Here is a 144,179-nt window from a genome sequence, read left to right as displayed (position 1 = left end):
AAAATGGTAACCGACGGCAGTACCTATCGACACATTTGGGTTTCGGTTTTGGTCAACCGGGTAAGGCGAAGATGACCGAGACCAATTGGGTTTATAGATCATAGCATAATAAGGAGTAGATGAAGCAATGTAGAAGAGTCTGAGAGTTATGGGTGTAATGGTACGTTGATACTAAGTTTATGGGTGAAGAAATCGTGTCTTCGTTCTGGTTCTTCCGGTGAAGTTACGAAGAAGACGAAGAGATAAAGTAATATGCGGTATCAACGTAAAAGTTAGAATGTGTAGAAATAACATATGTGGTGGATATTTGATTACTTGTTTGCAAGAGAAATGAAAATAATAGAAAATGAAAGTCTATGAAATGTAGGCATCTATTGCTGTCAACTAGCCAAGTGAAAAGTCACTATCTTGTTTGTATAAAATTAAAGTTTCACCTTTTCGGTCATACGGGTCAAAACCCGAGACCGACCAGAATAACGAAGACGCCTAATTCAATAACCGAGATCTGATTGATATGCAGGTACATGGTCGAGTTTAGATCTTTTTCCGGGTTGGTTTTCGGTTAATTTCGGTCCGACCCAAAATTCGCACACCCCTAACTATGGGTGACATCTGGCCCAATCCTTATGGAATCGTATTTCTCGTTTCATTTGCTTTTGCAGATTTTTTTCTTCTATTCATCCATAAACAATATTTTCTTATATTTCTGATCTGTAAACTAGCTTTTACGGAGCATCTGTGCCAAGAGTGTCTAAAACGGATCCTAGGTGACAAGCCTTTCTCTCTCTCTATTGTCCGACTAACATAGTTCAAAAATGCCCCGAAGCACTTCACTATCTTTTTTCTCTTTACCTACACAACTCATTTAAGGATATTCTTTAACAAAAACATCTATCTTCTCCGACTCAAAGCCTCCCTCTACTTTTAATTAACCATTTTTTTACTTCAAAAAGATTTTATTGGGATGCTTATATGTATGAAACTCTCTCTAGTAATTGGCAAGCTAGGATTAATGGAGTTTGAATACATGAAACATTTAATTTTATGATGTAGGTTTAAATAAGATATTGTTTATTTAATATTAATTATAATATATTTAAAACTTTAAAACAAGTTACAACAAAAAAATAACCAAAAAATTCGGGCTGGTAGGGGTTGAACCCGCGACGCCCGTTCAGTAACTCTTAACACGTACACCCCTAGCCACTGGGAAAAGGAGTCTTGTTAGCAAATTCCTTGAACCAGTAACTTATAAACAACAGTCCAGTTTACAATCAAGAACCCTAGATCAACAATTGATCAAACCGTTAGTCGTTTGATAAATTAACGTTAGGGCTATTGTAAAGCGCAACAAGAACAAAACTATGTAATTGATTACCTAAATTGTTGATTAAACACGGGTAAACTCGAATTAACAGAGCCGACGACAAGGACGACGAACAGGGTATCACCAGGCTTCGATAATCCAATTAACCATAGGGTTCTTGTTGGAGCTGGTATTAAAGGTGTGCAGACGCGAGTAATTGCATTCTGATCAAGCTTAAGATATATAATTGATTTTTAGGTCAAGTCTGTTCATAGAATAAATCAATTCGTGTTATATATGATCTCGTTTCCTAATTAAAAGAGTTTGTAGGGCCGAAAATAGTAGGGGAAATCACAAACACGATTAAATTCCTAGTTTAGCACGACAATTGTGGCTCAAGAACTATAAACGGGTCACGGTTACGGGTTAACGGGTTCAGTTCTTGGGTTATAAAGATTTGGTATAGATCCTTATAGGTTGAAGGTGGAAACAATAAAGAATAAAAGTTAGTTCTTGGGCTAAAAATCAACATTTTCTAAACTTAAAACATATATTAAATAAATATAATAAACAATTATAAATTTTATAATAATTTCTCGATAAACATGCTTACTTTCTGTTGTTAAAATTTACCAAACATAAAACGGTTATGAATTAGCACGTGGAAAACCAAGTTGTTACAACTTTACCTCCATTGATTAGTATAGTTAGATGTAAAGCAAGGAATCTCCCATGCTAAAACACTCACAACACTTTCTATTTCTCACATGCTAATAAAAAATACACATCAATATTAACAAATCAGATTCTTAAGTATGCCTCATATGACAAACTCGCTACTCACCTAATACATATTCTATAAACTATATGTTTGCATGAGTCGTATACTTGGTCTATACATATTCTATAAACTCATTACTCACCCTAACTTACGTTTCTCTGTTTGTGCTTAAGATATTATTTGCTAATTAGTTCAGAATATCAGGCGTTGTTAAGCATATGCTTGTGTTACTTTGATCTCAGTGTCCTTTTAAGATATTATTATGCATGCATGTGTTACGTTGAACACCATTAAAAAGACAATTAAAAGTTATGATACCGTAATCTAGATTAATTAAGTCTTTTGAAATTGTTATATGTTCCTGCAAACAATGTATTATCAAAACAGGTAAGCTGTTGCATCTAATTACAGGGATCCGGTTGATTCATTCTGAACTCTGTTGATTGGTATAGCATGCATGTCATAATTGTCAATTACTCTTTTATTGATTTATATAATATGGTTAATTGTTAAAACTTAAGGAAGAAAATGTATATTTTAACCCTCTGCTGTCAATTAAGATATTATTTATTTGGTGGTTTGTTTTAGTTATTAATTAGGCGGTAACACAATTAAGAGGTCTAAAAATCTGGATTAATTAAGCCTTATGAAGTTGTTATATGTTTCTGTAGGAAATGCATTATCAAACATTGTGTGAAAGAAGGATTAAGGATCTGGTGAAGAAGCATTCGGAATTCATCAGCTATCCTATCTATCTGTGGACCGAGAAGACAACCGAAAAAGAAATCAGTGATGATGAAGATGAGGAGGTTAAGAAAGAAGAGGAGGGTGACATTGAGGAAGTTGATGAAGAGAAAGAGAAGGACAAGGGCAAGAAGAAGAAAATCAAGGAGGTTTCTCATGAGTGGGAGCATATCAATAAGCAAAAACCGATCTGGCTCCGTAAACCAGAAGAAATCACCAAGGAAGAATATGCTGCTTTCTACAAAAGCTTGACCAACGACTGGGAAGAACATCTAGCTGTGAAACACTTCTCGGTTGAAGGACAGCTTGAGTTCAAGGCGATCCTGTTCGTGCCTAAACGAGCTCCATTTGACCTGTTTGACACGCGCAAGAAGATGAACAACATCAAGTTGTATGTGAGAAGGGTGTTTATTATGGACAACTGTGAGGAGCGGATCCCTGAGTACCTCGGGTGGGTTCGTGAAGGGTGTCGTTGACTCGGATGACTTACCACTTAACATCTCGCGTGAGATGCTTCAACAGAACAAGATTCTGAAGGTTATCAGGAAGAATCTTGTCAATGAGATAGCTGAAAACAAGGATGATTACAACAAGTTTTATGAAGCATTCTCCAAGAATCTGAAGTTGGGTATCCATGAAGACAGCCAGAACAGGAGCAAGCTGGCTGATTTGCTAAGGTACCATTCCACCAAAAGTGGTGATGAGTTGACCAGCTTGAAGGACTATGTGACCCGAATGAAAGAGGGGCAGAAAGATATCTATTACATCACGGGTGAGAGCAAAAAGGCAGTTGAGAACTCACCTTTCTTGGAGAGACTGAAGAAGAAAGGCTATGAGGTTTTGTTCATGGTGGACGCGATTGATGAATACGTGGTCGGCCAGTTGAAGGAATATGATGGAAAGAAGCTTGTGTCTGCAACGACAACATTTGTTTAGCAGCCTGTATATTACACGACACGTGTGTGTATGAGTTTGCTTAAGTCCGATACTAAACCGAAACAAAAAATCGAATAAACTGAAACCGAACCGAAACTAAAAATATGACTCCAAAAACTAAAAAATTTGAAACCGAACTGAAACAAAACCAACAACCCCGGAAAAACTTTAACCGAAACAAACCATAGGGTTGTTACCGGTTCGTAACATTATACTTTGGCACTGGTCATGGTCAAAGCCGAACCGAACTGGTTATATTGAATCTTGCTAACTGTCCGAATAATACATTTTTATGTTTGCATACACAGGTCTTCCTTACTCTAATATCGTCTTCGGTTATTAAAGCACCACTTGAATGACCTGGCTGATATTGTGGAGCTAAGTTAGGAGGTAAAGTACTATTAAGGATGGTGTTGAGAGGGGTAAAATGGTCAATCAGTATGTTTTGAATTTGGGTGGCCTTTTAAAGATTGGAAGTAATTTGGGCATTTTTGAATCTGATTAACTAGGAATTATTCTCAAATCTTGTCCTACAAAATAAGAGATGGAGCAACTCCAAGTAAAATGATAACTTATTACATACATTTACTTTTCTTGATTCTTACATTTAAGTATTGATTAAATGTTTTGTGATTGTTCTGAATTAGACATGTGACACTAAGAAATTGGGCAAATGAGAACTATTGGTCATCGGGTTGTTCGGTTCGGCCTCATTGAGTTGGGGCATAATGGAATCAAACCCAAAGACTCAGCTGTTTAACTATGTGTTATTTAGGTGGAACGGCCGTGTTATCAGCTAGAACAGGTGAATATGAGCTAGATGATCCTCAAATCAGGTAATATAGAGATTCTTTAAACCTAAGGGTATTTAGGTAATTTGATATCTACCTTATGTTACCATGCAGGTATCACTTTGAACAGGACCACAAGAAAGAGAAGATTAAGCTCGAAATACCTGATATGCAGATAAATCAAACATCATAGTGATTTGAACATCATAGTAATTCAATCATATGATCAGCTTAAAATTTCTTCCATACACGGTATGCTTGTTTTAAACCAAGTATGACGCGTGTATTCTGTTTATTTTTCTTCAGTGTAAATTACTTTTTGCTGACATAATATAACTTTGGTGCAGTCGAGGACGTTTTTAATTCACGACGGCTTGCCAGTTCTTTTTAAAGATGGTCTAGCTGCCTACAAAGTTAGGTAAAACTAGGACTGGCAAAAAGGGCCGATTTAAAAAGGACCAATTTGGTTCAGGTTAAAACGGGTTTGACCAAAATAGGTTCGGGTTAAAACGGGTTCTGACCAAAAATAGACTCGTGTCAAAATGGGCTCTGACCAAGAATAGATTCGGTTAAACACGGGTCCTGGCCAAAATTAGCTCGGGTCAAAATGGGTCAGTTTTAAAAAACTAAATGACCAAAATCATCAAAAATTTAAACGAAAACTGCTAAAAGATCTATCTGTTTGCCAACTTCATGTCCATTCGTCTGTACTCACATGTCATACAATGACATATGATAAGTGTAAGAATCATACCTGACAAAACGACCGAAGTGGGGTTCCGGGTCAGAATGGGTTTCGGTCAAAATGGTTGTTTATAAAAATCATCTTTTTATATTCGTGTTAGAATGGGTTTCATTGTTTCAACAAAAGTTTGTATGGGTCAAAACGCCCCGGTTTAAAAGAATAAAGAGTATAAATGGAATTACGATTTTCATGACAAAAACTAAATTACTTTTTAATTTGCCCATGACAAAAAACATTCTTTTTAATTAAAAAATTTAAAAACAAGAAAACGAAAACTCTGCAGTATGTTTATGATGACCTATTATAAATCACTGGTTCCGAAAAACGTAACGGGCAAAACAAGAGCAGAGGCTAACAGTGAATTCGCTTGATCCTTGATAACCAGCTGACAATTCTTTTTCGTATATCAGCAAACCTGAAACTGTCCTTTGATGCTAATACGTAACACAACCTGTGGCCACAATCTTTGACCTGAAGCTGAATTAATTCTTTAATTGATTTGCATTTCGACTAATGATTCCAAAACTGTCCCATATATCAAAACGCATGTGCAGCTCTTTCACTTGTTTAAAGGTTGTGTCGTATAGCCAACAACCGATACCCTCCAGCTCTAACCCGCAATCTACAACAATTAGTGACACCCGCAATCTGGCCCATGATAAAAAAAATTATATTCCTAAAAAACACCTATGATTGAAATTTGATGTTGAACCCAACAAAAGTTTCATGACCCATTACCACATATTAACCTGCTCGAAATGCTAAAATGCCTCCTTGACCCTTATTCCGCTGTAAACTGATCTGAATAAATCTTATAAATACCGTATCGTAACGAACCGAACCAATGCCACTGGAATCTCGTTGCATCACAAGAACAGAGTTTACCCGCCGCAACGCGCGGGCTCTTTTACTAGTCTCCTTTTAACCCAATATGCCAACTTCTCTTATTCATGTACTTGAGTCCCATGTTATTAAACTGCAAGAGTAAATCATTTGCTAATTTTGACCAGGTGAAACCGCTGGACCACCCGGATGTCCTACCACCACCAGGGGAAAAAAGGACAGACTTATATTTGCAACTGTCTGTATGATATATATGCATTCAACAGCAGATGCAAAGTTACTTATCAAAAAGTGGATTGAAGAGCTACAAATTCAACCATGGTCAAAAGCAAAGAAAGCTAATGATCAGCCTGTGAATCATTCATTCAAGGTGCCTTGTTTTTTACAAAATTGTTAAATAGTATGTTACAAAGATTAGGAAAAAATCTTTGATTGGTTGATGATCATACATCCACGTTACAATGAATTGAAGAAATGAACAATCTGTTGTTTATAGGTACTGAATGTCATAGATACTAAATGATCAAAACTAACAAAATATTAATATTCACATAATTCCTTCTTTCAGTAGACCAGACCAGACCAGACCGGACGAATTTTGCCCCGGCCAGCCATGGAGATTATGATTTACTTATGCAGATTTCCATTGATCAAGATTTCCAACGGGCATTTTTTTGGTCAAAGTTGGTTTGATGCAACAATTGATTTCTATGTTCAAAAAGAACCAAAGAGACATAACTTGGTTGTTCGAGGTTCAATCAACAAGCGGGCATGGCAGTGGAGCAAAGCCATAGTGACAAGCTTTTCAAGATCAGCTGGCATATATTGTTTTGGAATTAATATTTTTTTTTTTGAAATCTTGTGTGTACAGCCATAAACTTGAACCCATTATACTTCATTTCATTTATTATTTTGATATTAGTTCCCGTTCGAAGCGCGGGCTTCCATGCTGGTGTTCCTAAATGTATTAAAAAACATAATAAAGTTACTATATTTGTATTTTTATCCACCTAACTACCACTGAATTAACAAACATTTGATGGCAAAGCACAAGTATGACTTACTTTAACCTGAGTATATTTCAATTCTTATCTACCTAACTACCACCGAATTAACAAACATTTGATGGCAAAGCACAAGTGTGTCGTATGCTTTTAAATTGGTGTCAACAAGGAAAGGGTTTGACAAATGACTAAACATACCATCAAGATTTTCACTTATACATATTATTATATTAATATTGTTGAAAAATAAAAGTTTTACAAGAGATTATGCATAGTGTACAAGTCTTAATGCATAAAGTCTTAAAACATATATTTATTTATCCAGCCCGAGTGTTCCGATGACCAGATCTCACAGCGGCTCTGGTGAGGGTACATGTGGATTCTCAGGCGTAGACAAACCAACACGATGTACGCTTTGGAAATCAAAGCTCAAATACATATATTTTACACTAATAAAGAAAAAACGTGTATTTTAGTTTGGGATTTGAGATGATTTTAGTACTTTATATTGAGGATTATGGTATTGGAATATTTTGGCGTTTGAAAAAAGTGATGCTTTCGATTATATAATATATTTTAATTTTCTTTTATTTAAAATACTTTTTTGTTTATCTTGACTTTTGGTTTGTCGAAATTAAAGCCCACATATTTATTAGTCTATATAAATTAATAAAATTTGTAGTTTTATAATTATGCATTATACTCATGTTAAAAATAGTTTTCTTTTTAAATTTTTTACATATACCTATATTTTTGTGGAAGTAAAAAATAATTTTTTGAAGAAAATAAACATGTCAACATTCCAGCTTGAGTCAATGTAAGCTCCACTCACTGGCTCATTTAAAGTAAAGCCCAAACTTTAATATTTCAAACCGAATAATGAACACCCCTAATTCCAGCTTGAGTCAATGTAAGCTCATACACTGCATACTTCTTGTAGGTGTGTACTTTTTGACAGTTGTACAGAAACATACTCTTTGTAATTGTAGGTGTGTATATCATTTTGTATTTTTGAAAGTTTAACAACTTTATAATTGTTGAGATAGAATGGTTACTTGCAGAAATGGTTAGTTAAAAATTTTCAGATTTGATGTTATATGGTGTATTATGTTTGTTTTGGCTGGTGCTACCTTTGCATGAGGCCTGATTACCGTGATCGGACCATCTTCTCAGTCTTGGTCAAGGTAGTTTTTAAATACTTCTCATTTAGTTTTGCAAATGTCTTTCGTTTGTCACTGTAAGTTTTTTATAATTTACTATAAAACGATTACAATAAAGTGGCAGGCAAACGGGCAACAAGCTGCGCCGCAACCCCCTTTTGAACAGCAAAGCCAATCCTGCTAAAAACGAAGCTTTGGGACCTAGAAGCTGAAGAGGTTCCGTGTACGACGCGCTGAACCCTACTCAAAAATTTCACAGCCTCTGGAGCCAGAAAACCAAATGTATCAAAGGCAAATGGTAGAAAGACATGTTGATTATCTAAACAAGCTTTCTCGTGTTTAACAACTTTGCCCGATTCAGCCTTCAACACAGCCTGACCCACAACAAACCCACGATCCCTGAGCCCAACAAGAGGAGACACTCCTGTAAGATCCACACAGGCGTGTTTCCCCCCTGCCCACCCGAACACAAGAATATCAGCTGGTCGTAAAGTAGACCTCCCTTCAATAGGATCCGTGAGAAAGTTAACAGGGGCCTTCTTTTTAGCAGAAATCCCTGCCCGTTTAAGAACATCACACAGAACATCCCTAACCAGATCATGTATGTATTTAAAGCCAGACAATTCTTTGCAATGCACCGCATGGTCACCAAAAGAATCCGAACAGACCTTGCGAAAAATTGGGCAAGGTTCATCCGTCGGGAACATAGGGATCATTAACCGGTACTTAAGGATAGCCCGATACTCCAAACCCGACATACGTTGGCCTAATCCTTCAATGGGGATGGCCGTTAGAAAATCCTGAGCCCGAGGAGCCCGAAGGCATTCAAACACCGTCTTTTGGCGAGGGGATAGATCAAACTTCACTTCTAAACTCTTGACGATTCCACTAAATAAGGCACTCGCCACAACATGTTGGGCTTTAGTGGGGGGGGGGGGGGCGGTGTCCTTATTAGAGAACCCGCTAAGATCAAAATCTGGAAGTGAAGTACGTAAACGATCCATCGCACACCCATAATCAGAGTCCAACCCATAAATATCACAACCCCGAAGAATATGGTCTTGCAAACACCACGACTGTGCTCTCGAAGCCACAAAAGCATATGTAGATACATCCTCGGCCGAACAGAGACCCAACCCCCCATAACGGATCGGAAGTGATGCCAACCTCCATTGGAGATCCCCAAAGAACGGACCTCCACAAACCACGATGTCCTCAATCGCCCTTCGAAGACCATTGTCAAATATAGGAACAGCTTCCCCCACATACATAGGTTGGCATGTTCTCAAACCGAACAAAAGCTTGGCGACTCCCATACATGAGCGAAGCAAAAGAAGCTCGCATTGAGGATCCCGAAGTCTTGGGAGACAGCTCATTAGTTCCACAGCGCTAGATGCCCTTTTCATAGCCAAACTGCTGATAAACCCCGCATCCTGGCTTACAGCACCACCAAGGAGTTTCACGCCAAGCACCGGCCTTCCAATCCCGCAAGGGAACAACCCCTCCTGTGCCTTCACCCCGTTGCATGTTGGCCAAAATAACTCTGTTTTCTTAACGTTTAATTCAAGACCCAAACGAGGCCCCTCAGACCTGATAATATCTAATGCTTTGGCTACCTCTCTAGTATCCTCGATAATCGTGCCATCATCCAAGTACCAAGCATGAAAGAGAAGCTTGCACCGATATCTGATTTGGTGAACAAGTGGGTGCAAAGCTAAGGCAAAAAGGAGAGGCCCAAGAGGGTCCCCCTGTTGAACCCCAGTGGTGGATTTAATGAAAGTATCACCCACATATAACCTAGCCGACTGCCCATATAAAAAATCCACCCAAAGAGAAATGGAAGGACATCGACTCCGAACCTCATGTAGAAGGGTCGTCCTATCTACTAATTTGAAGGCATTGGAGAAATCAACAGTAAGCATAGCCAATGACCCATCCGAATGAAACTGATTTAGAAACCTGTTCGCGCTATGAAGCACGGCCTCTGCCCCACTGGGAACTCCCACCCCAAATTGAAAGTCACCGAGGTATTTAACCATCTCCTTCCCGACACCCCTCATAACCTCTTTAGAGACCAACCGCCTCCAAATGGCCCCAACGGCAATAGGTCTAATCTCATTGTCCGGTTTAAGCAACGGCGTAAGTGGGGCAGACGCAACAAACTCTGCAAACACCTTAGGACACCTTCCCCCCAAAAATAAATTAACCACCGCAGAGATAGCCTTGAGCAAACCATCCGCAATCGGAGACCCCTCTCCGCACAACGCATCTAAAATGTGTTGGGCTCGCAAACCGTCCCGCCCACATGAAGTCCCTTTAGGGAAAGACTTAATGCACCCAAGCACACTATCAACGTCCACGACAAGGGGAGACTCAGAAAGCAAGGAAGCAGGCATAATCGGAGGTGCCATGATGGGATGGTTAGACAACAAAGCGTTCAAAGTATCCTTACCGAAAGGTGCAACCCCTGAAGAGCATAATACCTTGACCGCAGCAGTGAAATGCCCGTCCGCAACTTTTCGCAAACATTGTTTAACATTGGCGCCCAACCCGGCGTTGTCAGACTCGGGTACAAACGCATCACCACCTGGGGCATCTCCTAGGGGTTGGTTAAAAAGCGATATAAGGAGCTCAAAGAAACCATCACGGTCACCCCAAGCGGATAGCGACCGTTGAATAATTCGGCATTGCTCAGACTTTCTATTGCCAGACCTGTGTTGCTGACGATTAGAAGGTCTGAAAACTCGTAAGGTGCAACGTGGTAACAACAACAGTTTCACCCACGCCTCAACAGACTCTGGCATAGCCGCCACCTTACCCAGAGCACCCACTAAGGCTTGGGAAAAAGCCATACGACAACTATGAGGAATGTTTTTAACAGTCGTAATAGGAAGAGTGAAGACACGCTCAAGGAGAGCTACATCCACCTCCACCCTTCCCACCGCGACAACTTCCCTCCCAACATGTGGCTTCGCAATCCCCACTATATATTCCTCCACATCTCCCGTGACACACTTGTACCAGACCGACCCGTCATCATGATGGCACCCCCGACGGAGAGCATGTGACTCCATACACGCTCCACACATCCACCTACGCGAGACCTTTAAAGCCTCACCAACCGAAATAAACAAATCCAAATTTGTCGAGATCGCCTCCCGTAAGGTCTCTTTCTTGTCATCCGATGACAAATGAAGCCGCTTAATATGTGCGGCCAATCGAACCCCCTTGGACTCCGGTAATCCATCCGGGCAACAGTGGAAGCCTCTAAACGGACACGGCCAAACAACCTCCTCAATAGCCCCGGTCATACCACCCCCGACCCACAAAACACCCCGGTAGCCAAGTATCACACCAAGAAAAATAATAATAAAACAAAACTCGAGTTGAGTTTGAGGAATGAACACCCGAACCAAAGAGGAAGGAGGAGAGCAACCACCCGTTGCCCTCCCCTCCTCAAAACACCAAAAACAAAGATTATTTCATTGAGGCATTTTGTCAAACACCTGGCGGGCAAACTATTCTAAAATCAAATATTAAAGTCGTTATTAAGTTCAAATGGGTCAAAGACGCGTGACTTATGGCTGGACGAGGGTCGCCGGAGCCGCTGCAGCTTCACTGTAATAAGCTCTTTTATTTCGTATATGAAGAAAATTAAATATGAGATTTAAAAGAAAAGTCAATGAATTTTGTTCGGTTTTGTTTTTCAGTTTCTATTACATGTAAAATTGAAACGGAACTTAAAATCTTTCTTTTTATCGAAATATAAAACCAAATTATCCGTTTTTGTTTAGGTTTGGTTATTTTGCTTTAGGTTTTTTTTAGTTTTTTCGGTTTCATGCGGGCCACTATGGTATGTCTCATAAAAGTTGTACTTAAAATTTATATAAAGTAAGTGATGAATGTTACTAATTGATTAATACACAATAAATGAGCGGAGCTCAAGCTTCACTTTTGGAGTTCAAGTTGGCTCACAAGCCTAAACGAGCCTTATTAAATATATATTCGGGGTAAAACAGATCTTGGGTTTTACAGTAACTTTAAACAGAGCAGTTAGATCAGGTGTAAAACTGGAAAGTTTTTATTAATAGACTGCATATCGATTTAGTTTTTATTTTCTTTATTAACATAATGCAGGAGGTGTAATTTTACGTAATATATATTATTTAGTTATATTTGTTGTAAGTTTACATATACTAATTGTTATATAAATATATTTGATATTAAATTAATAATAAGCCCGTTTTGGCTCGTGAGCCAGCTCCAGCTCCCGATAAATGAAGCTCAGGCTCAGGCTTGTACAAGCTTATTTTTTAGGCTCAAGCTCTGCTCGAGCTACTTTCAAAAAATTGGCTTGATTCGAGCTTTAAGCGAGCTGATCTTGATTAGCTCTTAGCGTTTGAAAATGGAAAAAATACAGAATGAAGCACTCATCTAGGTCAGATTTTGCCAACGCTGTTCTTGAATTTTGAGAGAAAGAGAGGGTATAGTAGTTCACGAGCGACTTGGCTTGTTTACACCCTCAACTTATATGCGATTTCCAGGCATTCTGGGACTATGTGGAGAGGACCACTGAAGCTGAATGGTCCCTTGATGGTGGTTATTTCTTGACCATCACAGCAGCCCTGACTGCAAGTGGTCAACAGGTTGTATGTTACTATTAATGTATGTTCTTTGTTACTCTATAAATAACTTGTGTGATAAATATGATTACAAAACATATATTAGTACCAAAATGATTAAACAGTTTTTACAATCTCAAAAACCGGGTTTTTGGATATTGGGTCGGTTTGGGCCCAAAACCGACCCCTACCTCCATAAATATTACTAAAAATATTACTTAGTTTAAAACGAAAGAAACAATATTATAACTCGAGTTGTTTCTATAGTAGAAAAACTTTGCGTGTGTTAAAACAATATTGAAACTTTTATTAAAACATAGATGTAACTGTTATTATTTTAATGTAATGATAAAGTAAACAGTTTTAACATTTGGATTTTATGCATTTTCTAGCAGTAATATTTGGTTTTACAACTGTTTATCCACAACGCTGTCTTCATAAGAATGTAAGGATATTGGTGCTCATTAGGAGGGCAACAAACGCCACTGTGATCACATGTTTCAGCAGTGTAGCCCACAAGGGTAGAATCGTCAACGAACAATAGGAGTATGCTAATGCACAACACTCAATATGATGATTTGCTCACAATAGAGGTGCACAAATCGGTTTTTTTTTAAAAAACCGGTTCGGTTATTAACCGAACCGGTTTTTTTTGGTCCGGAAAAAAACCGGTTCGGTTAATAACCGGACCGGTTAATAACCGGTTTTTGTATGTCAAAACCCTAACCGGTCTAACCGGTTAGGACCGGTTTAGAAACCGGTTAGAACCGGTTAATAAACCGGTTTTTTTATTAACCGGTTTTTTAATAACCGGTTTTTTTTTTTTTTTTTTTTTTTTTTTTGGGTTTAGGGTTTAGGGTTTAGTTTGGAAGACCGAAGCCATTCTTTGCTTTCGTTGTTAGGGTTCTTTAATTGGAAGATTAAAAACACATAACTTTCATTTATAGTTTTTATATTAAAAATACAAACATTAAATCGTTATCGCATATTCGTAACTCAAAAATACAAACATTAAAGAATGCTTAGACACGATTACACGATTACATGAACACTCATTATTTGCCTCCATGTTTGCTGTTTCTTTAACTAATTTTCTTCGCTACCCGATCCCGAGCTATTCCTTAGGTAATCGTCGTACGCGGCTTCTTCATCGGTCATTGGTTGAGTGTGTCCTTGATTGACCTCGTCTTCATACAAGCCCGCCTCATACTCCATTTCCCCCTCGAGTGAGCGTTGATGTTGTGCCCTATCTAAAGAGTCCAAGTAATCCTTGTAGCAAATCGACATCTCTACAGCTGGTGGAGTGAGTCGAGTCCTCCTAATCGATATAACCCTGCCAGAAACAGAAAAGGCAGACTCCGAAGCTACCGTGGAAGCTTGGACCGTTAGTAAATCTTTGGCCATGGCGGCGAGGATCGGAAACTCATCCTCCTTACCTCTCCACCAAGCCAGCAAATCAAGACTTCTAAATTCATCCGGAGTCATGTGTTTCACAAAGTTGGTACCACCATACCTTCCAAGTTCACTGCTTGGGGTGTTTACCTTTTGACGTTTACCGGCGTCTTCCCAAATCATGTAGTACATCCCCATTTCAAGGTCGGTTTGGGATTGGGATTGGGCAACAGCTCTTAACGAGTCATGAATTTGGGAAGACGACCCGTATTTTGTAAGGTAAACATCATACATGTTTGACAAGGTGGTGTTGAAAGCATTCTTTAAAGTTTGGCTATAATAGGGGGTTTGATCGTCGTTTAACTCTAGCTCATCACAAATTTTTTCTATTAAAGCTTCAACACCACCAACATTGATGCAAGGGTTTAACGCAGCAGCACATGTCAAAACAGCGGGTAGTTCTTGAAAATATTTTCTAAATTTTTCTTTCATTTTTACACCCATATCAAAATAAGGTGCACCCCTACAATGAAGTTCACTCAACTTTGTGCACATGACAGCAATTTTTGGTAAAGCAATGGGGCTTGTTGGATAGTAAACCCCGGATAAACTAGTTGTGCAAGATTTAAAAATTTGAAGGACCTCCGTAACGATCTCAATCAATAACCAGTTTCTAGGATCGTACGGTGCACATTTACCCCTACTTGACAAAATTTGATGAAACACAATTAATGATTCTTTTTGTTGGATGGCTTTCTCAAACATATCACAAGTCGAGTTCCATCTTGTTGGACAATCCCAATTTGGCCCCAACCATTGACAATTAGCTTCTACACAAAATTTTTTGTATCTTGAAAATGTTTTATTGTTGCTGAAAACATCTCGTAACATTCTTTTAAAATTGTTTCTTTGCGTTTCGATCACGTTTAACCCATCTTGCACGCCCAAGTTGATAATATGTGCAATGCATCGGCTATGAAAAAACGCTCCATCACAAATAGGTTTATACTTTAATTTTAAATGGCCAACCGCGGCCGTATTGTTGGACGCGTTATCAAACGAAATTGAAAAGATTTTATGTTCAATCTTGTATTGTCGAATGACTTTATCCAAGAGTTTAAAAATATTTCTACCCGTGTGCGGGTAATCAAACAATTGAAACGCAACGGTTCGTTTCATCATTTGCCACGACTCGGGGTCAACCCAATGAGCCGTCACACAAATGTATGAGTCGGGCGAACCATTAGGTACCGACCACACATCCGTTGTTAAGTTTACACCAGTTTGTAAGTTTGAAAAGTATGAAATTAGTTCGGATTTAGCGTTTTTCCATGCTTTAAGACAATCTCTTCTAAGGGTCGAACGACTTACGTGTTGGTAGCGTGGTTGAACATACTTTTGCATCATCTCCGTGAATTGAGGGTTGTCGAAGTGGTTGAAATGAAGTGTTTGTTGAATCACAAAGTTTGAAAACTTTTGACGTACCGCTTCAAGGTCGTACGTAAACACCGTTCCTTGATTCGTCATCTCCGGCTGCGAACTACTTCCCGATTCGTCCTTCAAGGCCTTGCAAAAGGGCCTTTGTACATGCGCTTTTAAAGTGGAGTTTGCATCTTTGCCATAAAACTTCAAACAATGTTTGCATCGAGCTTTTTGGCTACCGTTAGACATTTCGCATAGGTCGAAATGTTGCCAAACATCTTGGTTTCGTTTCGTGGGGATGACCCGAACGACCGTTTCTCCAGTGTTCGAGGCACCCATGTTGACGGATGAAGCAGCACTTTGGGAGGCCATGATAATCGACTACGAAATAAGAGCGTATGGAGTGGTAATGTGGTATAATTGAGCGTGAGATAACAAAATAATCGCGTATGAAATAAACGTTTAGAGCGTTTGGAGTTATATAATCGAGTGTGATCTAACCAATACCCAACCTAAACTATATATAGATGTTTGTGGGGGTAAAATGGTAAAAAAAAAAAAAAACGGTCAAAAAAAAAAACGGCTATATAGCCGTTATACAACGGAAAAAAACCGGTTTTTAACCGGTTAACCGGTTTTAAAGAAACCGGTTAACCGGTTTTTTTCCAACGGTAATAAACCGGTTTTTTTATAAACCGGTTAACCGGTTTATAAAAACCGGTTATTTAAAAAAAACCGGTTTTTTCATTAACCGGTTTGAAAACCTGTTTTGGATCTGAAAGTTGTAACCGAAGTACAAACCGCCGGTTTGTAAACCGGTCAAACCGGTTTTTGTAAAAACCGGCTTCCGGTTTAAACCGGCAAACCGGTTCCCGAACCGGTTTTTTTGACCACCTCTAGCTCACAATAGATGAAAAGGACATGGCTGCAGAGTGTTTTGAAGATTAGATGACGGTCGAAGGCAAGGTAAACAACAAAATTCAGCTCGGTTTGTAAACAAGCTGAGCCGGTTGGTTTGTAAACAACAAAATCCAGCTCAGTGTGTAGACAAGCGGAGTGGGTTTGTTTTTAAATGAAAAAACCCAGTTCAGTTTGCAAACAAGCCAAGGTAAGGTCGTGTCATTGGCTCGCTGTTATAGCTGACTTGCTCCTTAGCTCGTTTAAACTAAATCACAAGTTTTAATATATATAAATTATAACCCAAATATGAATATACGTATAAACTATAAAATTTGTAGTTTCTTATCACGATGGTTAGACTTTTTTATTAAAGTTGTATATCCATCGCACTCAAGATTTAAGCAGGGTATGTAGGGTATGTGCAAAGTGGGTATTTTGTTTGGGTGAAAATGGGTTGGTACCTGAGTTTTTTTAACAGATATGCAAAATACTCGAAAAAAACATGGCGTGATTATAATTTTGTTTATATGAGTTAAGCTCGGCTTGTTTAACTGGATCGAAAGCCCACATTTCAAGATATATAAATTTCAATGTCTAAAATATAAAATTAAATATTTTTTTAAAAATAAATGAGCTAGCTCAAGTTTTTTACAAGCCGAGCTCGAGAGCTTAGCCGATCAGTTCAGTTTGTAAATGAGCCAAGCCGGTTCAACTCGGTTTATAAACAAGTTGAGCTGAGTACGACACTAACCTAACTTGGCTTAGCCCATCTTGCTTACAGCCCTATAGAAACAAATTTAAAAGATCTCTGACTCCGTTTAGATATATAATATTTTGAGAAGCTAAAAAAGGTCAAATCTTTTGTTGACCTCACCAGGGTCAATGGGGTGAACCTACTATGATAACAAGACCCGAATGTGTTTCGCCTTGGGTGTCTATTGGCCACTACCAAAGTTGAATAATAGAACTGAGTTAACTTAGACAGAAGTTTGACTTTGTTTAGTTTTGTTTGACTTAACATTACAACAAGTCATTTGGCAAACAAGGTGGTTGGTGGTGTTGGACTGGAGGGGGCGCTCTATCTTCGGGATGGATTCAAGTCCAATATGCGTTGACCTCAACAAATGCAATATATATGCAATAAGTCCTTGATTTCGTGGATGTCATAAAAACAGGTTTTGTTCATGATCCATATATTCTATCCAATTCATTTTTTATTTGCAAGCATATGATAGTATGTTCTTTGCTATGGCGCTAATAAACAATAAGTAGTGATGTCATTTGTAAGTAACATAGACCGAGTGGTTTTTCGTTTTCAGGTGGGCTTTTGAAAGCATCAAGTGTTCGTGTTAGCATATTTTGGCAATGTTCAGCGTTCGGGTTACACGGCTTGAAAAGCTGAGTGGAAGTGAATAAATTGACTTTTTGAATTAGTTTATTGTGATGCTAAATTAGTTTATTGTTATGGTAATTGGTATGATCTTCTTTGACATATGGATTATGCACAATATTAATATATTTGGACTTGCACTAGGGTAAAACTTTTGAAGTGGAGCCTAAAGTGTTTTAATTCTTAAGGTCAGTTTGATGATTTTTATGTTAAGGGTATTATGGTCATTAGATATTATGGAATTATTATTAGAAATAATGAGATATAGCTAAATGATATGGTCAATCAAATTTTGTAGGCTATTGTTTGTTTCTTTGTTGTTCAATTAGCTCTAGGTGCAATTTTAGATCTCATATGATTTTTTCTATTTTTAATTGCAATTTTTTGTGTAATTAACTCTAATGGTTGTATTAAATACGAGTACATAACTAAAATTTTAAAATAATAATAACTCTTTTATAACCAGCTTACAAAAATGGCCACATAAACAAGAAAACATGGAAAAAAATCTAAAATTATAAACTAATTATTCTTCCTTACGACCCTAATAGAAAACCCTTTGTTATATCAAGAAAACGATTATACGAGCATAGAAAAAAGCGCGTTGTAAATTGTTTCCCCCGCTGCATCGCGTGGGTTCCCTACTAGTATATGCGTGTGTGTGTGTGTTTTGATACTATTACAATTAAGAAAAAGATATTATAAAAATTTACAATATTGATACTAATAAAAATAAATTAATAATAATGTAATTGTTTAAATTTATTATATGTAGTGGAGACTAGTAAGTGAAAAAAAAATGTTATAGGAAAATGTAGGGGCTAACATGTACGTAAGTAATGCTAAGAGCTAATATGATTGATTTAATAAGTTAGGGGGGTTGTATGTTTAGTAAAAATGGTATAGAGGTTGGTACGTTTAGCAACACCTGCTTAAAAAACTTCAAATTCATTCTTTTTAACATCGTTTAGAACGACCCCAATTTCCAAGTGAGTTTTCTTGAAATGGCATGTCAACCATCAATGCTAGGGGTGACAAATGGGTTGGGTTGGGTTGGGTCGAATGAGTCATGGGTTGAAACGGGTCATGAGTTGAAACGAATAGGGTCAGAATAGGTTATGATCAGAACGAGTCAATTAAAAAGAGGGTTGTTTTGGTTTTGGGTTGGAACGGGCTTTGGTTTTTTTTTCGGACGTGATAAATAAAAAAAAAAATAATAAACTAAGATGTTTTATCCGTTGTCCTCGTTCCCAAAAAAAAAACAAAAAAAAACTCGAGAAATGAGCCGAAACCGAAAAAATCGATGAAAACAAATTCGAACCAAACCGAACCCTTCCCGTGTTAAACTTGTGTCGGCTCAAAACCTGTTTCGAGCCAAAACATGAACCGAAATCGTTCCAATCCAAAACCTGTTTTGTGCCGAAATCTATTCGACCTGAACCTGTCACATTTCCTTAGGATATTAACCTACATTGACCCATTTTAACAACCCATTTAGACCCGAAAATAACAAGGTTCAATTTCAAGTAACCAATTTTGACCTTTTTAGTTAAAATAGCTTACCCAAACCAACCCATATAATTTTCAAATCAACCCAAATTGACCCATTTAATATACCTTGGGTCAAGATTGCCACCCTTAATCAATATTGATTTTTACGCTACATGCCTATCTCACCTAAAAACATTATCAGAAAATAAGGTTTCAAACTAGTAATACCATAAAAATTCCAAATCATTAGACCAGAAGCTCCAGTTACATAAAGATCCCAAATTCATTACTAACAACTCTTATCTTACAATTATATTACATATAAATTGTAAGATCGAATCAAAACATCACTCACCTTATTTTGAGTTATGATATTCTAGATAAGAAAGTAAAGCTAATGCATACTACATAGCTCATTCTTTTTGGGTGGAGGTGGGACCCTTCCTCACATCTAGTGATAGTGACCATGGGTTACGTGTATATTTAGTAGTTCGACTATGGGTGACATCTAGCCCAATCCTTATGGAATCCTATTCCTCGTTTCATTTGCTTTTGTAGGTTTTTTTCATCTTCTATTCATCCATAAACAATACTTGCATTGATGCTGACAACCTAACTACTTTATTATTATTGTGTAAACCAACTTTCCACAAACGATTTTCTAATGGTCGTAACACATTAATATATATATATATATATATGAGATGGATCAAATACAAATAAAAATACCGTACTAATCGTGCGAATCAAAGAATTAAACGGTGGCAATTTTGTAATTGAAGGATTCTTTCATCCTTCATCTGTAGATAGTTGTTCCCATGTCTCCTTTGTAAAATCTATACTGATTGACATTTCCTTCTCTAATTTCTCCATCGCTTCCACATGGCTTCTATGTATCATCCACTAGAAACCCATTGTTTGATGAAATCAATTGAATTATATGATTCAATTAAAATAGAAATTTGATATTAAAAAACAAAGCATCAACTTTTTTAAAGGGTTTATGTGAAATCAACTAATCAATCAATTGAAATAACATATGCTGATCAATTTAAATAACAAAGTTCGATTTCAACTGAACTAACCCGTTTGTTTTTGTTTTATATTCATTAGTTCTTCCATTGTAGCGTATCATTGATTTGCCTGAATAGATAAAATGTTACAAGTAGAGCAATTATGTAACTGGATATTATGATTAAACATATAACTAGAGTAATTATTTTCATAACTAGAGTAATTATTTCTATAAGTAGAGTAATTATTACTAAATATTGAGACTAAATATATAACTAGAGTAATTGTGTGACATTTGTCAATTTCGGGTTATTTTATACTTGTATTCTTAATGTAAACCCGACCCGCTTTGTATCCCGAACCTTTCGATATTATCAAAATGATGAATTGTATGTTAAATATTTGTTTTATAGTTGTTGGATAAAAAAAACACCCTTTTCGGTTCTTAAAATTCCCCGAAAACGCTCAAAACGAACTCCAGGGACTAAAACTACCAAAATGGAAACTTGAAGGACCCATTTGTAGTTTGTGCTTTCTTGGGTCTATAACCAATCCATTTTCATGAAACACCCTTTATGAAAGACCCATTCAACTTACCCTATATATACACACTCATCTTCTTTATTTGTGCTTGCTCATTTCTTCATTTCTCTCTCAAATTCTTGAATTCTAAGGTTGTTCTTCATAAGCTAATCTTTCATTTTAACTAACTTCTCAATACTTAAAGCTTGATGTTACAACATATATATAATATACACTCCTTGTTTACCTTCGGTCTTTCATTTCTCCGGTCTCGGCCGGTTGAAATGTCGGGCTAGTAAGGCAAGGTTACATGGAGGACTTTGTAGTCCTTGTTTATATATTTAACAAATCTAACCATATAACTTGTTATACTTGCTTAACTTCTACATATTTTAGTTTATTGTTCATATTTGTCAAGTTCCATGGTATTGGGTATGTGGTGACTAGCCTCGGTTTCATCTCGAGTTGAGAACCGAACCAAAAACCGAACTTTTGTTTAAAAGCATTATTGTTAACTTTTTGAATGTAAAACTTGAGTATTATTATTTATAAGTTATTTTACAAGTTCCATGGTAATTGGGTATGTGGTAACCATCCTCGGTTTTATTCCGAGTCAAGGACCGAACCAAAAACCGAACTTTTGTTTAAAAGCTTTATTGTTAACTTTTTGAATGTAAAACTTGAGTATTATTATTTATAAGTTATTTTACAAGTTCCATGGTAATTGGGTATGTGGTAACCATCCTCGGTCTTATTCCGAGTCAAGGACCGAACCAAAAACCGAACTTTTGTTTAAAAGCTTTATTGTTAACTTTTTGAATGTAAAACTTGAGTATTATTATTTATAAGTTATTTTACAAGTTCCATGGTAATTGGGTATGTGGTAACCATCCTCGGTCTTATTCCGAGTCAAGGACCGAACCAAAAAAAAACCAAACTAAACCGAGTTCACTCGCTTAAGACACACAAGTGTGTTTTTAGCCACCAAAACTCATATTTTTCTTCAAGATTATATTTTAAATCAATTTTAGTTAATTTCTAAACATACTTGGCATGTCGGTAACCAACTTGATCTTATAACAAGTTCGAACCGATAAGGTCGTATACTCGCTTAACGAACATTAAGGTTCTTCACAATAGAACTACATACTTGGTTAAGTCTATTTTGATTTTATTGAGTTATCTCATAACATTTATTATTTTGGGAAGTTAACTGTGAGCTTGGTCAATTATCAAGTCTCGAACCGACAAACCCGAACACTCGTTTAAACCTCGTCTTGGTATTCTTATAACCAAGGGTTTTGCAATATCGCATTTTAACCCACATTATTACTTAACATAGGTTGAGTAAAAAAAACAAAAGAAAAAAAACTAATGAATAGAATACCGAAACCCGGTTTCGAGTAAACTTATTTTACAAAACTCGTTTCTTTAATTTCTCAAATATTTACATTTTAAATCATAAACTTTATTTATTTACTTTATTTGTCATGTATTTTATTTTAAACCCTTCCAAGACTACCTACTAACACGAGACCCGTTTAATATAGGTCTTGCTCGTTAAACCGATCTCTCCGATTATTCACGACACTATCTTTCAAGTTACTTGTTAATGTGAGTACTTTTTCATCCCCCGTTTTCCATCTTTCGTTTTGGGGGTGGCATTGCATACTTATTCAAATTCAAATGATTTATACTTGAGTCTTAAACCACAACACGTATTGTATATGTTTACTTAAATAAATGCTCGATTTGGTGTTATATGTTTTACATGATTATATGCAAATTCTTGAATGCTAAGGCGGGTAGCCTCATCAAAGTATGATCATACGTTAATTCCGAGTATATATGGTATCCCCATATAGAAAGGTGTCGTCAATGTATTCTTATTGACGATTTCATTATTGTCGTCAACGTATTCTTATTGACGGCTTTATTATCTAAATTGTTGCTATTATTTACTGTTTTCATATACTAGTTGTGGATTTTATACTATATACTTATTGTCCAAAACTATGAAAATTGCTCACCAACCTTCGTGTTGACAAACTCTATTTTATGCAATGTTACAGGTTTGATGTTAGCTTGATTGGATTACTTGAAGAAACTTATTATATTGGCTTTAGGATATTAGAAAATAAAAGAACAAATTATTTGTTTATCTATCTATTTGGCATTTTGTATGAACAATTGTTGTGTTATTTATGATGATATGGATTTAAATGAGTTGTTTAAATATTGTAATTTTATAGTGTCATTGTGCAATGAGCAATCATGTCGCGCCTCGACGTTTCCGCCTTCATTGGTCGGGGTGTGACAAATTGTTTTTATAAATAGAGTGATTATGTAAACACCTTCTCAAAACTTCATCAGATTCAAAATATGTGATTTCATAATTACGCTAGTTAAATAAATAATTACTCTAGTTATGGTTAAACAATTACTCTAGAGTAGTTACATAACTGCTATAGAGTAATTATGCTATCTTCTAATTCTACCTGATTATTTTAGTAGCACAATTGATTGATTAGTGTGATTCGAAGGTTCAATTAAGCAATCAATGATTCAAAAAACTTTGATTTCAATAGCAAGTTATCTTTGATTGATCACAACATGACGCAACACCTAGATGAACGATCACCAAGTCTATTTTGTGTTTATTTAGATTTGATTTAAATTACAAAATTGCCACCGTCACTTTTTTCATATTTTCTTCAGTTCGCATGATTAGTACAGTAATTTTATTTGTATGATAACTTTCCCCTCTATATATATATATATATATATATACTAGTAGGAAAGCCCACGCGTTGCAGCGGGAAAGCAATAGAGAACTCAGTTGGTAGCATTTCAAGTTGTTATGGGCCAAGATTACTTGCGAATTACAACGGGATTTTTGTCTGCATTCAATGAATGACTAAAGTATTGTTCTTAGTCACGTTTGGGTCATTATATGCATTTGAAAAAATAGAAGAAGCTTTATATGCACACAAACAAAAAGGTCATGATGAGTCTTTTACATTGGGTTATCACAAGATGTTCTTTTGTCCTTTTTGGGACTTAGTGATTTGCGATGGACATTTGTACTGTTTGGGTCGTAAAGTGGACTTGTTTTGAAAGTTGTCTAATTTCAGCCAAGCAAGGAAAAAGCGCCATCTTTTAGTGACCCGAATGTATAAAAAAAGTATAATGAGTGAAGCATAAATAAGATTTAAAAGAAAAAAGGTATAATAACTGGTTACTCATGACAAAAAAAAAAGAGCATCTTTTTGCTTTTTACTTAAATTTGTGAATACAAGGAGCATCTAGGTGTTTGAGATGCCTTATTTTTGCGTCCTTACTCATAAGTTATAAGTCACATCCTTTTGACTTATGAAATTTTTTCACTCACATATTAAACAATCCCAAACACATTTTTAACTTATTGATAAGTTATAAGTTATAAGGAGGAAAAAATAAGGAATACCAAAACACCCATATGAACTCGTTTTCATGATGTAGATGATAAATGCTCAAGATTTCAAATACCAAAAATCATATTCTAACGGGTAAGCCCGTACTTCGCGACCGATATGTTTTTCCAAAACAATTCTTAGCAATACCCAAATTAATAAAAATTGATTAGCTTTGGTTTTTAAATAACCAACATGTTTAGTTGTAGTACGCTTTAAAAGAACAACCGAACAAAAGCCAACTTATGTATACCCAAGTATAAATGGCACTTCGTACCTTTTTTAGCATTTAAAGAATGTAATGTCAATACCCTAAGCTTAAGTGTTTACTATAACAGATCACATTAGAAAACCTAAATAACAAGAAAATAAAACATCACAAGTAGCCCAAGAATTAATAACTTTTTCTGTTTCATTTAATTATTATTGTATATACATGAGTATATTAACAAATGTAAACGAAGGAACATAAAATAAGTTAAACAAACGTTCAATAACATAAATAAACTTCACAACGCCACTTCCACCACCATGCTCCCCGGAGAATTGGTAAGTACTTCAACTTCAATTTCTGGTAGAATAACAACACCAGTAATATTATTGTCCACCACATGTACACTTTCAACCACTTCAGATAAAAAGACGGGGCATAAATTAGCGTACTTTGAAATTTCGAATGAAAGGTAAGTATAAAAAACAAGTGTATTGTAAGCTCTTAACTCACCTTGCTCGGAATTTATGGAATCCTCAACATGCTAGTTTACATTATTATGAATGGTATCTTCGATGTACCTTCACCAAATCATGCCTGTCTTCCATTATTATGAATGGTATCTTCAACTTCTGAGATAAAAGCATAATCCAGCTTGCTAAATTAGCATAATGAGCCTTTACCAAATCATACCTATCTTCAAAATAATACTAAAAGAAAAGGAAAAAAAACATCAATATCTTTTACATAACTGGTTCGATTGAGTTTGTATGAACATATCCTATATTCGAACTATGGCGGTTGAACCGATTAAAGAAATATATTTTTTCTATACAAAATCTCAGATGTTTTATATATTTTCAGATGTCAACTGTCAATCTGTCATACATTGCAACATATGCAGATTCTAGTCCTCCCAATATCAAGTCACGTGCAGTACAAGGTTAATCAAGTAACATGACTAAAATCACCATACGTAACATACATGTAATCTCAAACAATCTGTCGTGCATACCTTTAGCTTGATGGATGAATCTACTCCCCAAATAGTTGACACATTCTTGAATCATAAAGTCAAAATAAAAATAATCAGTTAAAACACATCAAAATATGCTTAATGCCCAACCATATGCAAACTTATTACCAAAATGCCCTCTATAGCAAAATATTAATCTGCACATGCAGTTAATTAAAATTACTCATGGTTAGCTTTAGACTAACAATACCAACTTACTACATAACCAATTTGTATTTTCAAACGACTATACACAATTTCTTGACACCTTGAATAATATCGGTAATCTGTAATACGATCCGCGATATGATCTATTTCCAATTTTTTTGCAGGTGACCAAACAATTTCTTAATGATGTCTAAGAATGAACGATTGAACGCTAACAAAAATTCGACATATCACAAGAGAAATCAACCGTCAAACAACCACACAACCGACCTAAAGCAATGCTGGATCTGTTTTATTAGATGGTGACCCGTTAGGAACACTTGAGATAATGCTATATTTATTTTTTGATAGTTAAATCAAAACCTAAAAAAGCGAAAAATTTTTTCAGGATGATTTAATGATAGCATATTCTTGTCACACCTCGAGACACTACACCAACCAACTCGAACCCAAGTAATTCATTCGTAATACGTAACGGTTATCTTATGTAATCTCATAACTAAAACCCAATTAAATCATCCAAACTGACCAACTCGGAGCAACTAATACATCCGTAACACGCTTCAGTTGCCATATGTATTCTTATAACTAAAACTCGATTTACTCAACCAAATTACCAGACTTAACCTACCATTCTTTTATAAAATAAAGCATGTTATAAAAGGAAATTAATTAGAAAAAAAACAATAACTACTAACCTCCAAACAAACTTGTCTTGATAAATTTGGCAACAAACCAAGAGGCGATCACCTATAACCCAAAGATGTGCAAAGGAAAATCATTCGTAATGTCTACGAATGAAAAAAAAAATTAAGAATATCAGAAAATCAAGCAAACATCAAATAATCACATAGCTGACTATTTTCATGTTAAACCTGTTTATAACAAAATAAATAACATATATTTATTCTAGTTATTAAAGTACGATACCTAGAAAACAACTGTGTTATTTGAAAACCGAACCGGTTCAAATTTATGAATATTTAATTGATTATATATATATTATGAAGCCTTAATAATAACAACTATAACCCTTTTCATATCATTTATTAAAAAAAAAGCCACTTTCATACATCATCATGAATAATAACCATAAACCAAAATTCAGTAAGAACAACCGATTATTAACACACACATACACACACACTGTTAATATAATCAAATTAACCACAAACAACCACAAAAAGGTTAATCAAGTAACATGACTAAAATCATCATACGTAACATACATGTAATCTCAAACGATCTTTCTTGCATACCTTTAGCTTGATGGATGAATATACTACCCAAATAGTTGACACAATCTTCAATCCTAAAATCAAAATAAAAATAATCAGTTAAAACACATCAAAATATGCTTTATGCCCAACCATATGCAAACTTACTATCAATATGTATTATATGCATATGAAAACTTACTATCAACATATTTACTTTATGCCCAGCCATTTACAAACTTACTATCAATATGTATTATATGCATTTTCACTATAATTGAAAGCTAGATTAATATGGGAATAGAATAATGAATAAGTAACAAGCATTTCTTTATGAAAAAACAAGAAATGATTTTCTTCGACTTTACCATAAATTTTTGGGTGGTATCTCAGCTATGAACATGGTTACCTCGCAATTCAAAACATATACCTATCACACTTCTCATAAATGTATCGTGCCATATTAATTATTAAAAATCAACCAAGAAACACTTATTTCTCACCAAAAATCAATAAAATGGTTGTATACTAACCTTGAGTGTGTTCAGTACAACCACGAACCAGTCCATCTGTGACATACAGAAATTGCGTTGCCCTATTCGGATTTCAGGATTAGAACATTTGGAGTATGATAACAGATGGGATTGAAATCGATTTATTACCTTGAATCAGATGAGAGAATGAGAACCGATGTGGCTTTAATCGATGCCGGCTTCAATTAGCATCTCCAATTATACGTTTTAGTTTATAATAATAATAAGAGATGAGAGGGCTTCAACTATTGATGTGCTTCAATCAACAGAGGGAGAGCAAACGATTAGCATTCTCATATAGGATATGAAATATGTATTATAAAGTAATATATATATATATATATATATATATATATATATATATACAGGGGGAAGTTAACATACAAATAGAATTTTGGTACTAATCATGCGAATCAAAGAAATCCCAAAGAATTGGCGATGGCACTATTGTAAATAACAAGAAACACTATCTCTCGTATAAATCACTTTTTCATTCATTTCAATCACATCCAGCTTCTCCATAATCAATCTAAACCTCCAACTTCATTCAAGAAGCTCACTTTTAGACAATTAAATCCACCAGTTTTCTAGACATACGCTATTAACAAATCGGCAAGTTGTTGTTTAATAAAGTAATTACTGAAAACACATATTATTATCTGAAACATTTGAAACACTAAGTTCAAAATTAAAGATTCTGAAGTTTTTTGGATTTTTAAATGATGTTCGGGTGTAGAATAAGATAAGATAATTACTCTGCTAGAGTAATTATATATATATAACTAGAGTAATTATGAAATCAAAAAATTACCATTAACTAATCTAGAATTGATGAACGAACCACCAATAGAAACTTCTGTGTCACAAATTACTCTACTTATAAATTGTTTATTACTCTACGTGTAATATAAAATTACATTGCTTGAGATTGAAAATTACACTACTTAAAGTTGAAAATTACTCTACTTTTATTATAAAATTACTCTACTTAGAATTGAAAATGTTCTGTTTGTAAAAAAAATTACGCTATTTGACATTAAAAATTACTCTATAACATAATTACTCTAGTTATATGTTTAGGTTATAATATCCAATTGTATAATTACTCTACTTAGGAAAATAATTACTCTAGTTAGCATTTGAAAACATTTGAAGCGTAATAACCAGCAACATATCATACTCTGTTTTTTAAATTTTTGATGGTTTTAAAAAATCTTAGTTGCAAGTTTCAAATCATTAATCAATTCCATTTGCAACAAGCTTTAGTTGCTCAATCTCCTTCAAAATTCCCTTTGTAACTACCGATTGATAGTTTAATCTAATTCGCAGGGCTGGACTAAATAATCAAATATGATTTGCAAGCTTTAATTCATCAACCAAAATCTCCAATTCATCATATTTGATTGATTAGGTTAGCTATGCGAATATGATTTGATCGATTTAATTCGATGACCGATTGGGTTAGATAAACAAATATGAATTGGTCGATTATGATTTGATTGATATTATCCGACGAAGAACGATTAGTTACAAATTAGGTTTTTCCATTGCTTAATTTGTGTGTTTCCTTCACTTCTCTGGTCTTGGATATTAATTACGAATCTGCCACCATGATTTCAGTTGGTTCGCACGATTAGCATGGTTTTTTTGTTTGTATTTGATCCTTCTCCTATATATATATATATAGATGTTGGATCAATTACAAATAAAAATATTGTACAAAACGTGCGAACTGAAGGATTTACAATTTTTTACGGTGGCATTTTTGTAATTAAAAGGTTTCCTCTTTTTCGTCTTCCTGCTTCAAACATATCGATCAATTAAAGCTTTCAAAGCAATAGATTAAATATAAATTACCTAATCGACCAGTTGTAGATACCATATCAATCATTCAACTGTAAATACATAATCAATCGATCAATTAAAAAAATCAATTTCATGAACAAAAGTTCCTACAGAGACAAATTGATGCTTACAATTTATACTAATCCATCAATTAAAACATATGAATTGAACTAATTGAGCAGCTACTTCTTTTTGCAAATGAAATTGATTGATGATTTGAAGCTTGCAACAGAGATTTTTTAAAACAACAAAAGGTTCAAAAACAGAGTATAATAGTTGCTAGTTATTACGCTTCAAAGGTTTTCAAATGATACTTAGAGTAATTATTTTCTTAAGTAGAGTAATTATATATTTGAATATTATGACCTAAACGTATAACTAGATTAATTTTTATCATAAGTAGAGTAATTAGTTACTGGTGTTGTGAGTAAACATAAACTAGAGTAATTTTCAATTTTAAGTAGCGTAATTTTATATTATAAGTATATTAGTTTTCAATTTCAAGTAGTGTAATTTTGTTACAAATAGAGTAATTTTCAATTTCAAGTAATGTAATTTTATATTATAAGTAGAGTAATTTTCAATTTCAAATAGTGTAATTTTATATTGCAACTAGAGTAATAAACATTTACAAAGTAAAGTAATTTGTGAAACAGGGGGGATTAGTGCCTTGGTGTTCGTTCGTCAATTCTAGATTAGTTTGTGGTAATTTGTTTGATTTCATTATTACACTAGTTATATAAAAAAAATTACTCTAGTAGAGTAATTATCCTATCTTCTTCTTCACCTGAACATCCTTTAAAAACCCTAATACTTTTGACTATATAATCGCCTGGTTAGCGTATTACGTGGGTTCAATTGAACGATCGCAGAACTTAAATTGAAGTGTGCGACTCATGATTTTGGTTCTGAAATCAAATTATCTGATGGTTCTAAAATCAAACTAATTTGATGACGACGCGGGGCGATTTTGATGGAATTTGAGAAACAATTTGATGGAAGTGATTAAAATTGATGAAGACGCCGAGCGATTTGTATTTCTGAAGGGTGAAGAATCAATTTTTTATTATTTACGATTATGCCATCGCCCAAAATTCAAGTTTTGTTCAGTTCTCACGTTTAGTACGATTTTTCACTTTGTATGATGACCTTCCCCTATATATATATATATATATATATATATATATATATTAATTGTATCATAAAAATGAGCATTTTATTGTCTTTAATTTTGGTATGATATTGCTATTGTTTTTTCAATTAAAAAAAATAGCATGAAACATATGAGTGTTCACAATTCGGTTTTAACAGTTTCTAAGTTAAATCGTGAGCCAAACCGTTGGTTCGATTTTTTGTCATTAACAACTGTAATTGAACCGTTGAAAAATTAAATTGAATCGTTATTAATGGTTTGGTTTCATGCATTGAGCTTCAATTATAAGTTTACCATTCGATCTGGTTTTAATGTTTTATATGGCCAATTTTCAATATAAACCGTAAACCAACCTTTTTACTATGGTTTGAACATTTAGAAACCGGCTGACCAAAAATGATGATTTGTTTAAACGTTTTCAAGGTTTCAAACGAACCTTGAACATCCATAATTGTTACACGATTACTAAGATTTTTGTTCCCCGCCACATCGCATGAACACTTGTCTAGTGTTATTACATATATGTAATTAACAATTACATATATGACATATGTATCATGAACAGAATGTGATTGTATAATTGACCATAATATTTTAAAATTTATCATATTATGAACAATTGTATACGTAACATGTACGATCGTTCATATTATACATTTATAATTGTTCATTTTACATAAGGTAACTTTATGAGCATCTTATTAACAATATAATCTATATTTTGAATCGATTTGCATTAAATTAGTAATAAAAACCGGCTGTTAACACAAAGCATTTGGAAGTATAGAAGAAAACAATGTTTTTAGTTATAATCACAATAAATTTGTTTATTATGAACCACTTTACAAAATAATGTTCCTAAATGTATTAGAAAACATAATAAAGTTATTATATTAGTATCTTTATTGATTTATTGAGAGAGAAAAGAGCGTGGCAAAATTACTTTGACCCAAATTAAATTATGTAAACATAAATGTCATGATAAATGAGTTTTTTTTTTTACTTTGCATGAGGAAGTCGTTTTTACAAATTAAATTATACGTATGGAGGGCATTATTTTAATAATCAATAAGATATTGAGAACTATAACAACCACGTAATACAGTTGTATTGATTGAATTATGTGTGATACATAAGGGAGTTTGTAACCATCTACCTCACTCTTGCTTCCTCCTACTAATTCAATAAAGCATTGTGTCCAATATATTATATGTGGTTCTCACAGTTATAAACATAAATTTATTCTAAAAATGTGCGTGTGATATATAAAGAAAGCTGATTCTACACGACTTACTTTAACTTGAGCATATTTCTATTTTTATCCACCTAACTACCATTGAATTAACAAACATTTAATGACAAAACACAAGTGTACCGTATGCTTTTAAATCGGTATAACAAGGAAAGAGTTTGGCAAATGACTAACCATACCATGAAGATTTCACACATGTGATCACGGACATGGGTGAAATTTTTTTCTAACACGTAGCTATAGTCTATAGACAAGAGTTGTTCACGTCTCCTTTAAACCGGTTAATTAAATCTTTTAAAGTGGTCAATAACCAGATATTTTTTAAAATATTTTAAAAATTATTTAGCATTTATGCTTATATATTCTTAACTGCATATGTGCATACATGTAACACATGCATTCCTTTTATGAACTCTTATTATAAAAGCTTAAGAAATCCAAAACGTAAAACCAAGTTGTTTATACAGTTTGGTTGAATCCAGTTAACAGTCAATTTGGTTTAGTTTAACAAGGGGATAGGTTAAACGTACTCCACTCATCTACTTACACTTCTCCCCTAAGCATTCATTTCCTTTAAGGGTTTCATTTAACATATTACTCCCATGTAACATTTTATTGCATTTTATGATATCTCTTTATTATAATAAAAACTATAAAGCTTTTTTTTTTAATTTTTATTATTTTCCATGAACTTTTATTTTATTTAATAATTTTATTTGACATATTAACCACCTGTAACATATGTAACTTTCATTTCCCATGATCTTTCTCCCTTTTATTTTTTATCTCCCTTTAAAATATTAAATTAAAGTTTCTTTAATATCTTTTTTTGTGTTTATTGTCGTTTATCATAATAATAATATTTTTTATTTGTGTTTAATGTTGATGAATTATTATATTTATAAAATTATATATATATATATATTTTTTGATACTATTACAACTAAGAAAAAGATATTATAAATACTTACAATATTAATATTAATAAAAATATATTAATAATAATAGTGTAATTGTTTTTAATTTATTATATGTAGTGGAGACTAGTATGTAGGGGCTAACATGTACGTAGATAATGTTAAGAGCTAATAGTAATTGATTTAAAAAGTTGAGGGGAATGTGCGTTTAGTAAAATTGGTATAGAGGGGGTACGTTTAGTAACACCCGCTTAAAAAACTTTAAATTCGTTCTTTTTAACATCATTTGGAACTACCCCAATATCCAAGTGAGTTTTATTGAAATGGCATGTCAGCCGTCAAAACTAGGGGTGACAATTGGGTTGGGTCGAACGAGTCATGAGTTGAAACAGGTCATGGGTTGAAACGAGTTAGGGTCAGAATGGGTTAGAGTCAGAACGTGTCAATTAAAACAATGGTTGTTTTGGTTTTGGGTCGGAACGGGTTTTGGTTTATTTTTTCAGACGAGGATAACGGCAGAAACATTGCAGTTTTTTTTTAAAAAATTGTGTGTTTTTTATTTATATTTTAAGTTATGTGTCACACCACAATCCAGAGCTTAGGAGTGTGACCATCAGTTGGTACCTATTTTGTAAATATATCAGAGTAGCGGGATTATTTTAGCGGAAGTCTTTAAATATTAAAATATTAATTTACATTATCAAAATCACTCGGGAATTAAACAACCGAGTTTCAGTTTTACAAAACCGTGATATTAATTATACAAGGATTTGTAATATTCAAAAACGAGCCATCTCGAGCGATCTTCTATGACTCCAATCCTTGTATATCATCTAGTTACCTGCAAGGGTGGAAAAACACGTCAGCTATATGCTGGTGAAACGTTGACTCGATAAAACATTTATAACAGTCGTTAAATACAAACATAGTTTTCTGTTTCACAAACTCAGCAGGAATGCCTGTCCATTCCCGGGATTTGTACCACTGCCCTACACACACAATTCAAAGGTTCCCCGAGTATATAGCCCCTGTTCGGAGACAACCTTCCCCTAGGCTATATAACCCTGTTGGAGAACCGATTATGACTGACTTGGTTTTGTATGCCAATTATCAGTTATGTTTGGATCCAGACACATGTGTATTCGGTCTGAGTTGCTTTTTATTATCTATTTTGTATTATAACGATTTTAGAGATTATATCTCATGCAAATATTTGTCAGACTCTTTGTAATAAACAACCTGTCTATTACAAGAGTAAAATCAGTTCAGACAGTGAAGGTTAACGTGTTCACCTCGTATATCAGTGGATAATATCAAACTCCTATTCTCAGTATGCTTAACAACCTATATTCATAATAGGCATGCATAAGTATCTAGTTGATACTATTCAGCAGACTTTAAGTCTGTTTCAGTTTAGCAGACTCAAGGTCTGATCAGCAGATTTAATGTCTGATTCAGTTCAGCAGACTCCAGGTCTGATCAGCAGACTTAATGTCTGATTCAGTTAAGCAGACTTTTAAGTCTGACCTAACCTTAGTATAGTTATAGTCGTTTTATGAAAATACTTTGAATTTACATATGACATTTGGAATAGCACGCTTTGGACTAATAAAGGATATCACGTTGGCAAACTTCTCCAGGTAAGCAAACGGGTCCCGCGGTTGATTGGGATTTGTACGAATTGCTTTCCTTAGGCAAGAAGAGTCTACTAATGATACCCCCTTCCAGTTACTACATGCCCGTCAAAATAATAGTTTTGATAACATTACTTCACGTGGAAGCAACGTCTTTGCTTTATAAAACATCACTTGGAAAATAATTACAGTTTAACGACTATACCCTTAACTAAGCTATATCTTATGTATTTAGAGTAACTAGTAAAGTAACTTAACCTTAATCCTACCTTAATTGGCTTGATGGAACTTAAGAGCTAAGAAATCAGCAGCAATTCAACTTGTACTTCGTTTATACGATCAGTAGCTCGTTAAACAGCGTAATGACACCCTGGTTCTTCACGAAAACGGCTCTCGACACCCTAGAATGCTCTTGGCACGAGTACCTAGGTTAAGTGTGTGAAATGAAGGTGAAATGGGATGAAATGGCTTGAACCCGTAGCTGCCCTTTTATAGGTGAGTTTTGCAGACCATCGCGTAGCATGATGGCCTTTTCCCCAAGGCCGTCGCGTAGCGCGACGCCGCAATTAATCAGAAGCTGCCACGTGTTGACACGTGGTTGGCCACGTGTCCCGGGTTACTTAACCTGGTCATCGCATAGCGCGATGAGACCAGTGAGTTTCTTCGTCGCGTAGCGCGACGCCTACCTTTTTCTTGAATTGTGTGATTCTCTGTCGCGTAGCGCGATGAAGTTAGTCAGAGGACCATCGCGTAGCGCGATGGGTCTAAAAACCCAAAATTTTCATTAGAATTGGCATTTTTAGCCCCTTAACTTCTAATATTGACATTATTGGCTCAAAACTAGATGGGGTATTTTCACGGTTGTAACATCCTAAAATTTATAATGTTGAATAAAGAAAGTTACGTTTAGTGATTAATTAATTAATATCGAGTAAAGAACGGATCATGGACTTAGATTAATTGAGATGGGTTAAATGAGAATGGGCCTTAGGTCCATGGGCTTTAAGGGATATAAATATCCCCTAAACCAAGCTAAAACCCTAAACCCTCATTTCATTTCCATCTTATTCTCTAACACACTCCAAACACACACACACACACACCATAAACGAGCAAGACCCGAGAGAGAGTAAACGTTAGTTGGTATTAGATCTTATTACACGAGATCTAGAGTGCATAAACAAGCTAACCAAGATCGAACGAGCGCTAAAGGTATGTTCTTGACCTTTAAAGTTTACGTAGTATTGAACGTTTTTACTTAAAGATCCAAGCTTTATAGTATATACGGGATGTATATACGACCGAAAATGGTTAGGGAACGTTAGTAGGTGATGTCGAACCATAACAAGGGTATTAAAATCGCCAATATGCTTGATAAAAACCAAACCCGTAGCTGAACCGGGCAACTTCGCCTGCGAACTGGGCAACTTCGCCTTCAAAGCTTAACTTCGCCTTTAAAGCTTAACTTCGCCTACGGCCAAGTTCGCCTAACTGGTAACTTCGCCTAAGGCCAAGTTCGCCTAACTGGTAACTTCGCCTAAGGCCAAGTTCGCCTAACTGGTAACTTCGCCTAAGGCCAAGTTCGCCTAAGGTTTAACTTCGCCTAAAGCTAAGTTCGCTTAAGGTTTAACTTCGCCTAAAGTTAAGTTCGCTTAGAAAATAAATTAAAAACCTAATGGAAAATGTGTTAAGACAGTTAATGGAAATAAAATTTTTCCAAGCTGACCTGGCAGCTCGACCCCAGCCAGGGGCTCTGCCCCTTGGACCCTGCTAGGGGCTGCCGCCCCTAGACCCCGCTGCCAGGGTCGCTGCCCTCGGACCCCCGTTCGTTGTGGGTCATATAAAGATAGAAATACAACATGAGTAGTAGTAGTTAATTGATACGTGTAAATATTATACAGTTAGCCGTGCACAGCTCAAGAAGGGAATAACTATTAACGGAGAGCGTAACCGGATTCAGGTGAGTTTCTAGCCCCATTTATGTGTTATGTTTTCGGGGCTGTGTGCATACTCAATATGTTTGTTAATACGCTTATCCTAAGAGATAAGTGTATGCCTTATGTGGATAATGTGAAATGTATGAATGATTGCTTGATGGTACGTGAACGATCTTCGGATATTGCACGTACTGTCAGGTTGTAACGCTATGTATAAGGTAAGTATGATATGTATGCTTATGTGTATGAACGTGATAAAGTTAATAAAAGAAGGAAATGATGGTTGTATGGTTGTATGGTTACGAAAAGGGTACCGAGCCCTAATAATACTCGAGGTATGATGTATGGTTGTATGGTAACGAAGAGGGAATCGAACCCTACTAATATTCGAGAACTAGGGAACCGAACCCTACTAATATTCGAGGAAAGAGGGTACCGAGCCCTAATAATACTCGAGGAAAGAGGGTACCGAGCCCTAATAATACTCGAGGAAGGAGGGTACCGAGCCCTAATAATACTCGAGGAAGGAGGGTACCGAGCCCTAATAATACTCGAGGAAGGAGGGTACCGAGCCCTAATAATACTCGAGGAATGTAGGGCGTAATGCTCTTTATAACGTAAGATATGAAAGTAAGTTAATACAAAAGAAAGTATGAAAGTATGAAAGTATGAATGAAAAAAAATAAGTTTATGTGTATTGTATAGTGTATGATTAACTAGAACTCACTCAGCGTAGCTGACTTTTAGTATGCACGCAGGTGAGTAGGATGAGGCAGCTCGCTTGAGGAGACACGTGGCACTGAATAAGAGGCTGGCATCGGAAGACTCAAGACGTTTAAGTTTAATGTTTCGTTCATTTTGAAAGACAAAATGATGTTTTAAGACAATACGTGTTTTGTTATGAAATGTTTTATGAAAGCTTTTATATTCCGCGAATGTTTTAATTAACTCTGATATTTAGAACTGTGTTTATGAGTAAATCCAACACGAAAGTAGGGCTACCGGTAACGGGGCCTTACAACGGTGTTACATTATGATTTTTTTATTACTTTTTTTTTGAATTCTTTAGGGTTTTCTATTAAGAGAAAAACCCCTAAAAAGTCAAAAATAAATAAATAAAAATAAAAATAATAATAATAAATCATAACTCAAAATATAAATAAAAAAACTAAAATGTTTTATTCGTTGTCCTCGTTCCAAAAACAATAAATAAATAAAAATTCGGGAAATGTGCCGAAACCGAAAAAATTGATGAAAACGAAACCGAACCGAACCCACCCCTTGTTAAAAACTTGTGCCGGCTCGAAACCAATTTCTGCCAAAAACCTGAACCCGAACTCGCTCCAATCCAAAACCCGTTTTGTGTCGAACCTATCCAACCTGAACCTGTCACATTTCCTTATAATACTAACCCACAGTGACGCATATTCTTCAATCTGTTGACCCATTTTTGACCGGAAAATAACAAGGTTGAATTTCAAGTGACACATTTTAACCATTTTAGTTTAAATAGCTTACCCAAATCAACACATATGATTTTCAAATCAACCCAAATTGACCAATTTGATATGTTTTGTGTCAAGATTGTCACCCTTAGTTAATACTGATTTTGATGCTACATTCCCGACTCACCTAGAAACGCCATCAACAAATCAGGTTTCAAAGTTGAGACCATAAAAACCCCAACTCTTAACCATTAACTTTCATGTCATTTGACCAGAAGATGATGTTTTGGGTCGAAACGAGTTTCGTTTTTTTTTTCAAACGAGGATAACGGCGGAAACATTTTAGTTTTTTAAAATTTTTCGTTTTTCAAATTTTCATTTTTGACCAGAAGATGATGTTTTGGGTCGAAACGAGTTTCGATTTTTTTCAAACGAGAATAACAGCGGAAACATTTTAATTTTTTAAAATTTTTCGTTTTTGATTTATATTTTAAGTTATGATTTTTTATTAATTTTTTTAAAAGTTTTTTTGGGTTTTTTATTAAGATCAAAAACCCCTAAAAATGTAAAAAAAAAAAATTATAACTCAAACTATAAATAAAAAACTAAAATAGTAAAAAAAAAACTAAAATGTTTTATATGCTGTCCTCGTTCCAACAAAAAAAAACAACAAAAAAACTCGAGAAATGAGCCGAAGCCAAACCGAACCCATCCCTTGTTAAAACTTATATCGGCTCGAAACCAGTTTCGAGCCAAAACCTGAACCAAACTCGTTCTAATTCAAAACTTGTTTTGTGCCGAAACTTATCCGACCTGAACCTGCCACATTTCCTTAGGATACTAATACACATCAACCAATTTCTTTAAATTTGTTGATCCATTTTGACCCAAATTACATAAAGATCCCGAATTCATTATTAACAACTCTTATCTTGCAATTACATATAAATCGTATGATCGGATCAAAACACCACTTGCCTTCTTTTGAGTTATGATATTCTTGATAAGAAAGTAAAGTTAATGCATACTACATAGCTCAATTTTTTTGGGTGGTGGTGGGACCCTTCCTCACATCTAGTGATAGTGACCATGGGTTACGTGTATATTTAGTGGTTCGACTATGGGTGACATCTGGCTCAATTATTATGGAATTATATTCCTCGTTTCATTTGCTTTTGCAGATTAATCCATAAACAATACTTGCATTGATAATGACAACCCAACTACTTTTTTTTCATTATTATTATTTATTATTATTATTATTAATGTTTTGAATTATCCTTGATTTCCAAGTAAGAATTTTTTAGACTGGATACTAATCGTTCATACTGATTTTGATGTTTCACTCAGAAACACTTTCAATAAAAAAACCTACCACTTTATGAAAACCCAATTAAATCAGATTTTAACCTAAGATCTTAAAGATCTCAAGCCTCAAACTATCACACTCATAAAAGTGGATTAGAAGACCAATTGCATACTCATCCCATGTATAACACACACACACACAGAATTAATTTTAATTGATAAATCTATCCAGTTTAAATAATAAAATCAGTCGAAAAACAGCTGCTATTTTCGATTTGTAAACTAGTTTATTTAGAGCATCCATGACAAGACCCTTCTCTCTTTATCTTGCCCGGCTCACATAGTCCGAAAACGCCCTAAGACACTTTATCATCTCTATTTCTGATCTGTAAACTAATTTCTACAGAGCATCCGTGTCAAGAGTGCCTAAAAACGGATCCTAAGTGACATGCCTTTCTCTCTCTCTATTGTCAGACTCACATAGTTAAAAAATGGCCCGAAACACTTCATTATCTCTTTTCTCTTTACATACATAACTCATTTAAGGATGTTCTTAACAAGAACATCTATCTTCTACAACTCAAAGCCTCACTCTACTATTAACTAACCATTTTTTTACTTCAACAAATCTTTATTGGGATGCTTATATGCATGAAACTCTCTCTAGTAATTTGGCAGGCTAGGATTAATGGATTTTGTATACATGACTTTATCTCCATTACCAAACAAGATGTGACATTGAATCATAGATACGGATTAGTAATAACCTATTGATTAGTAGTTAGGTAAAGCAAGGAACCTCCCATGCTTCACTTTCTATTTCTCACATGCTAATAAAAAATACACATTAATATTAACAAATCAGATTTTAAGGATGCCTCATATGACAAACTCATTACTCACCTAATGCATATTCTATATAAACTATATGTTTGCATGATGTATACTTGGTCTATATAAAGACTTTAGTTGAATGTATATTTGGTAAAACTAATGACACCTAGCAATTATCAAAAAGTTGTACTATACTTTTAATTTCCCCAAAATTCTAAAATTCCACTTTTATATATATATATATATATACTTGCCTGAATTTACTCACACTTTGTGTGTCACGTGCTTTGTGAAGTTTGAAAGTTGAGACACATGAAGTTAAACAAAGAGACTGATAATCTCCTAAGTTGAGAAAAACCGGTTTAAAATCGGCTAAAACCGGTTAAACCGGTTTATAAACCGAACCGAACCGACGTGACCAGGTCGGTCAATCTTGTGTCTAAACCGGTTTATAAACCGAACCGGTTTGAGTCAAACCGGTTTTGACCAGCCGTTAACCAAACCGGTTCGATTTGGGTTTAAAACCGGTTTTGTACACCTCTACTCACCGCTGCAGCCAGATCTACTTCATGCAGATCTGATGGCCGCGGCGGTTTACAAATAAATAAATTATTATCATTATTATTCATAACGCCTTTTGTATCGAAACTGATCCTATTCGTTACTTTCTGTAACGACTGTAACGGATCTGGATAATCGGGATCCGTTACAGTCAGAGCAACCGTCCGATCCAAATCGAACCAATTAATAACATCATTCATCATCATCTTCTTATTTTTCTTCGTCTTCTTCACTCTCACGTACTTTCTTTTCACTCTCTTCCTTATAACCGGTACCGCGTTATCGGATCGCTCGCGGTCACTGGCCGCTGAGCGATGGGGCGGAATCTCAGCATAATTTGATCTATAATCATATTATTATTATTGTTGTTGTTTCTGTCGGCGACCGAGAGTTGACGTTTCCGCCGTCCATGAAGTTTTGTATAGATGCAAAGCGTTAACGAAACCAAACCGGAAATATGATAATATTGACCGGAGGATGTAAGTCATGATGGATAAAAATGATAATCGGTCGCCGGTGCATGGTAACACGTGTCTTGGGCAACATATTGCATTTGAGGGCTGTGATTGTTTGGATGGTTTTGTGTGGGGTCCACAATTGAGAAGCGTGGGAGGGAGCTGATTGGTTTTCATTTTTTTGAAAAGCAATTTTTTGTATTATGGTCACCGCACTCTTTAATTTAAAGCATCATGTTGTCTTATTTCAGCCAGATTATATTGTTTTAACCGGGCACACGCTGGCTTCAGAGTTTGGATTGGGTGTTTTTCTAGAGAAATCATACCGTCAGCTGTCACTTGACAGTCCTTATGCCGTCACACAGGGACGGCTCTGAAAAAGCAAAAAAAATTTTGGGCCAAGACAAAAATTTTTTCGGGCCATAAGTAAAAAGAGTATTTTGCTAGGTTTAAACAATTTAATTTTGATATGAGCTTATTTGATTATAATTAGGTTGTATAAGAAACTTTTGTATATAAATAGGATTAAACATGTCTCAAACGAGACTAGAACCCATAACCTTTTGTAGGGCTGTAAACGAACCGAACGAACACGAACAAGGCCTTGTTCATGTTCGTTCATTGAGAAAATAATGTGTTCACGAACACTTACCGAACGAGATTTTATGTTTGTGTTTGTTTATTAAGGAAATTAATGTGTTCACGAACGGTTCACGAACACAAATAAAATCGGCAGAGCCTAGAGATTAAGACCGATGTATTCATCAATGTGAATAATGAAAGCCTTAAACGATTCGAATGAACACGAACAAGGGCATGTTCATGTTCGTTCATTTAACTTTAAAAGAACACGAACACTTGATCGAACAAATATTTATGTTTATGTTCGTTTATTTAAAAAGGGACATTTGTGTTCGTTTTTTTAAAATCTAAAAGAACATAACTAAACAAAGATAAATGAACATACATGAACAAATGTAAATGAACACAAACAAACTTAAAAGAACTTAAATGAACACAAATTAACAAATATAAAACTTTTAAACAGATGACATATCTAGATATTATTTAATTGTTTTTTATTAATACATAAACGAACATAAATAAACAGACATAAACGAATATAAACGAACGTTCATGAACATAAATGAACGAACGAAACACGTGTTCAAGTTCGTTCGTTTAATTAAACGAACACAAATTTTTTGTTCATGTTCGTTCGTTTATTAGATAAACGAACATAAACGAACTTCCCGCCGAACGGTTCACAAATAGTTCACCGAACGTTCGGTTCGTTTACAGGCCTAACCTTTTGGTTAAGAGTAATACTCCTTTGCCACTAGACCAAGCTAGTGGTTATTCGATCGAGTTTAAACACTAAATATATATATTGTTTTAATAAAAATACATATAATTTTAAAAAAAACTCGGGCCCAGCGGGGTGTCGGGTCTGTGACCGTCGACCACCCAGCCCCCTCTGGGCCAGCCCTGCCGTCACAAGAGCATAACTCTCTGACATAACACACGATGGGACGAAAAATCGGGTGATCTCGGGATCCGATATGACAAGCTCGCAAGACATAGCTCAATATTCACCCAAAATGATACAAGAGGGATCGAACTTGAGTCGGTACTCGAGAACTCAACCCTTTCTACCGCTAGTGGAGGATAGGGAGGTGATTGGTTGATGGAAAGTGGTTGGTTGATGGAGGATAGGGAGGTGATTGGTTGATGGAGGATACGTGCCGTAAAGCATTTGGTTACTTAAAGGACACGTAAGTGTTTTTTTGTTTCTGTAATAGGTAAGTGCTTATTTGTCAGACATGAGACGCGTGTCCATTGTTTTTAACTTTATAAATCTTTTATTGGTCCACGCGCCCAGTCAGGTGCGTTAATCGAGTGGATTCTGTAAACAAAGTTTTATTCTTATAATATTAGTGGAAGCATTCAATATACATCCAATTTCCTTTTCTTTTTCTTTCTTACTTGTGACAAAAAATAAATAAACCCAATTGAATTAGATTTTAACCTAAGGTAGCGTCTGGTATGCATGAATGATAGAGGGATGAAATGATTCATTACGTAGGAATGAAAAAAATGATGTTTGGTTGCTCAATAGAATGGAATCATCCATTACACATGGAATCTCATTCCATCAAAACCATTCCTTCCTATCCCCTTTCTTTTTTTTCATTCAATTCCTCCTTCACCCTACTTTCTCAACAACACCATCACCACTACCATCGCCATCATCAACACCTTACCGCCACCATCGCCACCACCACCGCCTCTGCCACCACCACCTTACCACCAGCGCAACCACTGCCACCGCCGTCGCCACCATCGTCGCCGTAACCACCAAAAACATTGTCACTGCCGTCGCCTGACAATCACCGCCACCCTACCATCGCCATCACTACCAATGCTAGCACTGTAACACCCCGACCAAAGGCGGATTATACATCGGGGCGCCACATATTGCTTCATTACTCGCGACACTATTGGTGTCAATATTTATTAATACACATTTTATCACGCACGCGCAGCGGGAAAAATAAAGAACATAAATCAAACATAAATCAATATATTATAAATTATAACATTCAAACAACATTAACTTGTCTTGATACATTTTAATTCTAGGTCCAAAAGTAAAAACGTCCTACGTGTCCACAAGCTCCAAAACAGCTACTGCAAACCTGAACATGTGTTAAAATAAACGTCAAACACTTGCGTGTTGGTGAGAAATCAAGTTTAATAGATAATCATAGATAATCACAGTAAATCTGCGCGCAACACGTGTATGTCTAGAGTTTAACAAGGGTGTAATCAGATTGTGATCAAGCCTAAGATAGTTCATAGATCATAGTTCAATCCATGCTCCCAATTGAGCATAAAAACGAGAAAACATCTGTGCAAGTGTAAACCAAGAAAACCGTAAACGATAGGTCTCCCGTGTTCAACTAATGGTACCAACGGAACTGCGGAATAGGCCGAACAAAGCGGTTAATGATACACACATACAAATAAACAGCCAAGTAAACGTCCTCAACACATGGGATACTGCACGACTAAAGTTCGTAAACAAGTTTAAGACTCAAGTTTTGTATGAACACATGAACATCCCAAAGCGTTTAAAATAAAAAGGGATTAGATACGAGATAACTCACATGATAAACGATGCGGTGATAGATAAAGCAAGAACCAACTTTAAACAAGCACAAGTTAACCTATAAATAAGATTATTGTTTTAACGATTGGTTTTAAGTCTTGATTATAAGTTAGCATAATTAATAAGTAAATTATTATATATACATATATACATTACCGGAAAAGCAGGGCAGAACGGAGGAAGACGGAGGCGGAGAGGGAGGCGGCAGGAGGACAACGGCAGAGAGCAAAAAGGGAGGAAGAGATAATAAGTGTAGTGTGTGAAGTGTTAAGAAAATAGTACTATATATAGGCAAACCCTAGGGGACACAAACCCTAGAAAAGATCTCCAAAAGTAAAAGATTCCAAAAGCAAAAGATATGGAAAGATATGGCAGCTGCAGGGGGCAAAGGAAAAGCTGACAGGGAACAGTAAAAAGCATGGGCGGGTCAGATAAAGGTACTGGTCAAGCATGGAAAAAGCAGATCTCAAAAGATTATGTCAGTCACTTTATCTGCCAACCAATGGGGTTGGCGCGCATGTTGCGCCGAAAGTAACTTTTCAGACATAAAGCAGATTAGGTCAACAGCTCAAAAGATAAGACAACACAAAAGCAAACGGCTAGATTAAACAGAAGAAAACTCAAAGGGTTTAGCGCGAGAAGGCTAAGGCGCGAAGGCAGACACAGAAGGTCATGAGAGCGCGAGCGCGAAGGCAGACAGAACCAACCTTAACGCGTCGCGGAAAGAACTACCATTTCTAAGCGCGCCGCGGGAAGAATCACATTTCTTAGCGCGCCGCGGGAGGAACTAAAATTCCTAGCGCGCCGCGGGAAGAACTATAATTCTTCGCGCGTCGAGGGATGAACTACGATTCTTAGCGCGCTGCGAGAAGAACTACAATCCTTAGCGCGTCGCGGGAAGAACTACCGTTCTTAGCGCGCTGCGAGAAGACTTACAATTCTTAGCGCGCTGCGAGAAGAGTTCGTCTCGCGTATCGCTGAAACAGGTGGTCTTCACGCAGGATTCCTTGTAAGGGGTCTGGCGCGTGGAGCTGCGCAGACAACCTTAGGCGGGAAGGAACAAAGGACAAGCAAAGAGTTAGAAGAAAAGAGGGAAACAAGGCTTAAGGGCGGGACAGCGACAAGAAGGCGGAAAGAGAGAAGAGGGATGGGACGGCGGAAAGAAAGAGAGAGAGAGGCGGGAAGGAAAATATATATATTATTATTAAAAGTAAAATATAAGTATAAATAAATATTAAATCATAAAAGAGAGATCGGGTCAGAGAAACGGGTACCTGGGTCGGGTCGGATCGGGGCAGATGTCACAGTCTCCCCTACTTTAAGAAATTTCGTCCCGAAATTTATCTCGAAGTAGGTTGCGCAGAGAACAGGTGCGGGTACTTGATCTTCATTTGACCTTCCCTTTCCCATGTAAACTCGGCTCCGCGCTTGGACTCCCAGCGAACTTTCACGATAGGGATACGACTGCGCTTGGTTTGCTTAACCTCGCGATCCATAATCTCAACAGGCTTCTCAACGAAATGCATAGTTTCATCAACTTGAACTTCATCAAGCGGAATGTGAAGGTTCTCGTCAGCTAAACACTTCTTGAGATTGGATACATGGAACGTTGGATGCACATTACTGAGCGCGGGCGGCAGGTCAAGTCTGTAGGCAACTTTTCCCACACGCGCGAGAATCTTGAATGGACCAACATAACGAGGAGCAAGCTTACCTTTCTTCCCAAAGCGGACAACACCCTTCCAAGGCGACACTTTGAGGAGAACAAGATCACCAACTTGAAATTCGAGAGGCTTTCGCCTACGATCTGCGTAACTCTTCTGTCGGCTTCTGGCAGTCAGCAAATGATCACGGATCTTGGCGATTTTATCGGTTGTCTCTTGAACAAGTTCGGGTCCTGTGATTTGAGTTTCACCCACTTCGCTCCAACAAATCGGGGAGCGGCACTTACGACCGTAAAGTGCTTCAAATGGGGCCATACCGATACTGGAATGATAGCTGTTATTATAAGAGAACTCGATCAAAGGCAGGTGTGAATCCCAATTACCTCCAAAATCAAGAACACAAGATCGGAGCATATCCTCAAGAGTTTGAATAGTTCGCTCAGACTGACCGTCAGTCTGAGGATGATATGCTGTACTCATGTCCAAGCGAGTTCCTAGAGCAGATTGGAGAGATTTCCAAAAGCGAGATATAAAACGGCCATCGCGATCGGATATGATGCTCAAAGGAGTACCATGGCGGCAGACAATTTCCTTGACATAAAGCTGCGCGAGATGCTCAACACGGTAGTTTTCACGAATGGGCAGAAAGTGAGCAGATTTAGTCAATCGATCCACTATTACCCAGATGCTATCATGTTTGCTTGCTGTCAAAGGTAACTTGGTAATAAAGTCCATCGCTATACCTTCCCATTTCCACGTAGGAATTTCTGGTTGTTCGAGCAAACCAGATGGGCGTTGGTGTTCAGCTTTAACTTTAGAACAAGTCAGGCACTTAGCTACGAACACAGCAATATCCTTTTTCATACCGGGCCACCAATAAGTTATGCGCAAATCCTTGTACATCTTATCAGCGCCGGGATGAATAGAATACCGAGATTTGTGCGCTTCACTCAGGATATCAGCGCGAAGATTCACATCACAAGGGATCCAGATGCGATTGAGATAGCAGAGAATTCCACTCAGATTAGGGACAAAGAGTGCTTCCGCGCCACACGCTAACTCGGCGCGAAGGTTACCATTACTGATAGATGCGCGCTGCGCGTCACGAATACGCGATTCAAGGTTGCCTTGAATCGGCGCGAAGTGAAGCTGGGTGCGCGGCAAGATACAGTTAAGTTGGCAGGGTTTTCGGCTGAGCGCATCGGCTACCACATTAGCCTTACCAGGATGATACCGGATCTCACAATCGTAATCGCTGATGAGTTCGTTCCATCGGCGTTGCCTCATGTTAAGTTCCTTTTGATCAAAGATATGCTGAAGGCTTTTATGGTCAGTGTAGAGGATACACTTAGTACCATAAAGGTAGTGTCTCCAGATCTTCAAGGCAAAAACAACTGCACCAAGTTCGAGGTCGTGAGTTGTATAATTCTTTTCATGAACCTTAAGTTGCCTTGATGCGTAAGCGATAACCTTGCCTCGTTGCATAAGAACACAACCGAGACCTTGGTTGGATGCATCGCAATACACGACAAAATCATCATTACCCTCAGGTAGCGCAAGAACAGGAGCTTCACACAACAAACGCTTGAGCGTCAGAAAGGCTTCATCTTGCTTCGAGCCCCAAATATACGGTTTACCTTTGTGCGTCAGAGCTGTTAAAGGCAAAGCGATCTTCGAGAAGTTTGAAATGAAGCGCCGGTAATAACCAGCTAAGCCCAGAAAGGAACGGATCTCAGAAGGAGAGGATGGCGTAATCCAGTTCTTGATTGCTTCAATCTTGGATGGGTCGACATGAATACCCATCTTGTTTACAACATGACCAAGAAACTGTACTTCATCAGACCAAAATTCACACTTGGAAAGCTTAGCATAGAGTTGCTCGGCTCTAAGCTTTTGCAATACCAATCGGAGATGTTGCTCATGCTCGGTCTTGGTCTTAGAATACACCAGAACATCATCGATAAACACGATCACGAATTTATCCAAGAAAGGCCTACACACCCGATTCATTAGATCCATGAAAACGGCGGGTGCGTTGGTTAGACCGAAGGACATGACCAAGAATTCAAAATGGCCATAACGAGTACGAAAAGCAGTCTTCGGAACATCTTCATCGCGGATACGCAACTGATGATAACCAGAACGGAGATCGATCTTCGAGAAACAGGAGGCACCTTGGAGTTGATCAAAGAGGTCGTCAATACGCGGTAAGGGATACCGGTTTTTAATGGTGAGTTTGTTCAACTCGCGGTAATCAATACACATGCGAAACGATCCATCTTTCTTTTTAACGAACAACACCGGAGCACCCCAGGGCGAAGAGCTAGGGCGAATGAATCCTTTAGCAGTCAACTCTTGAAGTTGGCTGGCCAATTCTTGCATCTCAGCGGGTGCAAGACGATAAGGAGATTTGGCTACGGGGGAAGCACCAGGGACAAGATCAATACGGAACTCGACTTCACGAGCGGGAGGGATACCAGGAAGATCATCAGGAAAAACTTCAGGAAAATCACGCACAACAGGGATATCGCGAAGCTTCTTCTCTTCAGCAGGTTTAACCACATGGGCTAAGAATGCAACACACTTCTTCCGCATGAGTCTTTGGGCTTCGGCGCAAGACATAAGTTTAAGACCACGGGAGGGTTTCTCGCCGTAGATATGAAGATCACCATTTTCTCGAGGTATGCGAATAACTTTCTTGGCGCAAATAACTTCGGCGCGATTCTTCGAGAGCCAGTCCATACCAATAATAACATCAAAGCTCCCAAGAGGCATGGGGATGAGGTCGATCAGAAAATCGTTTTCGTTAAGGTTAAGCGTGCAATCTTTAATCACAGAGTTAATTAAAACAGTTTCACCGTTAGCCAATTCAACTGAAAAATTATCTTTTAAATCGTTGCGCGGTCGCGCAAGCTTCTGCTCGAAGGCGCGAGAAATAAAACTTCGATCGGCGCCAGTATCAAAAAGTACAGAAGCATAAAATCCGTTAAGCAAAAATGTACCATTAACTACGTCGTTATTCGCTTGCGCTTGGTGCGCGGTTATGTTAAAAGCTCGGCCACGCGTCACTTGGTTCGAAATTTGGTTCACCGGATTCGCTTGAGTAATCTGAACTTGTAGCCTTGGGCACGCGTTCCGGAAATGACTTGGATCACCGCAGTTAAAGCACGATCTGGGTCGTGGGTTTTGGTAAGTTGGCTGTGGGTTCTGCGGGTAGGCTGGTGGTGTTGGCGCAATCGGATTGGAGGGAGGGGTTCTACAGTACTCAACGGAGTGACCTACGCGGCCACATCGGTTACATTGTCGACACGGGACTTGAGGTGGGTGATGAAGTCTACAGGTTGGGCAAAAGGGTTGGTTTCCTGTGTAAGGTTTCTTAGTTGGCGGGGCAGGGAGTGCTGGATTGGTTAAGGCATAGTTGTGGACTACAGGAGGTGCTGGGTAGGTTGACAGTGGGTTAGGCGCGTAAACTGGGGGTTGATAAATGGGTTGTTGGACAATGGGCGGGTTGGTAAGCGCATAGGCTTGTCTGCGCCTACGTTTCTGGTTATGGTTTGAGGGTTCTGGTTTGGTTTCTGTTGGTTCAGGGGCAGTCTTGGTGGGTTTGGTTTTCTCAGCTCCTCGCAGGAACAGGGTTCCTGCTCTGACATGGTTGTCGCTGAGCACAGCGGCCAACTCAATGGCGTCAGAGAGGGTTACTGGGTTTCTGGCCCATACAGAATCTTGAATTTCCATGGGGAGACCCCCAAGGAATTTCTCTATGGCTCGGCGGGAAGGGGTAACAAGGTGAGGGACCAGTAAGCTTAGCTCGTGGAAGCGCGTCGCGTACTCGCGCGCTTCACCGCTGTATTGCTTCAAGTTCCAGAATTCTTCCTCCAGGCGCTTAACTTCGTTGGGAGGGCAGAATTCTCGCGTAAGAATTTCCTTGAATTCCTCCCATGTCATGCTAGAAGCAGCCTCTGCGCCACGCGCATGAGCTACTCCATTCCACCATGTAAGCGCTCTGGATTCCAGGACACTGGAAGCATATAGGGTTCGTCTGTCTGAGGGGCATTGGGTGTGGAGGAAAGCGTTTTCAATCTTCTCAAGCCATTGGAGCATCACGGTGGCTCCTTCAAGACCTGTGAACTTCGGAGGGTTACCCGCATTAAAGGACTTAATGTTATAACTGGTGGTGTTGGTATTGTTTTGGCTCAAAGCTTGGGCTATTGCGGCGGCCATTTCCTGGGAACGTTGCTGTCTACGCATGCGCGAGGCTTCTCTTCTCTGAAATCGGCGAGATAGCGGAGGCATTCTATAAAAATTTTAATTTTAGTTAATATCTTGGTTTTATCGCAAAGTATAACTTTATAAAGCTTGGTTTCACGGAGTTAGATACTATCAAGAGTTAAAGTAAAATAAATGATCCTAAATGCAGACTTAATAAAGGTAACAAATTCGAATCAGAAATCGACAATTCATGTATCACCATGACTTTCCGAATTCCCAATTTAAAATATACGAGTAAACGAGTATTGGAGATTGACGATTCATGTATCACCATGACTTTTCAATCTTCAATATAAAATATACAAGAAAATGAGTATTGGAGGTTGACAATTCATGTATCACCATGACTTTTCAAGTCTCCAACCTCATAACATAATCGTAAATGGAAATTGAAAATCAACTATTCATGTATCACCATGACTTTTCGGATTTTCAAATCCAACAAACGAATATGTAAGTAAAATCAATAAAAATCGAAATTCACAAAAATCGAAATATCGCGGAATAAAATCATATACTGCGCAAGCGCGAGCATATTCATAAATAACGAGTAATTAACAATAAGCGCGCAAACATGAGATTTCTCTCATGCGCGAGAAGGGACTCTTAGGTATTCTAGGCCGTTACGTCTAACCACCTATCCTAAAGTCAACAGCTCTGATACCAATCTGTAACACCCCGACCAAAGGCGGATTATACATCGGGGCGCCACATATTGCTTCATTACTCGCGACACTATTGGTGTCAATATTTATTAATACACATTTTATCACGCACGCGCAGCGGGAAAAATAAAGAACATAAATCAAACATAAATCAATATATTATAAATTATAACATTCAAACAACATTAACTTGTCTTGATACATTTTAATTCTAGGTCCAAAAGTAAAAACGTCCTACGTGTCCACAAGCTCCAAAACAGCTACTGCAAACCTGAACATGTGTTAAAATAAACGTCAAACACTTGCGTGTTGGTGAGAAATCAAGTTTAATAGATAATCATAGATAATCACAGTAAATCTGCGCGCAACACGTGTATGTCTAGAGTTTAACAAGGGTGTAATCAGATTGTGATCAAGCCTAAGATAGTTCATAGATCATAGTTCAATCCATGCTCCCAATTGAGCATAAAAACGAGAAAACATCTGTGCAAGTGTAAACCAAGAAAACCGTAAACGATAGGTCTCCCGTGTTCAACTAATGGTACCAACGGAACTGCGGAATAGGCCGAACAAAGCGGTTAATGATACACACATACAAATAAACAGCCAAGTAAACGTCCTCAACACATGGGATACTGCACGACTAAAGTTCGTAAACAAGTTTAAGACTCAAGTTTTGTATGAACACATGAACATCCCAAAGCGTTTAAAATAAAAAGGGATTAGATACGAGATAACTCACATGATAAACGATGCGGTGATAGATAAAGCAAGAACCAACTTTAAACAAGCACAAGTTAACCTATAAATAAGATTATTGTTTTAACGATTGGTTTTAAGTCTTGATTATAAGTTAGCATAATTAATAAGTAAATTATTATATATACATATATACATTACCGGAAAAGCAGGGCAGAACGGAGGAAGACGGAGGCGGAGAGGGAGGCGGCAGGAGGACAACGGCAGAGAGCAAAAAGGGAGGAAGAGATAATAAGTGTAGTGTGTGAAGTGTTAAGAAAATAGTACTATATATAGGCAAACCCTAGGGGACACAAACCCTAGAAAAGATCTCCAAAAGTAAAAGATTCCAAAAGCAAAAGATATGGAAAGATATGGCAGCTGCAGGGGGCAAAGGAAAAGCTGACAGGGAACAGTAAAAAGCATGGGCGGGTCAGATAAAGGTACTGGTCAAGCATGGAAAAAGCAGATCTCAAAAGATTATGTCAGTCACTTTATCTGCCAACCAATGGGGTTGGCGCGCATGTTGCGCCGAAAGTAACTTTTCAGACATAAAGCAGATTAGGTCAACAGCTCAAAAGATAAGACAACACAAAAGCAAACGGCTAGATTAAACAGAAGAAAACTCAAAGGGTTTAGCGCGAGAAGGCTAAGGCGCGAAGGCAGACACAGAAGGTCATGAGAGCGCGAGCGCGAAGGCAGACAGAACCAACCTTAACGCGTCGCGGAAAGAACTACCATTTCTAAGCGCGCCGCGGGAAGAATCACATTTCTTAGCGCGCCGCGGGAGGAACTAAAATTCCTAGCGCGCCGCGGGAAGAACTATAATTCTTCGCGCGTCGAGGGATGAACTACGATTCTTAGCGCGCTGCGAGAAGAACTACAATCCTTAGCGCGTCGCGGGAAGAACTACCGTTCTTAGCGCGCTGCGAGAAGACTTACAATTCTTAGCGCGCTGCGAGAAGAGTTCGTCTCGCGTATCGCTGAAACAGGTGGTCTTCACGCAGGATTCCTTGTAAGGGGTCTGGCGCGTGGAGCTGCGCAGACAACCTTAGGCGGGAAGGAACAAAGGACAAGCAAAGAGTTAGAAGAAAAGAGGGAAACAAGGCTTAAGGGCGGGACAGCGACAAGAAGGCGGAAAGAGAGAAGAGGGATGGGACGGCGGAAAGAAAGAGAGAGAGAGGCGGGAAGGAAAATATATATATTATTATTAAAAGTAAAATATAAGTATAAATAAATATTAAATCATAAAAGAGAGATCGGGTCAGAGAAACGGGTACCTGGGTCGGGTCGGATCGGGGCAGATGTCACAAGCACCACTTGACCACCGCCACCCCCATTTCCACCGTCGCCACTGCCACCACCATTTTCGACACCGGAGCTAAAACCACCGCCATCGCCATTGCGATTTTTATTTTTTTTTGTAAAAAAAAAATATTTTTGAGATAGGAGCGTTTTTATTATTTCTATTTCAATCATACAATATTTTAGGATACCAAACAACATAAAAAAATAATTTATTTCATTTTTATAGGTTAATCAAACAAGACAAAGGAATGGAATGATCAATTTCATTCCCTTGTAGGATGAGTATGCAATTGGTTATTGTCCATTCCATTCCATTTCCCCTTCATTCCATTACCTGCAACTAAAAATACCCTAAGACTTTAAAGATCTCAAGCCTTAAACTATCACATTCATAAAATTGGATTAGAAAACCAATTGCATACTCATCCTACTTTATAATCAACACACATACATATAAAATTAATTTTAATTGATAAACCTATCTTGTTTAAATAATAATTAAATCAGTCGCAAAACAACTGTTATTTTCGATTTGTAAACTAGTTTATTCTGAGCATCCATGACAAGACCCTTCTCTCTTTATCTTGCCCGACTCAAATAGTCTAAAAACGTCCTAAGACACTTTATTATCTCTATTTCCAATTTGTAAACTAGTTTATACGGAGCATCCGTGTCAAGAGTGTCTAAAAACGGATCCTGACAAGCCTTTCTCTCTCTATTGTCTTAGTCACATAGTTCAAAAATGCCCCGAAACACTTCATTATCTTTTTTCTCTTTACATACACAACTCATTTAAGCATATTCTTTAACAAAAACATCTATCTTCTCCGACTCAAAGCCTCACTTTACTATTAACTAACCATTTTTTAACTTCAAAAAAACTTTATTGGGATGCTTATATGCATGAAACTCTCTCTAGTAATTGGCAGGCTAGGATTAATGGATTTTGAATACATGACTTTATCTCCATTACCAAACAAGATGTGACATTGAATCATAGATATGGATTAGTAATAACCTATTGATTAGTAGTTATGTAAAGCAAGGAACCTCCCATGCTTAATTAACACTCAGCCCTTTCTATTTCTCACATGCTAATAAAAAATACACATTAATATTAACAAATCAGATTCTTAAGTATGCCTCATATGACAAACTCATTACTCACCTAATGCATATTCTATATAAACTATATGTTTGCATGATGTATACTGTCTACATAAAGACTTTAGTTGAATGTATATTTGGTAAAACTAATGACACCTAGCAATTATCAAAAAGTTGTACTATACTTTTAATTTCCCCAAAATTCTAAAATTCACACACATATATATGTATATATACACTTGCCTGAATTTACTCACACTTTGTGTGTCACATGCTTTGTGAAGTTGAAAGTTGAGACACATGAAGTTAACCAAAGAGACTGATCATCTCCTAAATGATACCTATACATGTGAAGTCAAGCATTACGTTTATTTGGTCCAAACTTCCTATATTTGGTCCACATAGTTACTATCTACTTATTTGGTCCAAACTTCCTATATATATATACCAAAATATTTCATATATCCACATAGTTACTATCTACTCTACATAGATAGTAACTATGTGGATATATGAAATATTTTGGCACACATATATAGAAGGTTTGAACCAAATAAAAGTAGCGTTTGGCTACACATGCATAAGTATCATTTAGGAGATTGAGTCTCTTTGTTTAACTTCGTGTGTCTCAATATACCAATAACATAGCGAAAAATATCGGACCAACACTATCATACCCGTCTCTTCTCTTCTATTTTCTCAGGTACGTTTATACTTTATTTTCGCTACCGGATTTTACTGTTTTAACTACTTAACTATAACTTTCACTACTACAAAAACGGTCATTAATTTGTGTCTTTATGTTTATCTTGTAAATAAGTGTAATTAAACATTACACAAATTAATTTACTGTCACACATCAAAACAAAATCATATCATTACTGTATATCAAACCTTCAATCTAGTTTCTAGATTGAATAAAACTATATATTAAAAATTTAAACTCATCTTCATATTTATAAATATATGAATTAACCTTCACTTTTGCAATCACAAATAACATATTAATTCATTGAAGCTTGATCCAAAGCAGCCATATCAATTTGTTCTTATCTTTCTTACAGATTTTATTATAGCTGACAATAATCAATGGTTCAGTTATTATCATATGCACATATAAAGAACATATTGAATACAACTGGTTGTAAACTACAAACAACCGTATTCAATACATTCTGTTATATATGCATCTATATACGGTCTATAATATACCTGATTATACAAGTATCGATCGTACTAACTTCTTAATTCAATTCATCAAATTACCTGTTTCGGAAACTTGTTAATCGAATTAATTAGTTAATTCAAAGGCCCCAAGCTCAAAGCGAATTTGACATCAAGCCGCCAAGCAAACTCGCCCGAATTCATCTTACAAACATCACATGGCACCGTCAAAGGCGACTTCTTGTCCGATGACTGGTACTCGATTCTCACTCTACACGAGAAAGCTGGCAAATATTTTTCCACTGACAATTTGTCCACCTTCACCACAAGCCACACAACCACCTCAGACGAGTCTGAGACAGCTAAGTTAGAGTCAACATTAACCATACTCTGGTACGCTGGGTTCACCCAGCGCACCTCATCATATCCAAAACCATTGGATATGAAACCCGGACACGTGTCAGCTTTTAGATTCCTCATTATCTCTTCGTCCGTGTAACCGAACATCCTCCGGTCCTCACACGTGCCGGTTACCATCTTTAGCGTAATCCATGACTCAGCGACCTCCCGGTTACTCACCGCCACAGCCAGATCTACTCCATGCAGATCCGAAGGCCGCGGCGGTTTACAAATAAATAAATCATTATCATTATTATTTATAACGCCTTTTGTATCGAAGCTGATCCAATTCGTTACTTTCTGTAATGACTGTAACGGATCTGGATAATCTGGATCCATTACAGTCACAGCAACCGTCCGATCCAAATCGAACCAATTAATAACATCATTCATCATCTTCTTCTTATTCTTCTTCGTCTTCTTCACTCTCACGTACTTTCTTTTCACTCTCTTCCTCATAACCGGTAACGCGTTACCGGATCGCTCCGCGGTCACCGGCCGCGGAGCGATAGGACGGAATCTCAGCATAATTTGATCTATAATCATATTATTATTATTGTTGTTGTTTCTGTCGGTCGCGGTGGACACGCACCGCGACCGAGAGTTGACGTTTCCGCCGTCCATGAAGTTTTGTATAGATGCAAAGCGTTAACGAAACCAAACCGGAAATATGATAATATTGACCGGAGGATGTAAGTCATGATGGATAAAAATGATAATCGGTCGCCGGTGCATGGTAACACGTGTCTTGGGCAACATATTGCATTTGAGGGCTGTGATTGTTTGGATGGTTTTGTGTGGGGTCCATAATTTGAGAAGCGTGTGAAGGAGCTGATTGGTTTTCATTTTTAAAAAAGCAATTTTTCTTATTTTGGCCACCACACTCTAATGTAGTGTTTTAAAAACATGTACGTACCGGCCGATTGAACTAGTTAAATCAGGTTTTATAGAGTTAGTCGGTATTTTAAGTCCGATATTTTTGGTTTGCAATAACATTGAACCGATGGTTTTTTCCTAAAATAGCGGTTTTTACCGACACCAGTTTTAAGTTTAAGAACTTTTTGATATTTGCGGCTCGTATTTTTTTCAAAATTACTTTTAACCTAGCAATAAACATTGAAGCGTGTAAACTGTAGGATTATTTTTTGAAAATTAAGGGATTTTTTATTATTATTATTTTATCATGGATTAACTTTTAATTATTTTTAACATGGAATCATGTACTTTTAGGTTATTTCTTGAGTTAAAGTTGCATTTATATGAAATTACAAGATAAACTATTCAACTGGTTGTACCACTTTTTTGCCTAATTTGTACAGATTAAAAACCGGTTTTTAGAACATTGCTCTCCAATTTAGAGCGCCAGATCTTACCTTGTCCAGACTATTTTGTCTTACCCGAACCCACGCTGGCTTCAAATTTTGCTTGGGCGTTCCCCCATTGAATCATATCGTCGGCTGCCACTTGACAGTTCTTATGTCGTCACAAAAGCGTAACTCTTTAACGTAATACACAGTGAGACGAAAAATCGGGTGAGCTCGAAATTCAAACTAACAACATCATAAAGCTTAACTCAATATTCACCCAAAGTGAGATAAGTGGGATCGAATACTCATAAAACTCAGGCCTTTCTGCCATGGGCGGTGATTGGCTGATGGAAAGTGGAGTGGCACGTGCCGGAAAGCATTTGGTGATAATTAAAGGACACGTAAGTGCTTTTTTTTCTGTAATAGGTAAGTGCTTATTTGTCAGACATGAGACGCGTGTCAATTGTTTAAATTTTATAAATCTTTTATTGGTCCACGCGCCCAGTCAGGTGCGTTGATCGAGTGGATTCTGTACCTGACAAAGTTTTATTTTTATAATATTAGTAGAAGCATTCAATATACATTCAATTTCCTTTTCTTTTCTTTTTTTACTTGTGAAAAAAAAATAATAAAATAAATAGTTCTAAGTTGGGTTATAAAGTTTTCGTAATTGTCAATGAGTTTGTGGTATAGTGGTAAAAAAGAGACTTAGTGTCAATGTTTTCAGACTTGACCCGGACGCCTTACTTACCGGGTCAAAGCTCGGACTGACCTGTGAGGGCGGACCGGTGTCTAACCCGGATGACGTCATAAATAATTTAAATATATTTATATATATACACTCTATTATATATACATATATAATTTATATATATATAGAAAAAAATAATATTAAGCAACTTTCATATCCATTTATAATGTTTATTTCACTATATAAGATTTACTAGCTTTTGAATCCGTGTATTACACATTTACACGGGTTTTGTCAAATGATAAAAATAAATAAGGTCAGTTATTTCAATTGTGATTCTCAAAATATGTTATTATTCTATTAAAACAACATAAGATATCCACATGCCCTTCAACTAGTATGTCCACATAGGCTTCCAAATCATCCGGTTTCCATCTATAGAATTACCATATAATTCTCTAATTAATGTTTTCTAAAATCATAACCTCACTAATTAATGTTTTTTAGAATCATAATCAACTATTTCTTTTCAAATGATTTAAAACCCGATTTTGACTACAATTAATTATTTATAACTGATTTTGTGCTCCCTTTTTAGTATGACTATTATTTTAGCAATTCAATGATTTGTATATTTAGACAACTTTTCATTCACACCATTTATACATATTTTTCCTACATCTTGTGGTTTTCTAGAGAACAATGCTAAGAATTCTTATGATATCTACACATACATGACGTTTAAAATATTTTCCACCCCGTGTTTAATGTAGATTTAATGGAAAAAACAAATAGGGTTAACGAAAAGTACTAAAATAGCATCATTTTGGAAACACCGGGTGTTGATTTGCAAGAAATTTAAAAAAATGTACTAAAATTGTGTAGTTGGTCAAAACTTAGGTATAAAAATGACACTTGATTCAATAATAAATATAATCCACACTATATTATAGCTCATTTGACAAAATGGTTTTGACCCATGAATAACTAGAATGAATGAGATGAGAGACAATGAATTAGGTGAAATGTAAGCTTGACACCTAAGCTTCAACATTTTCTTTTATTAGTATTGTAAGATATTTCAGGTAAGGAATCATAAATTAAGGTTGGTTTGGTTGGCTAATGGGTGTTTATAAGCACTTGATATCGGCAGGGTCCTGGGTTCGACTCCCAGCGAGAACAAAATATTTTTATTTAATAAAAACAAGCTTTTTCCAGTTCAACCGGTGGTTCACCGGTTCAGGTCGGACCGGAAACCGCCAAACCCGTCCGGGTTATTAGAAAACGGGTTTTATAAGCGAACCGGACCGACATGCCTACCGGGTCCCGGTCGAACCGGCCGGTCCGGCCAGGGTTTCAAATCATTGCTTGGTGTTTAATGTTACCCGGGTTTGATTTTCGCCCCGAGCATTTAGTTTCAGCAGTATCGAGTGATGCTGAGAGACTAGACGAGTATGTGGCGTTCGCTAGTTAGATCATTGAACTGAACGGGTTTAATCTCACCGCAGTGCCGTGCATTCGGGCGAGTGCTCACGAACGTTGTGCTTAGGTGAGGGTTTGACGAGTGTATCTCAATGTGTTAAATTTAGATATTTGCCCATTTGGAAAATTCGTTGGCCGTAATAAAAAATAAGGAGAGTCTTTTTTACTTATGATGGGTTTCCTCTTAAATCTGGTGTTTAGGTTATTCGGGGAGTTGAGGTAGTTGGGTAGGTCAGTGGTCCGTCAATAATCTAAATAGTAGTTCAGAAAATATAAATCCATTTTTTTAATGAATCACAGCTATACAATTTATTTATTTATTTTGTAATACAAGTGATCAAAATGTGTCACTTCTCAATTTTGTTAATGACTTTGATGCATAAGAAAACAACATCACCCCAGTAACATCTATCTACATGATACAAAATAATTGAGTGTGTATCATGCACTCATAACCTCACCAAAACTTGGTTTCTTAACAAACTTTACCATAACCTCAAAAGCATGCATGCGGGAATAAGGACTAAGGGTTTAGCTCGACCATGTCCATGTGCTTCAACAGAAACTAGCTTGACTCGAGAATAAATTCATTTTAAGATCTTCCTTGAGTGGTTACCTTGTTAAACATGAGTTAGCTTTGTTTCTGCTCTTGCTCACTTGCTCCTCAAGTGGTTGATATTTGATAATTCTATTCCGATGATGTATATTGATGTAAATTTAAAGTAGATTTAAAGAATTTATCGGTTAAGTTTTTAAAAAATTTAAGATAAAATTTATGTGTATGGTGTAATAATATTATTATTGACAAGTATAATGAAAATAAAAAAATAGAATGAGACAAAAGTTGCGTAATCATCTTATTATCATAATTAAAACAAAGTATATCTGTTATATACAGTTCGTTTGTTACAATTTTTTTTACTTAATTGTTGTTATAACAATGAAAATGACCCTAATGTTGCTTCTTTTACGTTAATAAATATTGACAAGACCATTACTTTTTTTATGTGATAAAATACTGGAAGTGAATTTTGTATGTTTGTTGCCAACAATGTTTTCAAAACGTGATTGGTCAATGAACCGGACAAGCAACCGGTTCACTGGTATAACCGGTCGAACAACTTGGTAAAACCGGTTGAATGGTTCGGTTCTCTAAGAGCCGAGCGAACTACACAGGACCGGACTGGTTAGGGGGCCGACGGTCCAGCCCGGACTCAACAACATTGGTTGCCAACATATTTTAAAAAGTTGTATATCAGTGTATTCATTTCTCATATTATTAAAAGACATATTAGTACTGCATACAAATTGTTGCCAAGTTATATTTAAAATATATTTTGCTTTTATAAATTATTTAGCATTTCTTAATATGTTTTTCTATTATTCTTGAATTTCTTTACTATTTTTTTAATTTAATAAAATAACCTTTTTTTTAAAAAAAAATAGGAGTTTTTTTTCCTATGAGTTTCTTAATATTTTTCCGTTTACTCTCGAATTAAAAACTATCATCATTACTATATTATTTTAAATTTTGAGAGATCCATTGGTAATCCGTTAGTATTTACCAACGTGTTTTTCATCGATAATACTTATTTTTTGTAGTGTTCATTTTTACAGAATTTAACTATTTTCATGCACAAATTACCCCTTAATTACACTCAAATTCACTAGTTAACATAGTACACACGACAGAATACTATGTACAACCATAACAAACTTTTGTTCTATTTTGTCTTTTTATGACGTATCTCGCATGCTCTCCACCTACACCAGCTTGCTTAGACGCAGTGGGCTATGCCGTCAGCAATATCAACTCAAGGTAGCTTGGCAACCATGGTTATGGCCTTCTTTAATAATGAAAATATTTTAGACAACTAAGTTAAAACTCCCTAGAAGGCCAAGTGTAACACAAATAAATAATCAGTAATGCACGTATTCAAGAATAAAAAATAAAAAATAAAAAGAATGTGGGAATAAATTCTATTCTTCCCAACATTTTAAAGTTTCCCATTATGCTGGTTTCATTGATGAGCTACATATTCTTCTCTCATGGGGCTGTAAAAAAAGCCCAAGCCCGACGGATATACCCGAAACTCAAGGGGTATAATGGGCAGCTATGGGATTGAAATTTAAAAACTTTCGCGGGTATGGGCTGGGTATGGGATTCGATGATACCCGCCCCAATTACTAAAAAGCGCATACCCGTTTACCCGAACCATATACCCGAATTGTATACCAGAAAAATTCTTAATATTTTGTAGGCTGTGAAGTATATATTTAAAAAACTATATAAAAATTATAATGATATTATTTATTTATTGTAACACTTAAATATATGGAGTGTATTCAGTAGTACCAAGTTCTTCATAAACAGTCTCTTTGAATAGTGTTTTATCGAGTTCTTCACTTGTTTGAAGAACTCGATAAAACACTATTCAATATACGCACATATTATAAAGTGGAAACTAAGTGTTTGATAGAAAAAAATTTTAGGAGAGAAACATTTTCAGTTGCTTCTTCAAAGAGATTAACGTTTTCCCCGTGAACAACAAGAAGTGAGTGTGGATATAACTTAGCAAACATTGAATTGTTATTCATACAAAGTTAGGGATTATAAAAGGTGATTAAGAATTTTGAAAACGAACCTAATCTATTTAAACTATATTTAATATTTTTTACACTAACGGGTCTGTTTTGAGTTAGAGTCTTCTCACTTCTCCCTATGAAAGACCTTTGTCCATCCACGGTGCGATTAAAGTTGTTTTCCAACTTTTGGGTTATGTCATTCTTCGACTAACTTTATGTTATGAGTAAAAGATGTTGTGCCGGTACCAAAGTCTAAACCCTCAACTTTGAATGCACCATATAACTTTCACATAGTATTCTAGGTATTATTAATTAGGGGTTGTTTGGAACCCACCATCATGGTCATTAAGAAGGTTGATTGATTCAGAGACTTCATTCAGTATGTTTATAAATCTAATTGCTTCATAGCTCCATAACTGATTCGAAGGTTTACAAATAATATTTCTTTATAAATCTAACAACATGGCACTATGCTCCTACTCCCTATAGACTATGCTCCTACTCCCTACAAATAATAGAATATCATTGCTGGATTCGTTGTAGGGAGCTAGTAGGAGCATAGTGTCATGTTGTTAGGACAATTGTTATTCGGTGTTAATTATGTTATCTACTTTTCATATATTAGCTGAACTAGGGTACTCATATACTATAATACTACACCGCTTAAATAATTTAAACTATATAAATAATAAAAAAAATCAAAGTATAGATAATGTTAAATAAACATGCATATTCTCAAATTGCTTTTGAACCATAAATAATTTTAAACTTTTGTAAATTGACAACTTTGTTATAATTGTTTCCTTGTAGTCTATATCACACTGCAATGTCATAAAACTTTACAATTCAAATAGATTATACATACAACGAGATATTATAGTCGACAAACATATATATACATAAAAGACTAACATATGCCGAAAATATTACCGCTTTTAGGAATTTGACCCATATCAAATCCAAATTATCCAACAAATGAGAGAAAAATATTAACTTTGAATTTAATCCCTAAATTAAATGTTCAAACTCAATCTTTTGATTCGTCACCAAAGTCATGACTATAAAGATTCGTCACCAAAGTCATGACCCGAAAGCTGAAACATGCTTTGCCCCTTTAGAAATTTGACCCCCCATTAAATCCAAAATATCCATAAATGACAGAAAAATATTGATTTCGAAAATTTTAAATGTCATCGAAGTTAAAAGGACATGTAGCTTAATAATACCAAGGTATTTAAATGATGTCTCTTTCGAATGATAGGGGTTCAAGTTTCATTATAAACATACGATGCTAGTTTAGATGTAGATTTATAGGCGTGTAAGTCTGTCGACAGAAAGAATCAATCCACGCATCATGAGGATAATATTATAATACTAAAAGTGGTGATCATATTATATATAATATATTAAATATATCATGACATAATACGACTTCATCTAGCTTTAATTGGTAATTCCATGCTATATTATATCATGATTGATCTGGCTAGCAAACACTACAAGATATTTTGTAACAAGTTAAATGGTGTTTAAAAATGCATAAAATCAACTCAAGTGTATAAAGTATAAATAGTTATACAAATATTTTCATTTACAAAATTTCTTTATAGTACTTTCAGTGAAATATTCAAGATGAATATTATATTATGCTACCAAAGTATTCATAATATCCAACTAAAATATATAAGGTATCCTCATTTTAAATACTCAAATCTTATACTTATAATTAAGTTAATTACAATTAGGGTGGCAGTCTTGAACCAAAGCATTTCAAATGAGTTAAATTTGTGTTGATTTGAAAATTAAATGAGCTGGTTTGGGTAAGCTATTTACCTAAAAGGTTAAAATGGATCACTTGAAATCCAAGCTTGTTATTTTCGGGTCAAAATGGTTCAACAAATTTAAAGAAATGGGCCGATGTGGGTTAGTGTCATAAGGAAATGTGGCAGGTTCAGGTCGGATATGTTTCGGTACAAAATGAGTTTTGAATTGGAACGAGTTCGGTTTAGGTTTTGGCTTGGAATAGGTTTCGAGCCGACATAAGTTTTAACACGGGACGGGTTCGGTTCGGTTTTGGTTTCGTTTTTGTCAATTTTTTCGGTTTTGGCTCATTTCTCGAGGTTTTTTTCCCCGGAACGAAGAGAACGGATAAACATTTTATTTTATTTTTTTTACTTTTTTGTTTTTGATTTATATTTTGAGTTATGATTTTTTTTATTCTTTTTTTTTTGAAAATATTTTCTAGGGATTTTTTATCTTAATAGAAAACCCCTAAAAAAATTTAAAAAAATAATAAAAAAATCATAACTCAAAATATAAATCGAAAAAAAAAAAACCTAAAAAAACTAAAATGTTTCCGCGTTATCCTCGTTCGAAAGAAAAAAAATTGAAACCCGTTCTGACTCTAACTTGTTCCGACCCAAACCAAAGCAACCCTTTTTTTAATTGACTCGTTCTAACCCATGACCCGTTTCAACCCATGACTCGTTCGACCCCAACCCAACCCATTTACCACCCCTAACTACAATTTATGATATACAAGTATAGGTTTGGATCAAATACAAATTAAATTAACGTGCTAACTGTGAGAATCCCATCTACAATGTAATTACACAACTACACTACTTGTAAATATAATTACACTGTTTGATTCTCATAGGTAGCACGTTTGTCGCCACATATAAATTAATCCTACTAGTTTAATATTATTATTGTTTAAACTTTTCAAATGAATAAAATTCCAGATGCTGCTGGTTTTTTCATGATATAACAAAATATCTAATGTAATCACATTTTAATCTAATTAAAACAGCTTATTTCATGTTCAAAAGCATATGCTTGTACAAGTTTTAGTACAAAAAACCATATCCCAATTCTAATACAGAAATAATTATTTTTCAATTTTGAGTCCTATATCAGGAATATTTTTTCAACAAACAGCGCGTGTGCTAGTTGACGACATCATGAACAAGCTTACGCGACTTCAAAACCGAAAACCTCAAGCGCCTGTAGTAAGCAGCTTGAAGCGAGGCCAGTGACAGTACAAATATCCACTTGAATCCCATCTGCGTCCCCAAAATCAAATAATTTGTAATTCCAACTCCTTTATTTGAAAAGTTATATTCGGGTTGTGCTTAATAGGGCCGGCCCAAAAAGGGGTCAAGGAGGTTGGGGGATCTAGGTTCATTCTCCCAAGTTTCAAGAGATCCATAATCGTTAAAAAAAATTATATATATTTTATATATGATTTTGTTTTAAAACGTAAGTACACAAAATAACTCATTTTAGTGTAATGAAAAGAGTGGTAGTCTATCAGATGTCATAAGTTGTTTTTTTTTATTTCTAAAGAAAAAACTTTACTTTTGTGTTTCCTACAGGCTATTTTAGTAACTTTTTATTATTATTAATTTTTTGCTTTGGTCCATATTGGGCTTTGAAAATGCAACCCGATAGGTAAAATTGTCAAATTCTTTATACATAATTAAAAACGTGATTTCAGATGCTCTTTTTTATGCTCGTCCCAAGCCCAAACTTTTAAAGGATTGTCAGAGACGACCCTGGACTGCTTAACATCAAACGGGTCATAATGTATTCGCCGAAAAGCTACAAGTCAAAATAGGTTGTAAACCAACTTTGTATTGACATCATAAGTGTTTCTCATGTGTTATGACTTGTGAGCATGTGTCTTTTCAACAGCTATGCTACACTGCAAAAACATGGCATGGATGTTTCTTGAGAATGATGATATTTGGTGCGAGTCAGTGAAGTAAGCAGAAACGTCGAGTACATGGCCTAGCTGAAGTCTGAAGGCGATGTGGAGTAATGCCAGAATATGAAGTGAAGGTGGCTGCAGATGAGCGGCTAAGGATGGAACGGATCGCCTTGCTAATTTGTTAAAGGCAGCTCAGCCACCACCTAAGACACCCAAAATCAATGATGATGATGACAGTGATGATAAAAAAGGAGAAAGACATGAAGAAACACAAGGATCCCACAACGTTATTTGAAGTGACACCAGAAGAGGTCGAACGTCGGGCTCTTCAGACCGTTGTGTTACGGGAATGGTATGCTTTGTGTAAAGATAGAAATACCAAGGTTAAATTGGTATTTTTTTTTTCTTTTTGGAGCGAAATTTTGAGTAAACTTTTACTACTTTTTTGTCGTCGTATGATATTCTTGTCTTTGTAATCATATTATTTGTTGTTTCTTTACAATTTGTTGTAAAAAAAAACATCTCAATTAATTGAAAAGCTAGTTTTGACCCTATTTACTAAAGAGATGATCCTTGCATCAAACCTAAGAGCTTGTAGTCTAATGGTATGAAGATGTGTAGTAAAGATGTTTCTCCTCAAATGTTTTGGATTTCTACTCCTATGATAGGCATTGTTATAGATTTAGCACTAGGTTTAGAGGGTGTGCGAGTTGCCCTTCATAAAAAAGTTTGTATCTTCGTAAACCAGACATGCACACTTTTGAATCAATGGGACACAACAATATGAAATTCGTATCATAAGCATGATGACTCTTCCTCTGCCATGTTAATTATGATCTCTCGTCTGACAAAGGATCTTGTAGGTAAAAGAGTCGTTGACTTGTCAGCATGAGACATGACATGAGGTACAACATAGCAGCCGTGTCTAACATATGACCTGACATAGAAGACCCTCACTTCCATACCACACATGTTTGCTCACATTGATTAACTATAAGCATTATATGCGCTCCTATTTCTCTCTCAACCAAGTACTTACTCTCACACCGGAGTCTGGCCACATAGACAAGCCTCATTCGTCTTATGACAAGAACAGTTGATTGATTGTGCAACGCATATCGAAGACACCACCAGCCATTACGCCAGTTAACCACCATTATTACATGCGCCTCCATACCTGAGCCGGAGATTATTTGTAGCAACATTTACCCAAAATAAGGACAATTTTAGGTGTAAGTTTACCGCTCAAGACAGTTGGTAGATATGACAAACTTGACAGCAAATAAACAGTCAAAAGGTTTGAAACATATTAAAAAAAGTATCAACTGTTTAAAACCTTCTAAATCAACGAAACAAAACGTGCTACCGGATTGGAATCAAGCCAATGATATATATCCTCTTATAAAACTGCGTTCAGGCATCTCTCTCATAAGTTTAACTTCTGAGGAACATTATCAAAATCATCGAAGTCAAATCGTTGTCGTTCTCTCCCAATCTGAAAATTTTACAATCATTATGGTACACGACGTTCACAATCAAACAGAACCTCAAAAATAACCATTTCGTTCAGCATGTTTTTTTCCTAGTCGGAATCAAAATATCATACCTTGGACAGATATAGCGGATCACACGACATGGATTCATCCATTGTTTTCAGCTTCTTTGACATTTTCATGATTCTGATTTACCACAGAAAAAAGCAAAGACTAGTTATATTTTAAAACAGCAATAATAATACAAGATGATTAAATATCGAAGTCTGAATATTATACCTTTGGATTGATGAATCAATATGTTCAATCATCTCGCACGTTTTATATTGCTCGGGATCCTCAAGAAACCTAACCATTCCGGCCTTCTGGTTAATAGTTGCATAGATCTCACCATCCTCAATCTTTCAATAACATGAAAACGGGGGATTTTAAAACCTTCAAATAGAAAAAGTACATGATATTTAGAAAAACACGTGTTCATATTCTGGTTACCATTTGAAGTACATGCATTTCAGCTTCCTTAGAGGTGTCAATTTGTGCAGTGTTGGCAATGTCTTTAAGGGATAAAGTCAAATATGTCTGGGTCAACCTCTGGATGTTTCTTTTGTACATGGATGACACAACCTGATTTACCAATCCAAGATCGTTTCCCTGCAAAATAATATTATGTAGTTCATCCTTTTATCCGTTTTCTTCTATTTTGACACATGCTAGATGAAAGAGAAACCCAAATCGACCCATTCATAAATGGATCAAAAATGCAACATCTACACGCGACAATTTTAAAGTAAATTTTAGAACTCACATTCTCAAACTTCTCCCGGTTCGCTTGGACAAATGCCTTGAGTTCTGAAATAGTTCCAGTGTTGTAACTAGTTGCCAACTCAATGTAGGGCTACTTGGAACAAAAATAAAAATATAGATAAATAAAAACACTGTTTTAAGGTGATCAGAACAATACGTAGAGTTATTAAAGCATACATGAGCTACAAATTACACTAATAACATAAGGTTTGATGAACTAGAAGGTACATTCATATTGTATTGGCATTAAACAATTGAAATGGCTACAGTTCAAATAGTTACGTGAGGCCAAATAAGGGAAAAAAATGATATTGTCTTAATAGAAAGACTAGAAATTACCAGACAGAGATTCTTTAGATTCCTTTGAGCAACTGAAGACGTATACTTGGGAAAACTGGCAGAAAACTGCAAAGTAACAAAACTCCAATTAATCACAGAGGTATCTTTAGGTTGATTAATATATATTGTGTGCCAGTTAAAAAATAAATCCCAGCAGATGCAAGTATATTCATTAGGATTACAAAGTTAATTTATATGCAGAGTTTAAATAATATAAAACACGTAATATTCCTATGCTGCTCCCGAAAGACAATTCATGTTTTGAATACCAACTAAGAAATGAAGTTGCATATTCGTATGCATATGTGGCCTATGCCACGAACCAATATCTATATACTTGAAGTTCATATTCATAAGTATGAAAAACATGCACCTGGCGAAGATGAATGAGTGAGACCAATATGTATTTCTTGTACGCTTCAACAGCAATAGCATTCATAGTAGACATGGGAGCAGTTACCACCTGAAAATAGAATTGAGACCAAGAATCATGAAAAAGTCACATAAGTTTACACTTATATTATGCATATATAATATAGGAAAAAGATGTGAAAAAATAAGCTAATTAAAAGGAAAGTGACACACATTGTGGAAGAGCTCCAATGCTTTGGCAAAACGTTTATGTCCTATGCAAATCATCCCACTAGCAGAAAATCAAATGAACAAAAAGTTAACAATATTGTATATTGGTAACGTATTACCTCAGTTAATACATGAAGATGTAAAGGGTACACCACTAGTATTCCTAGATAAAAACAATATAACTCACCCGTAATAGCAGTAAAGAAAAAAGTCCCTTGGTTGATCAACTTCATATATATCATCCTCCAAAATGCCATAACCAATTTTATAACACTTAGCTAACAAACAGACTTGAAGAAAATCTGGGTGTAAAGGAGTTAAATGCTCAGATGAGGCCTGAATCTTGCGTATAGCCGTCAGCAGGGGTCCCACAGCTCTCATAGGGGCATTAAGATTTATAAGTTGCTCGTGTAGTCTTTTACAAACAGATATGACTGTGCCAATATGGTAAAAATATTAATATGATACAAAAGTTAAAAAAAACCATATTTGAACATCTATAACCGTACATTTGTCAGGCACCAAGCGGATCTGCTCAAAACTGCATACATCAATAAATCCGACAACGGATATAATAAACTCGTTTGCTTGTGCTTCTGGAACTGGACCTGCTGTACATGCTTCCCTGTTATAACATATAGACATCGAGTCATATAACTATTTCCCATGATAAAATTTATTTAATATCTGATAAATTGCACCCACGAACAACTCTTTAATTCATTTTTCTTCTTTCCAAATACAAACTCATTATTCATTTGAGAGAAGAAACATCTTTCAAACAAGTGTATCAAGAGTACTTACAGTCAAAAGTATCATTTAACTATCAGAAGTTGATCACGCGTGTAAATCATGTGATTACAACTTACAAAACTTGCTCATTGCACACTGTTATGTACAGTTCAACACGGTTATACTCTATGAATATCAACTTAATAATTAATAAGAAAGCTTATATGGAACACATATCAAGAGAAGCATAAAAGCAAGCACGATAAACAGCATAAAACGATCAAGAAAATAGTAAATTGCAGAATTTTAAAAATTAGCATAATAACGCAAATCAAAATAAGTAAAGAAATCAGTTTAGACAACAATGATTAACTTTATACAAAATCAAGAATACAAAGAACTCAAATCAGCACTCAGTAGACACATATAATGCTGCGAACGAACCAAACTTCCAGCAAACTGTTCAGCGGGAAGTTTGTTTATGTTCGTTAGTTTAATAAGTGAACGGGCATGAACAAGTAATTCCGTTCGATTAACTAAATGAATGAACAAGAACATTGGCCATGTTCGTTCCATTGTGTCCGTGAAGCCGTGCGCGTTCGCTTTTCTGTTCGTTTGCGTCTTATGTTCGTTAATGCTTGTTTATGTTTGTTCATTAAAGGTTTTAATACTTGACATCTCTAATCTTAGCATATAGATTTAAGCAAAATTATGAACTATAAAACAAAACTATCAGTATTTTAAACATAGTTATTAAAAGCCCTAGCTTCTTGCGCCTGTGCTCATTTTTCAGGCGAGGCTCAATAAATGCGCTTCTAGTTCCTAGGCGAGCGCTTCAACATTGTCTATGCCAAGAACATGAGAAGATAAAAGCCGAGCAAAAGAAACACAAGGAGTGCTAATGTGCTATTGCAACTTAGATATAGGAGAGGTCAAAGACATTATATTGATACATTTTGTTATTCAAGTTCTGGAATTACATTTGAATCTTGACTATTTTAGAACTTTTGGTACTAATTAGATGATCTTAGATGTTATATAATAGCTTTCGTTTATTTTATTTGAAGAATAGTATTATTTTTCATATACATAATATATTTTAAATTTTTATTTAAGTGCGGTTATTTTGCGCCTTGCGCCTAGGCCCTAAGTGAGTGCACTTAACACATTTGATAACTATGATTTTATAATAACTTATACATAAAATGAACATATGAAACCGAAAGTTAAATTAAACACCAACACAAACTCGGTAGCCGGACCGAACCGTAGCCAAATCAAATAAAACAGTGTTAGCGTGTCAGTGAACCGTGCACGAACATGTTTACTTTTCAGTTAACAGTTGGCTGATAAAAGCTTAACGGACGAACATAAACTCAGCATGTGATGTCCGTACAATACAAATTCAAAACCCTAAGTCTGGTAGTAACTGATTACAATAATAATAATAATAATAATAATTTAATAATAAATAGCAAAATTAGGGCTTACAGAATGTAGAGATAACCGAGGGAGTGAATCGAAGGATCGATTCGAGTAAGACAAGAGGCAAACGATGCGGCTTGTGATCGGATGACGTCATCGTAGTCCTTCAAACGCTTGTGCAGTTCAAGTAAATCGTGAGAAGTGGCCGATAACGCTTGGATTTCTGTCACCAGTGAGTCCACTGAGTTCGCATTTAAGATCATCCTCCTCCTCCTGCTGTTATCGAATTCAATTCAATTGATTGTGATTTTGGATTCGGGTTTGTGTGTGTGTGTGTGTGTTGCTTCGATAAAGCAAAACCAATTCGTGTCCTGTGGAGGATAGATGGATTCGGGTCGGGTTTGAGCTAAAATCGAAACATAAACGAAACTTAGAAATTTTGGGTTACGTATTTTTTAATCTGTTTGGGGGTGGCTTTTTCAGTTTTTGCTATATGATCTTGAAAATTTTAAGGTGAAAACCAAGTTGTCGAAAATGATGAATTAAGGTATAAATAATTTTGTTAAATATTTGAGTTACATATTTAGTAAAATTCTTACAAATTACTAGCTATTTAAATTAAAAGATGAACCAGGGTAACTCACCTACCAAATAGAATTAAAAAGCAAGACCAATGATGATGATGAGTCATGGTGCTAAAACAAAAGTGGAATGAAAGTAGACAAATTTAGCAAAGCCGGGAAAGTAAAGTCGATGGAATTGAGTGGTCAAGAAAACACATATATATACCAATGATTTAAGAAAATAATAAAATATTCAACAGTAAATGGAATAGTGTCTTAGTGAGTAGAGAAAAATCCTCTAATTAATACATTAAAAATAAACTAGAGGTTCGGTTTGGTTAGGTTTTTATTACAAGCAAAACCAAAACCAAACTGTAACTTCGGTTTTTACAAAACATAAAACCAAACCGTAAGTTTTTGTTCTGGTTCAATTTTTTTGGTTTGGATTTTCTGTTTTTTCGGTTTCATATCGGTTTTTTTGGTTTCTTGCACTGCTAGAGGTGCTTACTCGGTTTTTTTTTTTTCAAACCGTGAACCAAACCTATAGTAATAGATACTCTTAAACCAAACCAAACCAAACCAAATCACGGTTTAGCATGTTGGGTTCTTATACAAAATGTCCAAAACAAGGTATGACATATTTATATAGTCTAGTTGCCAGTAATTTGCTAAATTTAACATGTTTAAACAAAATATATCTACTATCTACTTCATTAGTCATTACAATCATTATAAGGTTGTCACGAACTGTTATAATCATTTGTATATCACATTAAACTCTTATTTCTTGAATAAAAATCGTACACAATACACCATACAGATCATTACAAAATGAATGTGAAAACATGTAAAACAGGAGAAATTATACTCCAAAAAGAATTGTTCAAAAAGTAGTTATCAACTTATCATAGTCCAGACTTGTATGGAACACCTGCATCTTTAATCCACTTGTCCCCATGAATAAAAGATTTAACAGTAAACTTACTAGCTTGTTTGCTTGTTATAAACTTCAATCCTTTCCAGTTAACCCGATTCTTCGTCACTGCACCCGCACCAGTGTTACCAAATTCTGCGTAGAATATCGTGCTGGGAGCCGATGTTCCAACCCATGGCATCCACCCCTTTGGATCAATGAAGCCATTCATGTTATTATTAATGTAAACTGTCGTCGAATGGTTCTTCCATGGACGTCCGAGAAACGTGTGAATATCACTCAAGTTTCCGAATGGTGAAATGTTGCAGTTCTGGATTGAAATGCCAGTGTTTTGGTTAGGATCGAATTTGCCTTGTGCGGTGATCGTGTTTTGTTGCCCGGTCATTGGCCTCCTTGGAAGAATGTTACAGCTTTGAAGGACGACGGCCGAGTTCCCAAATATGAAGTCTACCGTGCCATAAATGTTGCATTCTTTGTAAAACTGACGGTTGGAGTGAGCGTAAAGAGAGTCTTGGAATGCGTCAATGCGGCAACGGTAGAAGGTTGACTGGTCCGCGGTTGACATTAGGGCAACAGCTTGATGGTTTGCAGCGCCGGCTGTGTTGCGGAAGCCCATGTCTCGGCTATAAACCCTTTGCCGAACACAGCTGCGCCAAGAATAGGTAATTAGAAAGGATTTGTGAATGTGAAAAGTAGGTCCGTAAGCGAACCGAACACTTGGTGAACCGTTCGACGGGAAGCTCGTTTATGTTCGTTTATTTAATAAATGAACAAACATTAACAAAAATGTGTTTAAGTAAACGAACGAACATGAACACGTATTTCGTTCATTCATTTATGTTTGTGAACATCTGTTTATGTTTGTTTATTTATGTTCATTTATGTTCGTTTATGTTTGTTACTATTGATAGAAAATATTTAAATATTATTTAAAGAGTCATCTAGTCATGGTATTATATTTGGTCATTTGTGTTCATTTAAGTGTATTCATTTATGTCCGTTTATGTTTGTTTGTGTTCATTTATTTATATATGTTCATTTTTGTTTGTTTATCTTTGTTCAGTTATGTTCGTGAACTGCTTGTTTAGAAGTTAAACAAACGAACACAAACATGTTCCCTTTAAAAATAAACGAGCACGGACACAAAATATGTGTTCGATCAAGTGTTCATGTTCGTTTAAAGTTAAATGCCTAGTGAAAAGGTCGTATGACCATATATGGCCAGTATGATAAGAAAATGTTCATATGAGCCTGTATAAGGTGTTACACGCGCCTAGATATTACGTACTCACCAAAAGTTGCGGATTGAAACGTTGGCGTGCCCTCAACAACATTTTTACTTCCTGATACAATCGTCGAATCCATACCATCGCCGATCATCATCACATTCCATTTAGGCTTTTCGACCCGAACATTCTCAAAGTAAACCCCCTTCTTCACATATATCACAAATCTTTTCTTGCTTTTATCAAGTCCCAGCAGAGCCCAGTTGGACCCGCAAGACTCACCTTGCAGAGGGACGTCTGCGCAAGGACCAACTGGTTCCGCAGGACCCACCATGCTCAGAGATGAAGACCTTACGCGCAGTACGCCAGCTGTTCACGCAGGGAAAGCCTCCCAATGGTGAGGTACCCCGCCTGTCCCCGCAGCTGCGGATACAAGCCATCAGGGAAGGCTACCCGCACTAATAGCAAGGCTACACGCACAAGGCACTAACTCAATAATTCAGTGTCACCTGAAGGAATGAGCAAGGCGGAAATACTCCCGCCCAAATGAGCCAGTCCGTATGCTTCTGGAAGATCTTTTGTACTATACCTGCCAAGGTATGGACAAAATAGACAAGATCTGACCAAAGCAGCCCATGAACCAATCACAGGGTGACAGCTCACCGACAAACAGTACGAGGAGCATGCTCTAGTACTGTTTGTCACTATTAGCCGCTGCCTACTCACCAATCCTTGTCGTGGCACGCACATAGCCTGCAGTTGGTGGAAAAGGAATAGTACACAGCCGGCCTGGTCACTATCAGCCGCTGCCTACCCACTAACCAGCATGGCACGTGCGTAGCCCGTAGTTGGTAGAACATGAATATTATACAGCTGGCTGTACCTGCTTGGAAACCTACCTTCGGCTATAAATACTCCAACACCTTGGAACGGTATGATCATCTGGTATTTTATCTTCACTAGCTATTTCTCTCAATATACTCTTATATTCAGAGCAATCTAGTCTGATTCTCACGCCGGAGGGTGGTCACAAGGAGGAACCCCCCCCCTTCTCAGTGACGAGCTCACGGTGTCTGTTTTGCAGGTCATCTGAAGAACATCCTTCTTTGCCGGACCTAACCCTCGTGGGAAACATTACTTAACCCCCAGATTATCCATAATCTACTCGGGGTCGATTAGTGTTTCTTCAGCCACCACCACATCCGCCTTGATTTGCTTCGTCTTCTGCAGCAGTTTCCGGTCTTTCCCAGACAACCATTCGGGCATGTCACCGCTCCCTCCTACACTCATCAACCGTCGTCGTCTTTGGTTGTACGCATTCGCAACGTTTGAAAGCCCCTTTATAATAGCTAGACTGTTGCTTGTTAACTCAGTTGATGTTTTAAGGATGTCCAAACCATTTTCTTGTAAACTATCAATGCATGTTTGTTGGTATGTCCCAGCAGCACTAAGCCATGTCATAAGATCATCCAAAACCGAACCTATCGATACCAAATTAGCCCCGGACGCTGATGTCAGCGTATCGTTTAAATGATCAAGTGCAAGATCGAGCAGTTCATTGCAGTTCTTGAGCTCTGGAAGCGTCGACACTTTTGAAAGCTCGCTCATAGCGACTAAAACCGATAGTTTGAGTAACTCGTCGGGTTGGACATGTGTCGAGTTTGCTAAAGAAGATAAAGAAGTGTAACATGTATCCGGGTACAATGTGGTGTCACAAACCGCTTTGATGGAAGCCAAAGCGGATTGCGTTTGCGACTCGTTACCATTATGTTTTTGGTCTTTTTTATGCGTAGTTCCCACGACTGCGGCAACTACAACAATGACAAGAATGAGAGATGATATTGCGATAAGTGCGATTCTTTTTCTTGTTTTTCTTCGTGCGTCTAGCCGCGCTTGTTCGGCTTCGTCTAATTTTCCATAGGGGTTAAGGGAACTCATGGCTGTTGGTTTTGAATTAGTTCTTGTTGTGATGATTTGGTTGTGTTTGCTTTGAAGTGTTGGTGATTTATAAGGCAATGAAGGGAAATAAATATGATATTATTATACGTGCAAAGCATCATGTTAAATGGGGAGATTAATTTCAACTTGTGAGTGGCTCTCATGAACATTGATTCAAGATTTAAGATTATTAAATGGGACAATAGTTGACTTTAGCAAAATACATGCTCATATGTAATGGTTTAAGGATAGTTTTTTTTAAGGCAATTATTATAGTTCTGGTATCGTAACAAACGTAATGGAAGCCAACTGAATTCATGTATATTCATCGTGTTTTGTTTTAGTACTGGTATCGTGACGAATGTAACGAACCCGACCGAATGCTAATTGTACTTGTTTGTTTTTTTTGTTTTAGTTCGGTACAATAACAACGTGACGGAAACCGAACGAATTTGCGTAAATTTACCGCCTCAACTTCCAGGTTCGACAACGCTCGGGTCTAATCAGCGCCTGAGTTTTACCAACAACGGCAACCCATTGGTCCACCTCCATTTTCATATACTTTTTGGTTTTATTTTTTGTTTTAGTTCTAGTATCATAACGCATGTAACAGAACCCAATCGAATTCGCGTCAAATTAACGCCTCAACGCTCTGGACCGACAACGCTGTATCTTATCACCGCGCGGGTTTTACCAACCGGCCCGGTGCTGTAACACCCCGACCGAAGGCGGATTATACATCGGGGCGCCACGTATTGTTTCATTACTTGTGACACTATTTGGGCGTCAATATTTAATAAATACATTTTCATTGCGCACGCGCAGAACAAGAATCGTAAAGTAACATAAATCATATCAAAACTTAAAATATTCAAATAACATAATTTGTCTTGTTACATTTTAATCTAGGTCCAAAGAAAAAGAAAACATCCTACGTGTCCTTGAGATTCCCAAAAGCAGCTACAGCAAACCTGAACATGTGTTAAAATAAAACGTCAACACTTGCGTGTCGGTGAGAAATCAAGTTTAATAGATAATAATAAACACTGCGCGCAACATGTGCTTAACTGGGGTTTAACATAGGGTGTAATCAGATTGTGATCAAGCCTAAATAGATCATAGCTCATAGTTCAATCCGTGCTCCCAATTGAGCACAAAAACAAGAAATCATACGTGCATGTGTAAACAAAACAAGAAAACCGTAAACGATAGGTCTCCCGTGTTCATCTAATGGATCCATGAAAACTTCGGAATAGGCCGAACAAAGCGGTTAATGATTCACACATACAAATAAACAGCCAAGTAAACGTCCATAACACATGGGGTTTTGCGCACATAAATTTCATAAACAAGTTTAAGACTCAAGTTGTACGAACACATGAACATCCCAAAACGTTAAAAATAAAAGGGGATTAAGTACGAGATTACTCACCTGTAAAAGGTGTGTTGAAAGATAATGCAAGAACCAACTTTCAAACAAGCACAAGTTAACCTATAAATAAGAGGTTATTGGTTTAACGATTGGTTTTTATGTCTTGAATATATGCAGTAAGTATCGATTTTTGTTAGTTAAACCAATTAAAACAAAATATATATATTTATATTTACCGAGATTCTGGGCAGAACAGAAGAGAAGGCGGAGGCAGAGAGAGGAGTGAGGATCTTCGGCAGAGAGCAAAAAGGGAGAGAGATTTGGGGAGTGTTTAAGTGTAGTGTGTGTAGTGTTAATAAACAAGAAATTAGCTTAATTTATAGGAAAACCCAAGGGAACACAATCCCTTAAAAGGAGGAAAAGATCTTATCAAATCAAGCAAAAGATATTAAAAAGTACAAGAAACCAAAAGCAAAAGATATCAAAAGATATGCCGGCAGCTGCAGGGGATGGGGAAAAGCTGACAGGTTACAGGTCAAAGCATGGGAGGTGTCAGATAAAGCACTGTTCAAGACATGCAAAAGAAGATTTCAAAAGATTATGTCAGTCACTTTTTCTGTCAACCAATAGGATTGGTGCGCATGCTGCGCCGAAAGTGGCTTTTCGGACAGATGTCGGAACTGACCTAAAGTGCTCAAACAAAAGATAAGATATTTCAAAAGCATACAGGCTGACCTAAACTGAAGAAAAGACTTAAGGTCTAGCGCGAGAAGACTCGAGCGCGCGCGCGAGGGCGAAGGCAGACAGAGAACAATCCTTAGCGCGCCGCGGGAAGAACTATAATCCTTAGCGCGTCGCGGGAACAGTTCGCCTCGCGTATCGCAGGAACAGCTGGTCTTCACGCAGGCTTCCTTGTAAGGAGTCTGGCGCGTGGAGCTGTGCAGACATCCTTAGACGGGAAGAACCAAAGGACAGCAAAGAGTTAAGAGAAAAAGGGGGTTTCAGGCTTAAGGGTTAAGCAGAGGGGCGGGACGGCGACAAGAGAGAAAAAGAGGCGGGACGGCGACAAGAGAGAGAAAGAGGCGGGACGGCGGAAAGGAAATTATTATTATTAGTAAGTAATATAAAAAAATATATATATATATAGTTTATTTAATGTTAAATTTACAAAGATTAATAATCAAATTTTAAATCATAAAAAGAATCGGATTCGAAAACGGGTACCTGGGTCGGGTCGGATTGGGCAGTTGTCACAGGTGCAACGCGCCAGGTTAACACTAGTATTATATAAACTTGGTATTACATTCGGCGCGCCGTGTTAGACCGATGGTGTAGTCAGTGAAATGTTCAAATACAAGAAATTAGCATGCTTAAAAATAAGGGGCATTTACATATATCCCCTCCCTAAGTTCCCTTATTACATATTTACCCAACTCTTAAAAATCAATTACATATTTTCCCTCTTTAAACCACATATATTACATATTTTCCCATTTCATTAAAATTAACTAAAAAATGACTATTTTACTCTTAATGAACTACTTAAAGACTTACTTAGATGGGTGGCATATGAACAAATTTTGTCACATAATAAGGATAAAAGGGTAATTGCATGCTAAAAGGGGAAATATGTAATTAGAATTTTAACATTAAAAAAATATGTAATTAAAAGGGTTTAATGAAAGAATATATGTAAAAATCCTTAAAAATAAAGCCACAAGTTGTTGTGGCTATATATTAAGTACTATATTAAAAAAGAATTTAATTGTTTACAAAAATTAAAAGAAAGCCGAGGTGATATCACTTATAATCATATAATGGAAATCATATAATGGAAGAGTATTTGGATTCTTGAGTTATAAAATGATCATAATAAAAAATACGTAATAATGTATCTTATTAAATTAGCATGTTAGTATGAAATAAAAGCTATTGTTTGTTTAACACAACAAAGTCTGGTCGAAGTATGATGGACTAATACATAAGAAAGTTATCGGTCTAAAAATTAAAAGAAATAAAATAGGATTACTCTATAGAATACTAACAAAGTTTTGAAATTGTTACAATCAGATCACCCATAAAATATTTTGTTTCAATAAAGTCACTAAAGTTTCATTTGTGTTCTAATCCCAAATATTTTACCTGGTTAGCAGGTTATGTAGGTTTTTTTTAAATAGTTTGACAATGCAATTTTTTTTAATTGAAAAAATTAGTAAAAATCAAGAAAAATAATTTTTAAATTGTGAAAAATTGCAATAAAAAAAAAAGAAAATTGCAAAAAAAGAAGAAAAAAAAAGAAAAGGAAAAGGTAGTAAGAAATCACCTTTTTTAGGTTACAGTTTTTTATAATAAACCATCACTTTTTTTAGAAAACTTTCAAAAAGACAGTTAGGTAATTAAAATATTTAATAGTGGAATTATTAATTGCTTTAATATAAAAAAAGAAACATGTTAATTATATTGTAATTTTTCGCAATTTTTCAAATTGTTATTATTATTATTTTGCAATTTTTCAGTTTTTTTTTTTTTTTTTTTTTTTTTTGCAATTTTTCTCAATTTTTACTAATTTTTTCAATTTTTAAAAAAATATTTTGTAATGTCAAACTATTTAAAAAAAATCATGCATATATAACCTTCTATCCAAGTAAAATAATAGGATTAGAACAAAAAGAAAACTTTAATGACCTGATTGAAACAAATACTTTACGAGTGACCTGACTGGAACAATTTCAAAAATTGGTTACTAATCTATAGAGTAATCTCAAATAAAATCTATTGCTTTTTCAACTTTTTATCATCACTATAGATGCATATTGAGCTGCAATATTGAAAGAGTTGAATGGAAGTGTGTTGGTCACGCGTTATACTTTCATTCTCTCTATGCAGATTCGAGTGTTAACATCACTCTTTTTTTTCTTCTGGTTTGACCTATTTTTAATGTAGAAAAACTGTTAATAAAGATAATCAAAAACTACTTAATTGACCGTTTCACAAGTGAACAAACATCTATTAGGTTCAATTGTCATGACGGTAATTAACGATGAGCAATTTTATATAAAGTATAGAATCGAAGAGATACCAACCGAGCACAATGAGTACGAGTATTCGTTTTTCATTATTTCGGTATCGCTGCAATTCGATTTAGGTAATTTTTGGTGTCTTCAATGGTACTGGTTCCGAACCAATAAAAATCGATACGGTATTCGGTTTATACTTTCATTTGTTTTCTGTGTTAGCATTTTTTGCTACGCTACTGCTTCGCTACCGGTCTCGTCCCTAATGGTAATTAGCAAAGCTGTTATCATGCTGTCATGCTTATAATTATATTAGTTTGGCGTCATGATGAAAGTTCAAACATTGTTGGATTAATCTACAATTTTAATTAATATATATGTGTTATATTATGTTATGTTATGTTGCGTAATATGTATGTACAGCAAATGTTTCCAGCAATCGGAATGGAGATAACCGGGGCTCAAAGGCAATGATTTCTCGACTTTGTATTTTACAGTTCGATTTTTGACATTGGTAGAGCTTTGTTTAGGGGTTTGAACAATGCACAAACTTTTATTTCTGTTTTTCTGATTAAATTTCATAATTGGGGAAATGTATGTGGAATCGATGAGGCGATTGGGGTATATAAGGGGTTGAGTAAAACTTGTATACTTTTATATGAAACAGAACGCATGTAAACTATTGTCAATCACCTAATAATAACACAAAACTCGTTCTAGACTTTTTATTCAGTCATTCATTTAAGATTTCGAGTAAATTATCAGAATACTTTAATCTGAAAAGTGATCTTATGATTCAGAAGTATCATCTAGAGTCAAGTAACCTTTATTATGTTGTATATGTCGAGAAAGTATGAACTATAAGAATACTTTAATCTGAAAATGTGAACTATCCATAATGTTTAATCACCAAAAGATGAATGAACAATGAGTCTACCTAGTGTAAAAACAATGTCAACCCGCCTGTAAAACTTAGACTTCATTTTTGTTTTTATATATTAAATTATCTTTTCCATAAAAAAATTTCATTTTTGTCTATAAGACATTATAGTTTCCAAAATGCAACATAAACACACCACCGGCCCCTCCCACCCCCACACCACAATGTATAAGTCTAATATACTTTTTTGAAAACAACGTAAAAAATAAACACTCGATAAAAATTTTACATATAAATAAAAAAAGTAAAATGTGTATCATGAATGCATATAACAAGGCATGCCAATAATACCATATTTGAAGCCGCAACCTCACATTTGTGAGGGTGGACATCACACCATACTACTAGACCAACAGGTCATGATATCTTTTTTTTTTTTAATGACGACTTTCTTGTATGTTAGGTATTAATTAAAGTAGATATACTAGATACTTTTATATATTTTTGTTTATAATAAATATTAATTAACATAAATATACTAAAAAAACTACTCTCCTCATTTTAATAGCTGTGGAGGGTCTATTTTTTGCCAGCTTTCTTTTGTTCTCGTCAGTTGGTCAAGTAACACCATTCTACATCAATTTCACATTTGTCTTTTCACAAACTCTCCAAATATTACCCTACATATGTCCCCATTAATGATCAATGCACATGATTGTTTTCTTAAAAATAATAATTAAATAAATAAAACAACAAAAATGATCACCTTAGGTTTTGTTTGTTTTTGCTTAAAAGGTCTACAAGGGGCTTACATCTACGGGTGCGCAGACATAAGCTTGTGAAGACTGTTTGTTTTTTCAGAAGAAAAAGATCTGAAAAATGTTTTTATGGTCTTAAAAAATAAGCTATTGTTCAACTTCTTCATACGTCTTCACATTCTATCAACACCAAATGTTCAACACCACCACCACCCACCGTGCACCACCACCACCCACCACCACCGTCCACCACCACCACCCACCACCACCACCACCATCCACCACCACCCACCACCACCTACCGTCGGCCACAACCACCGTTCGCCACCACCACCACCCACCGTCAGCCACCACCACCGTCCATCACCACCACCACCCACCGTCGGCCACCACCACCGTCCACCACCGCCCATCACCACACCAACCACCGTCCACCACTACTGTTCATCACCACTACCCACCGTTCACCGCTTACCACAACCATCTGCCACCAATCGTCCACCACCTCCCATTTTCACAGTTCGTACACCACCACCAATTATTCTAGCAGTCTACAGACGTTAAATAAATTTTATATACTGTGATATGTATGATAGGTAACTAATTTTCAGCTTATGCAGACGATATCCAGTTTATAAAACAAACAGTATTATATTTTCAGACTGCAGACTTTCAGACCACATCTTCAGTTGCAGACATGAAATCAGATGAAATCAGATTTTAGACAGTTTTTGTCTTCAAAAACAACACCTTAATCTTTATTTGATTCAACACTTCTCTCACAATCACATTATCACAACCCATCACTATTTTTAGGCTCGGGCTGGGCTGAGCTCAATAAAGATCGGTTTGTTTAGAACTTTTTATTTATTCCATCTTAAGTATCTTAAAGGCTAGTTTGTTTTCAACCCTTAACAAAACCAACCATATTAATTGATAATGTGACATAACAATGCATTAATGGGGTCCCACAACTAAACCCTACTATAAAATAAGCACCACATGAATCTGTTGTTTTATACAAACATAAGACATAATGCATTAAATGTCCTACAACCAAACCATACTGTCTCTCTGTCTTTTCTTTGAGTGTTTCTTATGTACTCTTGTCTTTAACTTCCACTCTAAAACCAGTATCTTTTTAACTAACTTTGGTTTTCTTCTTCACTTTATCTCAACACAAATCTATAGCTTCCATTTTTGTATTTTTAAACCAGTCATCTCAACTTTAAGTAATTTTGTAAAAGTTCAAAACTTAATCCCATAGTGCATATGACCACATGTGCCTTGTGATCTTGTATTTATTTTTTGTTCATATTTTGAGAATCTTGAAATGGGTCTTGTTGGTTTCAAGAACACTATATGAAGGTTTCATTAAAGAAATATTTTGAGCCAATATCATCATTTAAATGGGGTGCTACTACTCAAATTCATTGTTGTTCATATTATTTCTTTCATGGGGTTTCTTTATCTCAAACACAAATCAATTACAACCAATTCAAACTCAACTTCTTCTTCAAGTCAGGAAGCATTTGGAGTATCCTATGCAATTAAGAAGTTGGGAAACTTTTAATGGTGATTTTTGTAATATGGGTTCAACTTCAAGCTCACAAGTGAGCATCAAATGCGAAAATGATTTGGTCTCTGAGCTCAAAATCTCTGGAGATAAACTTTCTAAGGTTAGTGAGTTTCATGGGTATGCAAATTTAAACCAAACTTTATCTCAAGCATTCTCCATTGATTCATTAGTAGTTACATTAACAAGATTTAATAATTTAAAGATTCTTAGTTTAGTTTCTTTAGGAATTTGGGGTCCACTTCCTGATAAAATCTATAGATTATCTTCCCTTGAAGTTTTGGACATGAGTTCAAATTTCATGTTTGGTTCAATCCCAAGTCAGTTATCAAGACTCATAAAGCTTCATACTTTAACATTAGATGACAATTTCTTTAATGAGTCAGTTCCAAATTGGTTCAATCCAATGTCAAATCTCACCATTATTAGCTTGAAAAACAACCGATTAAACGGTCAGTTTCCATCATCAATTACCAAACTCACAGCACTCACTGACGTGTCCCTATCTCACAATAACCTCACGGGTGAGTTACCCGATTTAACTAGCTTATCTAGTTTAAACTTACTAGATTTGATGGAAAATCGTTTTGATTCCGAACTTCCATTATTGCCTAAAGGAGTTGCTACAATTCTTTTAAGTAACAACTCATTTAAAGGTATCATTCCTGAAGAATATGATGAACTTAATCACTTGCAACACCTTGATATATCTTCCAACTTCTTGGTGGGCCCACCGCCATCCGGGCTGTTTTCTTTGCCTAACATAAGTTATCTGAATCTTGGATACAATATGTTAAGTGGGTCCCTTCATGACATCATCAAATGTGGTGAAAATCTTGGTTTTGTTGATATTTCAAGCAATAGGTTTTTGGGTAGTCTTCCTTCTTGTTTGGATACGAATTCTAGCAATAAACGCGTCGTGAGGGTCAACGGAAATTGCTTGATTTTGGGTAATGAACAACAAAGTTTAGATACTTGCAAAGAAGATATTGTGAAGAAAAAGAAGAAACACTCATTGAGTAGTGTTGTTTGGATTATAATTGGTGTTAGTGGTTTAATGGTGATATTTTTGGCCATAGTGGCATTTGTTAGATTATTTTTCAATAAAAGAGAACATCAAAGCGAGAGCGTTACTCTACAACACACGATGCCAGAAGTTATTCAAGATCATTTACCTTCCGGGATCTCTTCTGAAGTTCTTGTAAATGCTAGTAAGTTGTGCCAAATTATATTAACTTATTATCATATTAATAGCCAAATGTTATTTAGTACACCATTTTAACACAAAAGAGTCTTCTAAGGATTGATGCTTTTTATTTTGAAATTTTCATTTCAGGGATTATATCTCAAGCATCTAAACTAGGGACACAAGTTGCACCATCATGTCGTGTGTTTGCTATCGAAGAATTAATCGAAGCCACTAACAATTTCTCTGAATTGATGTTTCTAGGCGAAGGCTCAATAGGAAAGGTATTGTTAGCTTATTCTTGAACAAAAGTGCAAGTTTTGACTTTTAAGGTCAAACAAACTAAATTTACAACTTAAAATTGGTTTCTAGAAAAACTTGACAAGCCCAACAATTTTATAATGATGTACTTCTAGTAGAAACAAAATCCATGCTAAGCCCATAACAATATTTGTCTCACTTTTGAGTCTTTAAACTATTAAGATTGACTTCAAAAGTCAAAACTTGTAGTAATCTAAAAATCCTACTTTTTTTGTAGGTTTACAAGGGAAGACTAGAAAAAGGAAGCTACATCACTATTCGATCACTCTCATTGTTTAAAAAATATTCAACCCGAAACTTGAAAGTTAGATTAGATCTTCTATCAAAGCTTCGACACCCGCATCTCGTTGGTTTTTTGGGTTATTGCATTAATGATTCGGGTTTAGAAGATTTCACTTCAAGCAAAGTCTTCCTCGTGTATGAGTATATATCAAATGGAAGTTTTCGCGCTCATCTCTCAAGTATGTAAAACTAAATTTTATTTACAAGTTCGAAGAAAACGCTCTTTCCTAAAATAATTATTAAAGGTCTTGCACCACATGACAAGTGTTGTATAAAGAATAATATGGCAATTAAGATGTCACATGCTAAATGATTAACAAATAAGATGCTATAATCACTAATAAAATGTGACTCGGTTGTTATAATTAGTAATAAACTGTTTGCAATGATAATTGTAGAGTGTTCTCCTGATCATATTCTTAAATGGTCGGATCGGTTAGCAGTATTGATTGGAACCGCAAAGGCGGTGCATTTTCTGCATACAGGTGTAATTCCTGCTTCTTCAAGCAATCGATTAAGAACGAATAATATTCTGCTTGATGAATATCGAATTCCAAAGCTAAGTGACTATGGAATGTCCATAATCACTGAAGAATTAGAACAGCTTGAGGTTTCTTTTATTGTTCTTTATTATATTTGACATGACTTTTGGATCAAATTTTGTCATGACATGAGTTATATATTGATGTAGGTAAAGGGAGATGGTCCAAAATCATGGTAACAAACACCTCTTCTTAGTTAACTTTTTATAAAGTTGAATATGTTTAGTTATGTATGAAGTATGAACGCCCTTTTATTTTGTAATGGAATATTGGTTATAAATAATCCTAACTATTTCATATTGGCAAATAATAGTCCTAATTTTAAACTTGTCCAGTGGCCGTCCTAGCTAAAGGGTATTTATTTTTTAATGGATCGCGACTAACGGATGTTAACTCCGTTACTGATTTGTTGATGTGGACCTTCTTCTCCGGCCGCATCACGCCAAAAACCTGCAGCTCGCCTCCATTCTCTCTAATATCGCTACATCGGCTCCCTTTCTTTTCAAAACACATCGGAAATTAGAAAATGAAGTAGATTTCATTTTCTTCCATAGCCAATCCCTAGATACCAAACCCGATATTATTTTCAAAATTTCGAAATCAGTGTTACAAGATTTACAAAATAAACATAGGGCTTTGTTAAGGGGATCAAAACGAGTCGAATGACGTGTCAATTACCTTGAATGGTGCACAATTGACGAGGGTGGACTTCACCAGAGACAATGACGGCGGCACGTCGTTTAGGTTTCGAATGAGGGGAAAGAGAGTGAGAGACGGTGTAACGATATTAGAGAGAATGGAGGCGAGTTGCAGGTTTCCGGCAAGTTTCGGGTGTGATGCGGCCGGAGAAGAAGGTCCAGGTCAGCAAATCACTAACAGAGTTAGCATCCGTTAGTCGCGATCTATTAAAAGCATATACCTCTTTAGTTGGGACCGCCACCAGCCAAGTTTAAATTTAGAACTGTTATTTGCTAATAAGACATAGTTGAGATTATTTAAACCAATATTACTTCTGTAATTACGACAAATAATGTAGCATAGCCTTATAGTGTAGTCATTATTACATTAGTCACAACATATTGTTACTTGATGAGTTGATGCTTGTTATCATTTCCAATTAATTTTTACCAATATTTTAAAATAAAAATATTGTTGTTTCTGTATGTATGTGTTGGTATTTTGAAGCTTTTTTAATAAAGAGGAACAAAGTTGGTTATCTTATATAGAAATTGGATCAAAGTTGGTTACATTCTTATATAAGTGTATTGATTATATGGTGATGTACTGATTTATATGTTGCAGGCATATGAAAAAGTTGGCTGACGACGTTTATGCTTTCGGTTTCATTTTGCTTGAAGCACTCGTCGGTCCAATCGTTACAGGAAAAGGCGAAGCGTTTCTGCTTAATGAAATGGTACATGATATCCCATTGCAAAACTTTTCTTGAAAAGATCTGAATAAACTACGGTTTTCGTCCATGTGATTTGTTCAAGTTTGTTATTTCAATCTAAAAGTTTAAAATTTGCTATTTTCGTCCTTAAGGTTTTCTTTACATTGCAATTTTCATCCTTCTTGTTGACATATTTTGGATTGAAATAACAAATTTTAACAAACCACGAGGACGAAAATTCCAGCGAAAACGAAACTTTATGGACGAAAATTGCAACGTAAATTAAACCTTGGGGAGGAAAATAGCAATTTTTAAACTTTTAGACTGATATAGCACATTTGAACAAATTACATGGACGAAAAACGCAGTTCTCTCAAAGATCTATAAAGATCAATTTTTATTTTTATATTTTTTGTTTTATTTCTACGCAACAATATCATTTTCTAAGCCAAGCATTGCTTTTAAAACAGATTGATAATGATCAATTTCTTCTAAGGTTACCTAACATATGTATTTTGAAAATCTTTGTTCATATTATTTTGGTTTATGCATCAGAAATCATTTGGAAGTCAGGATGGCAGGCAAAGAATTGTTGATCCAGTGGTGTTAACAACTTGCTCACAAGAATCATTATCAATTGTGATATCTATCACCAACAAATGCACATCTATAGAACCCATAAATCGGCCTTCGTTTGAAGATGTACTTTGGAACTTGCAGTATGCGGCTCAAGTACAGGCCACAACTGAATCCGAACAGAAATCAGATGGTGCAGCATAATGACACGAGCTTAAAAACAACTTAACTAGTACGCTGCCTGGAAACAGACTTTTACCGACAAAAAATTCAAATACAGAAAAATAAGGGTAGATACAAACTGGTGAAAGTCAAATTTGTAGTGATGCAGGTTGAAATTAAGATTCATTCATATTTTAGGACACATATTGAGATGCTTAAAAAATGTCATAAAGAGTAGAGGTATTCTCTCATCCACACGGCCTCATATATCTTTACATATTCACGTTATCATTACTTTTTATATTTATTTTGTATAATCGAATTGTTTTTATACCTAATCAAGTTATTTATATAAGTTTGAGTAACTTAACTTATTATAGTAAACATACTTTGTTTAACGTGTATGCATTAAAGTATATGTAAAAGAAATACAAACATTGTCACGTGGGCGCAAGTTGCGACCCCAAAAGTCCCTATGGTTGTAATGTGGGGGAACTTGCGACCTCAAAAGTCGAAACGACCCAGGAATTATGGTTATATTTTGCACAAAAAAAAGTTGAAATGACATTTATTCCCTTTTATAAAATTATAATGAGTCCATGTGGTTATGAGGGATTTGGTTTGCGTCCGTCCGCCTCCATCTCCGACTACCACCTCCATCTCCATCTCCACCGCTACCGAACACCACCGCCTCTACCAGTCGTCATGTTCACTCAAAAATACAAATGGGAATCTCTTTCTACTCCTTTCTTCTCCATCACCTCCACCTCCATCCCTACCACCCCACCATCTCTAGCTCCACCGCTACCACCTCGGCAGCTTAGGCGCTAGCCCCGCTATACCTTCGACAGCCAAGGGCACCATGGGGTCTCTCGCCAAAGCCTGAGGAAAAGGGGTGTGTGGGATAGTGAATGAGGTGGGGACACAAACCAACCAATAACGTATTTTCTATTTTTTTTTCTTTTATTTAATTTTTAGTTAAAATACTACATTTATGTTAATGAGTGGGTTAGTTAAAGCTAGACTACTTACATGGCACTTTACTTAGCCCTTTTAACATGTTCACATACCCTTATAGAGATCCTCTAAAGGGCTCTCCCCTCTAGTCAGATGTTCTTCAAAAGGATTGTAACGGCCGGCTCACAAGTTGCGAGTTTGAGATGGTCCAAATGGTATGATTTTATAATGAAAAAAAGGTTATTGGATTTCAATAAACCCGATTTTGACAGATTGATCAGAATTAATCCCAGCTTAATAAATATTTTAGGACAGTCCTGACTTAAAACATATTTCTCTTCAGCGATCCCAAACTAAATGAAAAGTAACCCGCTAGCTTTTTGATGACATGAAAAATACGTATAAGATTGCTGGAGAAAAACATATTGAAAGTTGAGGTTGTATAAAACAATTTTTCAGTTACGATTAATTCCAATCAATAAATGAAAGTTAAAATTGTTACAAGTCCAATAACCAAAAAAAGAAAAGGAAAAAACATACCCATCATCACATGTCTTGCATCCTTTTCTTATGTTTATAGCTTAATACTACTATATTTTATTTCAAGTTCTATTATTCTTTTTCCATTATGAATAATATCCTCAAACTCAATGAAATTTTCCCCTCATTCGTTTTTTTTTGGTTTACCTACTAAGAATTTGTCTTTATATATTGGAAATTATGGCCCAACTGCTTCTATGTGTATTCTTTGGAATAGAAGAATAATCATATAATGGAAAATACTAAGTTTTTAATGAAAAATAACCATTTAAAATGTTGATACTTAACCTAAAATAATTATTACTAGCAAGAATCTGTTTATACATCCATATGCTAAGCGCATGTCGTGGACGCCATCCTTCTGTCACATCATCGTAAAAAAAAACCTATATAACTGTACCACTTCTTGAACATGGGCGTTGCTCCTTAGGGCTTTGTTGTGGAAACGGTGAGGTGAGTCTCACCTCTTTTCAATTTGTTACCATCACTCATTTTCTTAATTGTTTAATTTATATATACAAATTAAGCATTATTTTCATTATATGAGATAAGTGAAAACATTACTTCTCTTTTTAGTTGAGTATTTTTTGTATGCGTAATAGTGACGAAACGTTTTTCACTTTCTTTATTTTATTATTATTTTTGAACAACTATGAATCTGACGAGCTCGATACCCAACCAACACCAAAAGTACCAATCTTGAAATTCGCAAAAACTAGGTACCAGTACTAAAAATGCCCGGTACAGTACAACATCGTTACCAATGACAACCAGGTCGGTAAAATACCGGTACCATACCGATAATAAAAAAACTCTATAGATAAAATTAAAAATACCCAGTACCATTTTTCTATCCGTACTCCAAAATCTAAATACATGATCTAGGAAGATGAAAAAGACAATTCTTTATTATTAAACATTCCAATTCCTATTAATTAATTAACTTTATCATTTTGGCTTTTCGCTTTCAGAAACAAAAGCCAACAAACTTGGAAAAAAAATAAAACTTTCAAATTAATATTTAATACTCTCTCTATAACATATTAACATCCCTTCAATTATTCATTCTGCTTCATTTTGTCTTTATATATATACTCTTCACCCCAACCACAATTTAACTATAATCACACACATCAGGTGATATTTTGTTACAATTATTATTGTCACAGTTTAAATTCATACAAACACAATGGGCGCCTGCGTTTCATCGGATCACAAATCATCGTCTGTAATGAAGGTGCACGTTTCATCTACGTCTACTCGTAAACCGGACTGCCACGTGGCGATTGTTCCGGCACCGGTTAAGCAAAAGCTTCCGGTCGTCAATGCCGCTGCTGCTGTTAAACCTCACTTGCTTCATGGTATCGGTTTTCTTCCGTACGCTTATTATTATTATTATTATTATTATTATTATTATTATTATTATTATTATTACGTGTTTGTTTTGGTTTTTAGGTTATTTTTTTTGTTTAATTTCGTTTATAGCTTTGGCTGGCATAGGGATGAACATTTTGCACCGGATATCGGTACCGACTGAATAAAATATTAGAATCGGTATTGGTATTCGTATCTTTTGATTTTGGTATTTTTAATGGTACTAGTACCAATACAGATTGAACAAAACAAAACCGGTATCGGTGCTAGTTTTTTCATTTTTTCGGTCGACTGAATAAAATTAGTGCCGTCATTCGTATTTTTGGTTTTGGTATTTTCAATGGTACTATCGGTATTTGTTTTTTCATACTTTTAGTATTGGTACCTTTTTGGTTTCGGTGTTTTTAATCATACCGGTACTGACTTGACAAAATGGGCACCTGTAGTCGCTTTTTCCTATTTTCAGTATCGATACCTTTCGGCTTTGGTGTTTTTAATTGTATTGGTACCGTTACCAACTAAACAAATTTTTTCAGTATTAGTACCTTTCGATTTTGATTTTTTCCAATGGTACCAGTACTGACCGAACAAAATCAGTACCGGTATTCATTTTACATATTTTTGGTGTCATTACCTTTTGGTATTTTCAATGGCACCAGTACCCAAAAAAAATCGGTACAGTATTCATTCAGTATATGGTTTACTCGCTTTCAATATTTATGTTTTTGGACACTGAATTGGTTCGATACCGGTATGGTAGTGATCTATATTTTGGATTTTGGGTGTAGAAATGTATGAACATTTGGGGATTTGTGACACATTATGGGACCATTGCTGGGTTCTTTTTGGTTTATTTATTTATTTATTTATTTTATTTGTCTTCTAATTGTTTGTTGGCTTCTTTGCTTGATTCATGCTGTAGCTTTTATGGTGGTTTCTGACTTTTTTGTTGGTATGTTATTATCATGTATGTAGCGTTTGTGTGTTATAACTTATAACTTTATCATCATGCTAGAAGCTAGATCATGCTATTGGAACATATATTATTATTAGGGTTTATTAGTATTGAGCCAATGTGGCCTGTTTCCGTCTCTATACATTGTAATCACATATCGAACGGACTATAACCAGTCTTATGATAATACATGTTCCAATAGGATCAATACAAATGCTTGCATGAAATACAAGAGTATTTGGTCGTTTACTACGTACTTAAATTTACTCGCCTATAACCTAAATATTTTTATTCCGCACTTGAATAACTTAAAACATAGCGTTATAGTGCCATATATCACATTAGCTCAAGTCAATACTCATGGCAAACGCTCATATGCGAGTAAAAGTAGATACGCTAGTGAGTTGTGTATCTCATTTGATTGCGATTTGAATAAAGTTTGTCTTATTCTTTGCTTAATGTGTCAAAGGGCAAAAAAGTTAGCTCTGTTATTAAATATTAAAAGTCCTTCAGAAGATATATGCAGCTTGTTGAATACCAAGTAAATGACTTAAATGTTATTAGTTGGTGGTCTACTTTGTGCTGAATGTTAATAGTTTTTACTAATCACTTTCGTAAGGCTTGAAATGTTATATAGCTTATGTTAATCAGGTCAAACGTGTAATATTTAAACAAAGTGGCTAAATACGAAACGATTCGAAAGTTTTCTAAAATAGTAAAATCTACTGTCAATGCATACATGAATTAAAAAATCTTGGTTGCCATTGAAATAATATATTTTTATGAAATAGTACTTAACTGTAAATGCTATTTACAAAAACTGTTTTGGATCAAGCCTACTGACCCGTTTTCACTCGATTGATTGATATATGTTTCTTATTTCACATTGCAGAGGAGATGTTTTTCGATTCCCAAGCTTGGTTAGACTCTGACTGTGAATCTGATTTCATGAGTGTTAATGGAGGTAAAAATGATGTTGCATATATATATATTTGATCAAAATATCTTAATTTATATTAATTTGTTTTTTTGCATGTATGCATTGTTCTTATTTGGTGTTTTTAACCGAATTACCATATTGCAGAGTTCACACCATCAATAGCCAATACACCAGTACACCATAACTTCTCTACTGGACCGCGTGTGCCTGCCATTGATAACCACACGCCTTCGATCCCAGTAAAGAACACAAAGAGACTCTCTGAACTTTTCAGTGAAAGCCAAAGAGAGGGTGGCGGTGAAGTCCGTGAAAATGGGGCGGTGGAGAGCCTTGAGGTGGCGGTGGTTCATGGTGGTGTGGTAAAGCTGAAGAAGGAGAGATGGGTGGAGATTGTGCAGGTGCACGGATGCTTACCGAGGGTACAAACAGAAGTAAAGAAAAGGTGCACTGACTGATCGACTGTCATGAACTGGTTCTTGAACTCGTGAATGTTTATATATGAGAAGTCGCATATGGTATATCCGACATCTAATGATTATGTTAAGACGATCATACTGTACTTATTTTTGAGCTTATAAGTATAAATATGTTTATATGTGTTGTAGCTAAGTTTGAACCGTCGCCTGGTTGCAGCCTTGAATTTAACCGAGAATCAAGACCTTAGAAATCATCGAACCGAACCAAGTCGATGGCTCTCTCACGCCATCACTCAAGACGGTTTGATTTTGTTATACCCTAATGTTACAACAGTCAACCCTATGCACACATCCAAAGCACACCCAAGGAAACCACTTATTTACCAGTTTAATCACAACTAGTTGTAACATACAAAATCAATGTCTTTATTCTTAGATAATCTTATCTTATCTTACTCTTCTAATAAAGTAAAATAATAAAGCAAAGTGTCAAGCCCACATTCAATTCTAGCATAATTTTTTAGGAAAATTGAATTTTATTAATCAAAACTATTAAGTATTGGCCAATAATAATCCAAGTAACAATGTGGCCCATGGCAATCCTAACTTTCAATTTCGTTACTGATAACAATCCTAGCCTAACAAATCATTAACCTGGTTAGTTGTGTATGTTAAATTTGTGTGAAATGACCGAAATACCCACACTAATAAATTAAATTTACCCCATTATTATATTTATATACATAATAATATTATGTTTGCATATATAAACACAGCCACTCCGATCATCTTCTTCGTTTCCGGCGAGACCACCATCACCGTCCATTTTTCAGGTGGTGGATGTTTCATGTGAGCGGAAACGAGTTTCAATCTCTACCCGCATTCCCATAAGATGTGCGATTAATATTCGAGAACGCCTTCGGTACAGCAGCAAGGGTTTAACTATTTTTATCATGGGAGAGCGTCTTATGTTACTGTTAGAATACAAGAAGCAAAATCGATTAATCAAACTAGTAGCTAGGGTTATAAAGAACCCGGAGATGACGGCCGCAGAGAAATCGGAGCTGGCGGTGAGCTTGATGAATCTGAAATTAGGGCGTGAGGGGCTGAATCAGACAATGACAACTGTGAAAAAAAGGGTTTTATGGTTAGAACAACCCCAAGTGGATCTCGTATTCTCGCGGTTCGGGTTACAACAATGATCATTAATCGTTGTATGCATTAATTGTTGTTCACGTTTGTGTGATTTGTGTGCGGATCTGGGTATAATTATTGAGTTTGAAGGGAGGGGATTGGGGTTTTTGCAGATATGAAGGTAGTCAGGTGGTGATTCAGGTGACCGGAAAAATGGACGGTGGTGTTTGATGATGGTCTAGCCGGAAACGAAGAAGATGATGGGAGTGTCTGTATATGTATGCAAACATAATATTATTATGTATATAAATATAATAATGGGGTAAATTTAGTTTATTAGTGTGGGCATTTCGGTCTTTTCACACAAATGTAACATACACTACTAACCGGGTTAATGATTTGTTAGGCTAGGATTGTTATCGGTAATGAAATTGAAAGTTGGGATTGCCATGGGCCACATTGTTACTTGGGATTATTATTGGTCAATACTCAATAGTTTGGATTAATAACATCCAATCTAATTTTTTATCATAATCTCTAATCTTATTCATGGGTCTTGGGTTCAAAACACTTTGGCAATTGGGTTATAAAATAGCCAGTTTTCTCTTATAAAATGGGCCTGTATAGCTTACTTACCACATCTGACCTATACGAGTCGTATAGAGGCTATACGACTCATATAGACAACATGCCAATCTGCACTTTGACTGGAGATTTATAATTATTTTCTAGTCTATACGAGCTGTATGGATCTGTGTGATGCTTTGTAAAATTATACCAAAAGTTGAGTTAACACAAGTCAAAACATCTACATCAACAAACAAAATTATTTTTCTAATAACTGCATTTCAAAAGCTTAGGAAACTCATATAAGTGTCATCCAGAACGAATCGCACGACGACATCTAAAATCCGTTACCCGAAACGCTCATGTTGTTTGTAGTTGTTTGATTACACAATGGAGCAAAATATTTACTTTTTAAATCTAGTGTTTATATTTTATAACCAACTCGGCTATTATTTTTAATATTTTGTAATTTTAAAGTAATTAAGAAAAAACCCCTATATGAGTCAAATAACCGCTATACGAGTCATATAGCCCGCTCGTATAGTTCCTATACGATACAAGGGAACAAGAAATCACACTAGCTGACACAAAATAACATAACTCTGTACATATGCGACTCGTATACGACTCGTGTAGCTCATGTACGAGTCGTATTTGTGTATAACCCAAAGCCAAAAGTTTATACACACAATAAAATATCCCGGAATATACCGTTTATTATTATCGAACAAACCCCCACTCCCTTCAATGCTTTTACTTACTTTCTCAAAGTACTCACTGAGTCACTGTTGACTTGTGCTCACGTTCTCCGTCAACGATGCCGGAGCAAACGACGGCGATAGATTACGTCATGGAAGCCGCCTCCGGTGCTCATTTCTCCGGCTTACATCTCGACAACAACCGATTCGTTTCTTCTTCGTCATCCTCGTTACTCTCCGATTCAATCAAACAGCCGTTCGTCATCGGTAGGTTTCAATTAATCAGTTGATCAATCAAATACTCAATTTCTAGGGTTTTAGGTTTGATTTGGATGATTTGAATGCGTTTTAGGTGTTTCTGGTGGTACGGCTTCCGGTAAGACGACGGTCTGTGATATGATTATTCAACAGCTTCATGATCATCGTGTTGTACTGGTTAATCAGGTTTGTTTCTGTGTTGTTGTTGTTGTTAAGCTTTGGAATGTGAATGCTGTGGTTGATTGTTAGGTTAGGTGTTTGCAATGCAATAGGTAGGTTTATAAGTGAGTTTTTATAGTATAATTAATGTTCTGCTTCTGGTAAGACGATAGTTTGTGATATGATTATTTGACAGCTTCATGATCATCGTGTTGTACTTGTTAATCAGGTTTGTATCTGTGTTGTTGTTGTTAAGCTTTGGAATTTTGGAATGTGAATGTTGTGGTTGATTGTTAGGTTAGGTGTTTACAGTGCAATAGGTAGGTTTGTAAGTGAGTTTTTATAGTATAATTAATGTTCTGCTTCTGGTAAGACGATAGTTTGTGATATGATTATTCAACGGCTTCATGATCACCGTGTTCTGCTTGTTAATCAAGTTTGTTTGTGTGGTGTTGTTAAGCTTTGGAATGCGAATGTTGTGGTTGATTGTTAGGTTAGGTGTTTTTGGTGCATTAGTTAGGTTTATAATTGAATTTTCAAGTGAACGAGCCAAGGCCGAGCTCGACTAGGTTCGAGCTCGGCTCGTTTATTACTTATTAATTAATAATGAATTTATATATATTTTAATTATTTTTATTAGTTGGAAAAAAGTCTTAAACAAGCCTTAGCTTAGCTCGAGCTTGTGTGCAGTACCTTAATTGAGCCAAAGCTCAGCTCGAGTTTGGGTGTGCATTGTGAATATAATTAATGTTCTGTTTAATGATAGGGAGGTTATGCTGTAACCTATTGACTTATGAGGAAAAGATGAGTTTACTATTATTACTTTCATAGCTTATTTGAGGTTGATGCTTGATTGCTTGGTGTCTATTGCATAAGTATAGTTAAGATTTCTTTTGAAAGTGAAAGTTGTTTAACTATGATATGAGATAATTTTGAAACACCTCTGTTGAAGTAAAAAATTTGATGAGGAATACTAAGCCCTGGTCTATCAAAGAGTATTACTGAATCTGTTAAGCAGATCAGCTTCAATCAACTTGATTTTATAGGTTATAGAAGACATTAATAATAAGAATGGTTGAGCACTAATGTGTGTTCTTAACTGACTCGTGGCAATCTTGACAGATAAAAGACTTATAGAATTTAGGTGTTCTGATCAAGTTATGCATGGAGTATCTTCTTTATAATCTTCACTTCATGATTATTATTGTTTTGGTTGCAAATGGAAAACCTCAATATTTGAATGAAATGTATTCTATATGCTTGAAGTTTCATATTTGAATGAAACGTATTCTATATGCTTGAAGTTTCTGATATGTCTTTTCTCTTTTGTAGGATTCATTTTACCGAGGTTTGACTGCTGAAGAATCTGAACGCGCCCATGAGTATAATTTTGATCACCCTGGTAATGTTCTTATTAGTTTTGGGTTCTGCCAGTTTTTATTTTGCCTCATGTAATGCTGCCATCTTGTGATGTAAAATACAAATTTTGTGTTTTGTAGATGCTTTTGACACAGAGCAAATGCTAGAATGTATTGAAACACTCAAACAAGGAAAGTCGGTACAACTTCCAATATATGACTTCAAAAACCATAGGAGATGTTCTGAATCCTTCCGCCAGGTACTCGCTTCTGAACTTACATTCTTAAATAGAATATAACTGTCAATTATGTTGAATTGTGTCATTTGAATTATCCTACAAATATGTTATATAGTTATCCCTTGACCCCTTTTTGGCCTGTCGAACTTGCCAAGGTTAGGGTTATATTTACCTGTTGTTAAGAAGGATTGTGTCTAATGTTCTCTATTGTTCTTTGTGAGATGAATTAAAAGGTTTTAAATTCAAAAAATGTGTTAATTTCAAAATCTTAGAAGCATGTGTCTTCTCTCCTTTTAAACGGTATACTTACAAAGTGCATATTTTTCTAAGTTGCCCTTTTGGGTTTGGTTTAACATCTTATGTACAAGGTTGCTTGATTGAAGCTAAAACTTAAGTGTGCCACCTCTCTGTTTTGTTAATGATTTCATTTTTAAATTGCATATTGTGTGCTTGTTAGGTTAATGCATCTGATGTAATTATCTTGGAGGGAATACTGGTGTTTCATGATCAAAGGGTTCGTGACTTGATGAATATGAAGATATTTGTTGACACAGGTGTTTATTATTTAGCTTTCTTTCTAATATTTGATCACCTTTTATTGTTACCATATTATTGTGGAGCTTACATATTTATTTAGTATTTTTGTATGAATGAAGTCCTATATTCCTAAAATGGCTGTGATAAGTACCTCATTTTGCTTCTGCTGTAGTGCCATATTGTTTCCCCTTTTCTGAGTCTTGATCCTTCTTTAAAAATCAATTAGTTATTTACTGATTCCAGCTACCAACTTTAAGTTATGTGCAAAACAGAAACCAACTTTTACCGTGTACCAATTTTAACTACCAAGTTACATTTTATTACCATAGTAGCAATAAATGACCTGTTCAACTGTCAGAATATTGCTTATACACTTTCATTCCTTAGCGAACATGTCTCACTTTTTATTTGTTGACAAATAATTGTACTAGATGCTGATGTGAGGCTTGCTCGTAGATTAAGACGAGACACAGTTGAGAGGGGCAGGGATGTAAATTCTGTGCTTGAGCAGGTAAATTCCTCTACTTTCTAAAAGTCTCAAGGAGTATATTTTTGGAGTTTTCTTAAGGTTCATTAATCATTGATGTTTGATTATAAGTTTGATCGACGATATAATAGTTATTGTCATTAACATATGACACTGTATTCATCTGTGCAGTATGCAAAGTTTGTTAAACCTGCTTTTGATGATTTTGTCCTTCCCTCGAAAAAGTATGCTGATGTCATCATACCACGAGGAGGCGATAATCATGTGGCAATAGACTTGATAGTGCAACACATACGCACAAAGTTAGGTCAGCATGACCTTTGCAAATTATATCCCAACGTATATTTAATTCAGTCCACATTCCAGGTATTCTCTCTGCCAGTTTTCTTATCAACATTAAATTGCATGCCACATATGGAGAGTACAACGTTTATCCGATAATTTTTTTTATGATATAAATTGTGTGATAGATTCGAGGCATGCACACATTGATTCGAGATAAGGAAATATCAAAGCATGATTTTGTATTTTATTCAGATCGGCTAATTCGACTGGTACATCACTATCTTATATGATCTTTTTGTAAACTGATACCCTGATAGTGAAAGTTTGGATTTTTTTAGTATTAATGCCAATAATTTTATGAACTTGGTCCTAGGTTGTGGAGCATGGTCTTGGTCATTTACCATTCACTGAGATGCAAGTAGTCACTCCTACGGGTACAATTTGCAGTTTGTTTTGTCATGAAAATTTAGTAATTTACTGAATGCATTATAGCCTGTTGATATTATGTTGTTTGAGCAACTGTTATACATTCAGCAAAATCTATTGCGTAACAGTTACCTGAATATTAATGACAAGTTACTGTTGCAGGGTCAGTATATAGTGGAGTTGACTTTTGCAAAAAACTGTGTGGTGTCTCAATTGTTCGAAGGTTGGGCTTTTATATGTTGAATAGTGTAATACTGTTATAATGAACTGATCATGACATGTTGATATTGATTTTTTAAATTACAATGCTTAATGTTTCTTGGGCATCTACTTGATTGTCAATTCAGATAAATAATGGTTGCATTTTTAATTCTTGTATTATAGTGGTGAAAGTATGGAAAATGCGTTGCGTGCATGTTGTAAAGGGATAAAAATTGGAAAAATCCTTATCCACCGTGACGGTGACAACGGGCAGCAGGTAAGTAACTAAGTATCTCTCTAGTTTGTTGATTAATAGATTCACCTTTTATTTTTAGTTTTTTTAATTTATAGCAAACAATATTTTTACGTAATATGTGCAGCTTATCTATGAAAAACTCCCAACAGACATTTCAGAACGACATGTGCTTCTTCTGGACCCTGTTCTTGCTACAGGTTTTTTATATATTTCTCTCTGCATGCTTTTATAGTGATAGTTATAAGTAAATGCTTGACTACTTTAACCTTTTATAATGATAAACAATAGACAAATATTGCAATTTTAAATGGCTACCTCCGAGTGATTATTCTTTTGCTTGCAGGTAATTCAGCTAATCAGGCAATTGAGCTATTGATACAGAAAGGAGTGCCAGAATCATACATAATATTCCTCAACCTCATCTCGGTGAGTTCTCGTTTATTTACAGCTCGGTTGAATTATCTAATACATATATAGAGGTGGAAAATGGGTGGGTCGGTAACAGTTCTAAGCGGGAAACTTTGGTGCTGACTAGGACAGGTTGAGCTGACTTGAAGCACTTTTTGGGAAAAAAATTTACTTTAATAAATAATTAATGTAGCAAATATGACTACAGCCAGTCTTAAATGCTATTTTGATAAGGAAACGCAACCAGTTTAATGACAGATTGACAGTTGGTTTGTGATTAGTGGTTAAAAATCTGATTTTTTTTGTTGATAATTGATAGTTACATGTTAATTATTTTCGGGTAGTGGGTAGCAAAAAAATAACTCCCAGATGGTTCTCAGAATAATGCATAAAACCTTCTACATTACTTTTATTAAAAGAAAATTGATTATGATCATAGGTCTATGCTTAACAAGTAACTTTTTAAAGATTAACTGAATATTTAATTTTCTAATTGTATTCTTTAAAAACTTACTTGTTAAGCATAGACCTATGATCATAATCTATTTTCTTTTAATGAAAATAATGTAGAAGGCTTTATGCATTATAAATACACTTGACTTGTTTTCTTTTTAGCTAGCTTTTTACATATTTAACCTGTTAGAGATAAAACGTAGCCCGAATAGACTAATCTGTATACTTATTAACTAAATATATATTCATGTGATTCATTTGTTTAGGCCCCAGAAGGAATCCATTGCGTTTCAAAGCGGTTTCCTTCAGTGAAGATAGTAACATCAGAGATCGATGTTGCTTTGAATGAAGAATACCGTGTTATACCTGGTCTTGGTGAATTTGGTGACCGTTACTTTGGCACCGATGACTGATGATAATGATAATAATATAATATGATTTGTGATTGGGATCAGTGAGGGGGTAACCAGCTGTCGCAAATGGTTTTTCTTTTAATATACTTTTTAAAGTTAATCAACCGTAAGGTCGTTGCGCCTTATATGATGGAAGAAATGTTATTTTGTAACTTTGTAGATGTTTTTAGTGATTCCCTGGTGTTTGGTTGCTTAAATGTATATATTAAAGTCATTTGGTTTTTATGTTACTATTGCAGATAGTAATCATTTCGATTTCTGTATCATTTTCTCTTTACTTTGGTTGCCGAATCTTGTGAACATGGTCTTTTTTTTTTACTTTTAAATGTTGGAAATGTTGTTGAAGTAGTGAGAATGCTTTATGACTTTATAACTTTGATTTGACAAAATGAATAGTGCTTTATGAATTATGAATAATCACCATCATGACATTTTACTATTTGTATTTTTTTTAAACGGCCAACAAACATAGAATGCCTAGGTACTTCGTATGGGGTGACCCAATGGTAAAAGGTCACCGCCAGATGGCCCAATCCAGCCGTATGGAGCACTTAACCGCCTCCAAGTTATCTCCAGTTTCGGAGAAAATCAACTGCCCAAAGGCTTACTGGTGGTAAAACCTGGATGCCCTCAGGATCGAACTGAAAATCACAAAGATCTCAGTCTTCCGTCATTGAGTCATCAAAATCCTTCCAAATTGGAAATTGAACTTGAGTCTCCATTAAGAAACCTAAGCACCCTATCACTACATCACATTGGATGGATAAACAAAAAGTTTATGTTGAACTGAAGCTAAATAGTCGGCTTGAAATTCAAATGGTTCTTTTACGGTTCCGTTTTAATCGATTACTTATTATGAGTTTAAAATTTATACCTAGAAACCACCGACTAAATATTTAAGGTAAATGATCAAATGACCCTTTTTATTAACACCCTAAGAACCAAAAAAAATACCCAAAATGACCATTTACTAAATTGTCGATTTCGACAAACTAGAATTGACATCCGAATGATTTACGGATTTATCTGATACCCTTTCATTTTTGAAACAACCGCATTTTTGAAACAATCACATCTAGACATGTATACGCTTAAACGGTCGGTCATTGTTCTATTCCGCCGGGCTTCATATATATTGTGTCGAGCTTCATTTTTGTATGTAAAAGTGTAATACTATTCCGTCAGGCCCGATAGAAAAGATATGAAGCCCGACAGAATAGATCAATGACCGACCGTTTAAGTGTATACGGTTGAAAAACGAAATTGTGTCAGATATATTCGTCGGATGTCGATTCTAATATGTTGGATCCGACAGTTTAGAAATCAACCATCTTAAATTTTTTTGGTTTTAAAGGATTAATCAGATAAACACTACCGACAAAAAAAACATTTTGGTCATTATCCCTATGCCTGGTCATGAACAATCTTTTATCATTTTAAATTTTTAATCAAAACACCCAAAAATTATACCGGCACGTGGCGGGGCCACAATAAAATGTGAAGAAAATGGCGGGAAAATAGTTTACGCACACACACAGAGTCAATCGAAATCGAACAACAAACAATGGAAGCTGAACCAAAACCGTCATCGTCATCATCATCGTCGGCTTCAGCTTGCTGGCGAAAAGAGCTGGATACGAACCTCAAGCGGCTTCAATCTCTTCTATTCGGCGCCGATAACGCCATCCAGAACGGAGATTACAGTTACGCTCAACTACTCTCACTCCGTCTCATCGGTTTCCTCGATTCTCAGTCTCTCAACGACGTGGACGCAGCGTGTATTCGTCCGATTCGCCGTGAAGCTGTTTCGAAACTCGAATCTGCGACTTGGTCACTCGCTCCTGACTCGGACCGGTAGTTGTTTTAACTTTTAACACGTGATTATTGAGTTGCTTTCGTTATTAAATTGTGTTAACAATTGCTGTAGAATTTTAGGTTAATTTGAAACTTGAATGTGCTACTCAGTCACTCATAACTGACTCGGACAGTCGGACGTGTAATTGTTTACTGTGCTTTTGTAATCAAATTATTTGTGCCCTAGCTTTGTTGTTACCGTCAAATTGCAATGTCTAGATAGCTGATAATTTGTATTGATCTTCTAATTTGTTTCTACTCAGTCACTCGTTCCTGACTCGGACTGGTAGTTGTTTTAACACTTGTTTAATGAAGTTGTTTTTGTTAGCAAATTGTATGCCCTAGCTTTGTTGTTACTGGAAAATTATAACTTCTAGGTAGCTGATAATTTGTACTGATAAACTCGATTCTGCTACTCAGTCACTTGTTTCTGACTCGGATCAGTAGTTGTTTTAACACATGTTTAATGATGTCGTTTTTGTTACTAAATTGTGTGCTCTAGCTTTGTTGTTACTGGAAAATTGCAACTTCTAGATAGCTGATAGTCTGTTATGAAATTGCTGTAGAGTTTTAGGTTAATTTGAAACTCGAATCTTCCACTCAGTCACTCGTTTCTGACTCGGACCGGTAGTTGTTTTAACACGTGTTTAATGAAGTTGTTTTTGTTATCAAATTGTGTGCCCTAGCTTTGCTGTTAGTGTTACTGCCAAATTATAACTTCTAGATAACTGATAATATGTAGTGTTCGTCTAGTTTGTTTATGTTGATAATCCTGTTACAATTGTTGTAGAGTTTTAGGTTAAGTTGAAACTTGAATCTGCTACTCAGTCACTCGTTTCTGACTCGGACCGGTAGTTGTTTTAACACGTGTTTAATGAAGTTGTTTTTATTATCAAATTGTGTGCTCTAGCTTTGTTGTTACTGTCAAATTGTAACTTCTGGATAGATGATAATCTGTAATGATCTTCTAATTTGTTTATGAAAACTCGAATCTGCTACTGAATCGCTTGTTTCTGACTCGGATTGGTAGTTATTTCAACACTTATATACCGAAGTTGTTTTTGTAATCAATTTGTGTGCCCTAGCTTTGTTGTTACCGCCAAATTATAACTTTTAGATAGCTGAATGCTGATAATCTGTACTGATCTTCTAATTTGTTCATCTTGCATTGCCATAGAATTTTAGGTTTCTAAAACTCAAACCTGCTACTCGATCACTCGTTCCTGACTCGGATTGGTAGTTGTTTTAACACTTAATTACTGAGTTGCTTTTGTTATCAAATTGTGTGCCCTAGTTTTGTTGTTACCGCCAAATTGCAACTTCTAGATAGCTGATTATCTGTACTGATCTAATTTGTTTATGTTGATAATCCTGTTACGCAACGTAGAATTTAGGTTAATTTGAAACTTGAATCTGCTACTGAATCACTCGTTCCTGACTTAGGTTGGTATATATTTCAACACTTGTTTGCTGAGTTGCTTTCAGTCTTTCACAATCGAATTGTGTGCCCTAGCTTTGTTGTTATCAGCAACATGCAACTTCTAGATAGCTGATAATATGTACTGATCTTCTAATTTGTTTATGTTGATAATCCTGTTGAGCGATGTTGCTTTGCCGTAAAAATTTAGGTTAATTTGAAACTCGAATCTGCTACTCAATCACTTGTTCCTGACTTGGATCGGTATTTATGCCAATACTTATTTACTGAGTTATTTTTATAATCAAATTGGGCGCATTGGCTTTGTTTTCACCGTCAAACTGCAACTCCTAGATAGTTGATAATCTATACTGTTCTAACTTGTTTATGTAGATAATCCTGTTGCGCAATGTTGCATTTCCGTAGAATTTTAGGTTATTTTTGAAATGCGAATCATGAAATTCCAAAGGCTTGTTACTTTTTTGGTTTTTTTATATTTATGTTCATTTTTATGCTTTTGAGTTACAGCTGTAGAGAGTATAAGGCTTAATCTATGCAATGTAAACTGATTACAGATGTTGCTTGAAGTTTCTTATTTAGGTTAAATTTCTAGCTTAACTGCCTCAGTTGTGTTTCATTTAGGTTTATGTTAATTGGTTATCAAAGTTTATTAGCTGTTGATGTTTATCCATGGTTTTTGCATTATTTTCACTGCAGTCAAGCTTTTGAGCAAGCTGGTAGAGATCCAGGGTTTGTTTTCCACAAGCAAGGGGATATCAGCATTGAGAAAATTAAGCAATCAAAGTATTTCAAAGCTCTTCTGAAACATTCTAAAGTAAACACTCTAAATGAGGTACTGCATGGTTGTGGATTCTTAATTTTCTGGTTTAGGTTGTTTTTCTTCATCATAACTCATTTCTACATTTCTGAGAAGATTCTAAGTTTTCTAACTACCAATTATGATATAAGATAGATGAGCATTCTTGTTAAAATGCAATAACATAAGATGTTATAAATACCATTGGCAAATGACAACAATTCATGATAGGATGATGAGACTGGAAAGCAGGAAGATATCAACGGCAAGAATTTAAAAGGTCTTTTACCTGGAAAACCGACCTTGTACGGAGGCATCTTAGGAAAAAATAATAGCATGTATAATAACTCTGTTGAGGGTCGTGGTTCGTCTACATGCATTAATGTTGATGAAGAAAGAACAAATGGAAGTAACTTGAGATCAAAGCGAGCTCACATAGAAATCAGTAGCCCAAAGATTGAAAAAGTTATGTCTCCATCAAGTAACAGTGAAGCTACAGGCAACGGTTTTGTTACCGCCAAAAAGAAATTGGTATCCATTTTTAATGTTGAAATATCTTCTTATAAGCTTATTTTCAGGCTTTTTTGAAACATTGAATATGATTTCTCTCATTTATACCTCAGGAAATGGATGTAAGACAAAAGAGAGGGTTGACTGCATCACCAAATCCTTCAGTATCCCCACAAAGTGATGGATCTAATAGAGGGTATGGTGCCAAATCCTATGGATCACGTCGTGGACTGCGTGGTTTTGTACCACCGATTAGATCCAACGGTGGTAATACTGGCAATGTAACATCGCGCGCATCAAAAGGTGAAGATACCTTAGATGATTCAACAAAAAGATGGTAAGTTTAGTACTTGTTTATAAAATCATAAATCAACGTCAAGCATCTTGTTCACTTTAACCTCTGGAAAATGATATTTTGAACTTAGTCCACTATATGATTGCAGCATGGATATGCTATGTGGTCCTGATGGTGAGCTTCCAGAAAAGTTAAGGAATTTAGAGCCTCGTCTTATCGAGCACATTAGTAACGAGATAATGGATCGAGATCCAAACGTTCGCTGGGATGATATTGGTATTAGCGATGCTTATAGATTTTCTAGTTTAATGAATTTGTAGTTAACTCTGATAAGATTCTAATATGTTGCCTGCTTACAGCCGGGTTACATCATGCAAAAAAATGTGTAACAGAGATGGTCATTTGGCCTTTGATGCGGCCTGATTTATTTAGAGGTGTCCGTGCTCCAGGACGAGGGCTTCTTTTATTTGGTCCCCCAGTAAGTGTAACACATGTACGCGTGGCAATTTTGATCTATTGTTGTATTTTATAAACAAGAGATAAATTAGAAAGAAACTAGCTATCAAGGAAGCATGCAAATGGATTAAGCGCGTTAAATGGTGAATAGTTGTCTAAAGTGAACTTAAGACCTTCTAAATTGTTTTATTTTTAAGAGATCAAATATTATTCCAGTCATTTAATTATTGAGAAAGTAGACACAAGTAGTTTTAGTGGTCAACTCAGTCTGTTTGACTCCGCTGTTTTGCCACCTGTATGATTTGATTGTATCCTTTTTTCTGTTTAGGGAACAGGTAAAACAATGATAGGTAAAGCAATTGCTGGAGAGGCTAAAGCAACATTTTTCTACATATCTGCGAGTTCATTAACCAGTAAATGGGTATGTATAGACTCTTTTATGCAACTTATTTATAGCACTATAAATAAATGATAAATTGGTAATTGTATATGCACTAAAAATTTGACTTTAGATATCTCGAAATATGTAACTTCAATGTTGTGGTTGTAACTTGTTCATGATGATTGGGTAACCCTTATGAATGTGTCAATTTGCATTTTGTGTCTTCTCTAATTGGCCAAAGACGAATCATCTGTTTTGAAACTTTAGTCAAGTCGCCTATCCTGCTGACTTTTCTGTTATTTATTTAAGTAATAATGTTAGATGACTGTAGATTGGAGAAGGTGAAAAGCTAGTGAGGGCTCTTTTTGGAGTTGCCAGCTGTCGCCAGCCAGCTGTAATATTCATCGATGAAATAGATTCACTGCTGTCCCAGGTATGTTAAATAGCATAAAAAATCCGCTGTCTTTTGCAACTTAATTGCTCTTTGATTGCTCGAAAGACAATCTACTAAGAACGTGTAACTCGCAGCGCAAGTCAGATGGTGAGCATGAATCAAGCAGGCGAATGAAGACACAGTTTCTTATAGAAATGGAAGGATTTGACAATGGGAATGAACAAGTTCTACTCATAGGTAAGAATATATTATTCTTCATTCTTTTAGTGGGAAAATTAACCCGTTTCTAAAGATTTATCCGCTTTTCACTAAATTTATCTGCCAGGAGCAACGAATAGACCACAAGAACTAGACGAGGCTGCTAGAAGGCGGCTTACGAAACGACTTTATATTCCACTTCCTTCATCAGGTGCAACAAATAGATTAGCATACTACATTTTTCTTACTTTTTGGTAATGAATAACAAAATATAATGTTTCATATAGTTTATTGGTTATTATGAACTTATAAAGAAAAACATAAAGAAAATGAAAGGTAGCTAATCAAATCGACCTTACATATACCTGTTTCTAAAATAGTTCTACAATTCTTTATGCCAAAATTATATGACACTAATAATGAGATTTAAATTTGTATTTAATGTATCGGGGTTGAAGAAGCGAGAGCCTGGATAGTACGTAATCTTTTGATGAAGGATGGGCTTTTCAATCTTTCGACAGAGGAGATCAATAGCATATGCAAATTAACTGAAGGTAACTTATTTTTTTATATTTTTTACAAATTATGACATTTATATTTTCCTTAATTATGGCTTATCTTAGTTTGTATTTTGAGGTTTTTAGGGTATTCAGGATCTGACATGAAGAATCTAGTGAAAGATGCTTCAATGGGTCCATTAAGAGAAGCTATGAGAGATGCAAATATTACTGAACTTAAAAAGGATGATATGAGACCAGTTACTCTAAAGGTACTTTCATTATATAGGATTTTATAATTTAATCTTAATGGCTGATTGCTACAGTTTATTTTGAATTAAAAATATTTGAAAGATGTTATCGAGTTTGACCCATAAAAGTCAACTGACGTTATTTGTAGGACTTTGAGAATGCACTGCAAGAAGTGAGACCTTCTGTTTCTGTTAATGAACTTGGGACGTACGAAGTTTGGAATAATCAGTTTGGGAGCTTATCGATGTAGCATTGAAGCGATCGACTCGGTACTTGAAAGTCACAATCATGATTTTGACTGCCTGTTGCTCGGAATCTTATTGTATGTTATTCTTTTAAAATTCATATGAGAACTTTAAAGTAATGGAACATGACTGGTGAGGTAACATATGTAATAGGTTTGGGTCGGGTACTCGGGTTGACTCAATGTTTTCTTATATGCTTTTTATACCTGTTTTATAAAGGATTAATGTGCTGAATGTAACCATCAAAACTATATTATTACAAGTGAATTTATATCTAAATCCGTAAATAATCCAGTCGATTATTTTTTTAGATTATCATAACTCGTAAAGAAAGTTGCACATTAAAAGCCAACCTGATACCGACCCACTTGCAACCTCATCCATTAATGTCATGTGTCGTCTGGTTGATTTTTAGGTCGACATTATTACTCGTAACAAAATGAAATAAGAGTATGGAACTTATAAATTATGTTACAAGACCCAACAATAGGCAAAAGAAAAAAAAATAAATCCAAAAGTATGTAATTGCAGAAAAAGTTGCAGGGACTATCATACAATTTATCATCCTGCTCATATTCTTGCATACTCCCATGTATGTATAGCTTACATATTCGAATGCCTAACTTGCACATGAACACGATGCCACGACGTGTTCAAAATTCCTCCCAAGTTCCAGATGTCTTCAACCTTTTCGGGTTGTACATTTGCAGCCATGTCCACCTGTTGGTTGACATGAAAATAAATGAGTTAATAAGTCAACCATATTTATAGAGTTATAAACATGGATAATAATATGACATACAGCTTTGGCAATTATCTCGGTATTTGTGTGTACATCCACCTCAGCTTCAAAAAGTACCCATGCCCATTTATCACTTTTTTCATCATCTGCAATGTATTGAGCGCCCGGTTTTTGGTATCTAGATGCCTCCTTCCAGGTTTTACCCCCATCAGTGGATATATCAACCCGCTCAATTCCACGCCCACCTCCTGAAACCGCGTATCCTTTTACAGTTATCTGCACAAAATGTTTTAAAGAATCATTAATTATAAATGTATTAAATATGATTAAAAAGCTAGGGGTTGCATCAAACCGAAATAAGTGACCTGTAACTGAATTGACCAACATAACCGAACCGATCCCAACTGAACTCAAACCTGTCTGTTTTGTTTTATGTTTTCTCAAAATATGAATTTCCGGTTCGGTTTCGGTTTTGCATGTACCTGTTCACAAAAAAACCGACTCGAACCCATAATAAACGGGTAGCCCAAAAATTTTAGACCCAAATGTGTAATAATTAATTAAGAAAAAAAAATTTATGCCCAAAGTTTTAGGCCCAATTCATTAATTTGGGCCATTTTTTCAGCCCAAAAAATTCAAGCCCAACTGGCAAATAAACTAAAACAAACCCCATCATGAAAACCGACCAGTCTAAGCACAAAGGGACCCATGCGCACCCCTAACAAAGGCCATATTATTACAATAATATTCTACTAAAAACGTGCTTCAAAAATTGACAACTTCAGACCTGTTCTCCGGTTTCCTTTTAGCCAAGTTTTTGTTGACTTCACTTGTTAAAGATTAAAAGAAAAAAAAAACCTTGAGCTGACCCGCTTGTAAGAAAATGGATTTATATCACAACATATACTCACGCATACTCATTTACATGGACTTATACATGACAACAAGCTTGCTATGAAGGGTCAATTTTTAGTTAGGAATAAAAGTAAATCAATTCAAATCTGAATATCATCACTAAAGTCATAAATTACAAAAATCATTGCAAATTTTTTCCTAGAAGAGTTATAATTAAATGTATTATGAAATGTAACTAGATTCACAGAATCCAAAACATGCAAGTACTTTAAATAGATAAAACTTACTAACCTTTCCATTTCGCCCCACATTCACATCCTCCAAGGAGCATATTGCACTCTGCCAATAACCAACCCGCAAATGAAGTCAATATTAACTCACGATTTAACATAATTATCATATTCTAGCCATAGTTATTAAAACCCTTGCTTCTTGCGCCTAGGCCCCTTTTTCAGGCGACGCTCAATAAATGTGCTTCTAGTTCCTATGCGAGCACTTTGGCATTGTCTAGGACAGGAACATGAGAAGACAAAAGCCGAGCAAAAGAAACACAGAGTGCTATTGAAACTTAGGTCTAGGAGAGGTCAAAGGAACTACATTAAACATTTTGTTATTCAAGTTTTGGAATTACATTTGAATGTTGACTATTTTAGAACTCTTGGTGCTGATTAGATGATATTAAATGTTATATAATAGCTTTTATTTATTATATTTGATGAATAATATCAATTTCATATATACGTAATAAATTTTTAATTTTTTAATTCAAGTGCGCTTTTTTTTTTCTCATGACCTTGCTTTTTTTGCGCCTTGCGCCTAGGCCCCAAGCGAGGCCTATGCGCCTTGAGTGCGCCTATCACATTTAATAACTAAGATTCAAGCCCTGACAAATAAATTAAAGTTCCTGTTAATCGAGAAAATGAGTAACGAGTACCTGTACAGGGAAATCCATTTGTGGCCTCCTTGTAGACCAATCAATATTATCCCAATTTACTGTAGGCGGAAACATTTTGTAGTCTTTTTGCACAAAGAATCCCTGATAAGTGTCATCAATACACTGCAGGCTTAGAAACAGGAACTCGAGCATGTAAATTTTATATATTAATAATAATATTGAAGATCTCACCTTGCAGTCTTGGGAGTCTATGTTGATGCTATCCAGCCACTTCACAGATCGGGCACCAATAACCCCAGGGACAACTACTCTCAGCGGATACCCATGATCCCTGTTGAGAATCTTTAACAGTTCACAAACCAATAAGCAAAAGTGATATCAACTGCCATGCAGGATAAAAGATTCTAAATTTGTGATTACAGTTTAATACTGAAGAGAGAATTGAAGGAAACGGAATGATAGGGGTGTGCATAAAACCGAAATAACCAACACAAACAAACATACCCATTGTAATCTCACTCCTAGCAGTAAGCTATCGAAATAATCGAACGTAAATAACCGAACCCAACCCAAAAACAATGGTTTGGTTTTATGTTTTATTTCAGAAACCAAATTTACGATTTGTTTCGGTTTTGCATGTAACATAAGACAAGAATGGACCCATAAAACCAAAGCAACTTTTATAACTGTACCAAACCCGTAAAAACCGAAAAAATCACCTTTTTGTTATTGAATTTATGGATTATAACTTTTTTTTGAATGTTAAGTAATTAATAAAAAATTAATAGTTGGTCTAACTCAAAAGGTCCAAATGCGAATAATCAACTATTTCATTATTTTCAGACATTTTTGTTTTGACCCAAAAATTTTAATATTTGGCACAACCGAAAAAACGAATCGAGCCCATTGTAAAAAACCGAAAGCCAAAAAACAATGAAACTGAACGGTTTTCAGAACCCGAAAACTGGATTTTCAGTTTTTTTGGTTAGCTTGATCCCAAAACCGACCATGCACACCCCTACCAGGAACATATACATTAAGTTCGTAATAATAACAATTTTGCTACTTTAAATTTCCGTAAAATCTCTCAATTATACCTCTCCATTCATCTCATAAGCAAGCAACACATCAGCTTCCGGATTTGTCGCCTGAATTAGTGGGATTGAAGCCTTGTAAGGACCTCCTTTCTCCTCCTGTAATCAAGCAAGAAACATTATAAAAATAACTTGTAATCAACAAAACCAAAAATGGAAAACAAAATACAAACCTTACACCTGTCAACGCTCACAAACTCAACAAACTTTCCACCTGTCGGTGTCGTGTTTGTAAACTTAGGTATACCAACGAGTTCAAGAACATCTGCAAGTTTTGCTCCACCCCAAATTGCTGACATGTGCACAACAAAGGGCAAATAGGGTATTATTATTATTATTATTATTTCATTGCAAAATAGGTTAATGAATTTACAAATTGGTGGATAGTGACTTTAGAAAACAAACCATTTCCTAAAGCAGCAACATCCCAACCAACTCCTCTTACAGTTCGGGTTTTTCTCATTGCGGTTCGTCTATTACCAGCACACTATAAAGTGGCAGTTACATTATATTTAGGAAGACTCCTGCAATTAAAAAAACAAAATGAATATTAAAAAATTAAAATCTTTCATGAAAATATAAAATAGAACAGAAAGTGTTTTAACTTTTAAGTACGTATTACTTACAAAATGTCTTTCATGAAAAGCTCTTTGGGTTTCTCAATTAGTCCCTTAACAGACACACAATATCTGTTTATTAAAAACATATAATAACAGTCGGTTAATAAAAAACAATTTTACATATAAAGATCAAAAGCAACAAGTTTTAGGAGTTAGGACCTTTCTATATCATCAACAACAGGTATCAGTCCATGGCTTCTTTTGTAGAAGAAATGTGTAGGTGTCACATACGAAGAAACCAACGCTTGACGTGTTGGCTCGGCATTGAAGGGCTCCTGTGCCAAATAATATTTATAAACTACAAAACTCATAAATATACACACACACACACACAAATCAAAATCTGAGCTTTATAAAACTTAAATATATATACATACATACTAGGTTAGAAACCCGTGTATTACATGGTTGGATAAAAAAACATTAAATAGCTAGTTATGAAGAAGATTTTTGAATTATAAAACCATAATTTTGACATAAGATATGATTGAAATACTAGTATAAGTTCAATGCTAACAAAATCAGTATTAGGGGGCAGTTAATCGGAAATCAGTAATCAACCGATACAACATTAGGTAATCGGACCTAAAAATCAAAGCCGATCAAACTTTAGAACAGTCAAAATTTCGACATACATTTGCAAGAGAAGAGCATTCGAACACCCGTTTCACAGGCGCTTTTAAAACTAACGACTCAAAAGAGAGAAATAATGCAACCAAACCATGATTCGAAAGAAGCATGTAAATCACTCAACAAACGAACCAAATTTAAAACAATTCGGTAAGTAAATCAAAAAACAAAGGATGTAAAAGCGAGCATACGTTCAACATTTAAGCATCAAATAAAAAAATCCCATTCTACATAAACAGAAAACCAAAATAAGTTCCCTTAATGCATCATACTTATGTTTCTAAGCCATTCCATTTTGCACGCAGCTAGTTAGTGTCCTCCATCCATTCCATGCGGATTGTATGATCTGACAAATAAGCAAATAAAGCGAATGTGAGCAAAATTGTAAGGCAGGTTCAGCATGTATACTTCTTTAGCCGCAAACAAATGAACAGTCATCAGACATTCGGACCAAACTACCACAAGATACGCAGTTGGTCTTAACATGAAAAAACTCCAAAGATCCTCAACATAAAACTTCAAATCCCTTTTAAGTTTTAACTATAGAGCATGATCCATCACACTCTATGTATAACCATGAGACTGTAAACTGAAAAACTCACGGGCCCCACTGATACCCTTTAATCAATGGGATAACGCTAAACCGATCAGGTAAACACAGTTGTCCCCGCTATCATTCTCATCATGAGATTCTACATACTAATTCTATATGGTCTACTCATATAATGAACAGCGAAGACATACATGATAAAAGACAGCAAACATGATTTAAATTCTTGGTTTAAAAAAGCACAGCCTATCGCGCAGCCCACGTCGCTTTCGCCACTCAAGGCGAAAGTTCAAAACACGCAGGCGAGGTGAGCGCCTTTCGTACATGGGTGCTTTTTATGAAGCAAATGTCATACAACATGCTTTTGAAGTTGTATAATTTATACATTAAATCATATATAATGCTTGGTTATAATTTTGGGTAGAGGATGCTACAAACCTATGACATATAAAATAATAAAAACCTTGCGCCTCACGTACGGAAAACACGCGCTTTTGTGCTGCGAGATGTTGTTTGAGAGCATGTTTGGAATTGAGTTTCAAAACAACTTACTGGCTACTATTTAAAAAAAAAACTATTTAGTGCTTTACATGCTTCTTTAGAATCGCCGAATTAAATGATTAGGATCAAAAGGCTAAGATAAGAAAGATTTTGGTGATTGCCAAACATTTCTTTTAACTTATTGCTTTTTGAAAGAAAAAAACAATAAGCCAATAAGTTGTTTTTCAAATTCAATCCCAAGCATGCTCTAAGACCTGTTGCTCACGCTTTTTAAAACCAAAGATTTAATCATTCCAAAAACATAATTCACATTCTCAAATCTCAATTATTCTAGCCAGAGTTATTAATAATTGAGAAAAATCTGCAATTCAGGGTATAGCGACTTCCTTGACTGAAAGCGCAATTTTAGGAGAAAAATCTGCAATTCAGAATTTTTTTTGATTCTTTTTTATTTTTTGATTTTCTTTGATTTAGCACTTAGCCCATTTAAACAACTTACCTAAAATTCAACAAATTACCAAAATTAACTCCAACCTCTCATTATATTGAATGACATTGCTTATGCAAATCACAAAGCAAAGATCTTTTGGCCTTTTGTTTTAATACTTATTATTTTATGAAATTTTCTTTTTCAAGTAAGAACAATTTGGTTATTTTGGTTAGTGAATTCCATACTTAAAAGTGATATATTCTATTGCAAAATACTTTTTAGAAGTTTTTATTTAATCGCGCTTTTTTTATTTGAGGCCCACGCTTTTTTTGCGTCTTGCGCCTAGGCCCTCGGCGAGGCCTATGCGCCTTCTAGCATGAGTTAATAAGCTCAAATTCTACCCTTCCTCCCTCTCTCTCTCTCTCTCTCTCAACACCGATAAATTTTGCTATTAATTCATGGTAGACACTACTTGGGCATTAAATCAAATTTAAGGTATTCATATTCAATGCTAGGAGATAAGCAAATAAATCAACACGAAACACTTCAAACGCATATATCAAAATCCACACTCAACAACAATTAGGTGAAAATCAACCATTACTAAACGCAAAAAGCTAAGCAGTTAATGTGGAAAAATAGCGGCAGTGAGATATCGGTAACTTTAATATCATGTAAAATTCATATATATATAGCAATTTAACACTAATAACTCAGTATGCTCTCTTACCACTAACAATCATAGCGAGTAGGAACTGACAAAGACTTAAAACACCTACATTGAACACTAAAAGCTGATTATTATGACTTAAAACACCGATATCCGTCAGTATCCCTGATATTATCGGTACCGATAGGGACGGAGCACATATAAGAAAGTGAATTCACCTCTAAACAGATCCGACGATGATGTTATTGATCGGAATGAAGATAAGCTTAACGAAGAAGCCTACGAATCCCATGACAACGAATCCAATGGCCGTACGAACAGCTACCTTGGAGAATTCTGTAAGGAATTGAAATAGATCTAATATTAATACTAAAACGAGTGAATTGAATTGAGAAAATTAGGGTTTAAAGAAGAGTACCTTTGCGATCAGGCTTGTGGCATCGCTTGACTAGACGATAGCTGTCCTTTGAGAACTCTCTCAGTGGCTCGAAGACTGAATCCAAAGCATCCATTACTGATTGATTGATTGATTGGATCTGTGTAAAGAGAATCAGTGGGTGTTTGGTACAGAGAATGGAAATGGAGTGAAAATAGAAATGGAAATGGAACTGTAGAGGAAGAGAATTGGTATGGAGAATGAGAATCATTTCTCTTGTTTGGTATACGAGAAAATAAACAGCGAACTCTACCATACCCAACCCCACCTCCACCCAACCTGACACCACTCACCACCGCAGCCCCACCACCACAGCCCCACACCACCAGCACCAGCACCACCACCACAGCCCTTTCTTCAACCACAGCCCACCACCACCGGCTGCCGCCACCAAACCTCCTTCTTCAACCACAGTACACAAGAAATTAAAAATATTCAAATTTTTGGAACATAAGATATAGAAAAAGGAGGCTCAGATCTGTCATCACTGCCTCTTTGGAGATTTTGTGGTGGTGGTTGTGGTGGCGATGATGATGATGATAATCAGAAGCCACCTGCAACCACCGCCGATTTCCACCACCACTGTCACCCACCTGCGACCACAATCAACCGGTTACCATCTCTGTGTTCACCACTGCGAACGGCGGAGACGGGGTGGTGGTTGCAGACTTGGAGACGAGGTGGCGGTTGCAGACTTGGAGACGAGGTGGCGGCCGGAGACGGGGTGGTGGCCGGAGACGAGGTGGTGACATGCTATGAGGAGGCTGCTGAGAAATGGATTTCTCTTTGTTTTAAAGAGAAATGGAATTCTCTAGAAAGAGAAATAGAAATGAAAAGTGGAAAACAAACAAAAGAAATATTTCTAATTCAATTTCTCCCCAATCAAATCCCTCTACCAAACACCCCCTTAGGGATTTGTATGCGGAGGAAACGATGAAAATTCAAAACAGAGCAAAGGGTTATTATTATAGCGTTGACAAACAAAGCTACTTTGGCTTAAGGATTGTTATTTTTATTGTTATTTGTTATATTGTTATTACCACTTTTAGACATGTGTATGAGGAACTAAATAATAAATTTATAAATAAATTTAATTAATAAGTATATAATGTATGTGAAAAAAATATATTACATATATATTTCTTATTCTTATTATTGAAATTTTAAAACTAAATATCAATGTCATTTGAAATCAAAAATAGTGGAACCTACCAAATAAATTTTAAAAATAACATAATGTTCGCAAATAATGTGCTAATTATACAACCTATAACACTACAAAGTAATATTTTTTTAATAGAAAACATTAAAAGGTACTTGTACATTTAAATACATATTTTGGATTATTTTCGACTTGTTTCCTTTTAGTTAACTATGTAGCTTAGCTTATTCTACGCAACTTCACAACATGAAAACAACAATAAAACCATTCAATTAAGATAAAAACACATTTAAGATGAGAATTAAGTACGAATTAATTCAACGAAATACAAAAAAAAAATAACTAATAACCATATGAATCAAATAATAAGCAAACTTTTCAAAACATATTCAAAATCAAAGTAATGAAAATAAAATCAAACAAATATTGTTAAACTCCAAGAAACACTATGAGAACCCAAAATGAAACTATTTAAATCAAATATCTTTTAATATAATGTGTTCATTTTTTTTACTATTGTAATATGATTATTATATATGTTATTAACAAACTAATCTTTTTGTTTATTGAAATAAATTATATTAGTTAAATAAATTTGATTTTATATAAAATAAAAACAACTTAAATCTGGAGATGATATGAAAACTTAGGTTGACTTTTATAACTGAATTTTGAACTTAAATATAAGATTTATCTAACTTATATATAAAAAATATACATTAATTATAATTAAATATCTTAATTTATAAGATACAAAAGTGAAGGAGTTTTTGTGGAAAAAAAATTATTAGATGAAACATGGTGATGACATGTGTCACAATTATTTTTTTTTATTATAATAGGTAGATGGTTGTTTGAGCATTCTCATCCAACTCTTTGAGGGGTGATTTTATAATTTAGATAGTGATTATAAAAAGTTTTTATATTTAATATATTTTGAGAGTGGTTGTGAGTGAAGAAAAGAAAAAAGGTAATGATAAAAGGTAAAAAAAATTGGGGCATTTACATATTTTCTCTTCCTAAATATTATTTAATTGAAATTGAGAGTATAAAAATATAGTGAGTTTTAATGTAGTTTTTGATTTAGAGGTAGGGAGTAGGATGAGAATGCTCTTATTCTTATTTGTTATTGTGGGAAAAGTTAAAATATAAAGGGAAACAAAAATGAGAAAGATTTGTAATCATGCAAAAAACCTCTAAAAAAATCTAAAAAATCATAAATCAAAATATAAATAAAAAACAAAAAAAAATGTTTCCATTGTCATTCTCGTTCCAAAAAAAGAACGCCGAAAAGACACAATGCAAAGACAAAACACATAATGACGAAACAAAAGACACAATTATAACTAAAAAATACATAATAAATCTTACTACTATAATAAAACAATACCATGTTTTGCCACTCGTCATGCTCTCATAATCCACTAGATAATCAATTTAATTTAATTATGCATTTAATATATTAGCAATTATATTGTATTAACTTTTAAGATATAACCTGTAAGTATCGAATTTGACTTAATAATTGTTCAAAAGTCAAAGCAATACTGACGACTAAAAATGTTGATCTTTTAAAATAAAGTTTATCTGTTTTAATTAAAATCTAGATTTGTTCTGCTTGGAATTTTTTCTATGGGGATTTAACTTTTTGGATTTTTTTTCTATTCAATTATTTTTCACTAATGCTTGGATTTCAACTTTAATTTTCAAAACGAATGATTTTTTATTTTCGTCAATAGCTTATTGTTATCCTATCCTTGGTTTGCTAATTGCCTAAAAGAATGTTGAACCAACACTTTTTCAATTGATATTTAAACTTTCCATGGCCAATCAACACTTTTTAATGAAGAATTATTTCCAATTTCAAATCAATTGATATTTTGATTTGTTTAGTCTTACTTAAATTTGTTTGTTTAATTCATTCAATAGCATCAAGAATCCGATTCCATTACTGTTGGTGCGTCCGTTGACACATTTAGTGTAGAGATATGTCACTTTTCATTTTAGGTTATTTTCCTTATTATACAACAGCAATAAATAATTAAACAACATTTGCTATTTACCGCTTCCTTTTTAAAATAGTAGTTGACACGTTTGTTACTGGAGGTGCGCAAACCGGTTTTCGGTTTAAACCTAAGCAGTTCATTGAACGTCCGGTTCTTTAGACTTTAAAGGCCTATATTTTATAAAGAAGTTTTGACAGATTGTATATATCATTATCTTTTTTTATAACCATGAGAAACTGTCAACCAAAGCATTACCAATAATCTTTTACTTACCATACGGGACCAATAGATTTGGGTCTTCAATTACGTCAACCAACACTTACGTCAATTGATATTATCCGATCAGGGTTGGTATCTATGTATTGATACTGCCATTACGGCCGGAACTAATTACCATATTTTGATTTCCAATTGATATTCCTATTTTCGTTTACAATAAACTGATTTCCAAATTTCAACCGGGCATTACATGGAATGGTTAATGAGCTATAAATGGATATGATATGTGAGCTATAAATTAGTTTTGAGCTACAAACGAGGTTTTAAACCGGATGAAACCTATTTTTGTCTAACCGGTTCCAAAATATCGGCTTCAAACCGGTTTTAGTTAAAAAAAAAAAACTCCATATCGGTCCTAACCCGGTGGTTTATAACTACAAACCGGTTTTTGTAATATCGGGTTCAAACCGGTGTTCCTATTATGCTCCTTAGAAATCTTAACTAGAAAGAAGGCTTATGTAACGGTACTCGACTACAAATTATATTTTTAGGTAATCGTGTAATTGAAGCAAAAATTATTTCTAAAACTAACATTGGACATAGAGTTTTTGTGACATCCCTCGATTTTGGGTCAAATGGTATTTATTTTGCATTTGTTTTTATGTTGTAAACCGACCCGATTTATATCCCGAACATTTCAAATATATAAAATATTGGATTTTATGTTACTAAAATATTCCCGCTTGTCTAATTTGAAAAACCCCTTTTACGGATTCGAAAACGGACTTAAAACGCTCAAGATACATCAAAAACGAACTTCCGGACGCGAACCGACGTGCTGACCAGCAGCAGATCAGCAGCAGCCCCATTTTTGTTTTTTTTGTTGTTTTGTGACTTGTCTTGACCCCTCTTGCATGCAAACCTTGATATCACACCCAATGCTTGACCCTTTCTGTAAGGCCCCGAACCCGGTAGCCCTACTTTAGCGTCGGATTTACTCATAAACACAGTTCTTACAAATCAGAGTTCATTAAAACTTTCGCGGAATATAAAAACTTTCATAAAACATTTCATAACAAAACACTTCTTGTCTTAAAACATCATTTTGTCTTTCAGAATAAACGAAACATTAAACTTAAACGTCTTGAGTCTTCTGATGCCAGCCTCTTATTCAGTGCCACGTGTCTCCTCAAGCGAGCTGCCTCATCCTACTCACCTGCGTGCATACTAAAAGTCAGCTACGCTGAGTGAGTTCTAGTTAATCATACACTATACAATACACATAAACTTATATTCTTACATTCATACTTTCATACTTTCTTTTGTATTAACTTACTTTCATATCTTACGTTATAAAGAGCATTACGCCCTACATTCCTCGAGTATTATTAGGGCTCGGTACCCTCCTTCCTCGAGTATTATTAGGGCTCGGTACCCTCATTCCTCGAGTATTATTAGGGCTCGGTACCCTCTTTCCTCGAGTATTATTAGGGCTCGGTACCCTCTTTTCTCGAATATTAGTAGGGTTCGGTTCCCTAGTTCTCGAATATTAGTAGGGTTCGATTCCCTCTTCGTTACCATACAACCATACATTATATCTCGAGTATTATTAGGGCTCGGTACCCTCTTTCCTCGAGTATTATTAGGGCTCGGTACCCTCTTTCCTTGAATATTAGTAGGGTTCGGTTCCCTAGTTCTCGAATATTAGTAGGGTTCGATTCCCTCTTCGTTACCATACAACCATACATCATACCTCGAGTATTATTAGGGCTCGGTACCCTCTTTCCTCGAATATTAGTAGGGTTCGGTTCCCTAGTTCTCGAATATTAGTAGGGTTCGATTCCCTCTTCGTTACCATACAACCATACATCATACCTCGAGTATTATTAGGGCTCGGTACCCTCTTTCCTCGAGTATTATTAGGGCTCGGTACCCTCTTTCCTCGAATATTAGTAGGGTTCGGTTCCCTAGTTCTCGAATATTAGTAGGGTTCGATTCCCTCTTCGTTACCATACAACCATCATTTCCTTCTTTTATTAACTTTATCACATTCATACACATAAGCATACATATCATACTTACCTTATACTTAGCGTTACAACCTGACAGTACATGCAATATCCGAAGATCGTTCACGTACCGTCAAGCCATCATTCATACATATCACATTATTCACATAAGGCATACACTTATCTCTTAGGATAAGCGTATTAACAAACATATCGAGCATGCACACAGCCCCGAAAACATAACACATAAATGGGGCTAGAAACTCACCTGAATCCTGTTACGCTCTCCTTTAATAGTTATTCCCTTCTTGAGCTGTGCACGACTAACTGTATAATATTTACACGTATCAATTAACTACTACTACTCATGTTGTATTTCTATCTTTATACAACCCACAACGAACGGGGGTCCGGGGGCAGCGCCCCTGGCAGCGAGGTCTAGGGGCGGCAGCCCCTAGCAGGTCCAAGGGGCAGAGCCCCTGGCTGGGGTCGAGCTGCCAGGTCAGCTTGGAAAAATTTTATTTACATTAACTGTCTTAACACATTTTCCATTAGGTTTTTAATTTATTTTCTAAGCGAACTTAACTTTAGGCGAAGTTAAACCTTAAGCGAACTTAGCTTTAGGCGAAGTTATCAGTTAGGCGAACTTAGCTTTAGGCGAAGTTAAACTTTAGGCGAACTTAGCTTTGCAGGCGAATTGTCATCAGGCGAACTTAGCTTTGCAGGCGAAGTTCATCAGGCGAACTTAGCTTTGCAGGCGAAGTTATCAGGCGAACTTAGCTTTGCAGCAAAGTTGTCATCAGGCGAACTTAGCTTTGCAGGCGAAGTTATCAGGCGAACTTAGCTTGCAGGCGAAGTTGTCCAGCTGCAGGTACTGTTCATCCTTAAATCCTTTAATCATCTTCGTTTCTTAACCAAATAACTCGATTTAGGTATCCACGGAATCGTCTGACCAGCGCCTACAAACCCCAACCATCAAATCGACCTAACATCGATGTTTAAAGGGTGCGATTTAGGCATATAGGTTACGGGTTCTTTTATCAATCGATTAACCCATCAAATCATATCCATTTTCAGTAAGTTTAGCTTTGTTGGATTCGTTTTTACCATACAAACACAGATCTATCATTTCTATACTAATCCAAACCTAAACGAACAAGTTCTCGATATAAACGTACCGTAAATGAGTCGAACTACGAACACGAGCTGGTCTTGTTGCTTTGGTTCGTCACGAAGATCTAGCACCAACGAGCTCGGGTCCTCTCCTTTGGATCTTGGTTCTGGTTGTGTGTGTTTTGGAGTGTGCAGAGATTAGGATGGATGAATGGATGGAATGGAAATGATTGGGGTTTAAGGGGGTATTTATACTTCCTTAAGCCCATGGACCGAAGGCCCATATTTCCTTTTGGTCCATATCTAATCCCATATAATTATCCTACTAAGTCTTCATATTTTGCTATTATTATTATCGTTCCACTAACTCGTTTATTTCACCCGACAAAATAATATAATAAATATTACTTTAGAAATTTCGGGATGTTACACTTTCAACCCACCCTGTATATACACCCCTATCCGCTTCATTAATCCTTGCTCATTCATCTCTTTCTCTTCAAATTCTCAAGCATTCAAAGGTGTTCTTCATATTTTTTTGGCAGTTTGACTTTCCAAAGTCAAAATGACCATAGTCTTACATTATAATCAACTTGTTAACACTTATTTATACTTGAAGATTGTTATACAACATATATATAATAGCACCCTTTTGTACCTTCGGTGGGCATTTCTCTGGTCTCGGTCGGTTAAGTGTCCGGTGTAACGCCCTGGAATTTGACTGGTAGACAAAAATCAAGGAATCATCGGAAACTATACACTTTGGGGTTCTGGACGATAAGTTCGGAACCCATATCATTGGAGAAATCTGTTTTTATCATTTGAAATGTTTATTTTATAAAACGACATTTACGTCTGGAAAATATTAATTTTTATGCTTTTGAAAAATAAAATGTTCTTATTTAAAAAAAAAAAAAAAAAAAAAAAAAAGATTTTAAATAATTATTCGGAAAATGGTTTATAAAAGTTTTGCTGAAAAAGTTTTAGTTTGTTTAAAAACTTATGAACTCGACTAGTCTTGACCCGTCGGTAGTCTAAACCCGAACCCGAGTCACCCGAGTATTTAAGCGGAAAATCAAGTATTCTTACACCATCTCTTTCATTTCCACCAACACTTCCCACCCAAACACTCCCACTTCTAGAGAGAGAGTAGTGAGAGAAAGTCATCCAATCTAAGATTCGAGTCCACCAATCTGTTTATCGTTGTTGTCGGTAAGATCTTCTTGAAAATCATACGTTTTTACAACCAAAACCCGCCCCGAATCGAGCAAAAACTCCGACTTTTGTGTCAAGTGTGTTCTTGGTCAAAAACCGTCATTTTTGGTGTCAAAATGCAAGCTTTTGTGTTTAAAAGTACTAGGAATCGATACCCCTTTCAATCCCAAGCATTTCCATGTCAAAAACTTCGATTTTGGGTCAAAAATCTGGAAAATCTGGAAAACCCGTGGGTATCTCCGTCGCCCAGCTTGAAGGAGTCGAATCAGACTCATTCGATCGAACCAGTCGATCGAATCAGTCCAGTCGATCGAACCAGTCGATCGAATCAGTTCATTCGATCGAATGTGTCGATCGAACCAGTCCAGTCGACCGAATAGGAAAGCAACCGAATGGTCTCCAACTCATTCGACCGAATGAGCTTCGTATTCGATCGAACGTCTGTCTATTCGATCGAATGAGTGTCTATTCGATCGAATGTGTTTCTATTCGATCGAATGTGTGTCTATTCGATCGAATGTGTTTCTATTCGATCGAATGTGTGTCTATTCGATCGAATGTGTTTCGATTCGATCGAATGTGTTCCTATTCGATCGAATCAGGTCAGAACCAAGCTGTTTCGTCTTTAAAACCTAGTTTTTGCTCGAGATCGTGTAAGGCTTACACTCTTAGACTTAAACTGCGTTGTTAACTTATTATGTCCTTGTCTAGACTTAGAGGATCGACGTTTGACAGCACCCGACCGCCCTAGCAACCACACCTAGTCAACAAGGTGAGTTCATAGCCCCCATTTTTCTTTTAAAGCCTTTCAAATCATTGGGGGTGAAAACATGGTAAATGTACACGTTTTGACAAAACACATTTATTCAAACATTACTTATCATAAACACTTGACAAATCTTTTGCAAACAATGAACATTGGGAAAACAAGTAATCATGGCAGGTTACGCGTACCTTAACTTTCTCGGAAGTTGTGTATGCATAATCAAATATTCAGGAGTAAATATGGGAATCACTCAGCGTTTAGGGAACATTGGACGTTTGGAAATCAAAGTCATGTACCCGTTATACTTTATCATGAAAACACATTATTCATTGGTCAGTCTTGTGATCGTGTGAACAGTGGCAATATAGGTCACAATAGTGCATAGGTTTGATCTCCAAGTGGACGATTGGTAGACAGGCCGTCACTAGATGTGGGATTCTAAAGTGATCGATTTAGAATACACGTGACCTATGGGGTTCTTAAGTGTTCGATTAAGAATCCGAAGGATCTCTTAAGTGTTCGATTAAGGATCCGAAGGATCTCCTAAGTGATCGATTAGGAATCCAAGAGATACTAAAGTACGCTTTAGAATTCTCTCATGGTACCCAAAGTGATCGATTTGGGTTACCATCAAGGAAATCAAGTAACATAGTGTGGTCTTGTGTGGGGTCGATGTCAGGTCTTGCGTGATCATTATGCATCATTATCATTTTTCATCATGGCATGGTTACATATGATTCTTGGGTATCTTATACATATATCCTTGATACCGTTCCTCCTGCATGCATGGAAACAATAATTGGAATCTTTATACGAAACTCTTGCAGATTCAGTTGAGATGATAAGCATACCAAGCATAGTAGGATAAGTTGTAGGAGTGGTGGGTTAGCCGATGGTACACCCTATATATAAACCCCTACAACTTAGCCTAGTATGCTTGTGTAGGGCTTATCACTACAGTATTAGTTAACCTATGAATTCACTCATCTACTTTTTGTAGTTGACGTTTTATTACATGTTTTCAGGAAATGAAGCAGGAAGTAGCTAATAGCTGATAGAGGCCTTAGAGAGATGAAGGCTAGGCTAGGAGTTGTTTGGAAACTTGATATTTTGTATTAAAACAATTTGTTTCATGTTACCTGGATGATGTAATATTTGACAGTTTGGTTATGTTTATGCATTTAGACTTTTATACTATTGTGCTCAATCAATCACGACCTAGTCGCCACGCCTCGGTTTTCCGCCATTACGACCGGGGTGTGACAGATTGGTATCAGAGCCAGGTTATAGGGAATTAGGAAACCGACCTAGACTATAACCTAGGACCCTTAACTCTAGATAATTCATGCATCACTATCACACGCCCACACTTATGTGCTTGCTATGTGCTTATGTGCTGCATCTTTAATTGTGTCTATCGTAGCGATGTATTCTTTGGCTATTCCTTATCCTGTTATTCTTATTCCCGGTATCATTCTTGCGCGTTCTTTTTCTTTTTCAGAATGCCTCCTCGTCGCTCGTCCGTTAATGCTGACCCTGCTGACCTCGCTGCCATCATAGCGCAGCAAATTGCAGCAGTTCTTCCGGGTCTGGTTAACAACCTAAGGCAAGAAGGAACCTCGGGTGCGCCACAAGCCCCAGAACCGAATCCTACTCTTCAGGCCGACAGGCTCTATAAGGCTTTTACTAACACTGGGCCTACGAGCTTTAATGGATCCGAGGGAGCTGCTGGTCTTCTCCAGTGGTTCGAGAAAGTCGAAGCTTCATTCAACATGTGCTCTTGCCCGGATGAACTCAGGGTCAAATTCGCGGCGAGTATGTTCCACAAACGGGCTCTCACGTGGTGGAATATCGAGATTAGAACCAGGGGGCGAGACGCGGTCTTAGCCTTGCCCTGGGCCGAGTTTGTTGAGCTAGTCACGCAGGAGTTCGTTCCGAGAACCGAACTCCAGAAATTGGAGGCTGAGTTTAGGGCGCACACGATGAAGGGCGCCGATCACATGAAGTACACGGAGAGATTTCATGAACTCTCCCTATTGGTGCCCCACATGGTTACCCCAGCTTCACGCGCTGTCGAGCAATACATCAGCGGTCTTCCGGACTCTATGAGGGGCATTGCGGTTGCAGTTGACCCCACTACACTTAAGGCAGTGATCGATCTCACTGCCCGTTTGACCAGGGAACAGCTCAGGTCCGGTGTTTTGCATCAGGATAAGGGCAAATCTTCCGATGGGAAAGCGAAAAAGGGGAACAATAGGAAGCGGAAAGCGACCTACTTAACTGCGATCACTGGTGCTACGCCTATCAACTCCATGGCCCCCGTTTCAGCCGCAACAGTTCAGGGAAGACCGAGAAAGGAATATACTGGGCCGCATCCCAAGTGCAACTTATGTTCTTATCATCACCCAACAAGTGAGTTGTGCCGCAAGTGCACAAATTGTGGACGATTCGGACACCTGGTGGAGCGCTGCAGGAGTCCTGGCAACCAACTGGCTGTGGGGAATGCTAACCCTCAGCCTAACCCTGCTCGAGGCTGCTTCGAGTGTGGCGCGATGGACCATTACAGAAATCGATGCCCTCGCGTCACCAACGTTCCTCCGGCTCGCGGGAGGGCCTTCACCATTGGAGCTGCCGAAGCACGCCAAAACCCCGATGTTATTACTGGTACGTTTACTCTTAACAACAATTGGGTGTCTGTCCTATTTGATACAGGAGCTGATAGGAGTTTTGTCTCTTGCGAATTGGTTCCTTTGCTGAAATTAAAAATTTCCGAGTTGGAACCTGCCTTGGTTGTTGAACTTGCTAGTGGAGAGTCCACACAAGTGAGGTCTGTCATTCGATATTGCACCCTTACTCTTGTCACCACATCGTTCAGTATTGACCTTATACCTTTTCGTCTTGGAAGCTTCGATCTAGTTGTGGGAATGGACTGGCTGTCTAGCAATCGCGCGGAAGTAATCTGCGCCGAGAAACTTATTCGTATCCCTCTGTCTTCTGGTGAAATTCTAACCATTCAAGGGGATAGGTCGGGTGGATGCCTAAGAATCGTTTCTTGCTTAAAAGCCAGTCGGTACCTTCAAAAGAAGTATCCCGCATTTCTAGCCCGTGTTACTCTCAAGGAATCCAAAGTCAAGAGACTGCAGGACTTCCCTGTCGTGCGTGAATTTTCTGATGTTTTTCCCGATGAGCTGCCTGGACTTCCTCCTAGCAGGCAGGTGGAATTTCGTATCGATCTTATTCCTGGTGCTCTCCCTGTTGCTAAGTCTCCTTATCGTCTAGCTCCGCTGGAACTTCAAGAATTATCGAATCAGCTTCAAGAACTTCTTGGCAAGGGATTCATTCGCCCTAGCTCGTCTCCATGGGGAGCCCCAGTACTCTTCGTCAAAAAGAAGGATGGGACTTTCCGTATGTGCATTGACTATCGGGAGCTTAATAAACTGACCATCAAAAACCGGTACCCGTTACCGAGAATTGATGATCTCTTTGATCAGCTTCAGGGTGCTACGTTTTTCTCTAAGATCGATCTGCGTTCTGGTTACCATCAATTGCGTGTTCTGGAGGAGGATATCCCGAAAACTGCGTTCCGAACTCGTTACGGTCATTACGAGTTCATGGTTATGCCTTTTGGAATGACCAATGCCCCCGCCATTTTCATGGATCTGATGAATCGCGTTTGCCGTCCATATCTCGACCAGTTTGTCATTGTTTTCATAGACGATATTCTCATTTATTCTCGTTCGAGGACCGATCATGAGCTTCATCTCAGGCTTATTTTGGAGCTTCTCAGGAAGGAACAACTATATGCCAAGTTCTCCAAGTGCGAATTTTGGCTAAAGGAAGTTCAATTCTTGGGACATGTTATCAATGTCGACGGCATACACGTCGACCCTGCCAAGGTAGAAGCCATCAGAAATTGGGTAGCGCCTAAAACACCTACCGAAATCCGTTCATTTCTTGGATTGGCTGGTTACTACCGCCGATTTATCTCAAACTTCTCCAGGATTGCCTTGCCTTTGACCACTCTGACTCAGAAGGGAGAACCCTTCGTGTGGGGACGAGATCAAGAGGAAGCCTTCCAAACTCTGAAGAATAAACTTTGCCGTGCACCGATTCTATCGCTTCCGGAAGGTGACGATGACTTTACCGTTTATTGCGATGCTTCAAATCAAGGCCTCGGTTGCGTTTTAATGCAACGAGGGAAGGTCATCGCTTACGCTTCTCGACAACTCAAGGTGCACGAAAAGAACTACGCCACGCATGACCTCGAGTTGGGTGCTGTGGTGTTTGCCTTAAAAATCTGGAGACACTACCTGTACGGCACGAAGTGTGTCATCTATACCGACCACAAGAGCTTACAGCACATCCTCCATCAGAAAGAGTTGAACATGAGGCAGCGACGCTGGGTCGAACTTCTCAGCGATTACGATTGTGAAATCCGCTACCACCCGGGAAAGGCTAATGTGGTGGCTGACGCATTGAGTCGTAAAGAAAGGACCCAGCTGCACTCTATTCGAATTCAATCCAATCTTCCCTCCTTAATTCGCGAAGCTCAGAATCAGGCGCTTGTGAATGGAGATCTCAAGGGCGTTTTGTCGTGTGGAGCCGAACAGAAATTCGAAACCAAGTTGGACGGCATCCTCTATTTTCTTGATCGAGCATGGATCCCAAACTCTGAGCCTCTTCGAACGCTTATTCTAAGTGAAGCCCACAAGTCCAGATACTCGATTCATCCCGGCAGCAGCAAAATGTATCAAGATCTTAAACCTCATTATTGGTGGCCCGGGATGAAGAAAGACATCGCTTTATACGTGATGAGATGTTTGACTTGTTCGCGAGTCAAGACAGAGCATCGAAGGCCGTCTGGGCTGCTTCAGCAACCTATTATTCCTCAGTGGAAGTGGGAAGAGTTAGCTATGGATTTCATCACCAAGCTACCGCGGACGCCTAGCGGTCATGACTCAATTTGGGTTATTGTGGACATTCTAACTAAATCCGCTCACTTTATCCCGGTTCGGGAGGACTACACTACGGAAAAGTTGGCGCGGATATACATTCGTGAGATCGTTTCCCGTCATGGTGTGCCTAAGGGCATTACGTCTGATCGCGACAGCAGTTTTTCTTCCAGGTTCTGGAAATCTTTGCAAAAGGCCTTTGGGACAAGTGTGAAGCTTAGCTCTTCCTATCATCCAGAAACTGATGGGCAGAGCGAGAGGACCATACAAACCCTAGAGGACATGTTGAGAGCTTGTATCCTTGAATTCGGTAATAGTTGGGAAGCTCATCTGCCGCTGGCAGAATTTTCTTACAACAATAGTTACCACTCTTCTATTAAATGCGCGCCGTTTGAAGCTCTTTACGGTCGCAAGTGTCGCTCACCCTTGTGTTGGTCCGAGACCGGGGATTCACAGATCATCGGCCCGGAACTAATACAGGAAACAACCGATCAAATCGCTATCATTCAACAGCGACTCAAAGACGCCCGTTGTCGGCATAAGTACTACGCAGACAAACGACGCAAGCCACTCGAGTTTCAAGTTGGTGACCGTGTTCTGCTGAAAGTTTCCCCCTGGAAGGGCGTAGTCCGTTTCGGGAAGAAGGGAAAGTTCGCTCCTAGGTATGTTGGACCATTCAAAATCCTTGAAAGGATCGGACCAGTTGCCTATCGTCTTGAGCTGCCGCCGGAACTCGGTAGAGTTCACAATGTTTTTCATGTTTCGCAGTTAAAGAAGTGTCTTGTTGACGAGGCCCTTCTCATTCCCGTCGACGAGGTTCGAATTAACGACAATCTGCTTTTTGTTGAAGAACCCGTCGAAATCTTGGATCGCGAGGTCAAGAAGACCAAGCGTAGCCGCATACCGCTTGTGAATGTTCGATGGAATAACAAACGCGGACCCGAGTTTACATGGGAACGCGAAGATCAAATGAAGGAGAAATACCCTCATCTGTTCTCTTAGTCTCTATTCTTGTAATCTATTGTCTAGAAGTCAATATAACATTTGCAGCATGTATCAAATAATTGTGTTATTCAATGAATATCGTGTTGCCTTATTATGCTTATAAGTATTCTTTTATTTGCATCCACAAATTTGGCTACTCAGGGCTCATGCTGGGAGCACAAGTCATATCTACTCAATCATATGAATTTTGGGGAAATTTATACATTATTTAAGCCAAAAATTTGTCATTCATTCTTGCATTCATGGAGCATGGTTGTGTGTATGTGTGTGGTGTCGTGTCAAATTTTCTAGCCGCACACGATAGAGCTTATACATTGATACAAGGTGAGCTCGTAATTATAGTCCGGAATATAATTACATCAAGGTCACAGGTGTATACGTGTATAAGCAATATGCTATTGTGTAACTAGAAGTCGTGAACTCAAGGTTCGTGTAGAGAAATATTCGACAAAGGTTGAAGAAGTGGTGGGTTAGCCGCTGGTACACCCTATATATAAACCTCTTCGGCACGAGTTGAATATGTCTGAAGCGAAACCTGGAATTAGGGACTTATAGTTAGCGTGGCAGCTGTGAGACATTGAATTCAAGAATTACCGAGGGTAATATTCGCGGAAGATTGAAGGAGTGGTGGGTTAGCCGCTGGTACACCCTATATATAAACCCCTTCAATCCGAAATGAATATGTCTGATGTAAAGCTTGAGGATGATGCCTTGTAGTGGAAAATAGTGTGTCGTCCTGTGTGTCATTGATCTAATAGGAGTCGAAGGAAACACCCAAGTAAGGTTGAAGGAGTGGTGGGTTAGCCGCTGGTACACCCTATATATAAGCCCCTTCGGCTTGATTTGGGTGGTGCCTGAGACGAATATTAGAAGTGGTGGCGCATAGTGGTCATCATGGGATCATGTAATCTTAATCATCGATGCATCAAGTATACTAAAAAGCTAAATTTCGGGACGAAATTCCCCTAAGTTGGGGAGGATGTAACGCCCTGGAATTTGACTGGTAGACAAAAATCAAGGAATCATCGGAAACTATACACTTTGGGGTTCTGGACGATAAGTTCGGAACCCATATCATTGGAGAAATCTGTTTTTATCATTTGAAATGTTTATTTTATAAAACGACATTTACGTCTGGAAAATATTAATTTTTATGCTTTTGAAAAATAAAATGTTCTTATTTAAAAAAAAAAAAAAAAAAAAAAAAAAGATTTTAAATAATTATTCGGAAAATGGTTTATAAAAGTTTTGCTGAAAAAGTTTTAGTTTGTTTAAAAACTTATGAACTCGACTAGTCTTGACCCGTCGGTAGTCTAAACCCGAACCCGAGTCACCCGAGTATTTAAGCGGAAAATCAAGTATTCTTACACCATCTCTTTCATTTCCACCAACACTTCCCACCCAAACACTCCCACTTCTAGAGAGAGAGTAGTGAGAGAAAGTCATCCAATCTAAGATTCGAGTCCACCAATCTGTTTATCGTTGTTGTCGGTAAGATCTTCTTGAAAATCATACGTTTTTACAACCAAAACCCGCCCCGAATCGAGCAAAAACTCCGACTTTTGTGTCAAGTGTGTTCTTGGTCAAAAACCGTCATTTTTGGTGTCAAAATGCAAGCTTTTGTGTTTAAAAGTACTAGGAATCGATACCCCTTTCAATCCCGAGCATTTCCATGTCAAAAACTTCGATTTTGGGTCAAAAATCTGGAAAATCTGGAAAACCCGTGGGTATCTCCGTCGCCCAGCTTGAAGGAGTCGAATCAGACTCATTCGATCGAACCAGTCGATCGAATCAGTCCAGTCGATCGAACCAGTCGATCGAATCAGTTCATTCGATCGAATGTGTCGATCGAACCAGTCCAGTCGACCGAATAGGAAAGCAACCGAATGGTCTCCAACTCATTCGACCGAATGAGCTTCGTATTCGATCGAACGTCTGTCTATTCGATCGAATGAGTGTCTATTCGATCGAATGTGTTTCTATTCGATCGAATGTGTGTCTATTCGATCGAATGTGTTTCTATTCGATCGAATGTGTGTCTATTCGATCGAATGTGTTTCGATTCGATCGAATGTGTTCCTATTCGATCGAATCAGGTCAGAACCAAGCTGTTTCGTCTTTAAAACCTAGTTTTTGCTCGAGATCGTGTAAGGCTTACACTCTTAGACTTAAACTGCGTTGTTAACTTATTATGTCCTTGTCTAGACTTAGAGGATCGACGTTTGACAGCACCCGACCGCCCTAGCAACCACACCTAGTCAACAAGGTGAGTTCATAGCCCCCATTTTTCTTTTAAAGCCTTTCAAATCATTGGGGTGAAAACATGGTAAATGTACACGTTTTGACAAAACACATTTATTCAAACATTACTTATCATAAACACTTGACAAATCTTTTGCAAACAATGAACATTGGGAAAACAAGTAATCATGGCAGGTTACGCGTACCTTAACTTTCTCGGAAGTTGTGTATGCATAATCAAATATTCAGGAGTAAATATGGGAATCACTCAGCGTTTAGGGAACATTGGACGTTTGGAAATCAAAGTCATGTACCCGTTATACTTTATCATGAAAACACATTATTCATTGGTCAGTCTTGTGATCGTGTGAACAGTGGCAATATAGGTCACAATAGTGCATAGGTTTGATCTCCAAGTGGACGATTGGTAGACAGGCCGTCACTAGATGTGGGATTCTAAAGTGATCGATTTAGAATACACGTGACCTATGGGGTTCTTAAGTGTTCGATTAAGAATCCGAAGGATCTCTTAAGTGTTCGATTAAGGATCCGAAGGATCTCCTAAGTGATCGATTAGGAATCCAAGAGATACTAAAGTACGCTTTAGAATTCTCTCATGGTACCCAAAGTGATCGATTTGGGTTACCATCAAGGAAATCAAGTAACATAGTGTGGTCTTGTGTGGGGTCGATGTCAGGTCTTGCGTGATCATTATGCATCATTATCATTTTTCATCATGGCATGGTTACATATGATTCTTGGGTATCTTATACATATATCCTTGATACCGTTCCTCCTGCATGCATGGAAACAATAATTGGAATCTTTATACGAAACTCTTGCAGATTCAGTTGAGATGATAAGCATACCAAGCATAGTAGGATAAGTTGTAGGAGTGGTGGGTTAGCCGATGGTACACCCTATATATAAACCCCTACAACTTAGCCTAGTATGCTTGTGTAGGGCTTATCACTACAGTATTAGTTAACCTATGAATTCACTCATCTACTTTTTGTAGTTGACGTTTTATTACATGTTTTCAGGAAATGAAGCAGGAAGTAGCTAATAGCTGATAGAGGCCTTAGAGAGATGAAGGCTAGGCTAGGAGTTGTTTGGAAACTTGATATTTTGTATTAAAACAATTTGTTTCATGTTACCTGGATGATGTAATATTTGACAGTTTGGTTATGTTTATGCATTTAGACTTTTATACTATTGTGCTCAATCAATCACGACCTAGTCGCCACGCCTCGGTTTTCCGCCATTACGACCGGGGTGTGACATCCGGCCCATAAGACAAATCTACATGGAGGACTCGTAGTAGTCCTTGATTATATATATTTTCCGCATCTAACTATCAAACTTGTTATACTTGTTTAACTTCTGCTCATCTTAGTTCAATTTTACATTTTGAGTTCCATGGTTATGGGTTTATAGAGACTAGCCTCGGTTATTCCGTAAATAGCTCCAAACCGGAAGCCGAACTCTTGTTTACTAGTTTGTTTAAATAGTTGTATAAACATGTTTTATGTAAGATTTGAGTTTCTAAAATCATTTTAATTAGTTCCATGGTTATGGGTTTGTAGAATCTAACTTCGTTCTTATCCCGAAACAAGATCCGAACCAGAAACCGAACTTTCGTTTAAAGACTTTGTTGTTGACTTTTTATATGTAAAACTTTGGTATTATTATTTATAAATTATGTTACAAGTTCTATGATGTTTGGACATGTGGTAACCATTCTTGGCCTTATTCCAAGATAAAAACCGAACCAAACCGAACTAAACCAAGTTTACTCGCTTAAGACACACAAGTGTGTTTTTAACCATTAAAGCTTATATATTTCTTTAAAATACTTTATAAACTGATTTTAATTATTTTCACAAAGTACTAGGAATGTTGAATCCAACTTGATCCTATAACAAAGTTTGGACCGATTAAACCAAACACTCGCTTAACGGACGTTGTTAGTTCTAAAACAATAGAACTACATACTTGGTTAAGTCTCTTTAAGATTTATTGAGTTATCTCGTACATTTATTATTTTGGGAAAGTTGACTTTGAGTTTGGTCAAGTCACCAAGACCCGAACCGACCACCCGAACACTCGTTAAAACCCGTTTTAGTATCTATATTATAAAGGGACTTGCTTTCTTGCATTTTTACCCACCTTATTACTTAACATAGGTTGAGTAAAATTAAGGGCTAGATACTTTAACCCGGTTTCGAGCAAACTTACATTTTTAAAGGACTATTATTATAATTTCTTAAATATTTACATTTTAAACCTTAAACTTTAAATTGTTTACATTTCTTATCATTTATTTTCGTTTAAAAGACTTTCAAGACAACTTTTCTAATACAAGACTTCTTCTCCTTTTGGCTTCGTTTGTTAAACTCATCGTTCCGGTTAATCTCCAAATCATCAAATCTTTCAAGTTTATTACTTGAATTTGAGTACTTTCATCCCCCGTTTTCACTCTTTTATATTTTGGGGGTGACATTGCAAACTTATTCAAATCCAAATGATTTATACTTGAGTCTTAAACCACAAACTTTATTGTATACTTTACTTAAATAAATGCTCGATTTGGTGATTATATGCTTATATGCTTGAGTGCTAATGTGTTTACCGCTTTTGGATGGTTGATTCATAAATTCAAGTATATCTGGCATCCCCTTATAGAAAGGTGTCGTTAATGTATTCTTATTGATGATTTCTTACAAAATCTGAGTATATATGGCATCCCCTTATAGAAAGGTGTCGTTAATGTATTCTTATTAACGATTTCATTTATCTAAATTGTTGTTATTATTTATTGTTTTGTATACAAGTTGTGGAATTTCATATTATATATCTATTGTTCAAAAATTATGAAATGGCTCACCAACCTTTGTGTTGACAAAATCTATTTATGCAATGTTATAGGTTTGACTTTAGGTTGACTCGAGGACTTGAAGAAAAACGTTATCGAGGCTATTAGGATATTAGCAAAACGAACATTATATTATTTACTATGATTTGAATTCGGTTATTGTATGAACAAGTTATGTGACTCTTTGTGTTTTTATGAATTTAAATGAGTTGATTAAATATTGTCACTTAATAGTGTCGTGTGTGATGAACAATCGGTTGCGCCCCGACGTTTCCGTAATGGTCGGGGTGTGACAGTTTTGATCCACAGATCACCACTGACTCCAACAGACAACAAAATAGCATATAAGTTTCAAAGATGACAGTTTCCCCTTGCAGTATGTTTTACGATAACCATAAACAAAAGCCAAGGTCAATCATTATCTAGGGTTGGTTTGTACTTGAAAGAACCCGTGTTCTCACATGGACAGCTATATGTTTCCTTGTTAAGAGTTACAAGCATGTGCGGGCTAAAGATTATGATTCTTGATAAACAAGGTAATCTAACCAATACAACCACAAATGTAGTGTACAAGGAAATTTTTTCTTATTTGTAAAGTAGTTGCGTAATGTTTGTTTTGTAATTCCTGTAATTTTAATGTAATTTGTAATTGTGTTAATAATATATGATAATTGTGTTATGTGTTATTGATTGTATTTTGCTTAATGTTTAAATATTATAATTTTTATTAATTCCCCGTGTAATACACGGATCTCAAACTAGTCACAAAATATAATACAATGCCGAACAAAATATAACACAATGTTGAGTAATATAACATAACATCAAGAAAAAAATGACACAATGTTAAGAAAAAAAAGACACAATCGATGACCAAAATAAACACAAAACACAATGATAAACAAAAAAGACACAATCATCTTTTTCCTTTAATATTGTGTTTTTTTAAGGAACGAGAAAAACGATGGAAACATTTTTGTTGTTTTATTAAATTTTAAGTTATGATTTTTTAATTAATTTTAAAAAAAAATATTGAAGGGTTTTTCTGTGTGGTATAACTCCTTCTCATTCTTCTTATTTTTGTCTCATTTTGTAAAATAACTTGACCCTTGTTATTGTTATTATTATTATTAGTATTGCTTAGTAGATTATAAAACCGTGCCTTAATATTTTAATTTGTGTATATATGATCCGCAGATGTTTATTATTATTTTTTTTGGTAAATAAATTGATAGAACAAAATTTTATTGACATATGAATTTATCGGGTGTGTAATGGTGTCACAAAAAGATGGGTTAAAAAAGCGGTGTTATTTTAAAATTGCGGCCCTCCGGTTCCGCGGGTGGCATGCAGCAGTTAGTTCCAAGTCTCAAACAGGATCAAATTGTTAACAGTTTCAGTTTAGACAATTCGGTTTGTTTCAAGTGTTTGATTAATCGAAGAACCGAATTAACCGAAGAACTGAATTAACTGATAACCAGGATTAACCAACAGTTATAGTTAAGGTTATTTGATTAATCAATTAATCGCCTATGGTTATGAACTTATGATATGTACTAATAAGCAGGTCAAAGTCAAAGATAGCAGAAGTCAATCAAATAGTTAGCAGCACGTTAGAAGTAACATAATATTTGTTGAGAGTTGTTAATTGTGTATAAAAACAATAGCTAATCAATTGTAATAATGTAGAAATAATAATTTCCCTCTTGTTCACTCTCTCAATTCTAACCCTAATTACATCTCGGGAATCTATTCTTCTTCTTAATTCTCTAAATAGTTAATATGAGTTGGCCATCGTTAATTGAATTTTGAGTTCCATTCACTTGTTAATATGAAATCATATAAGACTATGGTTAAGGGTGCCTCATAATTGCACGTTAATTGAACCGAACCGAGAAAAGAATTAAAGCATGCTTACGTCAAGTTAAATATATGTATATATGGCAGACTTTACATGGATAGGGTATGTCTCCCATAACCCTATTTGTTTGTTTGTTCTTGGTCTACAGTAAACTTTCATTAATTTTTTTAACGAGAAAAATACACTTATTATTGACAAAGTTTGTATTAACTGATTATTGAAAGTTTGGTATCAGGTCAGCAGAATATTGCCCGGTAGGATTTTGTTTACATTTTCATCCACTTTTCTTTAGTTTCTCTTTATTGATAAAACTAAAAACAAGATTTTAGGTTTCGATTTAGGGTTATTTAGTTGTGCATCAAACTTCATTTGGTTAATTAACCGAAATTAACCTTGATTGAACCGCAATCAAGGAGCACTAAACCCCGCCACGTAGACAAGAAGAGCGCAAAACACCACCACAGAAAGAGCTCAAAAAGGCGCTAAGAGGCCAAATGTGAACCCAAATTACCCATCTCATCACATTTCACATTACCAAAACACATCTAGATAAAAGATGAAACCATCACTTCACACGTTGCCATCACTTTTTTTAACCTTTCAACCCAACCATAATAGATAACCTAACATTACCAAATTCCAAACCTAGAATTTTAAGAAAAATCTAGAGCATATCACAATTTAATTATAGGTCTTGCTACTAGTTAGTAGTTACACATTTACACCCCCATAAGTCACAACCATTGATTTACGTTTTTAACTCTTTTTTTTAAGTAAAATATGGTTTTCATCTGTAGTTTGTCTAAATTTGTGATTTTAGCTAAATAGTTTCAAATTTGTGATTTTCATCCCTATAGTTTCATTTTACTTGCAATTAAACACGACCCCACTAACCCCGTTAAGTCTGTTCGTTAAACCCATCAGCGTACACCTCACATGAGGGGCAGTTTTTCTTCTTTCTCCCCAAGTAAACCTAGCGGACGAACAAACTTAATGGGGTTAGTGGGATCAGATTTAATTACAAGTAAAATGAAACCACATGAACGAAAATCGCAAATTTGAAACTATTGAACTAAAACTGCATATTTGGACAAACCACATGAATAAAAACCACGGTTTACTTTTTTTTTTTAACTTCAACTTTGTTTTTGGTTAAAGTAATGTAAATTTATCCCGTTATAACGCACAGATTTAAAGCAACTAGTTGCGTTAAAATTATTTTTAAAAATATAACAAACAAAACATGACTTGTAAAGTCAAAGGATGAGAATGCAACAACTCTTTCAAAACGCATGTTTTTCATCACAAGTGGGCATCACACTTAATTGAATCTAGATAACCTGATTAAGCAATCAAGCTTCTTCATTCACTTTTCCTCTTTCACAGTCATACCTATCTTGTCTCTTCCTCCACCACTAAACCTTAAATCCAACTGTCTTGCATGTCTCTTCATTCATCAATCCCACACACTCACAACTAGCAAACATGTCGGACTGGGGCCCGGTTTTCGTGGCGGTGGTGTTGTTCATACTGCTAACACCAGGGTTACTGATTCAGATTCCAGGTCGCCACAAGGTGGTGGAGTTTGGTAACTTTCAGACGAGTGGTGTTTCGATCTTGGTTCATTCGGTTATTTATTTCGCGCTTATTTGTATCTTCTTGTTAGCCATTGGAATCCATATGTACCTTGGTTAAGATATTAATCATATTATGGTTTAAATTTTCATCATTTGTTAGTGATTTATATTTTATGGATTTATTTGAATTGGATTGGTTTGGATTTGATAATATTATGATTGGTTACAAGTTACAACTTACAAGTTCTGTGAACTGATTTTGTTTTATTATTTTTTTATATTGGTTTTAACAAGCCCTTGTGATTATACATTTTTGGTGTGAAATGCTTGTAACCCAACTAAGTGTTGGTACTCGCAAAACGCGACATCAAACGCATAACCCTTGTAGCTACGCACGTGACAAGACATCGGACGGGTATATGTTGTCGGTACGCGCGTGACATGGCATTAGACACATAATGAGTGCCGGTAAAGGCGACACACAACATAACATCAGACGTGTAACCGGTGTCGGTACATGCGTAACCAAGTCCAATGTGTAAATTTTTATTAATAATCTCTTTTTGTGATTTTTGTGCGATTATTTTAAACTAGTCCGTAATGACCCGAACCAAAACAACCCCTTTTTAATTGACTATTTCGATACTAACCCTTTTTGACCCGTGGCCCAAACCAACCCGGTTGTCAGTCGTGTGAATATTGTTTTTTTTTTCTGTTCATATATTTTTTAATTTTGCCGGAAATCTGATATCAAGATTAGAGATGTGAGGGTCCAAGATTTGAAAAAAAATTACTAAGTGTTGTCCATTTTAGCTAAATTTGGGGCAATGTCCCTTTGAACTAGGGGCCAACACTACAGAAAGAAAATTAAGCTAAAAAAATAAAAGGGGTCGTCACTTTACTTTTGACTATTTGAATCGTACCAAATTCACTATTCTTTTAATGAAATTGAAACTTGAAAGCCTCAGAAGACAAACACCGAAATCCTAATGTTGTGTTCTCGGGTTTCAGTTAAGAAAAGGAAACAGAAGGCAAAAAAGAAAGCGTTAGTGTTCCTGAGTTTTCTTGGAAGGAAATATAAAAACGTTATGTTCTCGAGTTTCATTTAATGGAAGAAAATATAAATGTCCGCAAACTCCCCTGTAAAATCAGTACTACAATAAAAAGATTTTAAAATGATTTTTATAATCTTTTTTTATAGTAGTTATATCAAATACTGATATACATAAAATAAAATTTAGTTGCCATACCTAATAAAATATGCCAAATTTAGAGAGTTCATATCACCTTTTGGCAACTTCATCAAATATTCGTGCAATTTACCCTTTAATAATTATGACTTTCGTACTTTATTATCGGTTTGATGAGTCGGACAGTTGGTATACGCTTTATCATTTCTTTTAAGTTCTGAAAAATAAATAAATAAAAACCACATTACCAAGAGGTAAATTTTCAAAATAGCTTATTTTAAAACGCTTTTAGAAATAGCCTAGCTTTTCAAAAAAAAAAATCTTTCATATAGTTTATTTTTTATGTCGGATCCAATGGAAATAAGAACTGATCTGACGGATTATTATAGCCTATTAGATGTTCACACATATTCAAATTTTTCGCCAGATACGACGTTTTTTTAAGCTATTCGACAGATTCGTGTTCTAGGCGATGAGATACTAAACAGTCGGATCAAACGGTTCAGGTCATGCTTCCGTCGGATCCAACTGTTTAATTTGTCCGTCGAACCTTAGATTTTTGTTTCAGGATTTTTTGATTCTGAGTTCTAGAGTGAAATTGAACACTATGGTTGTGTACTCCCCGAAAAACCAAACAATAGGCATTATGGAGTCGCTTGATTTTACGGAGAAATAAGAAAGATTGAGATGAAGGTAGGTTATGGAAGTTTAGGACTGAGAGGTAAAAGTTTAAAAATTCTGTCAGATACATTAATACGTTGACATGTGGCGCGATTTTAAAGGTGCACAAAATTCCGTCGGTCAGTTCTTGTTTCCGTTGGATCCAACGGTATTTTAGGTCATTTTAGGGATATTTTTAGAACATATGTTATTTCTAAAAGTTTTGGGTTAAACTATACTATTTTGAGGATTTTCCCTACCAAAAACAGTACACTCGGTTCCCGAGTTCAACTTAAGGAAGGAAAGGAAGGGGATGTAAAGAAAGGGAAAGGAAATGATAGGAAAGTGGAGGCCTTTGTAGTATAAATTCCTTCTTTCCATTTTGGAAGGAATTTTATGTGTTCCTGAGTCTCATTTAAAAGAAGAAATGAAAAGAAAGGAGAAAATAAAAAGAAGTTGTGTTCCTGAGTTTTTGTTGGAAAGAGAAAATGAAAATCATAATATGTTAAGTTGTGTTCTAGAGATTCATTTAAGAGAAGAAAGGACGAGAAAAAAAAGAAGAAAATAAAAGGAAAAGTTTTCCTTCCAAATTGGAAGGAAAAGTTTTCTTTCCAAATTAGAAGGAAAAGCGAGAAGAAAGAAAAGGAAAAGAGAAAGGAGAAATAAAATAACACTGCATTTTTGGGTTTAAAATACAAAGAAAATAAATGATAAGATTGGAAAGGGGAAGAAAAGAAAAAAAAATTATATACTTAAAAGACATCCTCGAGTTAAAATAAAAGAAAAAAGAAAATAAAGTGTTAATTATATTCTTGAGTTGAATCGGAAGGAAAAGATAGAAAAAAATTGTAACTTTACAATTATGTCCTTATAGCCAAATGAAAAAGAGAGTTGAGATAGGGTAAATTAGTAATATGGTAACGGGCTATAAACTTTCCTTCACAATCAGACCATATTTGGCTGGAAAGTTTTGGAGGAAAAGACCAAATTTTTCTTTCCATACTCTTTCTTTTATTTTAAAAATCAAACTCAATAATGAAAAAACAAATTTCTTAAATTTTCTTTTTCAAACCCTTAAATAAAAAACTCAATAATACAGTGTAAAAGAAATAGAAAAGAAAAACTTTCCATTTCATTCCTTTCCCTTCTTAATTAATCTCGGAAACACAGGAAAGAAAGGAAAGAAATGGAAATGTTTTTCGTTTGTTTCCTTTGCTTCGTTAAGTGAGCTCGGTAACACGAAGCCAATAAAGAGCCAAAACAGCAAGGAAGCCAAACCAAAACAAAACAAAACAAAACATCAAATGAAGAATCAACGGCGATGGTGCATTCTAATCACACTCTACTTATTACCACCAATTTTCAACACTAAGGAGCTCCGGCCATCCGATCACGGCCTAACTACCAACGCCGAGTCACCGGAAACCGCACAAGCCGCGTCTCCACAGATGTCATCGTTCTTCGGTGCCGGAGCGTCTTCTTCAACCACACTACCGGAGGCCAAAAACTTAACGGATACGTCATGGAGTGACGGTAACGGTAACGGCGGTGGTGGTGGTTCAGATCACGTGAGGAAGGTTTTAATAGTGTCGAGCTTAGTTTGCGGATCCGCCGGAGTTGCGTTATTGGCGGCGGTTGGGTTTGTGTTTTTGCAGCGGTATAGGAATCAAACAACTACGAATACGATAGTGCTTGCCAGCTAATAATAATAGTTATTATTATTATTATTATTATTTCGTTTGTAATTTTTTAAGATATATTTTGGTTTATATGTAGTCACTACACACTGTTTATTGTTTGGGAATTTAATGAAATTGTTTAATTTTCTTCAAATTTTAATTAATACATATTCACTTGAAAATTCATTCTCAGTCCAAATTTTCTGCTCAAAGTATATCAGTAATCAAAACATATCAAGCTATTATTTAATTAAATAACTAATTATCTAAATTATAGAGATTAAAAATATACGGGTATTGTATAATAAAAATATTACTATCTTTAATGAATTCATATCTACCTTTTTTTTATTAAATCAATTTATAAACACTTTTTATTATAGAAGATGAATGCGATAAAAAATAGTGAACAATATTTATAGGCCTAAGAAGATAAAAACAAGAAGAAATTATAAATGAATAGTAGTTTTATTCTCACGTTATTCATTCAACCTCCATATATCCATGGAGTTTTCATCTATCTCTTTCAAATCTGTAATACAAAAGCGTGCTTTAGTCATACTAATTTTATATATGATGCTCTCTTTTTATGTCATTTATAATGAAACATCTTATTATCTTTTGTTAGAAACTTATAATTCGCTATTCTATTAAAAATATAATTACAACTTATAAAATCACTAAGTGTATTTTTTTCATGATTATGAAGAAAAATTGCGTGAGATTCACCACGTATTCGTATGAGTATTCCATTAGAAAATACAATTTGATCATATTAAACTATTTAATTTGATAAAATATAGGGTTTTATTTTAATTTAATCGTTTAATATTTATAGTTTAGTTGTATTTCTTTTGAGTTTTTCATGCATTATAGGGGTATGAAAATGCTTTAAGGGTGGTTGGGAAGGTGGAGGTGCTACACTCCTACCGTCCCGATCATCTTGCTTCGGACCCGAAGGAGGTGGGGTGATGTTCCGATACAAAAATTCATCTTTATCCCGAAAATCCTTCTAGAGCACTTTCATTTATTTTTTATTTAATTTTAAGCTGGCTATATGAAAGAGATGCTTTTGGGTCCGTGCCGAAGGGTCGAGGTGCTCTTGGGTTCGTACCGAAGGGGTCGGGATGGTTTCCCAACGGATTTAAGTGGAATGGGTGAAAAATAAAATAAAATTGTGTTACGTAGAGCCGCTGGATTTTTTAAAATTTTTGTGACTCTTTTTATATTGTCATGGACAAAATATTGGTATCTTTACAAGTACAGAGAATATGATTAACAAATTTGTGTCGCTATTCTTTTTAATTAAAAAGTTTATAAGTTCAATAGGTATAAAACTATAAACGTAACATTACTTATAATCTCATATCCAATCAGCTTTAATTAATCACTATATAAAAAAAACAAAAAAAATAAGAATTTTATTTTGTTTCTCTCTTATCTTCTAGACATCATATTTGGGTTATTACATTTTTAATTATATCATGTGGACATTTCACACACACACACATATATATATATAGGCTTAAGTTTAAGAGAGAAATGAAGTTAATGTGAGAAATATGAGAAATGAATATGGACCACTAGTTTTATTTTAGTTTTTAAATGTTTAAAAATAAATGAAAAAAAATATAAATACAAAAATAAATGCATTCTCTCTTTTCAATTAATACAACTAATATAACCATAATAAATCACTCTCTAATTATGGATACACATATCCTATACGTGTGCAGGTTATATGTTTTTCGTGTATAGGTAATATGTTTTCTTATTCTTATAACAAGTGTATGTTATATGTTTTTGTTTAGATTGTATGTTTTTTATTGACATTTAATGCTAATATGTAAGATAATTTTTTGTATTATTCATCACAATGTACCTACGTGTTGATTGATATTGATATATTGAGTTGGAAGAAATTGATTTTGGATAGAAAAAAAAATTTAATATATGAATAAATTGTATTTGTGTTGGATAAAATTTTCGAGTGTAAGTTATATATTATATTTTTCCTATGTAGGTTATACGTTTTCGTGTGCGTGTGTAGTTTATTGACGCTGAATTTTGTGTGTCGGTTATATGTTTTTCGTGTGTAGGTTATATATTATATTTTTCCTATGTAGGTTATACGTTTTCGTGTGCGTGTGTAGTTTATTGACGCTGAATTTTGTGTGTCGGTTATATGTTTTTCGTGTGTAGGTTTTATATTTTCTTATTATTAGAACAAGTGTAGGTTATATATTTTTGTGTAGGTTGTGTACTTTTTTGTTGATATTTATTAGAACATGAGTAAGATAGTTTTTGTACTATTCATCATAATGTAACTACGTGTTGATGGATATTAATCTATTGAGTTAGAAGAAATTGGTTTTTGATAGAAAGAAATTTTAATGTATGAATAAATTGTACTTGTGTAGGATTGTGTAGGATAAAAATTCAAGAGAGAAAATAAGTTATAAAAATAAATGAATTCTTATTATTTTTCA

General features: G+C 35.9%; 9 protein-coding genes and 2 pseudogenes across 10 annotated transcripts; 6 read left to right on the top strand and 5 right to left on the bottom strand.

The window, feature by feature from the left end:
* The first annotated feature begins 2,761 nt into the window (after positions 1 to 2,761).
* Positions 2,762 to 3,767, top strand: LOC143628672 (heat shock protein 83 pseudogene; annotated as a pseudogene).
* Positions 3,768 to 55,222: 51,455 nt separating this feature from the next.
* Positions 55,223 to 56,110, bottom strand: LOC143628671 (uncharacterized). The gene has a single exon (XM_077098197.1). The coding sequence runs from the start codon at positions 56,108 to 56,110 to the stop codon at positions 55,223 to 55,225; it is 888 nt and encodes a 295-aa protein (XP_076954312.1).
* A 10,289-nt stretch (positions 56,111 to 66,399) lies between these two features.
* Positions 66,400 to 70,902, bottom strand: LOC143628742 (COP9 signalosome complex subunit 3-like). The gene is made up of 11 exons (XM_077098242.1): positions 70,706 to 70,902; positions 68,992 to 69,107; positions 68,670 to 68,916; positions 68,486 to 68,543; positions 68,274 to 68,363; positions 67,901 to 67,966; positions 67,563 to 67,652; positions 67,250 to 67,408; positions 67,037 to 67,158; positions 66,871 to 66,943; positions 66,400 to 66,759 (listed from the first exon to the last, which is right to left on the bottom strand). The coding sequence occupies exons 1-11, from the start codon at positions 70,900 to 70,902 to the stop codon at positions 66,691 to 66,693; spliced, it is 1,287 nt and encodes a 428-aa protein (XP_076954357.1). The 3' UTR covers positions 66,400 to 66,690.
* Positions 70,903 to 72,107: 1,205 nt separating this feature from the next.
* On the bottom strand, positions 72,108 to 75,301 carry LOC143628741 (putative pectinesterase/pectinesterase inhibitor 24; annotated as a pseudogene).
* Positions 75,302 to 82,636: 7,335 nt separating this feature from the next.
* On the top strand, positions 82,637 to 87,401 carry LOC143628800 (putative inactive leucine-rich repeat receptor-like protein kinase At3g03770). Of its 2 annotated transcripts, none has more exons than XM_077098284.1 (7): positions 82,637 to 84,111; positions 84,237 to 84,370; positions 84,625 to 84,868; positions 85,088 to 85,299; positions 85,381 to 85,406; positions 86,534 to 86,645; positions 87,177 to 87,401. In XM_077098284.1, the coding sequence occupies exons 1-7, from the start codon at positions 82,734 to 82,736 to the stop codon at positions 87,399 to 87,401; spliced, it is 2,331 nt and encodes a 776-aa protein (XP_076954399.1). In that variant the 5' UTR covers positions 82,637 to 82,733. The 2 variants fall into 2 exon arrangements, with proteins under 2 accessions (XP_076954399.1, XP_076954400.1); XM_077098285.1 differs by lacking the exon at positions 85,381 to 85,406 and adding an exon at positions 85,890 to 85,900 and having other exon boundaries at positions 85,088 to 85,311.
* A 2,644-nt stretch (positions 87,402 to 90,045) lies between these two features.
* On the top strand, positions 90,046 to 92,594 carry LOC143628670 (uncharacterized protein At3g27210-like). The gene is made up of 3 exons (XM_077098196.1): positions 90,046 to 90,217; positions 92,078 to 92,149; positions 92,270 to 92,594. The coding sequence occupies exons 1-3, from the start codon at positions 90,046 to 90,048 to the stop codon at positions 92,578 to 92,580; spliced, it is 555 nt and encodes a 184-aa protein (XP_076954311.1). The 3' UTR covers positions 92,581 to 92,594.
* A 2,453-nt stretch (positions 92,595 to 95,047) lies between these two features.
* On the top strand, positions 95,048 to 100,683 carry LOC143628740 (uridine/cytidine kinase UKL1, chloroplastic-like). The gene is made up of 14 exons (XM_077098241.1): positions 95,048 to 95,207; positions 95,293 to 95,384; positions 96,690 to 96,759; positions 96,857 to 96,975; positions 97,412 to 97,508; positions 97,923 to 98,002; positions 98,150 to 98,344; positions 98,449 to 98,532; positions 98,637 to 98,697; positions 98,852 to 98,912; positions 99,074 to 99,167; positions 99,271 to 99,343; positions 99,490 to 99,572; positions 100,274 to 100,683. Exons 1-14 carry the CDS (start codon positions 95,060 to 95,062, stop codon positions 100,418 to 100,420), a joined length of 1,404 nt encoding a protein of 467 aa, XP_076954356.1. The 5' UTR covers positions 95,048 to 95,059; the 3' UTR covers positions 100,421 to 100,683.
* Positions 100,684 to 101,984: 1,301 nt separating this feature from the next.
* Positions 101,985 to 107,891, top strand: LOC143628739 (ATPase family AAA domain-containing protein FIGL1-like). The gene is made up of 13 exons (XM_077098240.1): positions 101,985 to 102,274; positions 104,409 to 104,544; positions 104,740 to 105,039; positions 105,132 to 105,355; positions 105,462 to 105,589; positions 105,673 to 105,791; positions 106,098 to 106,190; positions 106,483 to 106,584; positions 106,680 to 106,782; positions 106,871 to 106,954; positions 107,202 to 107,297; positions 107,388 to 107,512; positions 107,641 to 107,891. The coding sequence occupies exons 1-13, from the start codon at positions 101,985 to 101,987 to the stop codon at positions 107,740 to 107,742; spliced, it is 1,902 nt and encodes a 633-aa protein (XP_076954355.1). The 3' UTR covers positions 107,743 to 107,891.
* A 313-nt stretch (positions 107,892 to 108,204) lies between these two features.
* Positions 108,205 to 112,244, bottom strand: LOC143628801 (sulfite oxidase-like). The gene is made up of 10 exons (XM_077098286.1): positions 112,103 to 112,244; positions 111,950 to 112,012; positions 111,729 to 111,847; positions 111,497 to 111,615; positions 111,327 to 111,422; positions 110,461 to 110,571; positions 110,269 to 110,370; positions 109,626 to 109,673; positions 108,540 to 108,755; positions 108,205 to 108,457 (listed from the first exon to the last, which is right to left on the bottom strand). Exons 3-10 carry the CDS (start codon positions 111,784 to 111,786, stop codon positions 108,341 to 108,343), a joined length of 867 nt encoding a protein of 288 aa, XP_076954401.1. The 5' UTR covers positions 111,787 to 111,847; positions 111,950 to 112,012; positions 112,103 to 112,244; the 3' UTR covers positions 108,205 to 108,340.
* A 517-nt stretch (positions 112,245 to 112,761) lies between these two features.
* LOC143628802 (protein transport protein Sec61 subunit gamma-like) lies at positions 112,762 to 115,236 on the bottom strand. The gene is made up of 3 exons (XM_077098287.1): positions 115,143 to 115,236; positions 114,943 to 115,060; positions 112,762 to 112,919 (listed from the first exon to the last, which is right to left on the bottom strand). Exons 1-2 carry the CDS (start codon positions 115,234 to 115,236, stop codon positions 114,945 to 114,947), a joined length of 210 nt encoding a protein of 69 aa, XP_076954402.1. The 3' UTR covers positions 112,762 to 112,919; positions 114,943 to 114,944.
* A 22,638-nt stretch (positions 115,237 to 137,874) lies between these two features.
* LOC143628738 (uncharacterized) lies at positions 137,875 to 138,280 on the top strand. The gene has a single exon (XM_077098239.1). The coding sequence runs from the start codon at positions 138,070 to 138,072 to the stop codon at positions 138,277 to 138,279; it is 210 nt and encodes a 69-aa protein (XP_076954354.1). The 5' UTR covers positions 137,875 to 138,069; the 3' UTR covers position 138,280.
* Positions 138,281 to 144,179: the final 5,899 nt, after the last annotated feature.

Source organism: Bidens hawaiensis, unplaced genomic scaffold (genome assembly GCF_021521415.1).
Source record: "Bidens hawaiensis isolate Kalapana, Puna unplaced genomic scaffold, B.hawaiensis_p1.1 tig00005061_1, whole genome shotgun sequence".
Classification (NCBI taxonomy): Eukaryota; Viridiplantae; Streptophyta; class Magnoliopsida; order Asterales; family Asteraceae; genus Bidens; species Bidens hawaiensis.
Note: the sequence above shows the minus strand (reverse complement) of the source record. Positions and strands in the feature narration are given on the sequence as shown.

Excerpts from the sequence above, each read along its gene's own strand:
- LOC143628802 (XM_077098287.1), bottom strand. The coding sequence starts at position 115,236 with ATGGATGCTTTGGATTCAGTCTTCGAGCCACTGAGAGAGTTCTCAAAG. Across the intron at positions 115,061-115,142 it reads CCACAAGCCTGATCGCAAAG|AATTCTCCAAGGTAGCTGTT; the intron begins GTACTCTTCTTT and ends AATTCCTTACAG.
- LOC143628738 (XM_077098239.1), top strand. The coding sequence starts at position 138,070 with ATGTCGGACTGGGGCCCGGTTTTCGTGGCGGTGGTGTTGTTCATACTG.
- LOC143628670 (XM_077098196.1), top strand. The coding sequence starts at position 90,046 with ATGGGCGCCTGCGTTTCATCGGATCACAAATCATCGTCTGTAATGAAG. Across the intron at positions 90,218-92,077 it reads TAAACCTCACTTGCTTCATG|AGGAGATGTTTTTCGATTCC; the intron begins GTATCGGTTTTC and ends TTCACATTGCAG. Across the intron at positions 92,150-92,269 it reads TTTCATGAGTGTTAATGGAG|AGTTCACACCATCAATAGCC; the intron begins GTAAAAATGATG and ends ACCATATTGCAG.
- LOC143628801 (XM_077098286.1), bottom strand. The coding sequence starts at position 111,786 with ATGAGAAAAACCCGAACTGTAAGAGGAGTTGGTTGGGATGTTGCTGCT. Across the intron at positions 110,371-110,460 it reads TAGACTCCCAAGACTGCAAG|GGATTCTTTGTGCAAAAAGA; the intron begins GTGAGATCTTCA and ends GACACTTATCAG. Across the intron at positions 108,458-108,539 it reads CCGAGATAATTGCCAAAGCT|GTGGACATGGCTGCAAATGT; the intron begins GTATGTCATATT and ends GTCAACCAACAG.
- LOC143628740 (XM_077098241.1), top strand. The coding sequence starts at position 95,060 with ATGCCGGAGCAAACGACGGCGATAGATTACGTCATGGAAGCCGCCTCC. Across the intron at positions 95,385-96,689 it reads GTGTTGTACTGGTTAATCAG|GATTCATTTTACCGAGGTTT; the intron begins GTTTGTTTCTGT and ends TCTCTTTTGTAG. Across the intron at positions 97,509-97,922 it reads GAAGATATTTGTTGACACAG|ATGCTGATGTGAGGCTTGCT; the intron begins GTGTTTATTATT and ends TAATTGTACTAG.
- LOC143628800 (XM_077098284.1), top strand. The coding sequence starts at position 82,734 with ATGGGGTGCTACTACTCAAATTCATTGTTGTTCATATTATTTCTTTCA. Across the intron at positions 85,407-86,533 it reads GGAGATGGTCCAAAATCATG|GCATATGAAAAAGTTGGCTG; the intron begins GTAACAAACACC and ends TATATGTTGCAG. Across the intron at positions 86,646-87,176 it reads CGTTTCTGCTTAATGAAATG|AAATCATTTGGAAGTCAGGA; the intron begins GTACATGATATC and ends TTTATGCATCAG.
- LOC143628739 (XM_077098240.1), top strand. The coding sequence starts at position 101,985 with ATGGAAGCTGAACCAAAACCGTCATCGTCATCATCATCGTCGGCTTCA. Across the intron at positions 104,545-104,739 it reads AAGTAAACACTCTAAATGAG|GATGATGAGACTGGAAAGCA; the intron begins GTACTGCATGGT and ends AATTCATGATAG. Across the intron at positions 106,191-106,482 it reads GTTCATTAACCAGTAAATGG|ATTGGAGAAGGTGAAAAGCT; the intron begins GTATGTATAGAC and ends AGATGACTGTAG.
- LOC143628671 (XM_077098197.1), bottom strand. The coding sequence starts at position 56,110 with ATGGACGGCGGAAACGTCAACTCTCGGTCGCGGTGCGTGTCCACCGCG.
- LOC143628742 (XM_077098242.1), bottom strand. The coding sequence starts at position 70,902 with ATGATCTTAAATGCGAACTCAGTGGACTCACTGGTGACAGAAATCCAA. Across the intron at positions 67,967-68,273 it reads CACTCATTCATCTTCGCCAG|TTTTCTGCCAGTTTTCCCAA; the intron begins GTGCATGTTTTT and ends GTTACTTTGCAG. Across the intron at positions 67,409-67,562 it reads ACCGGGAGAAGTTTGAGAAT|GGAAACGATCTTGGATTGGT; the intron begins GTGAGTTCTAAA and ends ATTATTTTGCAG.